Here is a 144,179-nt window from a genome sequence, read left to right as displayed (position 1 = left end):
TTTTCTTAAAAGGACATACAGAAAGCAAACAGACATATGAAAAATGCTCAACCTCACTAACCATCAGAGAAATGCAAATAAAAACCACATGAGATACCACCTCACCCCAGTCAAAATGGTTATCATCAATAAATAAAAAAAACAAGTGCTGGTGAGGATGTGGGAAAAGGGACCCCTTGTGCACTGTTGGCGGGACTGCAGATTGGTACAGCCACTATGGAAAACAGTATGGAGGTACCTCAAAAATCTGAAAATGGAACTACCTTATGATCCAGCAATTCCACTCCTAGGTATCTATCCGGAGAAATCCAAAACTCCAATTCAAACATCTTTATGCACTCCTATGTTTATTGCAGCACTATACACAATAGCCAAGACATGAAAACAACCAAAATGCCCATTGGTAGATGACTGGATTAAGAAACCATGGTACATTTATACAATGGAGTATTACACAGCCATAAAGAAGAAAAAAATCTTACCATTTGCAACAACATGGATGGACCTAGAGAACGTTATGTTAGGTGAAATAAGTCAGACAGAGAAAGACAAATACCATATGATCTCACTTATATATGGAATCTAAAGAAAAGAATAAATGAATGAACTAATCAGAAATAGTCTCAGAGACACAGAGGAAAAACTGAGGGTTGTTAGATGGAGGGAGTTGGGGATAAAGGGGAAGGTGAGGGGATTAGAAAGCACAGTCAGTAACCACAAGATTGTCACGGAGTTTCGAAAGTCAATTTGGGGAATGTAATCAATAATGTTGTAAAGATTCTGCAGGTTATCTGATGGACTCTTGTCTCGTTAGGGAGACCACCTCAGGAAAGCTGTAGATGCCTGATCACTGCACTGTACACCTGAAGCTGAAGCTGAACAATAATGAATGTCAATTATAATTTTATATATATATATATATATATATATATATTTACAAGAAGCGGAGTAAAGACTTAGGAATAAAGACAGTGGAAATGTAATGGCTGTGTGTGATGTCAGAGAGATAGTGGATAGGGGGAGGTGGGTTGACACATGTGAGGGATATAAATAATAAATGTCTAACTATTACATTGTTTTGTGCACCTGAAACTAGCAACAACAACAAAAAAAAACATATTTCATGAAAATGGAAAAAAAAATAACTAGAGTAGCAATACTTATAACACACAAAACAGACTTTAAAACAAAGTCTATAATAAGAGACAAAAAAGGATCCAGTAATCCCTCTTCAGCGTAATTACCTGAAGAAACCCAAACGCTATTTGAGGGGATGTGTGCATCCATATGTTTATTGCAGCATTGTTTACAATGGCCAAGATATGGAGGCAACCTGGGTGTCCGTCCAGGGATAAATGGATAAAGAGGAGGTGGTACATGTATACAATGGAATATTGCTTGGCCATGGAAGGGAATGGGTTCTTGCCATGTGCAGCGGCATGGATGGATTTGGAGAGTACTGTGCTGAGGGGAGTGTAAGACAGAGAAAGACGAATGTAATGAGGTTTTGCTTACATGTGAACTCTAAAGAACAAAACAAACTCATAGATATAGAGACTATATTGATGGTTGCCAGAAGGGAGGATGGTTGAGGGTTAATGAAAAAGGGAAAGGGATTAAGAAGCACAAAACCGTTACACAGTAGTTATGGGGATACAGGGTGTAGCACAAGGAATATAGTCAATAATATTGTAATAACTATGTATGATGTCAGATAGGTCCTAGATTTGTTGGGGTGATAGATGGGAGTAGATTAGGAGGGCAAGGTGAAAAAGGTGAAGGGATTAAGATGTAGAAACTGGTAGCTACGAGTAGTCATGGGGAGGTAAAGTATAGAGAATACAGTCAATAATATGGTAATAACTATGTATAGTGCCAGGTGAGTACTAGACTAGTCAGGGGAATCATTTCTTAAATTATACAAATGTGTAACCACTATGTTGTATACCTTAAATTGAATGTCAATTGTAATTGAAAAAAAAAAAAGGGTAAAAAAGTGAATAAGAGTTTCAAATTTCCAAGTGTAAACAAATAAGTCATGGGATGTAAGGTACAGTATAGGGAATATAGTCAATAATATTGTGATAATATGGTACAATGTCACATGGTTGCTGGATTTACATAGTGATTACTTCTTTAGGTATATAAATATTGAATAACTCACTCAAATTTACCATTTATCATAATACCAATCTCCTCACCAGAGCAATTGGTTCAAGGATGAGTAACACAAGCCCAGACTCAATGGTCATAGAGATTTCGTTTTGGGGTTTTGCACGTGACTCAAGAATTTTAAACATTTTCAGAAGAGGAGCACTCTTTTTGTGTACTGTGAAGTATAAACTCATGGGTGGCCTGGGACCTTTGAGGCCATTTTGCCCTCATGAGAGAAGCAGCGCAACAACACAAGGGAACACAGAACTGAAAGAACCGAGAGAAATCAAACAGCAACACTGAAACAAGCCATGCTTGAAAAAAACCTATTTAACAACTTTATAAGAGCAAATATATCCTCCTTTATTTTTTGAAACTACTGCATAATATTTGCAACCCAAATTATTCTAACAGATATATCAGCCCGATGCTGCATTCAAGAAACACACCTAAAACAGAATGACAAAGAAGGTTTGAAAATAAAAGCATGTGGCAAAATTACATCAGCCAAATGTTTGTAAACAGAAAGTAGGAATGGCAGAAGCATAATCAGATAACAATTCAAGATCATCACCATGAAACACGGAAAAGACTTTAAGCATTTGATGTCTAAAAGTACAATTAATAAATTTCTGTGCACCAAAAGCTACAGCAGCAAAACATGTAAGCCAGAACTCGGACAAAAACAGATATCACCATCATAAAAATCACAGTCATTGTGTAAAATTTGCATCAGAATTTGATGGATCAAGCAGATACAAATAAATAAAGATATAGAGATATAGATAATGTAAAAAAAGACAATGTAAAAAATTAATACTCTCTGTCTATTCTTCACCAAAAAAGAAATTAGAATATTACATAGGACCTACCACTAGAAAGCGTGTAGGCCCACTTAGTTTTACTGAAAAGTTTAAACTTCAAAATAACAAACGAAAGTTTCAGATGGTATTCCTCACTACATCAACTCTTACAATACAACTTAGGACCTGAACATATTCTGAAAAATTTAATAGATGCTTTGGTTTCTGAAGTATTGCTACTCACCCTCCAAACCTTAAAAACCAAACATGATCATATTTTGGTATCTCTATCTGAACTTTTGCTTTCTGAACTCAGGCTCAAAAAGATTTGAATGTTGAGGGAATATTTGTAATTCCTACTTTATCTATTTTATTCAAAATATTTTAGACCCCCAAAGATGATTGAAAACTACCAAGATGGTTTATTAAACTAACACAAGTATACCCAAACTTAATAATTTAAAAAAGAAAAAAAAAATAATGTACTTATAAAAGTAAATGTTCTCAATAAAATATTAGCCTATTAAACATAGCATGATCATGTAGATACATTTCAAAAACTATAATTGTTATAGTGACAATTCAAAGGAAACATTGTATCTATAATGGTAGAAATATAGATTTTATATAAATGTATCCCAAAAAAATTCTTAACAAAAACTTTAAATAAAATACAAATACATTATCATCTTTCATTTATCTAAATATTCTCATTCTTAATTTTGTTTCTTATTCTTATATTTCTTTTAAGAAATCTACCTAAATATATTAAAGAACTTTTAATAAAAACAGCAAAAATTTTTTTAGATGGTAATATTTTTAAGCTACTGCCATTAACATCAGAATCAAATTAGGTATTCTTTTTATCACCATTATTTTTCAATATCATTTCAGATGATCTGAATAATGCAATAAGGCAAGAAAAATAATTTAATAGTATATATATTATATATGTTATACATTATATCTAGTATACATATTATATATTATATCTAATATATATATATATATATATATATATATATATATATATATATATAAAACTATCTATTAAGACTAATAGGGAAACTTAGCAAGGCATCAAAATACAAGAGAAGTGTTGACAAACTAATAGCTTTTTTTATATTAGTATCACAGTTAGAAATGGACATATGTAATTATCCCATACACAGTATAGATAGAGTATAAAATATCTAGAAATATATTTAACAAGAAAAGGACACATGGGAAAAATATGTAAAGAAGATGTGAATGGATGTAAAATACAATTTTTCTAGATAGAAAGTTTTAACATTACAAAATGTTAATCTTTCCAGGTAAGAACATAAATTTAATATAATTACAATTAGTTATTTCCAAAGGTTTTCTTTAAACCTTGTATATATTAAATATTTTATAATATAAAATTTTAGGATGCAATAGAAAAAAAATTTCCTGAATATGAATTTAAAAAATGCCCACTAAAATGTCTAATTACTATGTTGTACATCTGAAACTAATATAATATTGTACCTCAACTGTAACTGAAAAATAAAAATGAAAGTTTTAAATGCCCCCTAAGCACCATAAATAATTTAATAGAACTCACACTCCCATCTATAAGATACAAGAAGGCCTGGTCTACCACGTCCTCACCAGCATAAAATGAACAGCTATAAATAATAATACAGTGAACACCCATCCCTCACCTAAAAAAAATAAATCAATCAAACATAACCAACACAGCTAAAAACTGTGTATACATTTTAGATTCCATTCCCCAATCCCTTGATCTAGCCACTCTCTTGAATTAGGAGTTTATCATTCTCATCCATTGCTTTGTATTTTCACAATGTTATACATATAGAAATGTTTATGTTTTTAAGCTTTATATAAATAATATAAACCTACATGCATTCCTCTGCTCTTGCGTTGTTTTGGAAAACAGTATGTTTAGATGTTGATGCTTTATTTAGCTCCAGCTCGTTCTAGTTTTTCATCTTGCAGTACACAATTCATCCCTGTGTTGGGTTTCCATTTATCTACAAGCTCCCAGTTAATTTCTTTCATTGCTTTGTATTTTTTCACTTCATTGTGTGTGGTTTTTTTCTCATGCCTATCCTCCATATCTCTGATTTTTTTTTTCAGTATTGATTCTGCTCCTCTCAACTTCTCAAGCAGTTTGCATTACAAAACTGATCATATTTTCCCCTTTAATGTCATTCTTAAGCACGCCAGCTCTCCTTTGCATTCACCATGTTAATTCCTTTGAGACGACAGAGGAAATACAGTCTATTGGTTTTATTTCCTGAAGTAATTATTATTCTAATATGTTTTATGTAGCACTTTTCTTTTATATGTCACATGTCTTATTCGTTCTTTTTTTAATGATTTATAAGGAAGTCCATTTTTCCTGCTTCTTACTCCACTTTTACTCCACAATTGCATGTGGTGCTAATATTTGCCCACTAGCATTGGTGAATTATCATGATAGTGTTTCGATGTTTACCTGGTCCCCTTGAATTGTCCCTTCGGACTCCGCCTGGAAATCTGAACATTTGAAAGACTATAATATGGTTCCTGTCAGAACACTGAGGAGGAGAGAGGAGGTAAAGAAAGAAGACATAGGTGGTAAGTAATTAAAAGAATGTTTGTGTTGCCTATAGGCATTTTTCCAACAAATGCCTTCATCCTTACCCCAACCAACTCCATTGCTTTTCTCAGTAGACATTTGACTCTCAGGTGCTCCTCTCTCCCCACTTCTGATTTTCTTCCATCTTGTCCTTTTTTAAGATGAAGAATACTGCCCTTGGTTAGAAGGTCCCTCCCTCTTCCCTTCCAGCTCCCCTGCAGGGTAGAAGTATGCTCAGAGTAGGAATCCATGTCTCCAATCTTCATCTCTGTGAGAATTGTTAGATAGGCCTGGAAAACCCTAGAATTTATTTCCCAATAACTGCACCATTTGAAATGGGGCTAGATCTCTGTTAACTCTGTGTCTCTGCTGAAATTGTCATTATTTAACTAGCAGATCTTCAAAGTCTGTAGAACAAGGCAGTGGCTATTCCCTAGTTGATGGAGCATTGATATAAACATGAAGTTTTCATGAGGAATAAGGGAATTGTGTCTCTAATGTGAATTTGAATTACTCTGGGATCTTGTTAAAATTGCAGAGGTGGGGCCTGAGAATCTGTATTCCTAATAAGCTCCCAGATGACGAAGGTGCTGCTGGCTGCAAACCACACTTTGATTAAAAAGGCTGTGCCTTGGTCAGAGTTCTCCAGAAGAAAAGAACCAGAACCAGTAGGATATATATCTACAGAGAGATTTATTATGAGGAATTGAGTCATGCGAGTATGGAGGCTGAGAAGTCCCATGATCTGTGGCCTGCAAGCTGGAGAACAGGAAAGCCAGGGGTATAGTTCAAAGGCCTGAGAGCCAGAGAGCTGACGGTGGAGATTCCAGTCTCAGTCTCAAGGCCTGAGAACCAGGAACACAGAGAGCAGAAGACTGACATCTTAGCTCAAACAATTAGCAGGATGAGAGCCCAACCCTCCTCAGCATTTTTGTTCTACTTCAGGTCCTCCATGGCTTGGATGAGGCCCACCCACAGTGGAGAGGGCCATCTGCTTTATTCAGTCCATCTATTCAAATGCTAATCTCTTCCAGAATCACCCTCATGGGCACACCCAGAAATAAAGTCTAACCAGCTATCTGGGCGTCCCATGGTCCAAATTGACACATAAAATTAACCATCACAGGTTGTAATCATGCAGCATACAAAGCAAGAAGGCACTGCATGGCTGGCTGAAAAATTAAAAATAATAGCTAATATTTATTAAAATGTGACAACATCCTAACCACACCACTAGATGCTCAGCAGGGATTATCTCATTTAATTCTCACTATGACCTTGTGAGGTAGGTACTATATATTATTTCCATTTAATAGAGGAGGAAATTGGGACACTGAGGGCTTGGGTAACTTGAGATTAAACATCTAGCAAGTGACAGAATTGAGCTACCCAACTCCACAACCTCAACTTGAAACATCATCTGATATAAACCTGGGGCCATCTGTTACTCTGCTATATACAGAAAGCCAGGGTCTCACCATGCTTTCACAGCAAGTAGGTTTTTGCTTAATGAAACAGGTGGGATGCTGAGGAAGGTGGCCTGGGTGTTTCCTCTGAAGTGTAAAACAGTACTGGTGCTTCCTACAAGGTCCAAGTTTAGAGAGAAGTGAATGTAGCTTTACCGAGGAAAGGAAAGTGATAAACACCAGGAAGAATACTGAGCAGAGAAACTAAGGGAAATGGGTGAAAAAAGAAAAAACAGAACTTGGAATCTTTACACATCAATGTAGAGAAGGGAGAACTAACGCCTAGCAGAATCTTGTAATCCTTAGAAAGCCCCACAAAAGTTGTGTGTTTGTTATTAAGTCAAAAGGATAAAGGGAACTTAGAAATGCTTTCCTCATATTTCCATGGGCCAAGTACTAATCCTTGAAGATTCAGGCCCCAATGAAGCTTTCCAACCAACCCCCAACCATCACCACAGTTAAGGTTTCGTCTATGTTCCAAAGTCCTTTGTGCATAACTCAGAGTGCAAAACGTACTCTCATTTGTTTGTTTATTTAGTTGTCTCCCTTGCTAGATTGTTGGGGCTTTTTTTTTTTGTTGTTGTTGTTGTTGTTGTTGTTTTTACTACAAGGTCTTGGTTTATAGACATACCTTGAATACACTGGAATCCTCTATTCACTGAACTTCAGCTTTACAATTTTGACAGGGTTCCTTTTTCATTACTGGCATCCCTAAACCCATCACCGTTCGTATATATGCCACTTTTCTTCTGAAGCTTTTCCTAAATTACACATATCACTCTACACCTTTATCACGACACAAAATATTCTGGTTTATTGTTAAGATTTTGTAAAGCTCTTTTCTGCATTACCTTATAGACTCCTGGTGGTTATGAAGACTCATATGTCTTCATGACCTTTGAATTCTCACTAGAGCGGCTGACGCTCATAAAATCAGATACTGAATACAGATTTTAAAGGAAAAGAAAGGAAGAAAGTTTTCGGCACAGTGTGCCTGGATTGGCTAAAATGGACTCCACAACAGCTTAAAATAAAGTTTAAACACCTCAAAACCCCTCCGAAGAGATCTTTCAGATCCTTTCATATATAGGATCTTCCCAGAGCCCAACTTCTTTTTTCTAACTGAACATATCACTCAAGAACGAGCAGTTTTCTCCTTGTTCTTTGGAAAGTTATCAAGCATGTGTTTTTAATATAGAAGAGGGAGGATACCAGGAGATAGATTTACCTTTGAACTAAAATCAAAATAAAAACAATCACTGAATGAAAAAAAGAAAATTAAGAAACAAAGGATTCAGAAATTCAGAAAGAAATTTAAGAAACAAAAACAGATTAAATTCTGTTTGTCTATTTTGTTTTAGAAGATCAGACTTCACCTGCTGTGGTACCATACCTGGAGACTGAGTAAAAGGAGAGCTGGTGAGGGGGGATCACTGATTTATTCTCAAGTGAATTCCATGGGCCATGCACGTGCCCTTTGAGAAGACCAAGAAAAGTGTGGTTACTTGCACTCTTCTGTTACGGGATAAGGAAAAAGCTTTTGTGGTTTCCTTCTTTTCTCCAGTACCAATTGTATTTTAATTTTCTACAAATTCTCTACAAGTTTCTGTCTTAAAACAATAAGATGGTAAGGGAGGGTGGAGGAGGTGGGTGGGACCTTTGCGCTATACAGAACCCAGAAAGCCATGACAATTAAAGAGGAAAAATGTGGATTCTATAAAAAATTCATAGCAATTGTGCTCAAGATAAATTTATTTCTTTAGCCTCTAAAATAATAACTGTCAGCAAGAAATAACTTGTAGCTGAATTTACAAAGTAAACATAAAGCATTATTGAAACTTTAGGTTCTCAATGCTCTGTTGGCATCTCCTTTTCACTTAGATGATTTATTTTGTTCATTGTTATGGTTTGTTTGTTTTTTAATCAAGACAACACAGAAATTCAGTTCTTAGACTAGGTTCTGAGAATCCAAAATCTTAACAGCAAAACAAACACAACAAAAACAGAACAAAAAATACTTCTAACAACTCAAAATATTTCATGAGTGCATACTCAGAAAATAGTCTCCATTCAACCAGAGTTTGGGAAACTGACACAGACAGGCAAAATGAATTCACAACTTGCTGCCAGTTTTTTGAGTTGTTTGTTTAACCGAACTCTTACAATAGAGAGATGTTTTGATTATCTTATCACCATAGGACAAAGGATTTTAATATGTTTTATTTCAATCAATCAAAGTTATTCCAACTTAGACTCATGTATTCTTCCTCACTCATCCTCCTAGATGCAGGAAAAAGAATTTTACCCATCTCAGGTAAAGGCCTTACAACAGAGAAAACACCAAACAAAATACCACTCTCCCCCCAAAATCACCTTGTATTTATCGCCTTATATTTACATGCTGTGTATTCATTTTCCATTCCCCCCACTAAGTTGTCCCCATGGAGAATTTCTCAGCACCAGGCTCCCAAGAAAAATATCCTGAGAGCTTTGCTGAATTATTTTCACATTTAGCATCTTTTGGCCATTAAGCATCACTCTCAGAGAAAGGTGCAGCAGCTTCACCAGTAATCAGCTTTCTGGTGCAGGGAGAAAGGACATTTAAGTGCTTGGGGGGAAGGGAGGGCCAGGCGGGAAGGAGGGAGGGCGGGAGGTGGAGAGAGGGGGGCGGAGAGGGAAAGACAGAAAATGCTGTTTATCCTCAGATAAAAAACAGAGAGGACATTGAGAAGGCATCTAAAAAGAAAATCGTAAGCAAGTCAACACTCAAGAGAGATAAACAACAGATATGAAACAAGCTGATGTGTAAATGGCAGAGTCTTATGTACTTCCTAAACACAAAGTTTTGTAGCTGTTCCTGGAGTAGGAATACAGTGGTTCCTCCTTATCTACCCCTAGTGGAAGCCTGAAATCGCGCTTAGTATTGAACTCTATACATACGTTTTCTCCTATAATGAAATTTAATTTATAAGTTAGGCACATTAAGAGATCAACAATAACAAATAATAAAATAGAACAATATAATATATTGTAGTAAAAGTTATGTAAATGTGGTCTCTCTCTCTCTCTCTCTCTCTCTCTCAAAATATCTTATTGTACTATACTCACCTTTTCACTTAAACGAAGCATTTTACGGCTCCTCTTTGGCATACCCAAATTGCCAGCATCACTGCTCTTGCGCTTTGGGGTGATTATTAAATAAAATAAGGGTGACCTGAACACTGTAATATGGCAACAGTCGATCTGTTAACCTGACGACCGTGCGTGACAAAGAGCAGGAGCTTCTACAACATGGAGACTCTGGACAAAGGGGATGATTCTCATGGGGTGGGGGAGACTCTGGAGGTTTCATCACTCCTGAGAACAGCAAGCAACTTGAAGCTTGTGAATTGTGTATTTCTGGAATTTTCCATTTAATATTTTCAGATTCCGGTTGACTGGGGATAACTGGAACCGCAGAAAGCAAAACTGCGGACAAGGGGGTACCACTGCACACACATGCTCTCCTCAAAGAGCACAGTACAATTGTAAAATCAGCCAACGTTTACTGAGTGGTTATTCCTGTACTGGGTCCTATAAAATCCCTCACAGCTATCTCATTTAGCATCCCCAATACCCTCTGACATGGAAAACCTCATCCCAAACCCACAGGGCCTTCTGTACTTCTGCAATTCAACATTTTTCAGATTTTAGAAAGTCAACATGGAGCATATGCCACACCATAGGACTCCCTTCCATGGGGGCTGGAACTCAACCATGTTATCTTTCCCACAGCAAAATGTGTAGACAGATACACAGTAGGAAGAAGACTACTTCTCTTCAGGTCAGGTCAGGTTTTACTGCCAAAAAGTGTTTTGGTCAAACCAAGATTTACAAAAACAAAAACAGAGACAAAAACAAAACACTTGTTTTCAGAGGTTGAATTTTCGAATTCAAAATTGGATGTATTATCAACTCCATTTTACAGGTAAAGAAACAGGGACTAGAAGAAGCTCAAGCTCCTTGCTTCTTGGGCCCAGCAGCAGTGCTTGGGCCGGATTCAACCAGGAAATCTCAGTTCTAGAGCCTGTGCCTAAAACCCCACTATCCTGCTCCTCAGGCTTTCTTTGGGTGTCTAAGTAAATACAGATGTGTCTGAAGTCTTTTTGCCTCTCCTGAAGACTTAAGCTGTCCTTTCTGTTCATTGCTTGTCTTTCTCTGCAACCTCACCTAGAAAATGAGTGTAGAAAGAAAAGGGAAAACATTCTCCTCCTTTGGTGATAGTAAAGAAAGCATCAACCTTCACTCTTTATTCTCTTAGGAATTGGAGTTTTGCTCCCAAGAGACAAAGTTGAGAAGGGAAGGGAGGGGAGAGTGGAGGAGAGAGGAGAGTGGAGGGAGGAAGAGAGAAGAAGGGGAGAGGAGGGAGGGAAGGGGAGGAGCAGGGATGGTGGGGGGCAGGAAGGGGAAAGGAGAAAGGACCTGGGTCCTGGGATCCAGAAATGACCAAAGCATTTTTAAAATCCTAATAATTCAAGATGTCTATGTTGTTGCACTGTGAGTCTCTTTATCTTCTCACACCTTTAGTAAAGGAACTGCACAAACAGGTGCCTCCTGTTTGCTTGGAGTGAACGCTTGCCACACTGAGGAGGCCATTTTGATTAGCTTTATCAGAATTTTAATTATTGCCTAACACCAAGTGTTATACCAAATGACTCAGTTTAAAAATAAGTTTGTCTGACCACACATTTAGATGTTTTTATTTTATTCTACACAACTAGGGTGTTTTCCTGTCTAAATTGACAAGTTCAGCATGAGTAGGTGGAAGGAAGAAAAACAAAGGGATACTTATTCAGAAATGAAGACAGGACTTCTCTCTTGAAAACAGGGCAAAAACTCACCTTGTACAGCCAGAGAATGAGAGCCAGCATTTTGCTAGCAGAATGAACTTTAATCCGCACAGATGAATTTGAGAAATCTTCTGGGAGAGATGCCATTGGTTCTTGCAATCAATATCATTAGCAGTCGCAAGGCTGCAATTATTATCTGTATCCATGATACTGAGTTTCAGATTAACATGGGTATTTTACTAGTGTTCCCAAATTTAACATTAGGAATTTGGGGCTGTGGTCCTGTCATTAGGCAAACACACACACACACACACACACACACACACACACACACACACACATCTGAGATAATTAGACAGTGTAGATTGGTCAGCATTTACAAGAATAAGTTTGGGGGTTGAAGCAGCTACTTAAATGACCCATACAAAGGTCCCATGATACCTTTGGTAAATGTTTGCTTTGGGTAAAAGGCCTAGTTCTGCATAAAATTCTACATATCACTATTGCTTTTCAAAGTGTATTTTCCCTTTTTTTCATCTTTCCCCTTTCCCCACCATCCCATCCCACCATTTTTTAGTCAAATGACCAGAATTATCTGGTTAATATTTGGAAGCTTTGAAAGGGATCCTTTTGTCAAACCAGAAGAAACCTGGATTTCTGCTTCCTTTTTAGCTTTGCTTGGACTTCTCAGATGAGGGAGACTTATATCTGATTTGGACTCAACCTTGAAATGCCAAAAGTACTCATCCAATTTTTATACAATAAAACAAAGACAACCTAGACTGGATGGATAGAGCACGTTTCGGACTGTTTGGGAGGAGGTCTTCTTATTTGCTGGGCTGGGAGCATGGCTGGGGCAGAATTCATGGTAAAATGTGTTTGAGGAAGTATGTATTCATTCATCCTTAATAAGGCAAATGGAACCAGGGAAATATCCATTTTTATATCCTAACATCAGGGACTTCCTGTAACTCAAGACTAGGGTCAGACACCTGCCAGCATGTTCAAAAGAGTCAGTATTCCGTGATTTTTGAGTGACTGTATGATGAAGGTGGCGTACCTGTGCTTTGATCTCGTCTCCTACATGCATGGCAGGGGCTCTAAATGATAACAAGTCCCTGTACTTTAATCTCAGGTTCTGCAAGCAACACGCATTTTGGATAACTAAATTTTCCGGTTATCTAAATGTTAGCAAGAAAACCCTTTATGTTTCCCACATCTGCCGCGTAGCTTGCCTAGCTATGTAAGATACTGAGCACCTTTCTGTGCCTGTATGATTGCGCTGAACAGCAATCCTCATCTCATATGTATCATAGATATAAAGTTTACAGAAAATCAGACCTTTTTTAATTATAAAAAATGGAGGTCTTCTTGTCAGCCTGTTTATTAGGATCTGTAATTCTCTCTAAAATGGAAAGGATAAAAAAAAAAATGCATCTGGGTATTTTAGTAATCAAAGTTATGCTGAATCCTGAGGCATGCAATACCCAGAAAAGTAAGTAAAAAGTGGTCGGAAAACTGCCATAAACCACGTTAGTTGACATTATAATAGTGTCTAAGAATGCCAAATTACAATTATGTATTTGGGGAGAAATGAGCCTGGCAGGATTTTGGAAATCACTCAATTATTTGAATGGAATGTTCTTTTCCCTGATATCTCCTTGGCTGTTTTCTCTGGTCTCCTTCAAGTTTCTGCTCAAATATCACCTTATCAGTGAGGCCTTCCCAGATTGTTTTACTTAAAATAGCAACAGGCCCTTGCACCCCCAGCACTCTCTATCACCCTTTTGTGCTAGGCCCTCAGGGTCGTACAACCGCTGCAATGTTCACAGCACCCACCCCTCTGACATGTCATCCATTTCACTGACTTGTTTACCTCCTCCTCAAAGGGTAGGGATTTTGTCTGGTTCACTACTGTATCTCCAGTGCCCCGAACAATGCTGGGCACATAATAGGTGCTCAGTAAATATTTATGAATGAACACATTGACTAATTTTAGCATATTCTAAATCTCTGGTCTAAGAGGTCCTGACTTCAAGGTCTTCCTATCTAGCGGGAAAATCAGACATGAATGCAAACATTACAGCACAATGGGATCAGAAGGAAGTGCACCGAGATATGCTATTGGTTAGGAGCTGGTGCTTGACCTCAGATAAACCTGCATTCTAGCCTTCAGTCTCTGACCTTGACCTTGGGGAAGTCACAGTATGACATCGCGGTTCCACCAGACCTTCACATCAGAGATTATAGGAACAAATGTCTACTCTTACTGACTTATAATGAGGAGTCAGTGAAGGGGTGCACATAAGCACTTAACAATCAGGAGGTCTACAGAAGTGCCTGCAGCAGCAGGTCAGATTTTTACAGAGGCAAAGAGCAGAGCACGGGGTCTAAATCAGTGTGGTGCTCCTGAAAAGGCTTGCCAGTAAGAGGACTGAAGTAAGAATAGAGGAAAAATCATCCTTCACAAGCATACAATAAAATGGCATATTGAATTTTCCTGTGCTTAATGCATGAAACTTCTTTTCAAAACTGAGAAATGAATTTACTAGTAATATGATTATGTCATCAGAGTAGGGGCTTCTCCAATTCAAAACGGGTTACTGATAAGTCTCTCCTCTAACCGAATCTGGCTTTAACCTTTCAGACATCTTCACTGAATTGCCATTCTTTCTAAAATAAAGCATATTGGGGGGGGGGGGGGGGAGTCCAACTGGTACTGAAGGAGGACGTATATCTAAGCCACTCACCATTGTCACCATTACAACCCACCACTACTTTGGCAGCAGATGCTTTGCTAAGCAGAGCACACTGTTTTGCTTTCAGGAAAAACACCGTTAATTCAAGATCTGATTCCAGAGCAGGTTCCAAATCAAAACACTAAATCTCCAGGAAAAAGGAGCCAGCCCCCTTTTCACACACTGGTGAATTATCTCCTTTCCCTATCTCACAACAGACCCCAAACTCATTAGCAATCTCTTTAGGACATGTCTTCCCATCCCTGCACTCAAAACTCTTTAAAGACAGTGACACACAGCTCTTGAGTGTAATCAATTTCACAACTAATTGTGCTGTAACTTATGTCAATAGTCTAACTGCTCTTTGGCAATTGGAGTTGAGAATTTTGAGATAGAAGGAATTGCTCAAGGCTAGGACTCGCTCTATATAGGTTTAAAAAAATCTACTCTTATCTGCAAAATCTACTGTACAGTGACAGAATCAGACTAAAACAAAAGGGGGGCATTATGTAAATTTGGCGTTATCACACTCTTATTCAGCTGATCAAGATTCTGAAGTCCTGACCTAATAATAAACACCAGGCAATCCTTAGTAAGCTTGTGACTCAGTGACAGGGATGTGACTCAAGTTTTACTCCTCACTTTGAAAGATTAAAAAGCCAGACCAAACTGGCAGGGATATTCTATATTAGTAACCACTAAAGCATAACTAGTCGAAAGGCAACAGTTTCTTCTGGCGACAATTTGTTTCATGTTTAAAGTAATCACTACCGCATGTTTAGGAAGCAAAAATAAAGTCAGAAAAGGAGAGAGAAAACAGCTCATTTTTAATTTGAGGCCTGGCTCCATAACCATACTACTTAACCAAATTGTAACTGCCCCAAAAGGGACTTTTCTGGGGTGGCAGAAATGTTCTCCTTCTTGATTAACTGAAAAATTAATTGAACTCTATGCATTTAACTGTATAAAACTTTTACATCAATTTAAAGAAAAAAAAATGTAAGTGTCCCACACCTTGTAAGTTATGTCCAGGTGGTACTTACATGCAAAATGTAAACTTAGAATGAAACCATTTTTTTAAAATTCTATTTAGATAAACACTTATTGCAAAAATGACAAGTGCTATAACAACAAAATGTGGAAAATACTCAAGATGTGGTTGAACTGTGCTGTTTCCTACACCATGAAAGTGCCTCTAATCTAGAAGCTCACACTAAAACCCCAACTTTCCATGCTAAACCTTTAAAACATGAAAGTAATTAATGTCTGTACCGAAACAAATCATAACAACAAAGCTGTTCAAAGAAAAACAAAACTCTGAGTGACTATTTGGGTTCTTTTTGGACGAGATAAGACACGCGCTCTAGGATGGAGACACACTGCTGGTTGCCAAGCCCTTTATATTCAAAGATAATACTCTTAACGTGGCTGGTAAAAGTGAGATGACCATGTTCTGGCTGACGTGTAGTCTGGGTTTAATTATTAACAGCACCCTGTTTTATTCTCAAGAGTCACACAGTTTGGATGATAAACTTAGTGAACAAATTATACGGTCATTCTGCCAGTAAAGCCCCATATGATGTGGCCTCACTTCCCTAATTCCTCTCACTCCGGTCACCCTGGTCTTCCTTCAGTCTCTCCCATGCACTGTACACTCGTGAGCTGGACTTGTACACACTCGTCCCTCTTCCCGCCTTCTTCACTTACATCCCTACTCACCCTTCGGGTCTCAGCTCGTGTCCCTGCCTCTGGGAAGCTTCCGTAGGTAGTCCATCTGTTACAGATCTCAGGACACCACTTCATCCCTTTCCTTAGTATGTCTCAGGTCCAGAATTTACATTGGTTGGTAACTTTCTCTCTGCCACTCGGCTCTAAGCCCCTCGAAGGCAGAAAGTGACTGTTTTTGTAATCTCAGTGCTTAGCACAGTACTTGGCACACAGAAAGACTCAATATGCATTTGTTAGGTGACTGCTAGAAACAGGACTAAACATCCATCGTATTTTAACCATTAGAAAAGATCCCAGAAGACTTTTCAAGGACAGGGTAATGGAGGGAAAGCAAGAATCCGGGACTTAGGGGAAGAGAGCTGGTATTTAATGTTGCAGTATTACGTACATAAGCGCTCCGTCTCTAATTCTACAACCAAAAGTACTATCTCAAGGGACAACTGTTCTGACAACACTGGCCACCTAAACCTTGTTTTAATTAGTTCCAAACTCTTATTCTTACATCACAGTCTTAAAACATCATAGGAACACACCGACTAATTTGTAAGGGCACTCACACCACCAAGCAGGGAGGTAACCACACAAGGCTTTAAGATGCAAGACCTCTGGAAGGGTCAAAGGAATCTTGCCTCTGAGTCTCTTGAGGTTCTTTTTAAGAACGAGGCCCTTTGTTTCCTGTACTGTGCTAGCTGAGTACCTACTTCATGGAGGTATGCAGTAACGCTATACAACGCAGCAGCAGGCTATTCGGTGAAGAGATCGTCACATTAGAGAAAGGAACTTGGGTTTAAACTAAAAAGAACCTGTGGTCACTGATTCATTTCTGACTGCCTAGAAGAAATCAATTACATTATTAGTGATTCAAGCATAGGTTGCATCAGGTTACATCACAAGAAGAAACTCAAACCCAAACTGATAACTAATGAAAAGGCTGCTTTTCTTTGCAGTGAAGGAAGTACTCACACCACTCTAGATTAAGAGATTGAGAACCACTGAGTTCTGTTCGAAAACCACTGTTTGAAGATCTCTTGCAGAAGTATGGCCAAATACACACAGCTCCAAGGGCCACAAACCCTGGGAAAAGTCAACTTACTTTACATAGCAGAGTTGTTGTGAGGATTAAACGAGATAATGGATGCAAATGTGCATTGTAGGGGCTGCACTGCTGCACACAACTGGTAGCGTCCCTCCATCTCTCAACTTAAGGTGTCTACAATATAGACAAAAGATCTGAAGGATTCCTTCTTTTTCTCCTTTACTGAGAAAATAGCTCTGAAAACCACAACGTTAAGGTCGCAGTTCAGGAAAGTGTAAAATAATTATGCAAGGCCTGGGTTATCTATTTCCACCCTCAAAAGGGGGGTGGGGAAGCAGTTCGTTCTCCTTCCTCTGTTATTTCAAAAACACAAGTACAGTTCTTGTAGCTATTAGCAAAAGCTGACTTTCAAAAAAATTCCAAATACAATCACAGTAATATCATCCATCAAATTAAAATCAAGAAACCAAGAACACAATCTGCTATATTTAATTTGCCTCCATGATACTGAATTTGCAATTTCCAAGAATCCAACCATTCATTGATACATCTTTTCATGTTTGATCTTGACAACAGACTTGTTTTTATCCCGTTTAACATATAGGGTGATGGGTTCAGAGAGGCTAAGCAACTTGTCCGAGCTCACAAGCGGGTAGCTGGTACAGGCCTGGCTTCCAACTCATTCTTCTGAGTCCAAGGCTAGTATTTCTTTATATTAAATCCCAACTGCCTCCTAAATAAAGCCTCATTTTAAGACAGTTCTGTGCCTAAGTGGACATGGGAAGTGAAAGGGTTTCAAGGATGAAAGTGACCAAAGATGGCCAACTAGCAATGAGAAGTTAAAACATGCATGGTCCAACAATGTGAAATGGATAGACCTTGGCTCCTGGGTCAGAAAGGCCTGAATTCAAGTTATGTTATTAGCTATTTACTACCTATTTGGCTGTGGAGCGAATTAAACTCCCTAAGCCTCAATTTTCTATCCATAAAATAAAGATTAAAAAATACTGACCTACCTACCTGCCAACCTCACCCAGTTGTTGCAAGGTCAAATAAGAATATATATGGGTAACTTGAAGACTCACCGTGCAATTTATAGGAAATACAACTCCATTTACTCTACTGACGTGAGGGGACAAAGCTACCATAAACCAAGACTGGAAAATGCATTCAATCCTGTTGATCGTGCAACTGTCAAATCTTATCATTTTAGGTTTATGCCCAGTTAGAGAATCTGCTCAAATAAAGTTCAATTTGTTAGTCATCTTTCCTTCCTAAAAATTTAGAGATTCCTCTGAACAAGAGGAAAAAGATACTGGGGACTTCTGGTTAAACCATAGTTGCTAAAACAAATTTAATCACTGATGTACAACTACGCTAACTTAGCTTTTACAACCACGCAAATAAATGAAATTACAAAAGCCCTAACATTTAAAAATAAAATTTCTAAAAAAATAAAATATGAATTTCAACACACAGCAATACATAATTTAATATATATAAGAGCATGTGGACTTTGAATTGACATAACACTTAATTTGGGGTACCTGTTGGCTGTAAAGATGTCTTATTTTACAAATAATGACTTAAGCAGATAAGCTAAAATTAGACAAGACAACCCTCTTTAGATTGCTACAGCAGCTTCTCATTTTAAGACTTATCACGTTAAGGATATAATAACCATGAGTTATCTTTGGGAGAGTAAACACTCATCTACTTTAGTGATAATCTAGAGAAATAGTCTGTAAACATTTTTTGTCACGCTCCCCTATCAATACAAATTTTAGCGTACCCCCAATATATGTATATTTGTTTATAAAACATACCATACACACATGAAAACACATGCAAAAATAGTTTAAAAGAATAACACAAAATAGCTTCGGATAGCTTATCTAGAGAATTTAAAACAAATATACCCACATGGGAGAGCTTGTCTTCTATCAAGGTTACAATTTGAAATAATTAGTGTTTGATGTAACATTCTGCAAACATAAGAATGCAGTTAACTCTACTGTTTTTTCCTGCCTGGTGCGCTCTATTGTAATGTCAGGTGTCTGGCCTAGGGTTAATCATCTTTCTATCATCAGAACTGGGGTCACAAATGGCCTTCACAAACTTAAAAGTTCAAGGAACGAGGCTATAATCACCATGTGGTTTATAACAGCTTAAAAAATATTCTCCCTTTATAAAATACAGAGACAAAGGCAACAGCACAGTACGTTAGTTTAAAAACACCTTTAGGAGTATTCTGTGTTCATGTTCCCATCCACTCCTCCCCCAAAGCCATTTCCACCGAGTGTGGGCCATAAACCTTACTAGCACTTTGACCCTAAGCATGTTCACAAACCAACTCAGTGCCCACTTTGTCCCAGATTCATGAATTACAGAATCCCTACAGTAGTATTATTCAAACTCTCTGCCAAGACTATGCTGCACAAACCTCTCTTCATAAACATCTATGACCACAGCAAATGCATTTTTATTACCAAGCCTTTAAATTCCTGCATCTCAGCTGTGTTGCCCACTTTTCATTTCTCCCCATCCCTTTCCTTTTTATCTGACCCTAGACTCGAATCACTTCTTCCTTCACTATTACTCTTTAAAATTATACAGAAGTCACAAAAGATAACTGCATCGTCAACACTAGAATGGAAAATATTATGAAAAGACTCATGGAAGTCAGGTATTGAAGCACAGAGTATTCCTTGTTATTCAATCAACTATAAGATGACAAAAAGCATTAAAAAAAAATGTGAGAATCCTATGATTGCAAGCTTTATCATTTTTCCATTCCTGTTGGACACACTGAATGATGCCAAAAGAAACTGGTAAACCAAGTTAAAACTGCAGTCAAAAAAGCGGGTGTCAATTATACTCCACAAATTGTGGAGGAAATGGTGCCAATCCTTACAATATAATCTCAGGCTTACTTGTTTGGAAACAGCTCAAAAATTCGTAACATCTTGCTTAACTTTATGCTATTCTCAGAAAAAACGAAGACCTATAGAAATAACCAGAAGTTGTAACTCATAACATATAAATCCAACTGTCCCATTTGTATTCACGTAAATGACCTAAGGACTCAGGTAAGCTCAGTTTGGTTAGTAGTTCAGACTATTTCACTACAAAAGACTTTTTCATACTGTTATGTTCCAAACATGAAAAATAAACCTTTGTTTTATTTTGGCAGCAGCCATATACAAAAGTTCAACTGCAGAGACTGAGAGAGATGAGACTGAACTATCTGCAGTCCATATACCTTCAGATAAATAAGAAATCTATTGTTTCAGACAACCCAAAATATACTTGTTGAAGTCTCTTGTGTATAGATAAAACTATTGACAAATTCACCCCACATAGTTTATCAATAACATCTTATCACATGTGAAAGAGAGGTGCCAAGGGGAGAGGAAGTATCTTTAAACTTCAATATGCAAAATACTGTTTCAATTATATTTCTCTTCTGCAAAAAGGAGAGTATCACAAATGTTAAAACATTCAGAGGGAAAAGTCTAATAGTAGGTGTTTTTGTTCCTAAGATTGGAGGAAGCCTGAAAACCTTTAAACACAAGAATAGTCAGGAAGACTGCCTCCTTTTAACTTGAAGGCCAATTCCATGATCTGTAACACCGATACAAAACAAAATTACTTGCAATTTGTGAATCATAGTGACCTAAGGAAATCATTTGTGCAATAGTAACAGGAAGTAGTTTTATGGTGGCCTTTCCAGTCTATTATTACAGAAGTGTTGCAAATTAAGGGTAGACATGTGATTCCGTTCCAGGTTGCTGGGGAAACACACACTATTCCTGCATAAACTAGGGTAACACCTGCCATACAATCAATTCACTTTAGGACTTGCTTCAGCATTAGAGCAAGATCTAATACTTACATATGAAGAAAAGAAAATCATTTTACAACTATTGAAACTCAGAAAGTAACATTCCTAAACTTATTGCCAATAGCTAAATTCCTGGCATGAGTGGCAACTAGATTTTGAAAGCAGTCCTTTTTAAAAAATGGTTTCTAAGAAACTCTTTTTAACTCAGGCAGCGTTAACAGCCTTTTGCATTTTGTTGCATAAATGACTACATGTACATCCCTGGCACAAACCTGCATGACCATAGGCACTCACATGTTTTTATCACAATAGCTAGGCAAAATATTCTCCAGAAGCGATGAAGAAATACCAAACAGCTACTGGACTGTAGACAATTGTCTGGGGAATTGTAAGATTGAAGTCACAGGAAACAGCTGGATGCTAGGTCTCAGTCTCAGACATGTTTGCAAGCCTTTGAAGAGGAACTGAACAGCTCCTTACATGAGACATCACCTGAATTCTAAAATGTTTTTAAGTTCTCTCCCCACCAAATTTAAAGTACTAAGAGTCTGATGTGAAGACCTTCAAAAACAATTCTCCATCCGAGAAAAGGTTTTATGACCAAAAAAGTCTGGACATCATCCTTATCTCGCCTTAGGTCCCTAAGATTTAGTGTGCAAAGCTTTATCAGTTACCTAGCTTCAAAGGAGTTACCAGATGAAATGCAGTTGGTATACAACAGTAGTCAGCCCTCGTGTGAGACCAGTGGAAAAACTATAGTACCAGTTGTTTCATTTAAGTTCAAGCTTGAAAAACTGAGGGCCTTTTCAGTGTGCTGTGGTTATTATTTCAAACTTCTAAGGATGGCCTGCCAATGAAGTACAGACACCATTTGTATTCTAAATGCCTGCATGTTTAGCTGTGTATTCCTGTGTAGCCTACAAAATCAGGATTTCTTACAGATAGATATAAATTTCCATTTATTTGGGATTACTAATTTCAAGTAACCTAGATTGTATTATTTCCAGTGTGAACATGTTTACATTTACACCAAAAAAAAAAAAAAGCCACTATATGGTAAATTACTTAACTGTATAAAGAAAAAGCATGTTATCCTCCACAACCAAAGAATTATCGAGTCTTTATCGTAAGGGGTAGTGGAATAATCTACACTCCAGCAATGCTCATTTATTTTTCATTTAAGTTCTTAGAATGTATTCTGAAACAAGTTTGAAAATGAGGAATTCAAAACTCAGCATTTCAACTTTTGAGAATAAAAATTTATAAACATACCTTTTGTTGAATTCCAGCTTAAGTGATTTTTTTAATGTAAATCTTGCAGCTGATGAAAAGCAAGAAGCAACCAATCTCTCTGCAGATTAGCCTGTTCTTTAAAGACTATGGGTCACCTGCCCCAGGACGTTGTAATTGAACAAGGAATCCATGGGGCAAAATAATTGTTTTTCAAAGATGGGCCAGAAGGGAACAAACATTTATATCTTCACTTCAACTGGGAAGCAATGAAATGTAATCCTTTGAGTTATCACTTGGTAGTTGTTACCTTTGTCTCTTATCCTCATTTCATGCTTTAGCCTGGCAGTATGTCCATGTTTTAACTTTAGATTTTAATAAAAACTTGTTACCCCTGTGTTGCTTGTAACACGTAAGCATGTATATAGGTCATCTCCACTCCTTATCAAGTAAATGTTCTTCAGCATGACCAGTGTGCAACTAACATTCACATAGCTTATAGGCCCTAAGTCTTCTGAGAAATATATTTCTTTAGCTGAACCTCTACAATCAGGACAAGAGATTGATTAAAATGCCAAGATAAGAAACAATTTATTATAGAGAGAAGAAAAATTTCTCATCCAAAATATAGAAATCTGTACAACTTTGCCACAATCAATATACATGAACTGTACAAATTTACAGCAGTTCATAATTTACCAAATAAAAGATGACTAACAAAGTTCACAAAATAGATGGTGGTTTGTGGAAAAGACTTTTACCCAATTAAGTACAAGGAAAGTTACAAACCAGACCTCCACTTTCTAAAAATAAGAAGTTTACTCAGTCTTAGAAAACTACAAGCTAGCAAATGTACAGAGCGCTGGCTGGTGCTAACACCACAGTTGAGACAGTGTCTTTATAACGGTCTTCATTTTTAAAGCCTGTTGCCATGGCAAATTCTGGTCACTTGCTACTTTCAAGGCCAAAAACACAATACAAGGTCTGACCATTCCCCCAGGTCATGCTTACTAGGTTTGTCTTATGTACATTTATACATATTTAAGTGCTAGGTAAAAGTCTTGTCATAAAATTTCCAGTACTACCTTGTTTAAAATGTTTAGCTTTCCTATCGAGCTGCCAAAAAGTTATCAATTTTCAAGTGTAATAGTGCAAATTTCCTCTGCAAGATCTACTGCAGAGAAAGGTTCTTTGAAATACAGATTTGCATTAAAGGGATTGATGTAACAATTTAGGTATAATGTCTGGGAGAAACTGAAACCACCCTAGGACTTCACTCCCTAGCAAATAGTGATCATTTACTTGGACTCACAGGCTATTAAATCATTGAAAGGTACTGTCCAAACTATGGCACTGTCACTTAAAATTTTTTTTTACCACTATCTTGTGCCAGATCTTCACAGCTGTCACATGGTTTAAATTCCGTAATCCATCCCCAAGAGGAGCCCACCCAAAGCAAAAATCAAATTTATCCATCTATTATAAGATGATCCATCCATAGACTATATCTTAACCTGATACAGTCATCATATTGTAGTTTTTGGAAGGGCTTGTTCTGCCCAAGAGAAGTTCCTCCTTACAGCTGATTCTGCTGTCTACCATTTGCATGTTGGTGCTGTTTTGAGTGCTACCTCCTGCTGGTGAGGCTTCGTACAGCACACAGATGGAGCCATCCTCCCCAATTCTGTAGGACACTTCGTAGGGGTCAACCCAGAGTGTGAGTTCACTTGGGAGAAGCCTGAACAGCTCCTGACTGCTCAGTCCAATCCGCTGTGCTGCCTGTCCAATCAGAGGATCCATTTTATGGTTGATGCGAATACAACGGTAACCTGATCCTTTGCACGGCTTTTCTGGGAACCAGTGATGTTTATAATGTTCTATAAAAGAAAAGAACAGAGAAACAATGCTTAGATGGTTAGTGGTACCTCCTGCTGGACTTCCCTTTTTCCGCTAGCTCCTCCGAGGGGTGAAAATGAAACCTATCAACTTTTTAAAATGCCCAGTATTACACGCGGTGTTTGTGCTCGGGGATGGATCAAGATCCGGCAGGGTTTTTGAAACAACACCGTAGTAGGGGACAAAATAATCTCCAGGAACCAACCAGTTGAGCCGCCAAAAACAGTAATCACGCGCGCTACCTCGGCCAGCCAGATGGCACCGGCGGCCAGGCGGGAACCTGTTTACTTTCTCCACCCCACCCCACCCTAGAGGCACACAATGGGGTTTATGGCTTTGGAGTAGAGACGCACCACCGCACTATTACCCCGAAGGGAAGAAAAACAAGCAACCCTAAACCACGCTCTGGACAGGGCTGTATTTGTACCGGTGACAAATCCGATGATTAATTGGCTGAGGTAGGAGGCGCACAGAGACTGCACGTCCGTCCCAGGCTGGCTCCCGAGCAGCGGCTCGGCTTCCCATTCCCGGCCGGGTCGTCGAGCAACGGCTGGAGGGAGTTAGGGGGAGGGGGCATCGAACCAACCACCCCAGCCCCGCGGCTCCTTTGTCCCCAGATCCGCGGACGGTCCAAGGACCGCAACTCCCGCCTCGGTTGGCTTTAGTTTCTTTGTTGTGCGTCTGTTTTCTTCTCCCCTCCGTTTGCCAGTCGTGGGGGGAAGGGGGCGCCCTCCGCCTCGCCCCCAAACCCTTGCCGGGGCCCGCCGTTAGCGGCCGCCCAGCGCACCAGCCCGGGTCCCGTGGCGGCACTAGAGTGCGGCCGGCCCGAGGCGCTGCCGAGAACCCCGCGACCCCGACGGCTCGGTCGGCGGATACGGGCCCGCTTACCACAGGCGCCCCTCGCCCTCCCTCCGGGGCCCACTCACCTGCCAGTAGCTCCTGCAGGCTCTGGCTAAAGGTCTGCAGCTGTCGCTCGCTCGTGAGCCCCTTAGTGCGGAGGAACTTGGAGATGAAAGACACGGCGGCGGCGATCTCGCCTATCATGGTGGCGGCCCGGGTGTAGAAGGGATGCATGGGGGCGGCGGGCGGGGGCGGCCCGGGGCTGCCCGGGCTCGGCGGTGCGGCCCCGACGGCGGAGCGGCCACCCGGGCTCTCTCACAGCTCAGAGAGCTGAGAGGAAGAGAAGGCGTGAGGGGCGGACGGCTACTTTTTTTCTCCTTTCTTTATAGTAAAAAAGTTCTTTTCGAGACAGGAGGCGGCAAGAGAGAGAAAGAGACGAGCGATGGCGGCCTGGTCACATCGCTCGGACCTCCCCAGCCGCCTCCGCCTCCAGTTCCGCAGGTTCTGAAGCTTCCAACGGTTGCATTTCCAGCTCCGAGGGGCAAAGAGATGCAGGAACCGTGCAGCACTTTTTATAGCGCCACGGAAAGGAAGTGCGTAGCTGGAGCGTGACGGCCGACTCCAACCAATCCAGAGATCGCACCATTGTGACGCAAGCAGATTCGGAGCCGGAGGGGGCGGGAAAAGGGCTAGGGGGCGGGTCCAGAGACCGGGAAGAGAGGGAGGAGCTGACGTAATCCGCTTGTAAACAAATAAACACCCGAGTGGCGGCCGGAGACTAGGACGAAGGAAACCGAGGGTGCGCGTGTGAAAGCCCCGCCCCCGCCCTAGCTCCTCCTTCCGTCTTCTGCTACTCGAGGCCCTGCGCCTGTGCATCTTCTGCAAGCATCTGCGGCCGGGGCTCTCTTGCAAGGAGGTTTAGTGCTGTGCAGATGAAAACCGATCTGTTCTGGCTGTCTATACGCGCGTCGGCTGCTCCGGTCGAGCTGCACCTCCGCAGTGTCGGCCCCCTCGCGTACTCGGTGTTTACATACCGTCCCAGTTCCAGGTCTACGTGGCTGGCTCCCCCAGCGGGAGACGTGGGCGAGCGGGTGCCCGTACCGAAGGTGTTGGGGGCGCGCGCATCAAAGATACAGAGAAAAGTGGAGGGAACGGGCTCTCGGAGGGCATTCTGCAGCCTCAGGAAGCCCAGGTCTCCTCGCAGAAGTGTAACCAACACCACGGGGCAGTTTCTGCTCCACCCTTGGGGAAGAGTGGGGAGGGTGTCTTTGTAAAAGTTTAATTGCAAATTAAGTAAATAAAAAGTTAGGTAGCCTATTTTGGTGGTTGTTTCAGTAACTTAAGGAGTCAAGAAGAGTGGACACCTTCTGAATCCAGCTTAATCCTGATAGAAAAGCCTGTTACTGAAGATAAGTATATTAATAGTAACCTGGATCCTTTGAACTGTAGTCTATATTTAAAAAAAAAAAATGTGTAATGTAATTGACACCGTTTATACACAAAAACCAAAGATTGCTGTTGTCTACTCCAAATAACTGTCCGAACCTTAGAGTTCTGCTGCTCTTTAATAAAAAGAAGAAAATAAAGATAAAGTCTGAAGCTTGTGAAAGTATTAGGCATAGACATTTAAGTTTACTGGAAACCCTACTTTCAAAACGAGAAAAAAAAAGACTAGTAGGGAGGCGTGAGCCTGCTAAAACAATTAGACCTAAAAAAGGGTTAACCAGAACTCCATTAAATGAGGAGGAAAAAAAAAAAAAAAAGATGGTGAGGCAGGCAGATGGAGAAAGCAAACAGGAGGCAGAAAGTTGAACTCTACCAGATGGAAATAAATATCCTGAGCTTAGTTGGTCATCAATATTGCAAAACACACCACTTTGAGTTTTTTCTCTTTTTTTAATACTGAGCCAAAGGGCATTAGAAATGAAGCAAAAGTGGGACTTCTTATAAAGTGGAAGGAGAAAGAAAAAGTTTGGCTCTTTACATGAACTGTGTAAAACTGGGTTTGAAAGAATAACTTCTAGATTACTGTTTCATTCATACGCAATAGGTAAGCAGTTACATGTGAAATAACTTAAGTACTTTAAAAATACTAATGTTAAAAACATTGTCTTGGGAAAGTATTAATTTTATTTAAATAAATTCAAGAATAATGGTAAATAAAGTACATTTGTTCCCTTCTAGGACTTTTCAGATAGAATCGTGCTTTAAAAATAAGCATCATGATAATTACTTAACTGGGGACTTGAAAGCTCTTTTACTACTCAGAAAGGAGGTAGGGAAACAAGTAAATCCTTAAAATCACCATAGCCCTAGAACAAGATCTTCTGATATCTCTCCTAACACTACCCACCCTTAATCATCTGCTCTGTTCATTTTCCTCACATTATCAGTCTTTTGAGCATTACTGTGTTCCCCCGAAAATAAGACCTAGCCAGAAAATCACCTCTAATGCATCTTGTGGAGCAAAAATTAATATAAGACCCGGTCTTATGTTAGAGCTGATTGTCTGGCTAGGTCTTATTTTCAGGGAAACAGGGTAGATTAGAAATCCGGTGAAAGTTTTTCTCCTTTAAGCTGTTCTCCACTTGGATTCTCAATAATTCTGAGCTTAAACTGACTCATCTACAAAACAAATAATGAAGCTAACAAAATGCTAGGATTTGAACTCAGACTTGTCTTTCAAGGCCATGTTCTCTCCACCACTTTTAACCACCTTCCCAGGAAGCAGCTGAACCCTTCTTGAAAGTTTTTTAAAATCAGTTGAATAGGGTTAACAAAAAGTTTAACTCACATATCCCTGAAGTGTTTCTCCCCACTGTTTCTTTTATTGTATATGTGTGTTTCCCACCTTAATTCATTCCTTTAAGAGACAAATGGATTGAAGAAATTACTGTTTTACCTGGGGGATCTAGGGAGAGCTTAGGGAAAAAAAGTAAATAAATAAATATTGGCCCTAAATGCAAGCTTTCGATAGTGCACGACGTTAATTGCTAATAGTTTTCAGTTCTGGACATACGTATGTTTAGTAGTATTTTTCCAGAAGTTTAGTCAGGTTCTTCCCTTCCAAGAAACAAACTGGTATTTATTGATAGCTTTAGGATTATAATGACACTTTTCTCATGTTGTAGTTACGCTGAACTACAGGGCAGTCCCAACTATTTACAGATTCAACTCTTGGCTTTGTGTCGTTAAGCAAGTTACTTAACCTCTCTGCACAGTAATCTAAGAAAAAGGCTGTTGTGAGGACTCAGTGGAATAACTACAGAAACTATGTAGCACTGTCTCCAGAACTAAATAAGCACCCAAATACATATATATATTAGCTGTTTATATTATCAGGCAATTTGACAATATTATTATGAAATTAATTTCTAAAACCTAGGAAGTTTTCAATCAAAGCACTAAAAACAAATCTTAGGAATTCTGTCCAAACATCCAGAAATGAACCTGGGTTTCAAAGTAAGTTTACAAGTAAAAGCACACATGTCAGGTCTTTGGAAACAATGCTGAAGAGTTCAGAAAGTACTTCTGTAGAGGTAAGTAGTGGACAACTAACTAGAATTTCAAAGGGCTGGGGATTTATATTCCTCTCCCTCAGCTCCAATGTTACTGAACAGTTTGCTCTGGACTAACAAATTAGAGTTCCCTGTAGACCTTTTGAACCAAAAAGAGAAAAAGAAAAATAAGCAATAAGGTAAGGAAATGAACTTCTTTTTCTGCTTCATAAACCAGTAAAATTTAGGGATCAACACAAGGTTGAAAATCTTTTGTTTTTCCAAACTTTTTGTTTTTTAAATCATATCACCATCTGCTATCGCTATCATTTTGGGAAAAAGAATGCATTTTAACATCCCCAAAATAGGAAAAGTATCCATATCAAAATAAAGCATGATCTTCATAATTATAGTAATTAATTTAAAATCACTGAATGTCTTGTTTTGCACTTCATTGTGACCTTGCATTTGGGAACTTACCTAAACTATTAGCCTATGAATATAATAGCACTGCATTAAGCTATTATACCATTCATTTTATATGCCATTCCCACTGTCTGGGATACCTGGTCTCTTTCCCCTTTACCTAGCTAAGTTCTGCTCATCCTCCAAGCTGCCTTCTCTGGCCCTCTGGACTCAAGTACATGTCTACAGTGTTCTGCTTTCCCTTCCCCTGGCTCTGGTTCTTATCAGATATACTGGACCTACTATGTTTTCTAGTCTGTCTTCCTTTCTAGTCTGTAAGTTCTTTGAGGGCAGGCATCTTAGGTCATTCACTCTTGTACTCCCAACCAACAACCCGGTGCATAGTAAATACTGTGTAATGATGTTAAATACACATATCTAAATACAAATGAGTCAAAACAAAACCATTACTTACAATTTCTCAGGTGAAAAAGAATACAGAGAAAGTTTTTACTGCTTAAAATCTGACAGTCAATATTTGAGAGGAGAAGAAAAGCTAACTCTGTAGCACTTTTTCTTTTTCCTCGCTGCCGTGTTAGATTATTGCATTAATTGCTTCTAGAATAGACTGCATTTCCAAAGTAAATGAAATGGAGACCAAGTTCACTTAGACGAGTTGCTCAGGAATATTATGGTAATGTCCACATTGCCTCCATTTAAGGTTTTTTGCTTTGTTTCCCCTAATGCTATATGGACACATTTTAGTATTTTTACCCCAGGTTCTGCCTGTGTGTCGTTTGCTTGTTTGCTACTCACTCATATCGCCATTCTATCCAGAAGTTGTTCATGAGGTGACCTTCCTATGTTATAGTCTCTCGCTTCAATCATGTGATCCAGGATTCCCGGATTATTGTTAGGAAAGTCCCAGAATTTTTTAAATGCTGTATTACAGTTCACAAGTTTGTCCAGAAGACCTCCCCCAACCTTCCGGTGTAATACCACCTAGCTGAAGTCTTGCTCTCTATCTGGATCCTCCCCTCCCCTGAAGGCACATTTAGGCCCTTTGACTTCCAGACTTGGATGGAGGCAGCTGATTGTTGCTTGCCAGCTAGCTGCATTCACTAAAGTTATATTTATTGTGAATTTACTTCCAAATAGGGTCCTACGTGTCTGTGGTGCTTCCTTTGGAAAACTTACAGCTTAACCAAAAAGTACAGAGTAGAGCGGGAGACATATTTACAGAGTATTCATAGTAAATAGAGACTAGGCATTTGTTTTTGCATGTGTTTGGGAGCAGAAGGAGATAAGGAAGCCCTTAAGGTGAAGGATCTTTCTTAAACTAGAGAAGTTGGCCTATGATTAATTCTCTTTGGAAGGAGGAAAAGGAAGAGCCTGACCTTGGAATATCTTAAAGGCTTAAACCAATAGAAAGAAGGTAAATGTTGAAAAAACTGGTGGGTAGAGGGGGGGCATAGGGTGCTGAGGGGTATTTTTATCAGGGAAGTGATATGATCAGATTTAATTTTAGAAAGTCCTGAGGATGATGAGTTGGAGGGAAGTGATGTTGAAGGGACTTCTGTATTTGTCTCCAGTTTTTATTTAAACCTTTAAATAATTTAGCTTTTCATGTGGGCTTATCTCTTCAACTAGAAGCCTATGCTTTTTATTTATTCTTTTTTTTGGTTCCCCACCGGGAGGGAGACCACTTCTAGCAGACTCCCTTCTGGCACCCTGCCTGACTTTGCTTAGGCATGAGGCACAAATTGAGGCATTAGTGCCAGGTTTACATCCACTGGAGTTCAGAAAACACAAGAGTACTAGAACTCAGAGGGTGATACATACAGATTGGGGACTGAACTGTTTTTTCTTGTTAAAGCAGTTCAGATTTTTTGGAGAGAATGGGAGGACAAAGGATTAAAGAGCTGCCTAACAACAATGATCACAGAGATTAGCACCATTGAATGTGCCTCAGACAGTGTGCTAAGTGTTTTAGAGGCATTCCCATTTAAGTCTCCAAGAAATACCACCAGGTAACTATCATTGACAGCATTTAATATGTGAGGTTTCAATTCTAAAGAAAAGAAATAATTTACCCACGGTCGTGACAACCAGATTTGAACTCTCAAGTCAAGGATGGCAAAACCGGGAGGTGTGCTCCTCTGGACAGCAGCTTTTCTAAAAGGGGCTTTGAGAAATAAAACCCTATAAAGTTTGAAGACCATTTGGAGATGAGTAGAGACAGTAAAGGAAAAAAGAAAAACTCAAGGCAGCTGAGGAGATGCCTCATGGCTGACACACCCTGGAAGACACAGCTACATTTATTCAAAGGCTCACTGAAAAATGAATCAAAGGACATATTAAAACATTAAGCTGCCAAATAAAATAACTTCTCTGAAATGAAAATTACCCCTAGGGATAGAGAAAAGAGCAGAAATCCTATTTTAGACTATTTAAGCATCTCACTTCTCCTTTGACCTAAATTGGCAGAAGGAACCAAGGAGCACATCAGCCCAACAGCCGCTCTTTCCCAGCAACACAGTGGAGCCTAGTGACTTCTGAGAGCTCAGGTGGAGGAGACTGGAGGAGAGCAAGAAGGGCTGGTTTTGGAAGAAATGTCTCTTTAGGTCCTCTGCCCATTTAGTCACTGGATTGTTTGGTTTTTGTTGTTGTTGTTGAGTTGTATGAGCTCCTTATATATTTGGATATTAGCCCTTTATCAGAGGCGTTGTTTGCAAATATCACTCCCATTCAGTTGGTTGTCTCTTTATTTTGTCGATGGTTTCTTTTGCTGTGCAGAAGCTTTTTAGTTTGATATAGTCCCATTCATTTATGTTAGCTTTTACTTCCCTTGCCTTTGGAGTCAAATTCATAAAATCCTCTTTGAACCCAAGGTCCATAAGTTTAGTACCTATGTTTTCTTCTATGCAGTTTATTTATTCAGGTCTTATGTTTAAGTCTTTGATCCATTTTGAGTTAGTTTTGGTACATGGTGACAGATAGCAGCCCAGTTTCATTCTTTTGCACGTGGCTTTCCAATTCTCCCAGCACCATTTATTGAAGAGGCTGTCTTTGCTCCATTGTATGTTTTTTGCTTCTTTGTCAAAAATTATCTGTCCATATTTATGTGGGTTTATTTCTGGGTTCTCAATTCTATTCCATTGGTCTGTGTGTCTGTTTTTCTGCCAATACCATGCTGTTTTGATTATTGTATCCCTGTAGTACAAGCTAAACTCAGGTAGTGTGATGCCTCCAGCATTGTTCTTTTTTCTTAGGATTGCTTTGGCTATTCGGGGTCTTTCATGGTTCCATACAAATCTGATGATTTTTTGTTCTTTTTCTTTAAAAAATGTCAGTGGGATTTTGATGGGGATTGCATTAAATCTGTATATCGCTTTGGGTAAAATGGCCATTTTAACTATGTTGATTCTTCCAATCCATGACCACGGAATGTCTTTCCATTTCTTTGTGTCTTCTTCAATTTCTTTAATAATGTCTTATAGTTTTCAGTGTATAGGTCCTTCACATCCTTAGTTAAGTTTATTCCTAGGGTGGTCAATAGACATGTGAAAAGATGCTCAACATCACTAATCATCAGAGAAATGCAAATAAAAACCACAATGAGATATCACCTCACCCCAGTCAGAATGGCTATCATCAACAAGACAAATAGTAACAAGTGTTGGAGAGGCTGTAGAGAAAAAGGAACCCTCATACACTGTTGGTGGGAATGCAGACTGATGCAGCCGTTATGGAAGGCAACGTGGAGGTTCCTCAAAAAATTAAGAATAGAATTACCATATGACCCAGCAATCCTGCTCCTGGATATCTACCCAAAAAATATGAAAACATTTATCTGTAAAGATATATGTGCTCCAATGGTCATTGTAGCTTTATGGTGGCCAAGATATGGAAACAACCAAAGTGTCCTTTGACAGATGATTGGATAAAGAAGATGTGGTATATATACACTACTCTGCCATAAGAAAAGATGAAATACTGCCATTTTCGACAACATGGATGGATCTTGAGATTATTATGGTAAGTGGAATAAGTCAGACAGAAAAAGTCAAGAACCATATGATATGTGGGATATAAAACTGAAAGCAACAAAGGAACAAGACAAACAAAGAAACAAAAACTCACAGACAACAGTTTAGTGGTTACCAGAGGGTAAGGAGAAAAGATGATGGTAGATGAGGGTAAATGGGGTCAAATATATGGTGATGGAAGGAGAACTAACTCTGGGTGATAAACACACAATGTGATATACAGATGATGTATTATAGAATTGTACACTTGAAACCTATGTAATTTTACTAACCACTGTCATAATGAAACTGTATGTTAAAATACAAAAACAGAAGGGCTAGTTTATCTCAGCAGGGCACTTTTGAACCTCATAGCTTGCCCTCTAGGTATTCTCACCAGCCTTTCTATTATTAAGCCTCAAGGCCATTTCTCAAAGACAGGCCTCCTTCCAAGACCTTTTATTCTTCTTTTTAGCAGAACCCTATGATTCCATTTACTTTCCTCTTTTTAAAGCTGCCACCATCTACACTGTCTTGAGGGGCAACCCCCAGTATTCAGGCTTTTGGGATGTTTATCTGCATCTCCCTAGATGCTAAGAACTTACTTCAGTTTTACGGCTTAACAGTAACCTGGGAAAAAAGACACATGACAGACTTTGGAAAATTGTGAACTTTAAGGAACTATACAAAATTCTTACAAGTTAGGATCCTGGCCGATAGTATTTATAACTTTGAATCTAGGGCACATGGACCTCCCCTTCCTTTCAAACTAATAGGGCAGGGGATCAGGATTTCTAATTTTTTTTCATTGTTTGTTTTTCCTGTAAAAATGTTTTTCTGTCTAGAGAGAGGGAAGGGATCCAGAGCAGGTCCGCCTGGATAGGGGGCCTGCAGGAGTTGGTGATGGACCAGAGCTGAGGGAAGGGGAGAGAGGCAGAGCAGGCCTCTCATTCTGGGAGTTTCAGGGTGTTGGGGGCAAGGGGCAGGAGGGACTGACTGGACAGAGACAAGTCAGAGACCAATAGCAACAGAGAGACAGAGACACGAAGAGCCGGAGCTGGACGCAGACACCAAGCCCCCAGACACACAGTGACAGAGACACAGGCAGCCCAGAGACAAAGGGAGAGCTCTGGAGAGACAGAGACCGCTGAGGGACTTGGAAAGAGGGGAGGGGAGAAACAGGGGGTCAGCCAGACAGAGGGAGGAATTGGCAGCTGTGTCCCTAGGGAGGACAAGGCCAGGTGGGGAGGGGTTAGGGCAGAGGAGTCTCTCAGTGGTTTTTAAGGTGTGGTCCCAGAGACCAGCAGCCTCAGCATCACCCCAGGATATTGATAGAAATGCAAACTTTTGTGTCTAGACATACTAAACGGAAACTCTAGGGCTGGGGCCCAGCTATCTAGGCACTAATGTTTCAGGGAACAACTGTTTTTTTAGGAAAGTAATGGCAAAACGCTATAATTTAAAACCAACCAACAAACTTTTTATCCAGGCATATACTATCTCAAATAGAAATCTTGTCCCTTAAAACAAAAAGAAAAAAAATTAGCACACTAATTTAATATGTAAAAGCTGCTGTTAAGTGTCAACTAAGTTTTCAGTGAGTTGTTATTTGCTTCCCTGAGGTTCTATACAGTGTGGGTGAAATACATTCGTCCCAGCTTCTGTGACATTAAGCAAGCTAGAGTATAATGATAGCCACATGTTACTCTAAAGAGAGAAGATAAAATTCAGGAAGCTTGGTAAAATAATCATCTAATCAAATGTTGGCATAGTTCATGCTTTGATTTTTACTTCTAAGAAAAGCAGCAACTTGCTTTTTTTAAGAACTTGAATTTAAAATCTCAAAGTAGATTAGCATATACATGCATCAAGTGATGTTATTATTCTTTTAAAACTAGATGGTCAACTAAAATAAAAGAACATCAAGTTGCAAAAGTAAGTGTAATAAACAAATAAATGTAGAGGTCTTGCATTTAGATGCCCGATGTGACTGTGAAAATTATTATGCATTTGGATGTACTTCAGCAGGAATTCAGAGGCCGAAATCCCTTTGGAAAATGCAATTTAGGATGATGTATTCATTTATGGGGTATGACAATTTAGAATAATCTAAATTCCTGATAAGACTTATTCTAGACATGGAGGAGAAATTCCCTAAAGGAAAAAAAAGAAAGTTATGATTAACATGTGAAATTGCATTTGTTTTCTGAAGGACATAAATAAGAGACTTCCCATTATCTTGTGTTCTTACTCATTTGTTTTGTAAATACTTGTTTCTCTAAATGAAGCAGAAGCAACCTTCATCACCCTTTACTAGCATTAGTGAATGTGTTGAAAACATTCCATATTTACATGTCTTTTGGTAAAGTCCTTTTTTTTTTTAAATCTTCATTGGACAAAATGTAGGAAACAGTCTCATCTTCTGAAAACCAATTAGAATTTTGACAGTGATGCTGACCTTCAAACTCAAGGAATGGCCTCTATGTTTTTTTGTTGTTGTGTTTTAATTTTTATTGGGGAATATTGGGGAACAGTGTGTTTTTCCAGGATCCATCAGCTCCAAGTCCTTGGGTTTTGTTGTTGTTGTTTTTGTTTTTTTTTTTTTTTCAATCTAGTTGTAGATGGTGCAGCTCAGCTCCAAGTCAAGTCGTTGTTTTCAACCTAGTTGTGGAGGACGCAGTTCACTGGCCCATGTGGGAATCGAACCAGCGACGTTGGTGTTATGAGCACTGCGCTCTAACCAACTGAGCCAACTGCCCGCCCCATCTCCTCCATGTTGTTTTTATCTCTGACCTTACTGGTTATTGCACAAGCAGATTTCAAACAGTTAAACAGTAGTAAGGATACGGCATTAAAGCACTCAAGGAGTGGCTCTTTTCATGGTTTTCCTGCTTGTAGAAACAAATCTGTCTGTCCAATATTTAGATGGTAGTGACTATCCTAGCACTTCTGTCTTTATCCTTGAAAGTGCTATCCTTACTCCCTTTGAACAGATGATTGTCTTGCCTTTTTTTAAAGGAGCTTTATTGAGATATATTTTACATATCATAAAATTTAACCATTTCAAGTGTATGATTCAATGATTTTGAATTAAGTTATGGAGCTGTGCAGCCATCACCACAATCAGTTTCAGAAGATTTTCATTACCCTCAATAAAATCCCAGTCTCACCGCCGGTCCTCCCAGCCCCAGGAAACCACTGCTCTACTTTCTGCCTTTATAGATCTGCCTATTCTGGACATTTTATATAAATTAAATTATATAACAGGTGGTCTCTTGTGTCTGACTTCTTCCACATTTTTGAGGTTTTTGAGGCCCATACATGTTCGGCATGTATTAAGAAATCCCTATTTATTTTTCCTATTGTATCTTCCCAGAATTTCCTCCTAAGAAAAGCTCCACATAAGAAACCTTAATTTTATAGTCGCATGCCAGGCTGATGGGTCAGCTTTGGGGGTTACCTCTAATGCCTCTTTCCATGGCCCTTTTTCTTAAGACATTTTTCTACCATGTCTAAAGCCTTCAAGATAACCTAGCCATTGTCCTCCATGGTGGTTGCCTGCTACAGAATTATTTACTTACTCATTTTTGGTGCCTAACATATTCCACACACCCACACCCCAACATTAAACTGCACAAGGAATAAGGCAATTGAATTGAGAGGAAAAGCTCCTTCATCAAAACATTCACTTCAAAGGAGTTCTCAGGGGAAGCAAAAATTTCAGGTTGAAAAGAGGGTACTAAGAGCACCCTAGTGACATAATCTAACTATGGATGAAATCTGTCAGATTATTTAGTGGAGAGGATTTAGCTAAAGAGTTAAACCCTTAACAGGAGCTTTATTTAGTCTCAGTCTAACAAACAAGATCAGCAGACAAGTCCTTTTTAAAGAAAGTTCTCTTTCATCTGACTTAAAAAAAGAAGCACATTTGAACCAAAACAGGAACTACTCTGCTACTCTGGCAATATATGTGTAAAGAAATAAGCACCCTATTGGCCTCTTTCTACATTAACCAAAGAACACAGAGAACACAGAGAAGTCTTTGAAAAGAAAACTCGGAGGGGGGGGGCGAAATATTTTTCTTGATTCCATAAACACTCATTGTTTAATCATGTGAAGAAAGTGCAAACTTATGATTAAGCCCCCCCAAATGCTAAATGGATGAGCTCTTTAAGTCATCTCTGCTCCCCTACCTGGCTATACTTAGGGAGGCGGGAGAAGTAACTTAAAAACCAACCCACCAGAGAAATGAGAGGCTTCCTAGGAGGTCTTAGTTTTCAAACTGTATATGTACAGGTAAGGTCGTGCCTGCATTTATGGCACAGGAAGCCAAATTTTGCCTAGTTGCTGCCTCAGTGTATTACGCTGTTCAAATTTCATGAGCAGTGGGTAACCTACTCCATTTTATTTTGCTGCTTTTCTAAAAACAATTGACCTCAAGGTCACTTGCTCCTCCCCAGTTCCTCTTCCCCATGCCCGAGGCAATCACATAGTTTCAGTAGGGACATTTGGAACCTCCTGAGGCTGGGTGTAGCTTCTATTCTTCCCAAGTATTCAGACATGACCCAAGAGGTGCTATTTATATATCTTTTCTGGTCTTACTCCAATGACAAAAGTTATAACTCTTAAAAGGGCTCAAGATATAATTATGCAAAATTGAGGCAACTTGACATGAAGCAAATACATAACAGATTTTAAAATAAATAAATAAAAGGACTCATAAGTTGTGTAAAGAAAGTTAGAAAGAATTTGTACTAGGAATCTGGGTTTGGAGAACATTGCTGTAAATAAGCAGTAAATGTACCTTTGAGCTTCTTGACTTCCAGCAAAAAAAAACACACGCAAAAAAACCACAACAATGTATATTGTTTTTGCTAACAAAAAAAAAACAAGAAAGGGCACCATGAAAAGAAAAAAAATCCACTTATTAGCATTAAACTCTGATAAATGTATCAATTTATAAAATAAAACAATTTTACATAATTTCATAAAACTTGCAGGGACACATGCTTTAGATAACGTAGTCTTCATTTGTCTGTTCCAATGAGAGCTGAGACCAAGTTCACAGCTAAATGTCTGATGTATAAGTGTCCTTTGGTTTCATAAATTCATTCCACAGATTTGATTGTCTAATAAGGTACTGGCTAAGCACTGGAGATACGTCCACAAACAGAATGGGACTGTCCCACACCTTATGGAATCTGGTAGGGAGACCGAAATGAAGTAAATAGCGTCAAGAAGTACAGATTTACCATTTTGAAAAATGCTACGCAAGAAAAATGCAGGAGCTATGAAAGTCTAACCTAGATGATAAGGAAAAGGGATGTTCAGAGAAATCTTTCCTACAGCAGTGATCTTTAGCCAGAAATCTGAATCAGAGTTCAGGAGTTAACCTGAGTGGGGTCTGAGGGATAGGAGTTGGTCTCCAGACTGAAAATACCATTTACAAAGGGGGCAACTTTGGATGGGCTTTGGACAGACTTTGGATAGGCTTGCCCAAAACAGAACCTTGTAGTCCTCGGAGAATAAAAGGAGAGAGACCAAAGATAAGGCTGGGAAAGCAAGTGAGGCCAGAGCCTGAGGCACCTTGTAAACTGCATTCAAGATGTTAATTGTCCCTAAAGAATATGGGGGAAGTCACTCAGCAGTTTTAAGCCTAGGAGTGACAGTTGACAGATTTGCATACAGATAGTTACACCCATTAAGCACTAGGGCAAGGGGTATTCTGACATTATTATGAAAATTAAAAAACAAAGATCCAGTCCTACGGAGTTCTAGCCCTCATTAGCTTTGTAGGACGACTGTAAGAGTGTCTGTAGCCAAGGCCAGAAGCTCCTTTCTATCTGCTCAAATGTTCAATTATATTACTTGTTCAATAGTATTATACTTGGAGCCCTAGAAATCTAGATCAGGATTGGGCAAATATTTTTTATAAAATGCCACATAGTACATAGTTTTGACTTGTGGGATCTTTGTCACAATTATTCAACTCTACTATTGTAGTGCAGAAGCAGTCATAGACAATATGAGCATGGCTGTGTTCCAATAAAATGTTATTTACAAAAATGGGAGGTAAATACTTTGACTATCACTGAGCTAGATCAAACAGCATCAAAGAGATGATCATGATAAAAGATTTTGGAGGATATGGTAACCATGTAAGCAAACAAACCTTTAATGGGCTACTCCCTTGAGACTTTGATTCTGAGAACTGTGTCGTGATGGGACTATAAATCAGGGACAAAGTTCACCTCTGTGAGCTGACCCAATTGACCCTGTGAGCAGAATTACCCATGTAGACTGAAGAATATAAGCTCCTTAGAGGCAGAGATTTGTGTCTGCTTTTGTTTGTTTTTAGTCCTCGCTAAATCCATGGAGCCTCAAGTTTTGTCTCTAGAATAATATGCTCCTAACAGACGTACCTCACAAAATGAATGTTCAATAAATGACTTTTCAGCAATATAATTTTTAAAAAGTCACATCACTCTTCGGAAAGCTTCTTTTTATTCCCAGTCAAAAGAAAACTTACTCCCCAAATACACTAAACTCATATACCATGAGAAAAATGTGTCACTATTATGATTTCAGGCAAAGACACACAAGTTCACCCAATAGAGTTTTGTAGTCAAAGTATCATTGGGAATAAATTTCAATCGGATGCCCCATTTAAATGAACCCAAACACATGTGCTGTGCCTGTGGACCCCAAGCAAGAAACGAAGACAGAGCACCTTCATTTCTTACATGCCTTCGGTCTGTTGTGTGCATGAGTCATCTCCATGGAGGTTAAATTGTTTGTGTTGTGCTTTCCTATTGCCCCAAAGATAATAAAATTTTAAGCAAAATTTGACCTCAATAATAATGACCTCTCCAAAAGCCTGAAAAATCTGTGAGGAAAGTAGTATAGAAAAAATAATGAGCCTTCCAATGCCGAACTCCCTCACTCCTTCTCTGTGCACATCACCACTAGCAAGTCATCTTTTCCTCCTTTGGTGGCTATAACACACCTTCGTTAGATTACTATGTTTGCTCACTTTCTGATTCTTTATTATTGTTCATACAAACTTACTTTAATTATATATGCGTGTGAATATTTATATATATATATTCACACACACACACACACACACACACACACCACACTGTAGACCCCTTTAAGAAAGATTCATTTGATGTGAACCATGAGAAGGAATTTATCTGCTGAGATGGACTCCCCATGGTCAACTGAGGACCCAAAGTTTGTACATAATAAGAACCCAGTGGCCATTTACTGACAGTGGCTCTTCCTGTACTCTGTACACCAGAAAGAACCTGAGATTGAACTCTCATCTTCCTGCACTATACCTTTCTTATTTAAGCTGTCTGAATCACCCACTGCAGGGAAACCCTCGTTTCTCTTTCTCCCAATGGCCTGAGACCTGCCCTGTCCAATCAAAAGTACACAAATACTATCCTCATTTACATCTATAATATAATTTGGATATCATTTACATAAAATGGACCTAATTGGGAACCTGGGTGGGAGCTTTCACTCTAAGAGATAGCCTCCCCTGTGTCTCTCAGTGGAACACAATTTAGGTTGCTGTCTGAATCTCTATCTCCCAGGCTACAGCACTTTTTGTTTAAATAAATGCTTTTTATTCTTTATGACAGTCTAAAATTAATTTTAGTTTACAACACATGCACACACATATGTATTATTTTAAATGTTTGAATATTGTGTGTCCTAGGTTAAGATGAGATACATCATAAATTTTCCCATTAAAATTAATGGAGATTGTTTTTTAATTTAAAGATTTCACTGAACAGCAGAGCTTGTAGAAATGAATTAATATTATTAATCAAAGTACAGGCCAATTGTTTATTTATTTTCTTGTAATCCAATGTACTTTAATTTGTGCATTTGTAGAAATATTGTTCTGAGGAGGAATTCATAGAATTTAGGCTGCTAAAAGGGGTCTATGGCACAAAGAGAAATAACATCTGGCTCTAGATCCTAGATAAGTGTGTCTAACATATCGGGGGTGCCAAAAAAATGTATATAAGTAGACACTTTGGTCAGCGTTGCTCAAGCAGTAGTTCTCCATAATCAGAAGTGACGCCAATGGTAACCACTTTGAGCACCTCTTGTAATTGCAGAAGTCCAATATAACTTGTATTCATCTTTTATTATTGGCATATATTATTACAATTTTAATACAGTTTTCCTTCCTTAAAATGTGTATATAGTTTTTGGCACCCTCTGTGAATAGGAACTCAATAAATATTTCTTGAACACCAAATGATCTTTAACCCATAGCAACAATATTTGTCTTGTTAAACAGACAAAAATTGTTTGGAAAGTGTTATGGTGGTGCGTTTGGCATAAAATACCTTTTTTCCTAGATAGAGAAGACATTTCCAGATAGAGCTAGATATTAGATAGAAAATACATTCTCTTCTAGATAGGAAAGATGCTGAGTTTGTTTCACAGGAAAGGAGGACATAAGGAATCGTAAATCTGCATCAAATATTTGGATAAATACTTCAAAGGAGAACTGAGGACAAAGAATGCTTTTAATCACATCTCAGACTAAAATTTGCTTAAAGAAGTCCAAAACTGCCCAGCATGGTGACTATTTTGCTCACCAGTATAACCACAGCACTTAACACAGTGCTTTGTAAATAGTGGCATCAATTCATATTTGAGGAGTGAATAACCCTGATTGAGATTCTGTGGCAGTAAGAGTTCTGAGGGAAGATTAAAAACCTCAAATCAATATCAAAATGATATGATTTGGCTCAGTGGCACTTGTCTATGGAATCAAAGATTGATGAGAAATCAATAAATATTGCAGGAGTCTTCAGTTATTTTTAACTATATGCATCCCCAAACACACCATAGATTACAAAGTACCAAAAGGGTCAGCAGTAGAATAATGGTGCTTTAAATGTTCCTTTTTCATGCAGAATATTACATGGAGAAGTCAGTCCTGCAAGTCATTCAGAAGAAAGCTAACTGAGAATGTTGAGAGACTACTGAGCTGACTAACTGAAGGGCTGCTCTTTCTGAAGATAGAGGCAGATGCTGCGACACTCTCCTAGGGGGGTAAGAAAACTTTGTGAGATTTGGGCTCACCATTCAGAGCAGGACTTGGAGAGCTGGGAATGCTGAAGATTTTACCCTAGGGACTTCCTCAGCTGGGAGCAGTTAATTGGCTATGCCTTATGAGTCAGGTTTATCACTTCTTCAGATAGCATGCTATTACAACTTTGTAAAGAATGAGGTAGAGCCGTCTACCACTGGTTTGGATTTTCTTCCTAGCATTTTAAGCAAAAAAAGCAAACTGAAAAAGAATAAAATAAAAACAGATCATACTATACAAGTACATGCACAGTGTTTACTTATTTGTGTATGTATATATGTATGTATGTATGTACATATAAACACACACAAGTACTAAAGGATAATATATGCGTGGGAAAAAGTCTAGGCTAACAAAACATCAAATGTGTTCTCTTCTGAGGGTTATGTTTGAAGAGTTGGGGATTTATTTATTTCATATAGTCCTGAATACTGGCTTTCCAGCTGAAAGACAGACTGCTACATCATATAAAAAATAAAATATATGTAGACTACATTGATAAAATAAAAAACAATAGAAGAAAAGTTTGTCATAGATCCACAAGAGTAGGGATGGGTGAAAAAATTTTCTTAAATAATTCATGAAGCAATCAGAAAGGAAAAGGTTACCACATCTGACAAAAAAAAAATGTTTCTGTATAAAAAGCATCATAAACAAAGCTGATACAAATGACAGGTTAAAAAAATGATGACGTGGCAAACAAGAGATCAACATAAATATTAAATATATAGTAAATAAAAATTAAAATGTAATCAATTAAATCAATATCTTCATACAAAGAAACTCCTAACAGTTGAAAAAAAATGAACAAAAGAAAAATAGGCAAAATATAGGAACAGGCAATTTATTAGAGAAGAAAGGAAAATGAATAATAAATAAAGTAGAAGATATACGACCTTATTAGTAGTCAGGAAAATGCAAACCAAAACAACTTGGCATTTTTTACTTATCAGATTGATGAATATTAAAAAGATTAATGATGTCCAATGTTCATGTGGTTATAGGGAAATAACAATGCTTATACTTTGCTATGAAAGTATAATTAGCTACATTCTTTTTGGACAGTAACTGATAGAATTTACTCATTAAAAATATCCTGACACTTTGAAATCCCACGTTTGACAGTCTGTCATAGACTCCATGTGACACAGAAGGCAACATACTAATCGTGAACTTCTCATTTCTTATAAATGTTGTTCTTTTCCTGAGTTCACCATCAGAATTGAGTGTAGAGTCATTTGCAGAGAACAGGGCTAAGTCAGAATAAGTTTAAAGCAGAACTGATCATCTATACCCCTGTGGATGAAGATAAGTAGGAAGGTCTACAGACTAGATACTTAGGGGTTATCTACACAGCATCTCCATTCTGGGAAAGCTCTCAAAGACTTCCTCGTTTTCTCATTCGCCCACTTTCATCCATGGCTGCAGGAGAAGCCATGACTGGGTACCTAAGCTTGGCCAGTGAGTCCATTCACTGGGAGTTTGGGACCTGGAAACAGTAGAAATCAAGGTGGTCTCACTCTTGTATTTATTGCATTTGTTATGTGTATGTGTTGTATGTATATATGTATACGTATGTGTATGTACGCATTGCAAGTAAAATCTTGAAATCGTTGACAGCCATTGTTTCTCCAACTATGTAAAGAAAACCATTCTAGAGAGAGAGAGAGCACCAAGAGAAACAGAGATGAGAGGCATAGGGAACATACTGGTGACATTTAAGCTCCTTATCTGAGTTGTACTTGAGGGCTCTACTACATTCTTGCTCTTCTCATGACTTGGTTATTTACTAGGTTCTATGGGAGACCCCAAACGCTTTCCAGTGAGTAAGTTCCTTTTTTTTGCTTAAGCTAATTTAACTTATTATCTCTTGCAACTAATAAAATCCTAAATAATGAAGACTTATTAAATAATTAACTTATTGATAAGAATATGAAATATTATCCCCTACATGTGGACCTTGAGCTAATAATTTCAAGTACTAAGCAAAGGTATATATATATATATATATATCCTCCTGGCTCCACTCAAGCTTGGATACCCTCTGGGGTAGTCCAGAACCCCCATCCTCCACAACCCTGTCCGGAAATGCATGCCTGCCTTGCTCAACTCTACTTAATGGCTTTAAGAGTGACTTTTTCAGGAAACAAAGGGGAAGAGAAAAGGACCATTCTTCGAGTTTCCTACAGTGTCACGTGTGCATAGCTGGCGTGTGGTAGAGATCAGACAAGCATGTCCCTGACTCTGTTACTTCATTATCATACTGCTAAATACCACTTCATTGGTTTGAGCTATTAGAGCTATTTAAGCTCTTTTCATTTTTACTACTATATTTTTACGTTTATATTCATAATAGATTTTTTTTAAGGCCAAAAGCTCAAGAAACTTTCATGTAGAAATACATACTAAAAAAAACACATAACTTTGACTGCATGAAAACTTAAAACTTCTCATCACCAAAAACCGTAATGAACAAAATGAAAAAAAAAAAGATTATTAGTGACAACTAGGCAAAAATATTTTTTAAAGTATAACAGAGTTGATATTCTTAATGGGTTGGCCCAGACAGAATGAACAAAGAGCTGATATCTTTTGAGTTTCCCATTCACTAAAAGAGCCGGTGTGAGGGGAAACATATCCTGCGTTGACATTACACTGACATTACAAAGTGGCAAGAAGAGGTGACTAATAATAGATGATCACACTTAAATAGATCCCTTTCAGAGTCTGTCCTCTGCCTGAAGGGGGCAAATAGAGAACTAGTGTTATATCCCAACATGATAAACAACATGGAAAAAACAATTTAACATATATACAACACACATGCCCATCCAGGTACAGCCAAATAGAAAAATAGCCAAAGGATACGAAGAGATAATTCCTAAGTGAAATTGAATTGTGAGGGAGGGAGAGAGAGGCAGAATGGGAAGAAAAGTAGGGGCAATAGCACTTGATGGAGACCTTGCCTTTGGTCTATGAATAGCCTCTGGGGCTCTCTGTTCTGGCAATTTCCAAAGGCTTTCAGGCTATTTGCATTTTTTCCCCAGAAGAGTAATTTAGCTTATGATTCTTCCTAAATTACCTGGAAGAGTATTTTTAACCTGCATCTTTGGGGTTCTCTGGCAGGCCAGGTGAGAGGTTATAATTTGAAGCACAGGAAGGAAGGATGCTGAGCTACCTTCCGGGCAAACACTATTCTCTAGAGGTGCCACTTCTTCTTCCCCACAGATAAAAGTGAACCATTAGAAGGAGATTAAAATAAGCTAAATATGTAATTAACAAAGTAATGAGCTCATCAGAACCAGCAGATAGAATAAGAACAGTAGAGATCCACCCCAGCCAGGCCTAAATCAGAAATAATTAAAGGCAATCTGACTTGTCCTGAGTAGCAGATACTATGCAGAGGCAAGCATTCTTAACCAGGTTACTTGGCAGGGTCCGTAAGGCCTCAAGTCTCAGGCCTGAGAACTCTCTCTTTGACGACCCTGAAGCCTGGATGCTCTGATTTCCTCAAGGCTCTGAACAAACTCATAAGTTATTTGTAAGTTCTCTGTGCTCTCCCTTGACCCTTAAGAAGTCAAATGCAGATTTCAGAGATACGGAGATCTTGTGTGTGCCCCCAAAAAGTGGGGTTTACATTCCAATGGTACAAACAGCCTTCCTAGTTTGGATTCTGCTCTTGGGGAATAATCATCTCATCTGTCCCATTTCTCTGTGCATCCAAATGCCAGGTCTATGATGATTTCTTTATGGTGTTAAACGATAACTTGAGGTATATGAAACAATTTAAGAGTTTTACTTGAGGAAAAATCAATTTGAATTGGGCAGCTGCAAACCAGAGGTGGTGAGAAGTGTTCACCCAGCTAGGGGAAAGACTTACGGAGAAAAGGAAGAAACAAAGCAAGAAAATTATTTGATTGGCTATAAGTTACACATTGTTTGGGAAAAGACTGGATGGCTGTTTGTGACTGATTGTCCTTAGATTTTGAACTTTTAACCCTGAGGCATGTACTGGCTTAGGTTTTGGTTTGCTTACTAGGCTGCTAACTTATTAGAACCACCTCAGTCTAATGGCCTCTTTGTTTAACTAATTTAGCAATGAACACAGAAGACAGGTATGGAATTTTCAGGCTCTGTTCCATATCTCAGCGACGGCCAACCTGACTGGTAACATTACAGCATTTTCTGTGGATAACTTCTCTTTTGAACATTGTAGAAAACTAGTTTACTACAGTGGGCGGTAATTGTATTAAAGTTATGAAAAATAATAAATACTGTCCCAGAAGACAGCTTTCTTTGAAAGTAGGCTCTGACATTTTGCTCACCTGCAATCACATTTTAAAGCAGCTGCATGTTAAACTATTTTAGAAATTGCTGATTTCAGATATCAGTGATAACATATTTCAATTACAGTTATGTTTAGATTAGAAAATGGTGTCAGTTGACATGATAGAATGCTTATAAAAGTAATGCACTAAATAAATTACACATTTGGTGTTCATCTCTCTTCATGATAACTATGGTATCTGAGGAGCTCAGAAAAGCCAACTCTCAGAGAAGAGCTAATCTGAAATCCGTTTCTCCAAGCTTCACTTTATACATTCTAAATCTTGCCAGATTGTAAGCAGATGAGACAATGGAAATGACATTCAAATCAGTTAGTTATTCCATCTTTGGTTTTCTTCTTTGCTTTTTGGAGGAGAAGGTTAAAATTCAGGTGTAAGTTATTTGTAGACTTTAGTTTTTCCTGCACTGTTGTCACAGAGCCTAGGGAATCCCTGCTGGACAATTATCAAGGTCATCCTAATATAGTTCTGTCACAGAATAAAAGACAAATCTAGACCCAGGCAGGTGATAGACAAACTAGACCCATAGTATTTGCTTTACTGAAAGACAAAATAAAAAAGTCAATCAATTAGAAAAGGGGAAGAAAACATTCATCAGACACGACAAGTACTACTTGGGGCTAGCAATGGCTGCTGTGTCCCATTCAGGTGAAAGGGCCAGTGTCAGGGAAGCAAGTAAGTGCTGTCTGGCCAGGAGTGGTTTCTCAGTGAGTCTTTGGCATTGACCTCTGTGACCAGGATTATAGAACAAAGAAGATGCTCTTTAAATCTGTGGATGTCACTCAACTTGAAGTGACATCATATCTATAAAATACACATTTTATAGATATGGGTTGGGAGATGGTGTAGGGTTGCTAGATAAAATACAGGAAGCCCAGTTAAACTAGAATCAGATCAACAACATTTTTTTTTCTTTGTATAAGTATATTCCATGCAACATTTGGGACACACTCATACTAAACAAAATACCTTTTGTTTACCTGAAATTCAGATAGCCCCCTTCCCAGTGCTCTTACCAGGTTTCTAAAAAATATTGGCATTGTTCTGTAAGAAATTCATGATCCTTATCTATTTCTTAGGGAAAAGATCAAGGAATCTGGGTAGTGAGAAAATAGCCAAGTTTGGGTGGGACCAGAGGCATTAAACATAGTTACCTAGTCCACAGGGGCTCAGGGATACAAATCACCTACTTGAGATAAAGCTACTCCCAGCATAACTTTAAACATACTCTAAGTTTTCCTAGAAATGAGAAAGAATTGAATTGACAAGTTAATCAGAAGGGATCCACCTTGAAAGACAAAATTCAGAGAGGAGCCATTGAAGGACAACATCCCTATAATGATCTGGCAAGGAAGTGAGGGCCTTTTAAGAGTTAAGCTTTGTTCTTCTTTATTTTAATAAAAATCTTTAAAAAAAAATTGTTAAGCTTTGTAACTGCCCTGTTATTGTTTTGGGAATACTCCTGCTATTGTTTCCCCATAGTGATTGACAGACAAATCCCTAAAATAAGAAGGATCCGTGAGTCTGTCTGAGGAGTACAGCAGGGATGAAGACATTCAGAAGCTAGGCTGGCATGGAAGGGGAGAAGTGTAACTGCCACTCCAGTCCCTACCCCATTTTGGCACAAGACAGGGTGAGTCTGAGTCTAAAGATGGTAGGAGAATAGGCTTGGTTCCTAGGAACGGGACGTAAGAATCTCCTAACAATCCACTGAAAATATTTAGAAATTGTATTTATGTATTCTTTTTATGAGGAGATCCACAGCTCTTGTATTTAAAAGGGATCTTAAAGATAGCTATGACTGAAGTTTGGATAGGTAATACTGGGCTTTGAAGGACAGATGTGAAAAACTCTTTTTGCTCTTAGAAGCAATAAGATGTCATAGTTGCATTTTTAAAAAATTTTTATTGCAGCCATATTGGTTCCTTATCATTTCCTAATTCTTAAAGTAATAAAACATTAACTTAAGTTTTAAATATATTCATGCTCATTGAACCACTTCAAAAATCTTTGCATTCTAATTGCCTATTCAGACATTGAGTGTATAGAAAAGGGAAGTAAAAAAAAAAAAAAAGAAGAAGAAAAAGAAAAGGGAAGTAAGAGGAAAAAGTTTACCTACTTCACAATTTCATTCAAAGTCAGCCCTCTCTGTTTAATGACCTCAGATGAATAATTGCTCTTCAGTAGATACCAGGGCTTTCTGAAAGCAAGGGCATCTTCAATATAGCTTCAGAGCTTGGTTCTGGGGTGATGTATCTTAAGCCAGCACCTGCCAGCAGAAGTAGTTGTAGAAACATAATAGAAGCCTTGTGATACAAGGCTTTCTATCTGAGGACAAAACATCTATCATAGAAAACATAGCACCTACACTTACCAAGAATCTAGGTGGGATTGGAGGATGACGGCAAACTTCACAAAGTCTGGAGATAACACATTTGTCACATACCAAGTGCTGAAAATAAGTGTTCTTGCACCTCTGAAGTTATTCTCACAAAACGAGGTGCAATGACAAGTTAACATCTAAGTTTCAGTTACCACTTAGCTGTAGGGGAGTATTTTAAACTCTTATATTTATATAAAATTTGATTTAGTTTTTAAAATTCCTTTAAAGTAAACATAACCATAAAGAGAACTTAAATATCACCATTCATCATGGTAATCTGTAATCAATTAAATAAATAATTTAGAAACCAGTGACATTTTGATCCAGTGAATTAATAGGCAGAAATATATACATTTTCAAGACACTTTTCCCATTTTTAAATAAACATGTTTTTCTCATAGACAAAGATGCAACGTAAACACTTTATTTTAAATTAACTGTTATAATCTAGGGTTCTAATGTGTTACACATTGATATCTATTTGCCTGGAATATTGGATGCAATCCTATCTGAAGCAAGTTGGTTGGGCACCCGAGAAAGTTGCCTAATTCTGTTTAACCCAAAGGGCAAGAATAGTCTGTCTGGCCATTTCTCCCTTCCTCCCATATACCTTCTTTGGCACATGTACTTTGAGTAGATGAGTAAAGAACTAGTGACAGCTATAGCTTTTATTTCCTTCAGGGGGCCCTCTCCAAACAGTTGGGGATAAAAAACCATTTTTCTCTTTGTGTTACTATAGTTCCAGAGAACCTCTTTAGTATGCATCTGTCTCAAAATATTGTGAATTCTTTCCACAAACCACCTTTGCGTCCCAGGATCTGACACACAGTAAATACTCCCAAAATGTGGGTTGAGTGAATGAGTAGAAATAAAAATAAGATAAATGGCAAGAAGGAGTTGGAGACATTTGAAAACAACACCCTGTAATGGGGTGACTAGTGTCCTCCCCAAATTCATGCCCACCCAGAACCTCAGAATGTGACTTTATTTGAAAACAGGGTCTATACAGAGGTAACTGGTTTAGGATCTCCAGATGATATTATCCTGGATTTAGGGTGGACCCTAACTCTAATGAGGGTGTCTTTATAAGAGAAAGGAGAGAGAGATAGAGACAGACATACATAGAAAAGATGGCCATGTGAACACAGCAGCAGAGATTCGAGTTATGTTGCCATAGAACTAGGGACACCAGGAGCCATCAGAAGCAGGAAGAGCCAAGAAATGATTCTCCCCTACTGCCTTCAGAGGGAACATGGTCCTGCTGACACCTTCACTTTGGACCTCTGGTCTTCAAAACTGAGAGAGAATAAATTTCTGTAGTTTCAAACCATCTACTTGTTGGTAATTTGATACGTCAGCCCTAATAAACTAGTATACCATCATTTTGACTGCAGCGTGATCCTTAGATGATTGTGTAAGGACTACCAACTCATTTTCCCTCCTCATTCCCAAAGAAATAAGAAAAACATGTATTAGATTGAATGTGTAATGTCATACGTTGGGTCATACACCTAACTTTATATGTATCATTTTCCTATTTGACAAATGAGGACACTGAGGTTGAGTAAGTTTAACAAATTGGTGTCAAAAAATATGTAATAATAATAGCTAACATTTGAATGCTTATTATGTGAGGCACTGCACCAGACTCTTCATAGGAATTATCTTATCTCATCCTCACTGTAAAGGTAGGTACTCAAAGTTTTTCTTATTTCAGAAATGAAGAGACTGAGGCACAGAGTATAAATTAGGTGCCCAAAGTATCTAGTACTTGGCAAAAACAGGATTTGAACCCAAGTGCTATGATTCTAAAGCCTAGACGCTTAAGAAATTTGCTATGCTGTATGTGGATATTGTGTGCTCGTCATCCCATCGCTGTCTCTGATTCAAAGGCAAACCCTGCACCTACTAACTACCCATTAGCATCTGAACACATGCTTATATGATCTTGGCTTTTTTTTTTTTTTTAACCATCCCGTTTCCAGCAGGATATTTTCTTTAACTTTCTCACTTATACTCCTACTACACCAAAATAGCATCAAAGTATGTTCATTTTCTCTGATTTCAGAACAAATTTTTACAAAACACTTTGATATACACAGCAAGTCTGACAGTCAAAATATGACATGATCTTCCACCATTTGTTCTATTTGGATCTGGGTGAGAAATCAGCAAAACCACCCTATTTTTGTCTACTTTGTTTGATCACAGTCAGTGTTCTGTTCTGACACATAATAGGCAGTTCTGAAGGGACCATTTTGTTTGTCACAATTACACAACTGTAGCTTGATAAATACTATAGCTTGATAAATGCTCATTATCCTGGTACAAATTATCTTAGTTTTTGTTGTTGTCATTGTTTTCACCCTTTGCCAGAATTGTATTGGTGTTTCCATGCATGTGACACATAGGCAGAGAGTGGAGGCCCAAACGAGCCTGTGACATGACAGGGGTGAGAGACTTCTGTTGGCCTTAAATGTCAAACCATATCCTTCCTGAATAATCAAAAATGTCAGGGTCTATTACTCTCTACTTCTTTACATATAGCTTGTGCAAATCTCAAGTTTCATATGATGCATTTTCTAGACGGAAATTTTTTTCAGAGACCTTAACTTTCTCTATATTTACTTATTAGAATGATGGTATATATTAGTTTAGCAATTTGAATATATTACTAATATATATTAGTAATTCAAATCACATAAATAGTAGGCCAAAGTGAACAAAATATTGAAACAAAGCACAAGTTTAATTGTCTTCTCCAGTCCTCATAATTACTACAACACTGCTAGGTCAGTCCACTGATCCAAGCAGGGGCAATCACGGTCTCTTCCATGCATGTTTCCCTCTTGGGTATAGACGACTTGTTCAGAGGTGTGCCTCTGAACAAAGGTCAGCCAATCTGTTAGTTTTGGAAATGTACCTAAAAAGACATTAATTTCCCTCTGTATGACAGAAACTGAAAGTGGGTATATACAAGATGTCCTGGTGTACTTGTTACTGAGGAGCAGACAGAGTGGCTTGGTAATGCGAGAGATGAATGACACAGACACTCAGAGAGAAAGAGAACGCAAGGAGCAGAAAACACAATTTTATGCATTCCCCCAGTGCTTCTCCAGTCTATTGCCGACTATATTAGCTATTGATTGTTGTGTAACAAATTAACTCAAAGCTAAATGCCTTTAAACAACAGCATTTATCATCCCACAATTTCCATGGGTTAGGAATCCAGAAATACCTTAACTGGATGCTCTATCTTGGGGTCTCACAGATTACAGTTAAGGTGCCAACCAAGGCTGTGGTTTCATCTGAAGTCTCAACTCAAAAAGGATGTTCTTCATGCTCTCACATGGCTGTTGGAGAATTCAATTCCTTGTGGACTGTTACAGTAACAGCCTCAATTCTTCTTTAGCTGTTTGCCCCTAGGCTTCTTTACAGAGCAGCTTACAACATGGCATCTGCTTTCATCAGAGTGGAAAGAGAAAGAACAAGATGGAAGCCACAGTCTTTTATAACTTCATCTTGGAAGAGACATCCTATCATTTTTTTCTGTATTCTGTTTGTTAGAAGCCACTATATCTGGTTTACAGTCATGGGGAGGTGATTATACGTGGTATAAATACCAGGAATCAGGGATCATTGAGAGACGTTTTTTAAAAAGCCCAATAATACACTGACATCTCAGCCCTGAAATACTGTGGAATAACCTTAACACCCCTACAATGAATCATAATTTTTGCTTAAGCTAGTTGAAATTGGTTTTTATTATTTACAACTAAACTTTTTTTACATGCATCCTATAGTTTAATAAAATCCACATTTAGAAACAAGAAATAACTGTATCAAGAGAAAATTTATTACCACATTTATAAATTCCCTACACACACACACACGCACAACACACACACACATCTAACAGACTATGTAATAGTGATGAAGGTTGAAACATGAGAAAACAAAGTAGTAAGGACTCTTACCAATTGGATAATCAATACAAGAAAATAAAAATCTCTGAAATCTTCAGATAGCCAGTGAATATATGATGATTAGTGGCCTTTCTTAGTCTTTTTTTTTTTTTTTAACCCTTAAATGTTACCATGGACGAAATTTATTTTTCTCTACTTTTGGTTTTTCAACCATCTTAGTTTTTTCTTACTATATTGTAAAGTGGAAAGGCAAACAAACAAACAAAAAAATTGTATGACATTATAACTAGCTGAATATTTCTCTCTGCTTCAGATTATGAGATATACTTATATGGTCATTATAAAAACTGAAAAAAAACATAGTGAAAACCCCTTATCTTGGGTTACTATTTCAATCTGTAGGAAGTGGAGTAGCTTTTCAAAAAAAACCTTTAGTAAAAAGTCCCCTCCCTGGTTTTTCCTGCAAACATTAACCTCAAACATTTACTTCCTTCCATATTATTTATATATTTAACCTCAAATTTTCGTCTAAGAAGTCACAAGCAGATATAAGAGAGAGCAGAAATATCAGCCATCTGTAGACCAGACCTGACAAGCTTCATGGTGGAGATGAAAACCTTTCATTTCACAGAACTGAAAAAGGGCTTTGTGTACACCAGAAGCTGGACTGCCGCTGCTCTGGGTCTCACTGCCCAATCAGGAATTCTATAAATATGCACCCCAGCCACATAAACAATGTCCTTTCCGTTTCTGGATTGCAGTTTATCTTTGCTGTACAGAATCAATTTAGCTTCGGACAGAAAAATTTGCAAGAAATAAAAAAAGTAGGTTTAAAAAGCAAACAAAGAGACATAATGGGCGTAATTTCCCAAACGTGCCAGGACAGGACAATGTGTTGGATTTTATTTAAGAAAACAAAGAAATCCCCACAGGATTACCTCAAGTTGGTTTCTCATTTGGGTAAAGATTTCTCGTGTGTTGATTGGTTCTGTCAATTAAAATAGACCCTGCAGGATACAATGATGTCATAAACCATGTCCAAAAGACCTCCGAATTAGAAAAGGAAATTTGGTGCCACCCAAAGGGGGTGGGGCGGGGCAGGAGAATATGGCAAATATAGATCACCTTTCTCAGGTGCCTCCTCTGGATTTTTACAATTAAAAAATGGGGAAAAAAAGAAAAAGAGACTCGAAGAGGTTTTTTTCCATTGAAAATGACACATTCTTTTCCATTTTTTCCTCAGTTCACAAGCCCCCCAAATGATATACGTTAGTAAAAAAATCCTTCTTACCACGAGCCATTTTCTACACTGCTGGTTTCACATATGTTGTAAGTGTTGGTTGGGGCCCAGCTGTCCAATCCTGCTGATTTTTTTTCCAATAGTGCACCCACCACCTGATACTGATCGGCACATCTCATCTTTACATGTGATGCCCTGCCTCACTGGTAACACCAGATGGGCCAGTAAATCTCAGTCTTGACTATATATTAGAATCATCTGGGAAAGCATTAGAAAAAAAAAAAAAAAAAGGCCTCATTTCCAGGCTGCCCCCTGGACCAATTGCATCAGAATCCCTAGTGGTGGGATTCAGTCACTGACATACTTTTTAAAGTTCCCCAGTGACTATAACATGTAACCAAAGCTGAAAACCACTGCCAGATGCCATTTTGGTATATTAACTATGATCTTAACTGATGAGAGCTGCTGAGCTGCTCGGGCACTTGATTAAGAAATAATGTGATATCAATTATACCTCACTAAAAGAAATTTAAAGTTAAAAAATGAATAAAAAGATTAATAAAAAAGAAATTAATTTTTCTTTGGGAATACAGTGACCACTTACTAATTTAAGATGGTAACACAGATTTACTGGGTCCTTATTATTCTCCTTAAGGAAGCACATTCCACAAAATTCCACAAATTATGGAAGACACGCTCTTCCCTCTTATGGAATAACATCCCATCAGTTTCATTGGCTAAAAAAAGAATGGGGCTGCTTTTGATCAACTACCAAAGAGAACATCATAAGAAAAGTATCAATTCATAACCAGGGTAAAAATGCTTATAATATACCACAAATCTGAGAAGCCCTCTTGTCACTATTGAGTTGGCGTTGACAAAGTAATATGGAATTGAAGTCTGGAAGGAATCCTTTGAGATGTGCAGTCATATCATGCTATGCCTGGAGAAACTCAGGGTCAGAGACAAGTGGTCAACTAATGTTATATGGTTCTTGAGGGGCATTATGAAAAGGACCTTTCTCGTTCCTACTGCATGGATCGCGTTTTTAATGTATGCAAAAGTGTTTCATTTCATGTCTTGCCAATAGTAAATGCTGAGTAAATAGTAATGATTGGTAGAAGTAATGGTGGTGGTAATGATCATATTGGTAATAACAATGTCTACAAAGCTTTATTGAGTGTTATGATCGCTGCTGTAAAATACCTCATAAATAAAAACAACTGTTGCTTTTGTTGATGAAAGCAACTTATTTGAAACCTGAAAATTTCAGAGTAAAATAATAAAAAAGGAATTAAAAAAGGCTCTCATTAGAGCTTCAACGAAAACTTAAAATAGCCTTTTACTATTTAATCAACATCAGTTGAACATTTTATGCAATTAATTATAAAATATATATAATTTGATCTGATTTTATCCTTTTTTATCTAGAAAATCCTAGAGTATCATTTGTCTGATGAAAGTACTTTATATATCTAATATACACATAAGCATATATATATGAGTTAAAAATACTCTTATATGTTACTTAATTTAATTCTCACACATAGTCAAGAAATATATGTATTATTACCCCTTCTTTACAGTTAAAATACATAAGCTTAGAAAATGAGAGGGACCTAGTTAAGGTGGCTCAGCTAATAAGTGGCAGGGCTAGTATTTCACTGAAAGTTTTCTACCTTTACGTCCTCTGTTAGGTTACATACTTGGACCCTGTCACTGTAGCCTTTTAAATAATTGACTTTACAGAGCAACAGTGCAATGCTATGTATTTGGCTTTCATTGCGCAAAATTTGAAACATTTCTATTTGAAAACTTGTTTTTGAAAGTATAGTACCTTATTATGTTGCTCAGTATTTTAAAGGCTCTGGATACAAATTATTCTTAGAATTCAGAGCCAGGAAAGTATCTATATCACCTGACAAGCTGGGAGCTTCTTTTTCTTGGATTAGGAGAGTTACATGATCCATTGAGTATCTCACTTTGCCTTGGTTTCTAGGAAACTCAAAGCAAAGTTTTATACTTGATCATTTTACCTTTTCTCAGTCCAGGTTTCAATGACATACATTCCCCCTTCCCCACCCCACCAACCTGACTTCCAAGACCACCACCTCCCATGCATGTGACTTTTACTTTTCAATATTTGTCAATGATTCAATTTTATTATACTTTGATTCTGGTAGACATCTGCAGTGTTCAACTACCTAAAGGATATTTCCCTCTTTTTGTGGTAATAGAACCTCAATACTTCTTGGTTACTTTCTTTTCCCCATTCTTAGTCCACACGGTTTAGAGGAAACTAATCCTAATCTCTTGGAGCCAAGGATTGAAATATAACCCAGGCCAGGACAATCAGTGTGCTCTGTTGCTCTGGCTACAGTAATTCGATAAAGGGTGAGCCCATGACATGATACAAGTCAGTCCTATCAAAGCACATTCAAATGCTTTTACTAGCCAGACTGTGAAGGTGTTAATTTTTCACTAATGGCCAAAAAGATGGGATGATAAAGCAAGAGAGCTTCTGGCTGCCATCTTGCTCCACAGGAAAGAGTGCATGAGAAGGGAGCCAACCAAAAGAAAAGCAGACCTGAGATTAGACGATAGGGAGACTGAGGCCTATTGACCTCATTGAATCCTTGGATCTAGTTCTAGATGCAGGTTTTACCTTGGGACTTCAATAGCATGGGCTTAAATTCCCTTTTGTACATAAACCATTGTAGTTGGGGTTTTCTGGACCGTGCAATCCAATGTGGGTTGACAAATATAGTGATTTATTTCTGTCACCACAAATTCTATTTGAAAGTAGGCAGGACACAAATCAAAATAAATATACACCATATGCAGGTTTTTATCCTTAATATCACAATTAATCAAGATTTTGATTATCTGGCGGTTATTTTGCTCATCCATCCTTCTTTCACAGGACTGAAATATAACAGCATTACAATGCATCTTTTCTTTGTTCTGTTTTTGCTGATTAGGTAGAACATAGCAAAATTTAAAATGAGCTCATTTTCTTCCACTTTGGTATTAATCTGAAACCATTGTCAATAATATTAAATTTCAAATAAATGAATTCAATGGACATTGTACCCTTTCAAAATGAGGATGTTTCAGCTCGTATAGCTCCATGATGTGTAAGTTAGATTCAAAGGCTTTTCTGGGCAGGTTACATAAGTATTTCACCTTCCCACTAACTTGATTTTTATTAAAATATAGCTAACATACAATATTATATTAGTTTTAGGTGTGCACCATAGTTATTCAACATTTATATACCTAAAGAAGTGATCACTGTAAGTCCAGCAACCATCTGACACTGTACCACGCTATCACAATGTTATTGACTATATTCCCTATGCTGTACATTACATCCCCATGACTTATTTGTTTTATACCTGGAAACATGAACCTCTTATTCCCCTTCACATTTTCCCCTCATTTTTATTTTTTCAATTAGAGTTGACATTAAATATTATTTTATATTAATTTCAGGTGTTCAACATAGTGGTTCAAAATTTCTACAATTTAAGAAGTGATCCCCCTGACTAGTCACCTAACACTGTACATAGTTATTACCATATTATTGACTATATTCCCTTTGTTTTACTTTTCATCCCCATGACAATTTTGTAACTACCAATTTGTACTCTTAATTCCTTCACCTTTTTCATCCTGACCCTCAACCCCCTCCCATCTATCATTACAACAAATCAGTACCCATCTGTCACCATACAAAGTTATTACAATATTATTGATTATATTCCTTATGCTATGCCCTGCACCTCCATAACTACTTCTTAATCCCTTCCCCTTTGTTCACCCAACACCCAACTCCCATCCCATCTGGCAACCATTGAAATATTCTCTGTATCTATGAGTTTGTTTCTGTTTTGTTTGTTTATTTTCTTCTTTAGATTCCACATATAAGCAAAATCATGTCGCATCTGTCTTTCTCTGTCTGATACTCCACTCAGCACAATACCCTACACTTTCTCTGTCTGACCCTCCACTCAGCCCATCCATGCCACCCCTTCCCTGGCCAAGCAATATTCCATTGTGTATACAAAAGTCAGACAATTAAGTTCACGAACTTTCCACTGTGCACTTACATGGTGGAAAGATTGCGAACTTAATTGTCCAACCTTACATGTACCATCTCCTCTTTATCCATTCTTCCATCAATAGACACCCAGGCTGCCTCCACGTGGACCATTGTAAACAATGTTGCAATGAACATATGGATGCACAAATCCCCTCGAAGTAGCATTTGGGTTTCTTCAGCTAAATACCCAGAAGTGGGATTACCAGGCCCTTCTTTGTCCCTTGATATACCCTTTGTTTTAAAATCTATTTTGCCTGGTTGTTGTTGTTATTTCCATTTTCATAAAATATCTTTTCCATCCCTTTACTTTCCATCTGTGTGTGTCTTTCAATCTGCAGTGATTCTCTTGTAGACAGCATATGTAAGGTTTTGTTTTCTTACCCGTTCAGCCCTTGTATGTCTTTTGAGTGGAGCATTTAATCCGTTTACATTTAAAGTAATTGTTGATATGTGGCTACCATATTTCCCCAAAAATACGACCTAGCTAGACAATTAGCTCTAATGCGTCTTTTGGAGCAAAAGTTAATATAAGACCTAGTCTTATTTTATGATAATATAAGACTGGGTCTTTATAATATAATAATATAATATAATATAATATAATATAATATAATATAATATAAAATAAATAACATAACATAGCATAATATAATATAATAAATGCGGGGTCTTCTGTTAACGTGTGCTCCAAAAGACGCATTAGAGCTGATTGTCTAGCTAGGTCTTATTTTCAGGGAAAAAGGGTATTGCCATATTATATTAATAATTTTTATCTTTTTTTTGTTTTTCCATCTTAAAGAAGTCTCTAATATTCCTTGTAATACTAATTTACTGGTGATGAACTCCTTTAGCTTTTTCTTGTCTGGAAAACTCTTAAATTCTAAATGATAATATTGCTGGGTAGAGTAATCTTGGTTGTAGATTCATACTTTTCATTATGTTAAATATTTCCTGCCAATCCTTTCTGGCCTGCAAAGTTCCTATTGAAAAATCAGCTGACAGTCTTATGGAAGCTCCCTTATAAGTTACTACTTGCCTTTTTCTTGATGCTTTTAGAATTCTCTCTTTGTCTTTAATCTTTGCCATTCTAATTATAGTTTGTCTTGGTGTGGGCCTGTTTGGGTTCATCTTGTTTGGGACTCTCTGCACTTCCTGGACTTGCGTGTCTATTTCCTTCGCCAGGTTAGGAAAGTTTTCAGTCATTCTTTCTTCAAATAGGTTCTCAATTCCTTGCTTTCTCTCTTCTACTTCTGGTACCCCTATGATGCGAATGTTGTTATGCTTAGACTATCCTCATTTTTTTGCATTCTTTTTTCTCTTCCTATTGGATGTTTTCTGCTACCTTGTCATCCAAATCACTGATTCGATCCTCTGTTTCATCTAGTCTGCTGGTGATTCCTTTTGGTGCATTCTTCATTTCAGTTACTGTATTCTTCATTTTTGACTGGTTCCTTTTTATGGTTTCTGGATCCTTTTTAATACTTGCTATCTCTCTGTTGAAGTTCTCACTGAGTTTCTTGACCACCTTACAACTATTATTTTGAACTTTGTATCTGGTGGGTTGTTTGCCTCCATTTTGTTTAGTTTGTTTTCTGGAGTTTTCTCTTGTTCTCTCATTTGGGATGTGTTTCCTTATTTTGGCTGCCTCTTTGTTTGTTTCTATGTATTAGATAGATCTTTTACATCCTCGAGTCTTGGCCAGGTGGCCTTATGTAGTATGTGCCCTGTTGGGCCCTGGCACAGTCTCCCTGGTCACCTACTCTAGGTTCTCCAGGAGTGTGTCCCTTGTATGGATTGTGTGTGCCCTCCTGTTATAGTTGAGCCTTGGTTGCTACTGGCACATCAGTGGGTGGGATTGACCCTCAGGCTGATTGGCTGTGGGGTTTGGTCACATCCACAGCTTATAGGCTGCTGTGCAGGGGGCTTAACCCATTGAGTGGTATTTGCCCCAGGGGCCCTGGGGCCTGTTGAGACTGCCCTTTGTGTGTGTGCCATTTATGGGGATAATTAGGCAGTGCTGTGCTATGGTCTAAAGCCAACCTCCAAGTATGTTGGTTCTCAGGCCTCTTCGGAGGTGCTCTGGTGCAGGCCCAGCTCACCCACTACCTGTGACTGGCTGGGAGCTACCTGGTAAGAGCTACAAAGTGATCTGCAGTTGTTCATTGCCTCTGCTAACCTGGGAGGCATGTACGAGAGGCCATTCTGTGAACCAAGGACATTGGCCACCAGTACCAGGCCTAGGGTAGCTCTGCAAAATGCCAGGGTACCCCAAGACTTGCTGTCACCTGGTGGCTTCCTTAAGGTTCAGCTACTGATAAAGCCTCATGTGGTACACAAGTTGGGTGAGGTAGCGTCTCAGGAAGTCACTAGAGTGGGAAGAGTTGTGGTCACTAGGTTAATGGAAATTCTTTGTTAACATAAATGCCAGTGCTGACCCTGAAGCTACTCAGCAAAAGTGTCAGAGCACACTGAGGCCAGTCACCACCAGCCTGGGGTCTGTTGGACTCTTGATAGTTTTCCATGAAGGAGTACAATTTGAGCAGGGTTGGCTGCTCTTGGAGAAAGTGCCTCTGGTGTTCGGACAGTTGGGTGGGGTGGGGGTCTGAGTCAGCAGGATGGAGCTGTGGAGCTCAACAGACCAATCAGGTTCAGATTTCACCGTGTGGGCGCCCACCCAGGAAAGATGGCGCCTTCCTGCCAGCTACACAGGATGAAGATCTCCTTAGAGGGAAATGGCTACTGTCCTCCAGCTCTCAACCTGAAGCAACACAACTCAGTATGCCCCCCATATGTCTCCAATAACCCCCTGAAGTTACTGTCCCTCTGCTGGAGCCCAAGATGAGAGCCTGGGAGTGAGAATCTGTGCATAAGCCCTTGTAGAAGATGTCTAGCTTTCCTAAAGCCTTCCATCCCACCAAGATGGTCAGAATCCCCACTGTTTTTCACAGCCAGATGTTGTGGGGGCTCCTCTTCCCAACACGAGTACTCTGGGCTGAGGAGGCTGGTGTGGGGTTGGAGACCTTCCTCCTCTGGGGGGAACCTCCATGGCCAAGATATCCCTCACAGGTCTCAGTCCCCACATGGAGGTTTGGGGTTAGACTGTTCCACATCTCTGCCCCTCCTACCAGTTTGGACATGGCTTCTTCTTTATATAAAACTTCTGTTCAGTCAGACTTCAGATGGCTCTTCAGCTTGATTGTTCTATAATTTAGTTGTAATTTAAATTGGTTCATGGAAGGAAGCAAGCACAGTGTTCATTAATATCTTCTCCACCATTTTGGATTACCTCAGTTTCTGATTTCTTTACAAATAATGTAAAATGCAGGAACCATTTCTGTTTAGTTTTATTTGTTCTTCTGTTGTGGAATGTTACTCTAAATTCTATTATTCAGATTTATTGCCTCAAGATTGGGCATAATCTCACCCATGATCCTCTTGTCAAATATTCGAAGTGTGGTTTAAAGCACTGTGTGTGTGTGTGTGTGTGTGTGTGTGTGTGTGTGTGTTTGCGTGATGCAATCAGTTTTATTTCATTTAGTTATACCTCCTGTTATGAACTGAAAGTGTGTGTGCTCCCCAAATTCATATGTTAAAATCCTAACCCCAGTGTGATAATATTTGAATATCTAACCTTTGGAAGGTAACTGGGATTAGAGTAGATTATGAGGGTAAAACACTTATGATGGGATTAGTGGCTTTATAAGAAAAGGAAGAAAGAGAGAGACAGCTTACGCTCTGCTACGTAAGGACATAGCAAGAAGGTGGCTGGCTGTTTGCAAACCAGGAAGAGAACTCTCAGCAGCTGTATCTCAGTCTTGGACTTCCCAATCTCTAGAACTATGAGAAATAAATTCCTGTTGTTTAAGCCACCAGACTATGGCACTTGGTCATGGGAAGCCCAAGCTGACTCACACACCCCCTATGGATGCTTCCAGTCTTGATGGCTTAAAAATATATTGCAAAGTATATATATATATATATATATATATATATATATATATATATGTATTAATTATAGTAGTTTAGGGGGGAAAATCTGCTGAAATTGAGAGTAAATAACCAAATTTGTGAAATTGTATTTTATTTCCATGACAGAATGAAGATTTCTCATTAAAAGGCAAATCTTGCCTTTCAAAAGTTTGAATAGAGAGCCCTTTAAAAAAAAATACATCAGCTTAAATATAGGTTGCTGGAGATCCACAAAGCTAAGAAAAGTTTTTGGCTGTTATCTCATAGCATGTTCATTTGAGAGTGAATTGGATTCCTTTTAATTTATGCACAACTCTGAAGCTTCCTCCTTGTTTGTTTCTTCCCCCCTTTACTGACTGGCAAAATAGCACATACAGTCTGTTACTTTCATTAGTATTATTTTCCTCCTTTATGTTACCTATTTTTCTCTGTTTAGTGAAAAAACACTGGTTTCAGAGTTCAGAGACCTGTTTTAGGCCTCTCTTATTAGCTGAGTTTGAGCAAACCATTTAATTTTAATTTTTCCCTGTTTTTCTATCAGTAAAATGAGAACATTAATACCTGACAAATTTAGCTCATGTGATTTTTTTTTTTTTTTGTAAGGGTATCATGAGTAATTCTGGTAACTGTAATTTTATGCAACAAATATAACTAACAAAGATTATTAAGTGTCTACCATGTGCCATGCACTGGGCAGGCCTCTGGGAATAGAGTGAAAAAATAGAAGTTTAAAAAAATTATTTTAAATAACATTGCTTTGGTCAAGAATAGACTGATAAAGAAAGGAGACAAACACATAAATGTGAGGCATATAATGTGCTCTGTTAGAGTACTTTGTCCTTCCAGCTTTATCAAGGCTTGTAACTTTTATTATCTATGTCCTTCTACCTCGTTTTTTAATATCTCTTTTCTTTATAAGGTTATGGACTCCATGAGGGCATTTTCTGTTTTGCTAACCACTCTGTCTACGGTGCTCTCAGCATAATTATTTAGGACCTGGGAGAAAAAAAAAGTCTGGGAAAGCTGCTTAAGTTATTCAGTGTGATATTATTTCTAAAGCCATTGAATGGTAAATGACATTTGCAGTTTAATCCTAAAAGGAGAGGAATCCCCCAGCCTTCCATTTTTTGCACAAAGAGAGATTTTTCCTTCTTATAATTCTTTGTACATCAGTTAACTACATATAATACCTATCACTGGACCCAGTTTTTTCTGGGCTCTGATTTTACGTGAGTAAAAAATAAAGTGAGGTACCAGTTTTCATCCTCTCAGACTAAATTATATTAAACCACCAAGAACAATGAAAAAGAAAAGCAAAACTGATTGGCTTCATTTCCCAGGTACACGAGGATGCTCTGTTGAAGTTAATAGCCTTAAGTATTTCATGGTTAGACTCTCCACACATTCTGGTTTCAAGCTGCAGCTGTGCCCGGGTTGTCCTTGCAGTAAATACATCACCAGGGTGTGTAATCTTGTTCTGTAACCTCCTGCAAATCCCAGGGATGTGCAGAATTCATCAGCTCCAAGGTATGTCAGGCAAGAGTCTGAAGAGAAAAATCCTCTCCCTCTTACAATTTCAAACATATTAAAGAAATGCCTTTACCAGGGATTTTTACTGATAGGTCCCCTTCACCTTAATGATTTGGTGTATGTTTAATTCTTTCACCAAGACAAGTTTATGGAAACTGGGATCCTGAAGGAATGCTGCATTTTGACTAGTATCTGCCATTAATTTATTCTGTTTTCTAAAGCCTGATCCCCAGAAAAGAAATGCATTGGAGATTATAATTGAAAACAGTTAATTCTGGTTACGTTGTGATTATATTTTTAAAAGATATGCCTTTATGATTTATGTTGTGTCCTACAAATTAGAAAACAAAATCAGAAAGATGTTCATAATTTGGAAAAATTTCAGAGATTCTCCAAGTTTATTTTTTTTTCCTACTTTCTAGACAAAAAGGAGTGTGTTAATATAAACAGCAGACCCCCAGGCTCTGAAAATCAGCTCAGTGGTAAATAGCTGAGATTTTCTAGCCATTCTGACCTTATTTGAGAAGATTGTATTGCTTTGTGAGGTCGGAGCTTGTGTCAGAGAGCTAAGTGTCAACTTTCCACTTAAAGATTGGGCAGGCAAGAGTCAGTACGTCTGCTTCCACAGCACACAATCTCGACCTATAGCATTACACTTGCTCAGTTTCTAAGAGATCTCAGAATGGCACTGATATGTAGGAAAGAATCCTTCATCTCATTATTTCTCCCCAAGCAGCAGATGCCTCTATGATAATAGGAAAATAAGAATATTATTGAATTTTCCTAATGGTGTCAACTTACCACCCTCAAGCCTGGTATTTTTCAAAGCCCATTAAAGGTCAGAATTCATGGCTTTCTTAGAAGCCCTTTCCCTTTCTCCAAAAACACAAAGGAAAAGATTCTACTATTGTGCATAAGGAATAATATGTCGCCAAAAGGTTTGAATAATCATTTATTATTGAAGAATAACCTCGTTTCATCATATTATAACTTTCCTTAAGAGCAATTTATCCTGCCTGTGAAAGAAAGCGAAAGAGAGAGAGAGACAGAGACAGAGAGAAGAATGGGGAAATTACTAAAATCTCTCAAATGTCGAAGTTTGTTGAGGTAATTTGATCTTTTCCTCTGGGGCACACAGGGAATAGTATTCACTGAGACTAATGCTATCAAGATGGTGAAAATTCACCCTTGATATATATATATATATATATATATATATATATATATATATATATATATATATAGGCTTTTAAATGCTGAAGAAGTAAATGCAAAGAGTTAATACTTAACTTTGTTACTCAGTTACTCAGGAAACATACTACTTGTGTACAGTCCCTGCCTCCTTCCTTACTAACCCTCCTTTGTCAGTACATACCCTCTGCCACATATAAGTATATTCCAAATTTATAGTCGAATTACAGACAGTTGGAGAACACCGCCACCGAAGCAAACTGTTTTCCACAAGTCATGTTTGTGATTTGCAAAGAAATGCTCTAAAAGCCATGCTAAAACTATACCTTTTAATGATAAATCACCATTGAAAGCATTCGATTCAGGTGCAACGCATCTAACCCCAAACCTTATACCTGGCATATTTGACTTGACTGTTTTGCGATGATCCATTTTCTTTTATACTCAACTTAATTCACATGACAAGAATTGGGATAATTAAAACCTAATTTCAAATGGAAGAATTCTGAAAATGCCTACAAATTGATGTCATCCTTTTGTTCACTTAAAAAAGAAATTGAATAGGCTCAGAAATGTTGGTAAAAATTCAATTCACTGTACTCATATGTCCACTTAATGATAATTTGAAAACAACATGGAATAGACCTCCCACAGACAATTCTCTTTATTACTAGATTTCTTCAAAGCATGGGCTCAGAATACAATGTGTTTTGAACTTGAGAACGGGTAAGAAGCTGGCCCTAAGTAGACTATTAAATAAATTTAAATGGTCCCTTAGATGGTTATCCAGAAAGACCTTTATACAATATATATATAATGAATTTTAATCTTTTATTCCTTTATATTTAAAGGTATCATCAGTCAATATTAGAAAATGTAGAATGAAAGAATTATAATGGAGAGTAGAAGTGGGGGAAATGTATCACACAAAAGCTGTGCTGTACCAAAGAATCCTGACTCTGGAGAGAAAGGATATGGGTTCAAGTCTGGCGAATTATTCTTTAAGTTTTAGTATCCTTATTTCTAATATAGTGATATAATTACTATTTCTCTTGGTTGTTGTGAGAATTACAATAGATAATACGTTAAAAAGGTGATTTATGAAACAAAACAAGTATTATTTGACTCACATGACAGAAAAGGTCTGGGGCATCATTATGTATGGTAAAATAGGTATCGTTGATGTAAGGATTATTTTATTGATGAGCCAGAACTTACTTATGCTGATTTGCACTGCCTCTTGAGAACTGCTTGTTAAATGTTCTGGAATTATGTGAGCCAGTTAACATCATGTTGGTAGCTTGAAGTCATCCATGGTGAGGCTATTTACCCCATGGGAAATGCGAAAGTTAGTATACTCGGGGTTTGTTCCCTTCCCCCTTTTTCTCTCTCCCGAGACCTACTTAACCAGTATCTCACTGTAAACTCATTCTGTAGGAATAGGTTTTGTTCTAGCAATATACTGCTATGTAACAAAATCACTCCTATCTGTAGCAGTTTAACACAACAGCTACCATTTGTTATATTGTGCAGTGACTGGTGTCAGCTGGGTGGCTCTTCTACTCCCATGTGGTGTCAGCTAGGGCTGCAGTCATCCAGAGACTTGACTCAGGAATATCCAAGATAGCTTATTCTCAGGGTCAGGAAGTGGGTACAGACTATTGACTAGGAGCTCATCTGGTGCTCTGGAGGAGCACCTAGGGTCTCCCCCATGTGGTCCTTCAGATAACTTAGCCTTCTTACTGTGTTAAAGCTGGGTTTCCAAGTGGGAGCATTCCAAATGTGAAGATAAAAGCTATAGATCTCTTATAGCCAGTCTTGGAAGTTACACAGTCTTACTTCCATCACATTCTATTGATCAAAACAAATCACTGGCAAAGAATTTGCCACCATGTTTAATTCATCACAGATATTATGATATTTGAAGCCATATAAACCAAGAGTACCCATTAAGTCCTGAGGACAGGACATTGTGGACATGACTCATTCATAAGGTCACCAGGACTCAATAGCATGTAATACACACACATTTTATTAAGTTAGAGGCCCATATTTTTGATGATTCCTTCCCCTAACTTCTTCTTTAACTGGAGTTACATTTTGCTGCTTTGTGCTACATATTTTGCCAAGCTTAAAGTCTCCTTTAGTCTTGATGTGTTACCCATGCAACTGGCCAAATATATCAGACTATTGAAGATGTACTGAAAATGGAATTTTTAAAAATCTTCTATCCCCTCAAACACAATAGATTCTTAAAAGAGTATGTCACGTGTTTTAAAGAAGAAAAGGAAGCTAATTAGAAACCTAATCAGGAATTATTTGAGTGGCTGGGGGATTCAAGTTTGTAGGATCCAAAAGGCAGTCTCACAGGCCTCTTGATATTGTAAAGAAAATAGCTGGGTTAGATATAGAGTGGAATGCTATACCACCATCAAATCTAGGGAGGCCCTGTGGGTCAGAGAGCTTCACGGGAAGAGCACAGGACACAGGCTGTGTGTCAGTGATAATACTCTCAGCTTAAGGAGAAACAGAAGACCTAATTAAATGAGATTACCTCACAAAATAAGAATTCTTGAGTTTGGATGTTGTAGCATTGCTTAATTTAGTAGCTCAATCACGTCAAGGGTCATGGGCCTGCTTCTTTGTTTTTTCCTCTGGGAATTACCCTCACAGTAGTTGGCAATATATTGTGTTGCCCAGACCCAAGCGCCAAATACTCACATAGTGAAGTCTAAGAGCAGAAGATCAGGCGAGGGGAGGAGGATTGGTGGCCCTGTTTCCCTGACCTCTCTTTTTATCCAGGAAGAAAGTATTTCCCAGACACTGCTTGTAAGATTTCTTCTTCTTCGGTCTCATTGATCAGAACTGGGTTCCATGACCATCCTTCAACTATTCACCAGCAAAAGTGAATGGATTAACCATAGCCCAGCTGAGCCAACCCCTGGAATTTTAGGGAAGACTCTGTCTTTCTTGAACATGTCCTTATTTGAAATCTGAACAAAATTGGAGTAATACTGGCAAGAAAGAAGGGGGATGTGGTTGTTGGGGAGGCAACCTGGTTGATTCTTAAAATGGTGTCATGGTTCTGTGTAATTGGTCCATCTAACTTAATACTTCTTCAGGAGCTGGAAGGGCAAGAACATGGTGTTCTTGCCCTTCCAGCTCAGCGTAGGGCCTTAGACAAATAAGCTGGGGTTCAGGACAGTGTCAGCAGAGAACCCAACTGAGTAGCTGAGAGTAACTTGGATTTATTGAGTACTTACGATGTGCCATGCACCCACTATCATGTTGGCACCCCCTTTTTCAACATTCCATTTCACATTCAGAAAGGAAGAGAGTATTTCTGTGTTGCAGGAATGAGACTCAGAGAGAAAACTGCTAACAGTAAGTGAAGCTAGAAAATAAAACTCACGTCTTTTTAGTTCTGAGGATGGTCTGGCTCAATGCCATGTTGATGAGAGCTATTTCATGTTCCACCTAATGCTAGATACCCGTTTTTTCCCATTTATCTCTCCAATCTCCTCACCCTGTCAACCGCCCTCACACCACTGTTGAAAGGGAGAAAGGCGGTGAGCAGTAAGAGCCAAACCTTTCCAACTGTTCTAATATACTCTATAATAATCCACTGTCTCAAAGTTCGGTACTGAGGGAATAATGAAAAAAGCAAAGAACAGTCATACAAATGATGGTGACAGTACATTGGGGTCTTTGATTTAATGTCACTGACCCCATCAATTTGACCAATTTAAGGAGAGCTGATGGTTGAATGCATCAATATCAAGGGTGAATACCCTGAATACTCAGATTAAAACTCAAAATTGGTTTTGAAATTCAGAATTATTTTGATATTGGATATTTTCACGGTTAATGGCACTGAAAGACCTCACTGCATAAATGCTTTGACCTCAGAAATTTCGGGAGAGATAGAAGGAGATTACCTGTATGTCCTTATTCTTTTGAGCTGTCTGATGGAGAAACTGGATGGATGATTGACCTCTACCAGAGAGGACATTTCAGCAAGAAAATAGTCATCAGACTCTTCATATAGCTTTCTCAACTAGGCAGCCAAGTTTATCAAAGATTATTATGCTTTCCTCTGAATCTTTAGGAGGCTGCTGTATAAAGACTTCTCTTTGGGAAACATTTCAAGAGGAGCTTATTTTAGGAGGCTTTATTGGAGAGCAAAGGTAGCCAGGGGTCAATTTTGGCAGGATATTTTCAGCCCATAGATGAGGTTTTTTATGGGCCCACAAACACATTCCCTTCTGTTAAATAGAGTGAAACAAACTTACATCACTCCTCATAACATTTTCTAACATATAATGTTTCTTTCTTTGACATACAAGCTATGTTGTAGCATGGCAAACACCCAGAAGGAATTGCAAAACTCACGCAATTACTCAGATCCTCGAATCCAAAGATGTTTTAATATTTGTTTTATTAAAATATTTGGCAAATGACCAGATAATTATCTAGGTTTTGTAGCTTTCATCATGAAAACAACGCCATTTAGATGGTGCTTCAACTAAGTGGTATTATATTTATAACTCCTTTTTTCTTTTTTTCTTTTTTATTTGCTGCAATGCCTTGTTTTCAGTAAAAGAGATCAGGAACTTGGTGATAATGGATCCTGAAACAAAGAAACAGCAACAAGAGAAACTACCCAATGGTGCCTTTATCCTAGTTTCTCTCAGCTCAAAACATCTTAAAAGGGGCAAGCATTTCCCCGGGGAGATCATCCAACCAACAGCTTGAAAAAATCGTGCTTTTAGGAGCTGCTGGTTGTGAGAATGAATTGAGGTGATTACTAGGGTGCTTGTTTGGTCACAGTCTTTGTTCCATTAGTGAAATGGCAGCAGTGAAATATGGAAGAAAATTTTAATAAAAGAAAAGCAACTCAAACAAAACCACGCTGCACTGGCTATAGTGGTCCTTAGGTTCTGGTAAATTAGAGCAATTGTCCTCAGTCCCCGTATGTGGGGGTGCTGTGTGTGTGGCACAGGCATGTGTTGAAGAGGGGGAGGGGTGATTCTGCAGCTGGGCATCTGGAGGAGAAAAATCCCTCCAGCTGTTGCTGAACAAGAGTGAGGTCCAATTCATACATAATGCAGGCAGTCAATTATGCATGCCCATGCATATTATCTGACATATATGTCTCAGAGGGAACAAATAGCCATTTTCAACCTCAAGTCCTTCTAGGGAGGGTAGAATGAAAGGGCCTTTTGTCCTTTTGTGTACTTTGAAGGTGGGTCTGCAACTAGGTCTGCAAGTTGGGCCTGGAAAGAAACCCTGGCTCCATTGGGGAGCCCCTCTTTGACCAGTCTGCAGGGGGAAACCTTTTGAAGCATATGTTAGTAAAGTATATATCTGATTATTAACTCACTTCCATGGGAAACACAAATTCTCTGCTTAATTTCTCTTAGGATTTCATGCACAATGCCATCAGAAAAAATGTATCTTAAGCTTTTTCATCACCTACCGTTTCTGTTCAATCTCCTTCAGCCATCATGATCAGGAAGAAATTAATTTCCTGATTTGATGAGGAAATTTTCAGCTTCTAAAATGAACCAGACTTTACTTCCTGCTCTATCTTTTCAACCCTTTTTCTTTTGAACCTCACCAAAAAAATTTCTGTAATGATAAAAGTATAATTTTAGAGCTGCTTTCCAAGCTAAACCTCCCTGTTGTCTTTCCCTGAATAGCCAAATTGTATGGCAGTGTGTTCAAAGATAGCTAAAGAAAATAAGAACGCTGCTCAGTGTACAAATTTACCGAGTAAGTTGTGAGTACATATGATGCATCTGTATGGTGATATTTATTAGCATCCCTGCTCCTTTTTCCTCTTTGTAGAATCTTCACTCTCTCCTTGCTGCTTCTATCCACAGGGTATAGTAAAGACAAACATATTACATTGTAATTCTGATCCCAGGTCAGGGGTGATTGGTTCAGGGTTGGCTAATGAAGTGGGAAATTTTTTTCTTGGGACAAAGAAAATAGGCTGATCTTTTCTATTCAGAGCTGTAAAGTTCCAGAGATGTTGGCTGTAATGTTTTCCACATGTGGCAAAGAGAAAGTGAATCCTAACAGTTTTGTTGTCCTTGGTTGCAATTCTTTTCTGAGATCAAGTAAAATTCTTAGGTTCCATGAAATATCTCAGTACCCTCATTTATAATAAATTCTCTTCTATGTTTGAACTAGCTTGAATTGAGTCTCTGTGCCTTGCTGTGAAAAGAGTCCCAAGTAATACAAGCGCTGTCTTTCCAAAGAAAGTCAACCTTTGCTCCTTAGTGGGTCTGCGCTTCTCACTGTGAAGAGAGGCAGCATCCTACGTTGAGAAAAGACAGCAGGATTTAGTGTCAAAGGTTGTTTTAAATTCCTGTTTTGTCTTTTACTAGCTCTCTGCCCTTGGGTAAGTCACTCTGATAATATTTTCTCCCCTACAGTATTGTTTTTAGGTTTAGAAATAGCACATGTAAAATAGCAAGAGTATGACAGGTATTCCTCCCCCCGCCCCAAACACAAAACAACAACAACAAAAAAACACTAACAGTACTCTAAAAATAACTATTGCCCTCAGCCATAAAAAAAGAATGAAATCTTGCCATTTGTGCCAACATGGATGGACCTAGAGAGTATTATGCTAAGTGAAATAAGTCACACTGAGAAAGACAAATGCCATATGATTTCACTTATATGTGGAATCTAAAGAACAAAATAAACGAACAAACAAAACAGAAATAGAGTCATAGCTACAGAGAATAAACTGATGGTTGCCAGAGGGAAGGGGGGTTGGGGAACTGGGTGGAAAGGGTGAAGGGATTAAGAAATACAAATTGGTAATTACAAAATAGTAATGGGGATGTAAAGTACAACATAGAGAATTTATAGTTAATAATGTTGCAACAACTATGTACAGTGCCAGGGGTGTACTAGACTAATGGGGGGAGGGAGAATCACTGTATAAATTATATAAATGTCTAACCACTATACTGTACACCTGAAACTAATATAAAATAATGTTGAATGCCAATTGTAACTGAAAAAAAAAACCAAATAAATAAAAAAAACTATTGCCATTACTTAAAAGAACTCTCAAAAGTGCAAAACTGCAAAGTCACTCAATTTATACGGCTCACTTTTTTCTTCTTTGTTCTTCCTCTTCCCCACTTTCCTCCTTCTCTCCTTTTCCTCTGTCCTTTCAGTTTAGTTCCCTCTTAGAGAACCAGAGATTGTGCAGGAATTCAAGTATTTACTCATTTGGTTGCTAGGAAGTAGCTAGAGGATTAATGCAGAATGCCTTTTGAACAAACACTCGCCAGAACAATTTTCTCAAGTGTTTTGGATCCACTGCTTCTCGGTTCCATATTTCCAATATGACCCTCTGTCTTAGGTTGGGGTCCTCCAGGATTCAGAGGCAGAGATATATATATATACCAGTGGTCAACTGGGGAATGCTTGTGGGACCAACACCTGTGTGGGTGAGTGAGCAAAAGGATGGGGCAGAAGGAAAGCCTGCCCGTGACGCTGGTCTTACGGGGGCTACAGTCCGTTCCCTACACAGGGAGCGGGAGGGCTGGGATGGCCATTCCGAGTCACTTCAGAGGCAAAGCAGTTGGTCCTTTGTGCCCTACATCCGAAATGAATGAAGAATCCCGGTTGCTGGCTACTCCCGGGAGAGGATGTAACCTGCGGCGAGGCAGTTCCCTTTAAAGGGCAGTCTTGGAGTGGAACTCAACTGTGACCGGTCAGGAGCCAGCTCTCCTAGCAACCGGAGGACTGAGTCCCTGGGTCCTGCATATCTGGCCGGTGCATCATAGCGTTTGCCACTTTCCAATTCAGGAGTATGTCATTCTATCTATCCTTGTACCGGTAGTGACTGAATATTGAGCAAAGGGCTCTATGCAGTAGAGGAGTCCGTTGTGAAAACATCTTAAGAATCTATTTTTAAAACATCACTCTTTGCTCACTTCAATCTCAGAGTATCTGCCAACTTCTATGACTTGGGAAGACTGTTCTTCAATCACAATCTCCTACGAGAAAAATATTCCTTGTGGCAGAATGTGATAGTAAGATGTTACCAATTATAGCCTCAGTTCTACTGTCTAAAGAAGATGCTAAATTCCATGTGTGGAGGCCCACCTCTATTTTAGGATGGTGCATTTTAAATCTGGAGATGGACTGATTCTAGGAAATGTATTCCGTAATCTCTGTAATCCAATAGGGCACTGAGACAAAAGACCTGCATTGTCAGTACAGGCTGAGAAAGAGCCTGGTGCACTAAAACTGATGAGGCATGAAATCCAGGGCTGGATGTGATGGGTTAGTGAAAATTAGAGAATTAAATAGAGGAGGATTTAAAATTTTGCCTTACCTTATTTTATATCTCCTTCAAGAGAGGATGACAATATGTTGGATCATTTAAATCAAGTTGGAAATAGTTCTTTTTTGAGGATATGTGAATGATTCATTACAGGCTTTGTTTGGTTCCCAAAGCCAGGCATTTACCCATAAACAGCTCTGTTGTGGGATTTGCACACTCAGGACTTTGTTGAAGACTTAATCATTCTTTCATTTACTGGGCACTAAAAGTCATTGGGTATTCTATTTATATTTTCCAATATTCTTTCTTGCTATCCCTGTGCCTAACTAAACATCTAGTCAAATAACTAAGTTCAGGGTGGGAGAAAATATTAAGTTATTTGGCATTATGCTTTCCAAAAAATGTATTGATAGGAAAATTATGCTTTTAAGCTAATCATGTTGATTTATGTGCCATGGTAGATATTTGTTGGTTTGAATGACCAGAATGTTTTCTTTCTCCTGGAAACTATTGGCCTTCTAATCCCACCCATATGGCTATATTAAGGAACACAAAGTTTGTACACTACCATTCCCTGCTCCTGCCAGAGTTGATTATTCTAGGAGAGAGCATCTGAGCAATGCAGGGTCAATGTTTTCTCTTACCAGAATTTAAAAATTGGATTGAGGGCAGAGAAGTCAGATTCTCATTGCCAGTGGGACTCCCCAAGTGTAAACCTCAGGGACTATGGTTGGCCTTGGTCCCTGCCATGGAGAGCATGCCATTATGCACAGAGAAGCCGAGAACACAGAAAATAATGGATGGAGAAGAAAGAGGGTGGGCAATGTGTAAGTATCTATTTCCATTTCTTTCCTAAAGCTTAAATGAATCCCTAACTGTTGCAAAGTTTGACTGGTCAGCTCTTATTTGATTGTTTCAAATAACTCAGTTTTGTTCCCGAGGATACCCTTTGCTGCTAGCGCAAATTGTATTTCTATCATCTGTAATTAAATAACAGCTACAACTAAATAGACATGCATATAATAGAAATTAAAGGCTCTCTTTCTCTTAGACCAATGATGTATTAGTTTCTTAGGGCTGCAACAACAAATAACCACAAATTTGGTGGTTTAAAACCAGAAATTTATTCTCCAACAGTTCTGGAGGCCAGAAGTCCAAAATCAAGTCAGTGGCAGAGCCACACTCTCTCCTAAAAGTTGAAAAGAGAATCCTTTCTTGCCTCTTACTGCTTACTGCTGGCTGAAGGTTTTCCTTGGCTTATGGCCGCATACACCAATTTCTGCCTCTGTCTCCACCATCTGTCTGAATCTCTTTTGCATCTCTTTTATAAAGACACCAGTTATTGGATTTAGGGTCCATATAAATCCAGGCTTATCTCATCTTGAGATCCTTAATACATCTGTAAAGACCCTTTTTCCAAAAAAGGTCACATTTACAGGTCAGTTCCTGTTGAAATTATCTTTTGAGGGTTACTATTCAACCAACTACAATTGGTTCTCAATCAAGGGTGATTTTACCCTCCTGGGTCATTCTGCCTGGAAATATTTTTGATTGTCACTAATTGGGTAGGTGTGCTGACATGTCGGGGATCAAGGCCAGGGATGCTGCTTAACATCCTAAAGTGCACAGAACAGTCCCCTACAGCAAAGAATTATTGGGTCCCTAATGTCCCTAGTGGTTGAGAAACATTGCTTTAGACAATGACTGTTGTGGTAATATACCAATCTGGTTAATGCTAACTATACAGCTAATGCTAACTATATTCAAATGCTAACTAAACACTGACAGTGACCTCATAAAACTGGCTGTCTATCACTGAGGGAGGTCATTACATAATTTAATAAATAACCAGTTGCAATTAATAGAAGTGATATGAAGCAGAATATTTACCTAATTATTTCATACATGTAAAGTCAGATAGTTTCCAAAGATTTTATGTTCTTATTTCCACAAGCTTAAAATGAACAGTTTTCATATTTTGATCTTTCTGAAATGTGACATGTATACATTTAGCACGTATATTCAATGTGGCATTGGTTCTTTCTTTGCCTTAAAACTATTATTAAATTGACAGTGCTTCTTAAAATATGTTGTCTTAGAATCAAAGACATAATATCATAATATGTATTTTCCTTCTATAAAGCACTGACATAAGTAGATAGAAAGTGCTCTTTAAGTTGTTGTTGTTTGTTTCTTTTTTTCCAGTACAACCTGCAAGGCCTTATTCAGGACGTGTCAGTGACAGTCTCTGGAGACGAGACCTGGAAGCAGCATTTTAACACGTCTCCCAGGCGATTCACCTTTAGATGATCCCGTAAGTGTTCACTTTCCAGATTTGGAGATCACCAACGTGAAGAAAATGCTAGGTTTGGAGAGAGGATTTTAGTCGTCCACTAATCCTCTGACCTTGGGTAAGCTAAATAATCTCTTTGGACATCAATTTCTTCATTCAAATGTTGGTTCTCAAAGTTCAGTGTACATTAAGATCACTTTGACTGATGCAAATATTATCTCAGAGAATCCACAAGTCCCTAATGACATAAGATAATAGATGAACAAATAAATGGAAAAGAAAGGACAGCCTCTTCCTCGCGGTAGAATGCCAACCATACAGAAGCAATGATAGAGTTAGAAAATCATCAGTAAATGCTAAAACTAGTGGTAAACAATAGGATGTTTATATACTTTCAAAGTATCTCCCCATAGATTACTTATTAATTGCCAGGTGAAGATTAGTAACTCTACAGTAGGTAAACCTGGCAGACATTACCTTAACTAAGTGACCAAAGCTAATATCACCAACATCGGGACAAAGTGACATCATGTGCCTCCTAATATGATACACCAAGAACACAATCCCACTTTAGTGATATTCCTGCCAAAAATGCATAACCTATGTTTAACTATGAGGAAACATCAGACAAACCAAATTGAAGGGCATTCTAGAAAATAACTGGCATGCACTCTTTAAAAATATCAAGGTCAAAAAACAGAAAGGCTGAGGAATGCTTCCAGTTTAAAGGAGATTAAAGAGACATGACAACTAAGTACAATAAATGACCCTAGATAAATAAATTTATATATTTGAATATATACTGCGGATTAGATAATAGTAGTATATTAACATTAAATTTCCTGATTTTGATAACTGGACTGTAGTGATGTAAAAAAATTATCTTATTCTTAAGAAATACATAATGAAGTATTTAGGGGTAAAGGGACATGATTTCTCAAATGGTTTTGAGAAAGAAAAAAATAACTTTCTATCTTTCTATCTATACAGAGATATAATAATGAAGCAAATGATACCAAAATGTAAAAGCTGATTAATCTGGGAATAGGGGAGTACTTTATGCGACCCATGCAACTTTTCTCTAAGTTTATACCAAATATAAAGTTAAATAATTATCCTATTTCCACTTTTTCCTCACTTTTTGGAGATGAATACTGACTATGTGATGGAAAAAATAAAGACAATGAAAGAACTGGTAAGAGTAATTGATTAGAATTTAGTTGAAAGATTTTTTTTTTTTCCTGGTTAAATATTTGTATTATTGATTTTAAAACTTTTTTGGGAGGCACCCAGCACATTCATTCTCAGAAGCTGAGTTCATACACTTGAAAGGAGGTACAACCAATGCAATTAAAGCCATTTTTCAGGAAAGTTCTTTGAAAATGTCTTCCAGTAGGGGGGTCTCATACTTTAATGTGCATAAAAATCACCTGGGACATTGTTAAATGCCGATTCTGATTCAGCAATCTGGCACAGGCCAAGCTACTGCATTTCTAACAAGCTCTCAGGATGCTGCTGTTCTGAATACTACAGTTTGAAAATCCATCCTGAGTCAAGAGCAGGTATCCTCAGATCGGAGGCTCTTTATTTGTAAAGTTCTTGTGGAACACCCAGCCACACCCATTTCTTTACATATTGTCTATGGCAGAGCTGAGTAGTTGCAACAGACCATATAGCCAACAATACCTTACATGATTATGATGTGGCCATTTTACAGAAAAAGTCTAAGGATGACACAATGATTAAGAATCACAGGATCTGGAATCAGAACGTCTGAGTTTGCATTCTGTGTTTGCCACATATATACTTTCTGCTGTGGGTTAGTCAGCTTCCCTGAATCTTTCCTGTTTAGGGAGGGGATGATAATAATAATAATAATAATAATAACAGTAATAATAATAATGATAATAATAATAATATAGACTTCATAGAGCTGTTGGAGGTTTAAGCAAAACAATACAGGTAGAAAAACTTAGCGTACAAATGTAAGTGTGCCTAAGATACCTGGGAAGCATATTAAAAGTCTAAATCCCTAGGCTCCACTTCCAGCGATTTGATTCAGGAGGGGCCTGGGAATCTGTGTTTGAAACATACTTCCAGAAGATTCTGGTACAAGTAACCCATAAGGCCATACTTGGAGGCAAACATTTAGTAAGTTCTTGTGTTCACCACATGTTCATGCCCACTCCCCCCAGTTCCTCCCTTCCTCCCTTCCCCTCCTTCCTCTCCTCATTATCTTTATTATCCCCAGGCAAGGGAAGCTCTGTCTTGCTACCCTGCATCCTTTCTGACTCCAAAAGCTCCAAATAAACCCTACCCAAGTTTGCTTTCCAACTTGTCCCCACCACTCCAGCTTTAGACTTTTGTCCCTAATTTATCAATAACTCTCTGGAATGGATCTTTTATGCACTTCATGCTTAGAATTCCTTTTACATGATTATGACTCCCACCCCCCAACCTTGCATATCTGTTATTACCCTCCCGTGGCTCCATCTTAAGGTGGTACTCTGCAGTTTCAACTTGGCTTGACCATCATTTAGTTGGAGGAACTGGAGAAGACATTGAGTGTGGGTAAGGTAGTTCCCATTGCCATTGCCTGAGGACAGTTGATGGAGCAGCTGAATGTCTGGTCCACAGGGGATCTAAGAAGGTTATTGTGGTTTCTCAACATATGACCTCTTCTTTTGAAAGTACTATGGCCTAGAAGTAGCAGCTTCAAAGTGTTTTGAAAAGCATTGTTATTCATATCTTACTTTATAATATATATTCACAATATAACAGCAGACTTTGCAAAAGGTTTCTCAACTACCCTTTACCCCTACCCACCCACCTACAAATACACAAATAAAAAACCTCACCAATTTGAACAGGTTTGGGTATTTCTGAACAAAAAAAAGCCGTAAGATGAATATTAAAACGCTTAATGTCACAATTTCTTAAGAATGTTTTTTACCTGTCAAAAGTTCAGTGGTATCTAGTAATTTTTCATTAAGTACCAATAATTAGTTTAGCAGTTAAAAAAATCAGACACTGAATCTTTCGGAGTAGCCTCAAATTACCCTTTGATGTCCCAATTACTGGAGGAATAAAAAGTGTCACTTCTGAAGACATAGTCAGAGAGTGTTAGAGCTCATGTTTGAGCTAGCTGAAAGTCACATTTTAGGGTATTTTTTACAGTTTAGAATTTCTCTTGCCGAATTACCTTTGGCCCCTGATTAGACTATTCTCAGGGTTGTGATTTTCTTCCCCTTATACAAAGTCTTTTGGATAGAACATAGTACTTAATGAAAGTCTGAGATATCTTGCAAATGCTTTGAGATTTTTTTCCTGTATAATATAAAAGAAAATGAAGAGTCAAATGAAGAGTAAAAGAAAAGAGAATGAGGAGTATTTATCTCATCTTATCTGCAGTCATAGAGATTGCTATTACTTTAAGAAATTGAGGCTCTAACTATACATACAATTTTGACTGAAATTCATTTAACCAAACAAAAATGGTTACATTTGGTTATGATTTTTTTAAAATACCGTACTAGTTCTTTTTAGCACAGGATGTGGTTGTATGCATCCCTTTTTCACTTTTAGCACGATGTTGAATTATAAATTATTCTCATTTTTTCTCTGTCTATAGTCTCCCCTCCACCTCATTCTATGGGTATAGGGCATAATAGTGTATTGAAGCAAAGGTGTAAAGATCAAAAGTTGGAAAAATAGAGACAGTCGTGTTAAGGATGATGAGAGCATGGGAAATAAATTAATCTTGTATTTGCACATTTAAAAAAAATCCTAAAAACCCAAACATGAATAAATAGAAACAAATCAGTATTCTTTTAAATCTAACAAAAAAACTTGCTGTCACAGCAATGCTACTATTTATTGATTACTTTTCACCAGGCTGTGTGCTTAACAATTCATTCACTTGCTCATTCATTCACTTTTTCAGTAATAATAATAGTAATAATAATAATAAATATTTTTTGAGGTCCTGCTTCATCCATTCTCTTAGTACAAAAAGCTGGGGGGAGAAAAACGAAGTTCCTTCTCCCGTGAGAGAAGACATCCTATCTTGGAAGAGAGACACTAAAGCATAGAAACAAATATGTAATATGTTATGTGCAATATAAAAGGGAATGGAGAAAGAAGGGGGTGAGAGTGTCATCTTAGGTAGGCAATTCAACAAAGGCTATTTAAGAAGTTGGAGTTTGTAGGCAGTACAAGAGTAAGCTTTGAGAATATCTAAGGGAAAGAGTATTTTAGGCGGAAGGAGGAGGAAATACAGATATTCCAGGGAAAGTATGGCAGACAATGTGGCTCTGGTGGAGCAAGCAAGTGGGGAGAATGCTAAGAAATTAATCAAGGAGGTGGGTGGGAAGTAGATCACATAAAGCCTCAACATCATGATAAGGACTTTGGAATAAATGAGAGAGATGGCAAGCCATTTGGAGGCTTTGAACAACGGAGGGACATGAACTGAATTCAGTTTGAAAAGGACCGTCACGTTGATATGTTGCGAAAAAAAATGTGAGAGCATGAAAGAGAAAATGGGAAAACCAATTAGGAAATATTTGCAATTATTGTCTAGGTTGAGAGTGATGGAGATTGCATAACTATTTATCAAACCCGTTTCCTATTCTTCCAAGGCACACAGCTAGACTATATTTCCCAGCCTCCTTTGTTGTTGGGTATGACCATCTAACTGACTTCTGACTAATGTTTTGTGAGTAATGTGACAAATGCCACTTCCAGGCCTGGTCCACAAAATCTCCCATGTGCAACCCTCCATGTTCTTTCACTTCTGCAGCTTTGATGCCAAGGGTGACTGTACAGAGCCACAAGCATGAAAGAGGCTAGATCCCAGAATTGCTGCTTAGATGACAGCTGCCTATTGACCAGAGTGTAAAACAAACTTTTTTGGTGTTGAAATACTGAGGTATTCTGATGCAACATCTGCTATTACCTGAACTGAGAAGTGATTATTGTTTTTCCTTGGACCAAGGTGCTGGAGGTGAAGAAGAGGAGGAGTGGTCAAATTCTACATATAGTTAGCAGAGGAACGTGATTTTCTGAGGATTTGGATATGGTATGAAAGGGACATTGGAGCGAAGGATGATTTGAAAGTTTTTGCCTTGAACATTTGAAATAAGGAATTGCCATTCATTGAGATGGAGAGGTTAGAGGAGGCATAGTTCTATAGGGTAGAAAATTGAGACTATAATTTTGGACATGTTAAGATTGAGATGCCTGATGTATCTTCATAACTGTCTTACCATATAAACATTGTTATCTTTATTTTTAAGATGAGTAAGTAAAGGCTTGCTGAGGCAAATGATTTGCACAAGGGGATGTGTTAAGACAGGAATTTGAATCCAGTTCTCTGTGACTCAGCACTTGAAGTAAGCACTTAACCACTCACTGTCCTTTCCCAGAATGCAACAGGAGAGCAAATCTACCCAAATACTTTAAATATATTTAGCAAATAAAAAACATCACCATGAGGTGGTACTCCTGGATCTGGCTAATTTAAAGAAGAAAAGGGAAGAGGAGAGAAAGGAGAGGAGGGAGGAAAGTATTCATAAAAATGATATAAAAAATATTATGTTTTAGAAAAGCAGAATTGCCGTGCATTTCTCTTTTGCCTTCTCTGATATGAAAACTTCCTCTTATCTGAAAGGGGATCTATTTGCCTTGAGGAAAATTAGGATTGTTATAGCAGGAATGCAAAGAACAGGTTGGAGTAAATATGATGTCCTTAAGATGTAGAATAGAGTATTTCAGTGTGCTTAGCAAGACAGAGTTTTAAAAGAAGGACTTTGCAATGAGCAAAGGATTTATTTCTAAACTCTCTTATCTACCATTAATATTAAAAGGCAGGCCTAGCCTACTAGATCATGGAATTTCTTCTGGAGCATAGTGAGAATGCCTCTTCTACCATTTAGAGTGTGAGGTTTAGCATCCATAGGCAGAAAAGTACTGTGACTTAGGGAAAGTCAATGCCAGAGAAGAATGAGGAGAAAGTCCGCTCCTTCTACTATGTATAATGGTATATGGGAGGAGAGTAAAAATCAAAAGAGGGTAAAGAAACCGGATATCTACACCTAAATCCTAGCCTCAATTTCTTCTCTTGGGCTAGAATCTTGACCAAGGGAGAGCATGGTAAATTCATTTTGATGTAAATTCATTTTGATGTGTAAGGCTGTCTTTAAAGCATCTATCTTTGTGGACTACTTCACTAGGATAACCTGAGGGAAATTGGTTATAGATTTTTAGATAGAGCCCAGCTTGAGGCATGGGGCTGTGTTCAGCATGCTGTAATGATAGAGGGAGGTGACTCAATAGATGAGCCTGAAACAGTTCCCCTGTTTGCTGGTAGCCTAAGCAGCTGTGCAGGGACTTTAAATTTCCCCACATGCCCTGATGAGGTGAATAGAAGTCCCAAGAGCACAGGTAATCAGCTGAGTCCCGTAGTTGGAACAATGAGACTGCAGAATGCAGAATTCCTCCTGGATTCTGCAAACTCAGAATTTAGATATATTCTAAATGATAGGCCAGGAGGAACCAGTCTTATCTCAGCTGATAGTAATCCAGAAGCCAGACCAGGTTAGCAACTTTATGGTAGGAACCTGTGAAGACCTTCGGACAACTGCAGATTAGATCGAATTGTACTGTCACCACCCTCCCCCATCATACACAGATGACATCTTGAGGATGAGCAAGGAGAAGCAAAGAAAAATCTGAAAGACTGAGAAATTACCTGAAATACAGTGACTCATTCAAAAGAGATTATTTAAATGGAAACATATTGGGACACCATTATTTAAAATCTGTCTCATCTCCCAGTGGGGTTAAGGTTCAGGAGAAAGAGTTGAGCAGTTATAGAAAAGCAAAAAAGTTTTTTGTTTTTTTCTTTGCCCACTTAATTTTCTATGCAAGGTAAATTTATGGCCCATTCCACCTTTGAGTTTTTATTCAAATGGTACTTTTTCTCAGTCTATAAAGACAAGTGTGTAAATAGAGATAATTCTCTACACCATTGTCCAAGGAAATTTTAATTAATTTATTTAATTGAAGTTTTAGTTTTTGTTGTTATTTTGTTTTATTTTAACTTGAATGCATCAGGGAATTAACGAATCCTTAGTTAAACCTCAGAAAGTGTTTCCAGCTAACTGTGGTAGCGAGCTAGTGAAATAAAGAAATCCATTCTTGTGAGAAAAATGTACAAAGGAAAGGCCGTAAATCACCGTGCATTTGGTACCTTCTGCCCCTCTCCACTCACTCTTCCCTGATTATTGTTGCTCAGACTCTTCTCTTTCTGGATTTTCTTGTTTTTGCTCCTGGAGCCCTACCAGAGAGTCTAAATTTGCTGTTTGCTACGGGGCCTTGTTTTTTGGATCTGCCATCAACCACTTGATAAGGCTTCAAATTTCACCACTTCCTGTTCTTAGGGGAGAGAGAACTTGAGACTGTGTTTTAGGTACTTTGGAAGAACAGAGTGAGAAGTAACCTGTCTCACACCACTAATATCAAAACCTCTAAAACTGGTCTGCAACAGTGGTGAGGCCTTTCCAGAACCAGCTCCCATGGGGAAGAGCTCCAAAATTTCATGACAGTAGTGGTTAGACATTGGGGGTGCCACTTTCCCAAGACTATAGCAGAAACAACAATAATAAAATTGTCACAAGAGACAAGCAACGAGTAGACAAAGGAAAACTGACCAGAGTCCAAGGGCTAGCTTTCAAAGTAAAATAAAAATGAAAAGACCTCTCACCTAAGCAAAAGAACAAAAAGGTAGATTTTACATAAGAAAAGTCAAATTCCAGCTATTCCATCTGACTTCATGCGAACTTCAGAAGTAGAAACATTTTTGTAATTGAAAACAAAAAATCTGTTGTGGTGCTATTTATATTTTACCCTGACTTAAAAAATATTGTAAAAATTGTCAAACATATGCAAAAGTAGAGAGAAAAGTACAGTAAATCCGCAAGTGTCTGTTATATAAAAAACACACAAAATAATACGCAAAAAAACTCCCACCTTAGAATTGGAAATATGCCCAAGACCCCTGAATTTTCTCATATTTGGGAAGAATCCCAGTTACATGATATCTGAAATGCACAAATGTTTTGTGGTTGTTACTGTTAATGTTCTTAGAAATCTAACTTTCTTTCTAGTTCTTATCTTCCAATTTTTAAAATTGAAATGTAACTGGCATATAGCCTTATACTATAAGTGTCAGGTATATAATATAATGATTTGATATTTCTACATATTGAGAAATGATTACCACAATAAGTCTAGTGTTAACAGCTGTCACCACACATAGCTACATTTTTTTTTTTTTTTCTGGTGATGAGAACTTTTAAGGTTCTCTTAGGAACTTTCAAATCCGTAAGACAGTATTATTACCTATAGTCACCATGCTGCACATTACATCCCCAGGAATTATTTATTTTATTACTGGAAGTTTGTACCTTTTGACCACCTTTACCCATTTTTGCCTACCCTCTACTTCTGCCGCTTTTTACCCCTCTTTCTATATAGCAGAAGGAAAGCACCCGAGTAGGACCCACTAAACTTGGAGACAATGCAGGGTCAGGTTGCCGTCCTGCGTTTATTACACACGTGTTCATTGTGGTTCCTCCTGTACTTTTATGAGGGCAATTAGCTAGGTCATCCTGGAATTCTAGAAGGATTCGATTCTGTTCCTCCCAACCCTTTTTTAAGGACTAAAATTTTAACCAGGTTCTGAGAATCCATGGTTTACATGTGCTGACTCTATTGCATTATAATACATTTTAGGGTATTGAGCCATTCCGTATCTTCCTTTGCTTAAGTAAACTGATCCTTTTTTTTTTCTGTACTAGGCAAATGGTAATTACAGCTGATATTTATTGAAAATTGACCGCTTGCTAAGTTCTTTAGGTAGCTTTTGCAATTTAGTTCTCACATTAACCCTATGAAGTAGGTACTATTTTTAGCTCCATTTTACTGATGAGGAAATTGAGACATGGATAGTTAATTACTTTATCCAAGATTTAAAACCTATAGAAAGTGACACCGCTGCATTTTGGACACAGGCAGGCTGACTCTATAGTGGAAACTCACAGACACAATGTTGCAATGCCTCCTATACAGGTAAGCACTTGGCTCCACACTTAACAAAAAGTCAAAAATAACTAGTAAACAACTGGTCTACCTACCTTTAAAAAATGTGTTTCTGATTTTTTATTATTTCTTGTTGTAGGCCGATTTTAAGCTTTCTCAAGTGGAACATGTTAGTTTTTGTTTCTAAAGTTTCTAGCACATTCTCATATAGTGCATGGTATACTGATAGGCTTCTAATGGATTATGATTTTGTTCTTGAAGTCTTTATTTTTTTAACAACTTTATTGAGACATCTTTGACATACAGTGTTCTTGAAGTCTTAAATATTAAATATTAAAATTAATATTAATAAAATTTAAATGTTCAAATTAATTGGAATCTAGAGAAAACTGAGTTCTTGTTTTCAAACGTTCATAAAACTTGAATATAATCCCTAGTGAAAACGAATAATTGACAACCCTCCTTCAATAGTTGAAGAAGTTGGTTGTCCTTGGAGCATTCATTTTTGTTCATTTGCTATTGTATATGTCAGGTTGCTCCAGCTCCAATTTTGTAAAAATGTTCCTAATTTTCTAGCCTTGATGGTAAAACTATAGACCATTAATTCATCAAATAGTTTTAGAGTGACTACTCAGCGCTGGCTGGTCTCTCACTTGGAAGACAATGATGAATGAGCACAGCCTTTGACTCAAGTTTATAAGACAAGTTAAGGAGTGGGGCCAACTATTAATTAAAGTGCAATGTGTAAAGTGCTATAATAGAGGTACATACAAAGCTCTAATGCACTGGAGTAGCATGAAGGAGAGAGGAAAGGGAAGGACATCATTTACTCAAGGACTGAAAAATTAGGAAAGGATTCAGAGAAAAGGTGCCTTCTCTCTCTCTCTTTTTAGACAACATACTGATTAGACATTTACAGTCTTCACAAAGTGATAACCCTAACAAGTCTACTACCTATCTGACAAGACGGGCCTTCTCTTAAAGGTAGAAGCTGTTTTTTAATTGAAGGATAGTTGAGTACTGATCAGAAGGAGGTGGGTGGTGGAGGGTGTATGATCAAGAGGGGAGACATTCCAGGACCATGATGAAAAGGCATGGGAACCAAAAGACTTTGTGTGTTCAGGAAATCATAAATAGTTGGGTTGGGCTGGGACATCACACTGAAAGCAGAAGTGTGGTAGGAGAGAAAAATGGAAAGGTAAAGATAGGTCAGTGGGTGTGTGGGAAAGGTGGCATGCTGACAGATATATGCTCTACACTGTTGATGCTAATAAAGGATTTTAAGTGACATACTGACATGATCTTTGATTTTTAAAGACAGCTCTGGGAGCAGAATGAGTGGTGATCCTTGAGTTGAGAGAGACCAGTTATGCCAGATGCCAAGTCTAGGCTTGACATAATTTTCAGCATTTACAGTGCTAAAGATCGTCTTAGCATGCCAGCATTTACAATGTAGGGATTGTCATGCATTAAACGTGTCTGCTCCAGACCCAAAACACTTTCAGTATATATTAACTAACAAGACAGATTTCTCTACATGTGAGAAAAAAGAATTGAGCAGTTTCCTTCATGAGAAAAGTTGAAACAAAAGAATAAGACATGCATGAAGAGCTTTGTATCAAACCAAACCTTATTGTTAGTAACTCTAAGAAGGCAAAATCTCAGGCTATCAGAGATTATAATTTCAGTTTTGTGGAACATCAAAATAACATCAGATTAATACATTATTCATCATTTAATTCTGTCTTGACACTCACATTCCATCTGATGATATTAAACTGTACACTTTGAAGATTACCTTTTCATTTTTCTCTAAAGTTATTTACTTAGCTAAAGGAATCCACTATTTCCAAAGCTAAAAGAATAAAATAAATTGGCTTTCATCTGAGAAAAAGTCCATTCTTATTCTAAATCCTAGCCAAGGATCCCCATAAATAACACCAAAGACTGCTTGATACTTCATCTTTCACCTGCATACTCAATTTTCATGGATTTAACTATAAACCTTTAACTATTACCACTAGCTTTTTAACAGAAAACTTCATAGTTAGAAGCATTATATAATGATTTCAAAGTACAGTTCCATAGGTAAGAAAAAAAATAAGTTTTTCACCTTTGGAACAGCTAAAATGTGTTTGTGGAAAAGTACATAGATACAGTCATATATCATACAGCACAGTATGAGATATAGTTATGTGCCAAGACTGGGAATTATAAGATCAGGAATTGAAGAGAATAAAAAAGGCGGAGACTACTGCAGTAGACAGCAGCTGTGCATTATACTTTGACATTTCCCATGGGGCCTAGATAATGGACTTTGTTTACAATAGAACATGCTTATCCTACTGGGGCAAAGTAAGCAAGGAACAATTAGATGGCCCGTGAGGGGTGGAGGCAGGATGAGGAAGGGTAGAGGTCCTGGCAGAACATACAGATGTGCAAGGCTAAAAGAAACTGTAAATTGAGAAGAAAGGAGGTAGATAGAAGAGAAGGAGTAGGAGTGGGTAGGTCTCTTCGGAAAAGGGATTAAACAGGATGAAAATGTAAATACATATCCAAATCCACCATGGTAGATGTGGGCGTGTTTGTAGGCAACGTTCCTCTTCTAGAGGTGCTGCCAAAGGGCAAAGGAAGAATTTTCTGGAAGCTGGCTATCAAAGGGTTTAGATTCAATTCAAATTTAGCTATGTCTATTGAAAGTCCGACATCTTGCAATGAACTTTCAACTAGCTTAATTAACTAATCAAAATTTTACAATAATTCCATCAAGTACAAATTAAATCAAATGGTTTTGTAGATCAGGAAACCAAATCTCAGAGAAGTTAAGGGACTCACCTAAGATTAAAGAGATGATAATGAGAGGAGTGCGGATTCCAATCCAGGACACTCTACTGGTTGAGATGGACCCCTCTCATGTCCTCCCTCTGAAGGTGCTACCTCTCCCTGTTTTATTCCTTTCCTGTGACTCAATGGAAACAGAAGCTACAAAATACACATGGTCAGGGTGATTGGCGTGGACAGCTCTTTGTTTACCAAGTCTCAGGAAGCAAGTCAGAGCCAACCTGGTAGAACCCGTGTGGATTAAGAGATGAGTTAGAATCCAGAGAGGGTTCAATTCAGTTTGGTACAAATGTGCTTGTTGGCTCTGCTCTTCTCCCACCTCTGCTACTCTTGGAATTTAGGTGAGCAACACACATGTAGCTCTGAAAGCTCTGCTGGTGCTCTGGAGTCAAGGAAATGAATATTCAGAATGATAGTTTGACAAATATTGCTCATTTAAGAATATTTCTCATTTAAGAGTTAGGTCTGGCCCAGACCAAGATGAATCAAGATGCGTTTTGAGAACAGTTGAAAGATTCACTTTAACAACACTAATAGTAATAGCAGTTGTACTAATAGTAGTGATAGTGGTACTAGTAGTACTAGTTGTGGTAGTAGTGGTGGTAGTGTGAATGGTGGCAGTAGTGATAGTAGTGGTAGTAGCAGTAGTAGTGGTGGTGGTAGTAGTGATAATAGCAGTAATAGCAGTCAGTCATGTCAGTTTAGTAGTAGCAGTACTAGCTCACACATATATAGTGCCTACCATAGGGAGGCACTGTTCTAAGAGTATTGATGTAACCCTCATAACTCCATAGTACCTACCTCGTAACTCCAGGAGGTAGGTGCTATTATTATGCGCATTTTTTAGATAGGAATAATAAGGAAAAGAATAATTGAGTAACTGCTAAAGTCACAAAGCTAGTACCAAGCAGAACCAGGATTTCTACCCAGGCAGTCTGGTTCTCCAATCTGCACTCTCCACCATTAAGCTATACTGATAATAACAACAATTTAATTATTGATAAATAATGATCATTTAAATAATAACATTTTAAATATTTTACTAATAAGTTAAAATTCTTTATCATAATAATTTTTAAAATAATAACAATAGTAATCATTAAATAATAAAACTATAACATTGATTAAATTTCAGGAGCATATTTTGTTTAATCCTCATGACAGTCCTTGAAGCTAGATATTATGATGCTCATTTTACAGATGAGGAAATTAAATAAATAAGTCACTTAACTTGGTATAGAGGTGTAGAGCTCTAAGGAGGAGGGGTGGGATTTGAACCGCATAGAATAAATCTAGAACCAAGGCCCTTAAATATATCCCTTTTAACAATGAGACTTTGAGATATTAATATTATGCTATGCTATCTGAATAATAATCAACAAGATGTATTGTCTCTCTATGGTATGATTAGCATTACTTCTGTGGAAGACAAGTATAAGACACTATTTTAATGTGATTGGAAACACGTGAAATAACAGCAAGGGGCGACAATGGGCAATTAGAAGCCACACTGAGGGACTCAGAGTAAATCCTGTAGGAACTGGGATGAAGAGGTTATGAATGAGGGCTAGTTGCATCTATGAAGACATGATGGATTCTCTCTCTACTGGTTCATTCACCTCAGCTGGATTTCCCCCCAAACTGTGTGAATGTCAAAAAGGTAGTGGGACAATCCATGATGGATTCCAATTGCCTTGGCTGACATCTTCAGCCATTGTTAAACTTCAGTGTATGGGCAGCCAGTCCAGTGACAGCGGCTCACCACCTCCTCCCTGCAGCTAAATTGGCTCAAACTTCAATGTGCATGGAAACACCTGGGGAACTCATTAAAAATTTACATTCCTGGCCTGAGTGAGTTTCTCTCAGTCAGTTTGGGATGGCTCAAAAAACCTTCTATTTAAGAAATATGAGCATGTTTCTGAATCAGATCATGCTCAGGACACTTTTGAGAAAAAATTCAAATGCTTATTTTCACACACACACACACACACACACACATACACACACACACACACACACACACAGAGTTATGAAGAAAACTCTTTTGTTAAAGGTTTAGATGTGCAGAAGATGGTGAGTTCCATAGCCAGGAGCTAAAACCCTGCAGGCATGATTTGGGACCTCTGGTGACTTTGTGTAGGAACATTCTCTAACTGTACCTTTCCATGCTCTCCGGCTTCCATTTAGTTATCCAGAGCTCCAGCTTCTGAACCTTAAAAGTCTGTTACGAAGACACACTATGTTCACCCTCACATTGATAGAGTCAAAGGAACAAGGCATTTCCAGTAGAAGATGGAGGGTCAAATCTTGGTTCTGTCCATTATTTCCTGTGGGACTTGGGAAAATGTTATTCATGCATTCATTCAATCGTGAAATATTTTTTGAGCATCACTTCTGTTCCAGGCATTGTTCTAGGAGCTCAAAAAAAATTTTTTTTTTTTTGGGGAGCTCAAAATTTAATGATAAACAAGGGGACAAGGTCCGTGCTCTTAGGAAGTTCACAGTCCAGGCACAGAGACTAATGTTTTTAATTAATTATGACTGTGGTAAATGCTATAAGGACTTTGAATGTTTTTAGGTACTTTGAATATTTGTAAAAGGGAGTATCACCTAGTCTGGAGAACAGCATAACTCGGCATCTCAATTTCTTTATTTAAAATATGGGAATGATATTTCTTGCTTCACATAACTGTTGTGGGGATAAAATGAGTGAATATAGCAGAAACTGCTATGTAAAAGCAAAAGTACATACTTTTTAAAAATTAGCCTGGTGATTTCTAGGACATGCAAATGTTCCTGATAATCAGCTTCAAATCTGCCTTTACCGCACACCAGAAATCTATACAGGTTCAGTTACTTTCTAGATACTAAAAATCTTAGTAGATGGCTGGTAATGGCTGTCAGACTGTCTGGTCAGAGGGGAGGCCCTGTATAGGAAGGGAGTTAGGATGAAAAGGCAAAAATGATAGCCTTTTCCTCTCCTACCTGTGTGCATATTGCCTGATAAAAAAACAAACTAATGTTTTATAAACTTCATTATCTTCATGTCATTTAACTATATTTCACAAGTCATGCAACAGTATACTTACAAGTACATGTCATCCAATAATCTTTTAAATCTTTCAACACCTGATTTGACTTTTAAATTTCATATATTAGAAAAAACAACATTTTCTGATGAAACGTTTTTGACTATGTATTTTGAATCCAGGATTTTAACATGTCTGGAAGATAGAAATGTCGCAAAAGGCAAAAAGATTCATGTCCCTCTATTTTATAGCTTCATGTTCAAATCCTGAAGCCAACTTAAGTATTTTTTTTTCTTGATAGTAATTAAATATTACAGTGGCTACTTCTGCCTGAAATAATTTCTTCAACTTGGAATTCATTACTATGTCCTCAGATAGAGAAACACAGTGTTCAAATTCCCGAAAGTCCAGATTTCCACACGTGTACTTTATTCTTCTAATGATGAAAGAAATAAAATCCTTTGTTCTTTTAAACAGAAGGAGTTCAGCTTTTCAAATTGCAGGGTCCTTTTTATTACTACATTAAGTAAGTCATTCTGCCGAAATCTACCTTAGTTATAGGACCTGGTTTACAGCTGGGAATAATAGCCAGCATAGTAGGAGGGAGAGAGAGAGAGAGAGAGAGAGAGAGAGAGAGAGAGAGAGAGAGAGAGAGAGACAGAGAGAGAGAGAGAGACAGAGAGAGAGAGACAGAGACAGAGAGAGACAGAGAGATTATACTCACATCTAAATGGTTTATTGCAGCAATCTTCCACTTTGAGTTTATGAAACAAAGTTTTGTACTTAAGCCCCATTGCTTATTTCTATCAATATATATCTGTACCTACAACTAGCTGTAGCTATAGCTCAATCAAGGAGATCTTTCTTGGGTTTCTATTGAGGTTTTGTTTTGTTTTTAACCTGTATATACCTAAAACCACATTTCTGGGTGTGATTTCCCAAAGAAAAAGTCTGAGCTTTCAGAGTTTCTCTTTGAGAAAACCCAGTGCCTACATCAGTTCATCTCTTCTTTGGATCCCAAACAGCTACTGGGATCCTTGGATACCAAGAAAGAAAGAGAAGCATTAAAAAACGCCAAGGGTTCTCCCTCGGTTGGTTTATTTACTTCTTTTCCTTATTTTCCTACTGGCCCACTGTGATCTTGGTGATGGCTGATTCAGGGAGAGGATGATGCGAGCTGCTGTCAAGCCAATTGCGCGGAAAAAGAAGAATTAACACGTTCTTCCTTCAAAACGATTCATTCCATGGCTCCACATTCATCATCTGTCTTGTCGTAACCAACTCTTCTTAGCCCATTGCAGGGCGACCTTGTTAGCACTGCCTGTGCACTTCCTGCCGCAGCTGCTGCCTGCAGGCCCCCGTGTGATGCGGGTTAATGAGGGTCTGAGTCATCCTTAGGCTCTCACCTTTCTGCCATCAGGCTCGGAGGTGCTAGAGAAAGGCAAAGGGCCCACCGTCAGACATGTATCCATTGACTAAAGGGGCATATCCTCATCTTCTCGATGAGATCATCCACCTGACCTGTGCTGAGTGATTGTCAGACAGTCAAAAGGCCCCAAGCCTGTGATAAATTCACTTACTATCTGGGGGTAAATTTATCATCCAAGACAGCCTGTGTTGCAGACTGCAATGTGCATATCCTTAGCAGAAGAGGTAGCCCTAGGATAACACAGCATGTCCCTGGAGCCTCTGTTTTATTATTCTGGGAGATGTAAAACCTTTTATAGGAAAACGAATGGGCTTGCTTGGTGTCTATTGCCAAAGTTGGGTAAGTCTTCATGGTGAAATAAAGAAACTTCAAAGAAATGTTGCATTTGGGCAAGGCCATCATGTTCCTTCTCTCAACCTCTTCCCCCAACCCCCCAAAAACTTTCCCTTTCCCCTGCTGCTCCGGATACATCAGTGGGAAAGTATGAATAGAACATCCTAAGACAGTGTTTTCCAAATAGTGGGTCATGACCCATTAGTAGATTATGAAAATAAGCTTACTGGCTCACAACTAACATTTAAAAAATGAAATAAAGAAAACGTGGGTTGCAATGAAATATACTGCTTATGGAGGATCATGGAAAAAAATGTTTCAAAGCTGCTACCCTAAGTGACAAATTTCTATAACTTCTTCCTATATATAAAACTATCATTTTAAAAATCCTGAAGATGATTAAAACAAATATTTTATAATGACTGACATTGGCCATATCTGATGAACAGGGGCAATAATAATAATATGCTTACCCTAAATTCAGCCTTGCTATCACATTGTTTTTTTCTTAAAGCAACCTCTAAAGTCTCATGGTGGAATTGGTTTGGCGTGTATGTGTGTGTGTGTGACAGAGACTGTGTGTGTGTGTGTGTGTGTGTGTGTGTGTGTGTGTGTGTGACAGAGACTGTGTGTGTGTGTGTGTGTGCATGGGAGTATTTAATATGTTTCCTATGGAGAGGAAAATATATAGCTAGAAAATGAAATATTTGGACATTTTTTTTTATTTCAAGGCTTTTCAGTTACATGACTTCTTTAAAAACTTTGACGTATAACTTGTTTGAATATTGGTATCTAAATCATGTAATTTCTCTTCCAGAGGTCTCATTTATTTGCGTATTTCTTTTAAAACCTGTGTGTATAACCCCAACGTACAAGAACATGCTATATGTTAGAATCATCTGTTTCTATGACCTTTGCCTTTATTGATTTGTTTTCTTTTCCCTATATTTAATGTTGCCTTTGAGATTAAAGTCATTTTTCTTCTACAGTAGTAGGTGAATGGTGACTATGCTGCTGAGAAAGAGAAATTTTAATAAGAGAAGAAAGATGAGTATCTCCATTGGGTGTTCTTATTTTTTTTTCTTTTTTAAACCTATTCAGAGAGCAATGAGACATAAACACTGTGCTGTCTACCTTGCTACCTTGCTCATAAAAACAAAGGTTATCTATCATGAACAAAAAATGATCTGAATAATACTAACATGTACTGAGCACTTACTATGTACCTAGCACTATTCTAAGCACTTTAGAGGTATTATCTCATTTAATTCTCTCATCAAACTTAAGCGAGATGCATTAATATTATTCCAATTTCTGTGAAGTTGAAACTGAGCTTTAGAGGGGTGAAGTAGTTTTCCCAAAGTACCATAAGTAGTGAGCAAAGAATCCTGAGAGGTATAATGACTCCACTGGCCTCTTCCCAACTGACTCCTTGCTAAGACTTAATACCTATACCTCCTCCCATGAAAAAATAAACAATGCAAATCATAGATAATACTTATCATGTTCAATTCAACAAATATTTATTGACTGCCTACTATGAGCTAGGGTCTATGCCAGGTGCTAGGAATATACTGATTAGTTGAGTCAGAGGTAATAAATCTCTAGTGTGTAGTAAAATACGCAAAGATATATGTTTCCCAGGCCCAGTTTCAAGCACAGTTCTCTAGGAACTATAGAAGTGATTGGGAGGGAGGAACGGGAAGAAGAGAAGCATTCTGTGAAGTCAATTTTAAGAACTTTAATATAGCAGCAACTTAAAAGTGCACCACAAATTAATTCTGTAGCCAGCATCCAATTATTCCTAAAACATTATCCCTAAGAATTATGATTGTGATGGAATTTTACAGCTTACTTGCTTAGCTTCATTACAATATTAAAGTGGGTAATAAACTAGCTTTTTTTCTTTTTGAAAAATATATATAACATCTTGTTCCCTTTTCTAGGGGAGTTTGAATGTAGCAAAGAAAGGGATGCGTGTGATTTTCTTTTATCATCTTGTGCGTGAAATGGGTTTCTTCACTACAAAACACAGGCCCACTTCTACTCCACCACTGGTCACTGGTGTGTGTGGTCATAGGGAGATTCCCGATCAACCCGTCCATTCCTACATAAACTGTTTCCCTCCGAAGGCATTGTCCAGCGGATGCAATGTGTAAAGCAGAGCAGACAGTACGCAGCCTCCAGGGTCAGTAGACTCGGGGTTGACTCTAGCTCTGCCTCCTCTTTAATAGCTGTGTGATTTTCAGCAAGTTGCTGAACCTCTCTTTTACTTTTTAAATCTTTACAAAATATTCCAGCCAAACAAAAATGCATAAGAAATGATACAATGATTACTCATATGCTTACTTCTTAGCTTAAAAATAAAACAGAAATGGAGTAGAAGACCCCCTGTGCACTCTGACCCCATTTTCTTCCACCAGAAAAAGGACCATTTTGAATTTGGTGTTTATCATTCCCACCCATATCCTTAAACATTTACTATGTATGTATTTATGCCTAAGCAATATGTATTATTGTTTGGCATGTTTTGAAAAAAACGTACAGAAATTTATTATCCTGTGGATATCCTCTGTACCTTGGTTTTTTCATTCAAATTTCTCTTTGGAAGATTTATTTGTAATATAACCTCTTTGAGTGTTAATTTTTTCATCTGTAAAATGAGCACAGTAGCTATGTTACTTAAGGTTGGTGTGAAGAATTCTCATAAAATAACAGGGAGACCACGAGTGGCAGAGTATTTGGCACATCATAGATACTTAAGAGAATGCCATGCCCTCTCTGTTCCTCATGGAACAGTGTTCAACATCTGACGACTCAGAAGAAGTAGCCACTTGGCTTGCTCAACTGCAATGTGAACGTCACAGTTGGCCACTACTAACCATTCCCATTGGTATCAAAATGGCACCATGCAGGGCAGGCAGGCTGATGGTAAGCATTAGCCTCTGATGTTTCCTGAAAGGACCCAGTCTAAGTACGCTGCTTTACATAGACATAGTCATAATTTCGTTCTGGTTCTTCAAAATCACAGTTAGTTTTCTAATAACGGACTATCATATTAATACAAGTACGTTTTATAGATGGAACACTGAAAATTCTCTGTTAATCAGCCCTGATGAAAATATTATAGAAACATAAACAGTGTAATTTAACGTACTCCACTTCTATTTTTCTCAGCCAATTCTTTCCACACTCTTGTGTACAATTCTCTATTTTTGTTATTTTATATTCAATTGTTTCTGTTAAAACAAATGTACCGCAGAGTTGCCAATTACATAATAAATATTCAAATCATGCATTGCTTTCATTGAGATGGTTTTAGTTTTTCTGGAATCCCAACAAATTTCAATCAATCATTCACACTATACAAACGTGTTAGTTTAGAGATCTTTGAATAATTTATTGGAGTTTTAGGTTTCTTATAACATTTTGCTTAATGTTGGCTGGAGGGATGTCTACACAATGTCAAAACACATGGTAATTCAATCATTTCAGTAAAAATTGCTGTAATTTTGTGAGAGGGAAAAAGGAGAAAAATCAAGCTGATTTTTTAGTTTTGTACAGAATAAACAACTGATTTATTAATGAAATATTTTGTTTTTCTCTGGATTATTTATTTGTTGTGTAAATGTAGGCACAATCACAGAGAATACAAACATTTACTTGCAGTAAACAACAGTAAAAAAGAGAAATTTCTAAATCTCAATGTAGTAAAATGTGTTGAATCGCATACTAACAGTCAATGTTTGGTGGGACAAGTAGAGCTTGTACTCCAAAGGTTTATTATTTTCCAATTGAACTTGACTTCCAAGTAAAAGTCAGCATTGAGCCTTCAATGTGAAATACAGAGGATGGCAGTTGTGTGTAAATCTAATTAATAACCTGTCTGAAAATCCTGCTTACACACTGATTAAAGGGAACTACTAGATCTCTAAATTATGCATATAGGCAGAGGAGGTAATTATTACAAAGATAATGCTTAAATCCCCAATTGGTAGCACTTTTCTTGAAACTAGCTCAGCCCAAGGTAGATTAATGGTGATTTGCAAAACATCCATAAAGAATTATTGCAAAGCTATTAGTTTTGCTTAATTTTTTTTTTTCCTTTTTGTAGTCATGCTATAATGTCCTATTGCTAAGGAGATGATACAAATGTTTATCTAATTTATCAGACATTATTCTTCACAGGTGGTAAAAACTATCTTGAAATCATTCAACATACTATCAAAATATCGATTTTAGCTAAATATTTTTAACTGAAAAATTCAGTGAATATTGGTTGACTTGGCTTCAAGACTTCGCAGAGCCGATGAGACAGAATTATTTTCGATAACTGGACAGCTTTCCTCACACCCTTGCTCTCCCCTGCTCTGTTCCACCAAAATAACTGATTGCCTTAGAGGAGTTCAAATGGGGTTCAAATTAATGTGCAACGTGAATCTCAGATATTGTTTAAATAGGTAATTACATGAAAATGAGACCAGTGACTTTGGATGGATTTTTGGCAATAGGCAACACAAAATTATCCTAGTTTTCTAAAAAACTAACATCTTCTTATCAAATTTATCATTACTGTTGACAGTATAGAAATAACTGTAAATTCACATTTTCTATGGGTTATGCAGACACTCTTCCCTATGCATAGTACAGGATGGTAAAAATAACCATGCAAGCTGAAATGTGACCTTTAAAATCTTTTGTCAAACATTAAAATTACTATTAATGTCATTGCTAATGTAATATTATTTACTGTTGGTTATACATGTATAAGGAAATTTAAAAAGCAGTAAAACTAACATTTAGTTAGTACACTGTAATTTAAAGCATTAGAAATATTGAGAAGTAAGGTGTTTTCTTTCATTGTAAAAACAACTTATCAAGAGTAGTCTGAACAGTACTTGTCTTATTCTTGTTGTATACCTTATAATATGAAGCAAGCATCATCACACACCTTTCAACATTTTATCTTTTCTACTTTCATTGTCATGAAATGTCTCTGATATTGTTTTTATAATGTGAAGATTTTTGCTGCTATTTCATCCCCTGGGACATCTTCATCCTTTTGTCACAATTACTTTCCTCATTTATGTTGACAAATTGCCTTCACTAAGTTCTTCTAGCTACATTTTTAGAGTCTTTCAACTGCAGCAGTGTCGACCTTCCCATGGTCAACTAATTTCTGCTATAACTTCATTTACATTAAGGTTAAAATTCACTCCCAGGGTTACCACTTTGTTTTTCTTTGCTGTATTTTCACCTTTCTGGGCCAATTCCCTCTCTCAATTATTTGTTTTTTAAACATGCCTACATGGATTTATCGCTGGGGAACAAAGAGGCAACACAACCCTATGCTTTGCTATCTAGACATAAACTGAATAGCGGAAGCATGCTGACCAATAAAGTGATACATTTTGGAAAAAGTGGTGTGAAGCGATTTTGTTATTTATTTTGGGGACTGAATAGTTGGCAGTGAAGTTTTGACTTTTTTGTATTCCTCATAGCTAATAGACCGTGGTAACTAAAATTTGAACCATGTTGTTGGGAGATTGGTATTTTAACTAAACTATGGTAACTGAAATTTGTGCATGTTAGAACCATGAAAAGCAAGGACTGCCTGTATTGGATTCCTAAAACAATTGTTGGGGCAAAGATTATAACTGCCATGAACTGTGTCACACCAGAAGAACCTAGAAACATTTATTTTTGTGTCTCAATTTTAAATCATAAATAAAAATAATTGTTTCCAGTGTGGAAAATTAAGAAAAATGCTAATCTAATTGCCAGTCACTCCTTAGAATTAATAAATACAGATGTTGATCAAATTTGCAATTGAAATGTTTGGATTGACATACAAACTAATTTTCTTAGGATCATATTTGAGTAATGCACTATTACGTGTAATAGGATTTATCATTTATTAACATAAATAGATACACACAATCTCTTATTCATCCATTTTACTTAATGTTGTACATAAAACAATGACATTGAACTCACAGGATTAGCTTTCAGATGTAGGAATGAACACATATATGTGTTTATATATGAAACTATAACATTAGATATACACACACAGAGTCAGCTATGCTGAAATGCTTGTCTGAGGGTATGAATTTGTTCCAGTAAGGAACGATTTGAGCATAATGCAAATTTTGCATTTGATTATGGATGATTTCATGTGAGAGAAACACTACCTAAATGCAGAAAATGGCACCAGATGAACCAAGCTGCATATGAATACACAAAAGGCACACAGGCACACACCTCAAACATCTACCAGCTGTTATTTTATCATGTATGTCATAAACTACAATCATCCACACCTAGTGTTACAACTTTCTGTCTCGTCTCAGATAATTCTCTACCATTTCACAATAACTCACAAGCTGCAGTCCTTCTGATGCTCACTTTCACAAGAGACCTTTAAGTTCCTTTCAAGATAAAATGCCATAATACTCGAAGTATTTGCATTTATTAACCATTTAAGATGGAGAAAACTGGGTTGCTGGTTTTATTAGATTCCTATCTCTCTCTCTCTCTGTCTCTCTTTTTTTTTTTTTTTTTGGTGAGAACTAAAATTGTAGTTGGCATTTTCATTGTAGGCTGCAATAACAAAAACAAACAACAAGAAATTTGAAATAGGCTTGGCAAAAGATGACAATTCATCCTTTCCAGGGAAGCAGGAGGTCGGCCAGCAGCTTCCCTGCTGCTAGCACTCTGCTGGGTTTTGATCCTTCTTTGGGTTACAGTCTGGATCATTTACCTTATCTTCTTCTTCCCCTTCCTCGTCTGCTTCTCCACCTTCTCCATCATCATCATCATCATCATCATCATCATCATCATCATCAATCTTCAATAGCTTCTCCAGTAAAGTATAACATTGATCTTGGGATTATACCAGTTTCAAAGTCGGTAACAAGGATGGCTTCAGCATCATCACCCAGATCTCCACCCTCAGGAACTTCAGAAGGGGCAAAAACATTAAAGAGTCATTGGCAACTGTATTAATCACACTACGGACCGTCCCACGTCCCTTGTGTTTCTGCTTCTTTTCAATGGTTTTCAAAGTCGCATTCTTCCCTTTTTTCCAATCTATCTGGCACCCTGTACAACCCATAATTTCTGGTCCATCAAAAGAATGGGGATCAGAATCATCTGGTTCTGACCTCGTTCTACATGTCTTTGTCAACACTTCATTTGCGAAATATTTATTGGGTTCAAAGTGAACTTCTAAGACAAAACTCATAGGCTGGCCAGCATCTGATAACTTCACTGTAATATCTTTCAAGTGCTTCAGAATAGGTCCATCATGTTCCTGAACTGTGTTACTGAACAAGTCAACATTCTTAAAAGCCGTCAACCAAAATTCAGGACTTCCGCTGGGGTCTTGCTTTTCTTCCTCTTTTTTCTCATCTTCAGTCTTGGCCTTTTCTTTCAGCAGCTCTGAAATTTCATCTTCCTCATCTGGTTTCCATTGACATTCTTCTTCTGTAGGTTCATAAATTGCATTAATGATCTCAAATCTCTTCTCAAATAAAGGCTGATAGAGAACAGCGTACTTTCTTTCAAGATCATGAACTTACTCATAGAACTTGGCTTCTATCTGTGCACACTTTACTAAGATTTTTGAAAGCATTCACTCATCTTTTAATCGCCTTAGGCAAGTTGTCAACGTCTGTCATGTTGTAAGAATGCCAAATACAGGTGGGGTGGCTACACAGGGACCAGGAGCCAGGCAGCCAAATGGCACAGGCAGTGACTCAGGGAAAGGTGGGAGGACCAGGAGCGAGCAGATGGTGCTAAAAAAGTGGTGCCTAGATCTCTCTCTCGCTCTCTCTCTTTTTTAAAATGCATCAATGACATTGATGTGCCCTAACTTCATAAGGCCTGTGGTTTTTATTGTGTGACGTTGCAGTGATTTTTAAAACACACATATCATTTTATATAGATGTGTGTAGACTGTAACTAGAGTGTATGTAACTTTTTCTCTCTCAAGATAAATTCGCTGGTCTATAACAACTTAAAATCTGAGTGGTTGAATCCATTGCATGATGTTGTTTTTCAAGACTTTAAACATCTATGTGATAAAGCCAAATGTGACAAATAGTCAAAAGAATGACTACTCATCCTGACCTCTGAAAACAGACCTGAAACAGTGGACGTCATTTGCCTACTCTGTTAGTAAAACCTGAAATTGATCAGGAGAGTTTTTAGCTTTTACAGAGTAAGGTTCTACTTACCTAGCTTTGAATTCTCTGTGCCAGTCATTAGCAGACTGGAATGTGGTTCAGCATCACCTCGACGGCTTGTCTAAACACACGGTGCTGAGTTTCTGGTTAAGTCCAGGGTAGGGCTCAAGGTTTTGCATTTCCAAGTTCTCAGGTGATTCTAGGACCAACTTATTTGTTTGGCATTCTAGGCATAGTGCCTATAGCTCACTGTATTTTTAGTGGCCCATGAAAAGCATTTGATTTTAATCTCTCTTAAAATCCGAAGAAAATATGAGGTCAGATAATAAAGTTCGTGAACTTGTTGCAATGATGTTGCTAAAGTTTTTTGATATCAGAAGGATTATTCATTATGAATTTGTACCAACTGGACAAACAGTTAACCAAGTTTACTATTTGGAAATGCTGAAAGGCTTCATGAAAAAGTTAGATGACCTGAACTTTTCACCAGTAATTCATGGCTCTTGCATCACGACAATGCACCAGCTCACATAGCACTGTCTGTGAGGGAGTTTTTAGCCAGTAAACAAATAACTGTATTGAAATACCCTCCCCACTCACCTGATCTGGCCCCCAATGACTTCTTTCTTTACCCAAAGATAAAGGAAATATTGAAAGGAAGACATTTTGATGACATTCAGGACATCAAGGGTAATATGACGACATCTCTGATGGCCATTCCAAAAAAAAGAGTTCCAAAATTGCTTTGAAGAGTGGACTAGGTGCTGGTGTCAGTGCATAGCTTTCCACCGGAGTACTTCAAAGGTGACCGTAGTGATATTCAGGAATGAGGGATGTAGCACTTTTTCTAGGATGAGTTCGCGAACTTTATTGTCAGACCTCATCATTAACATAACAACAGTGAATATATAATAATGACTCCAAGCTGGACTATATTCATCTTTACATCAGCGTAGACTAGAAATATTAATTTTATTTATTTATTTATTTTTAATGAAGGAAGGGGCCCATGAAGACAAGTGACTTTGGTCGACGAAAGTCACTCTGTGTCCCTGAGTTTTGCTGCTGCTGCAGGCAGGAAGTGTACATTGAAAACCACTGCTCTCAACTTACCTATTTTTTAAGATTTTTCAGTGTTCTGGGTTTTATTCTGAATTGTTTTGATTTGTGCTGTTTCTACTCAGAAGAAACAGTTTTTAGTTCCTCCCGACAACACAAAGGAAAGTCAATGGAACAAAATGCCAATTTAAGTTCAGGAGGCGACGTGGGGCACGAGCAATGGTCAGAAACGTGGATCTGACGTGGTTATTCTATTCTTTATTCAGATGTACATTGTGCTTCCATGACTACAAAAGGACCAGTTTAAAAATTCAACCAGTGAGGAACCTGAAGGAGCTGAACTATACGACAATACCTCAGTAACACTGTGTGTTTGTATAGAACTGGTGTCCAAAAAGTAGTCTCTCACTCGTCTTTATTTGTTCCTCACAAGCACCCGTTCAGTAAGTATTGCAATATTGTTTTATTTGGTAGCAGTAAGAACAAACAAAAACATCCCCATCCCATTAATAAATCACAGAATAAACAAAGTTGAAACAAATAGCCCTTTATTGACCAGGGGCAGCTCTAGTTAACTTCAGTATTCCTCATCCTTCCCAAATCATTGTGGTAAGAACTACAAAAACTCAAAAGATAAAATCAATGCATTAATATTACACTATGACACCTTAAGCGTTCTCAGTACTCTTCCCCACTTACTAAATCACCAATGAAAAGGAGGTGCTCATTAAAATGAACAACACTTTTATTGTATTTTGAAGGAGACAGGCATTTTTAAGGCCCCTGATGTATATTTTCAAATTGTGCTTCAGCTCTAAGACTTCTCCAATTCACACCAAAAAGAGGTACTACTGTGTTTCCCCAAAATAAGACTGGGTCTTATATTAATTTTTGCTCTAAAAGACGCATTAGGGCTTATGTTCAGGGGATGTCCTCTTGAAAAATCATGCTAGCACTTATTTGCAGGTTAGGGCTTATTTTCGGGAAACCACAGTATGTAGAGAGACTGGTTCCATTACCCCATATGAAAAGACTGAGTCACTCTAGAGTTACATTAAACAGTAATTGGGGTCTGAGGCAATGCACAGAAAATGCAGTCTTGAGTTAATACGCGTGTGCTAAGGCAGGCTGTGGGATGGGAGAGAAGAAGCAGAAGAGGAGACAGGAACCTGGGCCGTGGGCTACCTCTTCTTGCCGTCTGCTCCCTGCCTGCTTCCATACAGTATATCAGCTACTGAAGGGTCTGTGTCTGGCCAGAGAACCCTCTCTCCTATAGCCAGAGAGGCAGTGATACTGGAGAAAAAACTACAAAACCTTTAAAAATTATGAAAACTTTGCCATTGCATTTGGTGCCTTGGAGCAAAGCCCTAATCAGCTCACCCAAGTAATAGCTCTGAGGGACTTCTCCAAGACTAAGGAGACTTACTGTTTCTGTCTTTACCTTGTGGTTCTGGAGACGTGGTACAGCCCAGTCTCAACATCAGATGACTCTACAAGAGCTACTTCCAAAGCAGGATGGTAAGTGTCACCCTTAATGCCAACAAATGGGGTGGCAACCTGGGGCTGTGTTGAGAAGGATCCTGAAGCTGCAACCAGAATAGGGGAGCAGGGGGGCTGTGATTTGTTGGCAATGTCTGTTAAGGGCACAGGAATAGAGATTGGCACCCCAGATGCCCATATTTATCATGCTTTTTCCAAAAGTTCTCTTTTAATTAATGTCTTCCTGTTGGTCACCAGAACAACACTTGACTGAGTTACCTGCAGGCCAGTCCTTGCACAGCGCACACCTTGCCCTCAATTATAGTGATAGGAATCCACCTGAGCAAGCCTTTGTATTTCTTTCTTTTGTTTTTTAAAAAACAAGTGAAAAGCATTTTAATTTATTTGCGTGTCTATGGTCTTTTCCCAATTTTTGTTTCTTTTCTTTGTAAATAAAGAAGATGAAAGAGTAAAACGTCTATTAAAACATATTTCAACTTCATGTTATGAACATTTGATATAAATTAGAAAAAGAGACAGAGTCGTCACTGCCTTATCTAGTTTCACTTTCCACACTTTCAGTTACCCATGGTCAACTATAGTCCAAAAATATTAAATTGGAAAATTCCAAAAATAAACAATTCATAAGTTTTACATTGCACACCATTCTGGGTAGCATGATGAAATCTCCTGTTGTCCCACTGGGTCCCACCCAGTATATGAATCCCGTTTTGTCCAGTATCTCCACACGGTATACACTGCCTACCCATTAGTCACTTAGTAGCCGACCCATTAGTCACTTAGTAGCCATCTCTGTTATCAGATTGACTGTCCAGGTATCACACTGCTGTGTTCAGTAACCCTTATTTTACTTAATAATGGCCCCAAAGTTCAAGAGCAGTGATGCTGACAATTCAGATACGCCAAAGAGAAGCTGTAAAGTGTTTCCTTTAAGTGCAAAGATGAGTACAGTACAATAAGATATTTTGAGAGAGAGAAAGACCACATTCACATAACTTTCATTACAGTATATTGTTATATTTCTGTTTTATTATTAGTTATTTTTATTACTCTCTTACTGTGCCTAATTTATAATTAAACTATATCATAATTATACATGTATAGGAAAAAAGCATAGTATATACAGTTGACCCTTGAACAATGAGGGGGTGATGGGCTCCAACACCCATGTAGTTGAAAATCCATGTGTGACTTTTGACTCTTTTGAGTTGGTCCTTCACACCCATGGATTCGACCAACTGCAGATCGAAACAGTATTTATATTTATTGAAAAAAAAATCCACATGTAAGTGGATCTGTGTAGTTCAAACTTGCATTGCTCAAGGGTCAACTGTACAGAGTTTGGTACTATCCATGGTTTCATACATCCCCTGTGGATAAGGGGCACTACTATATATGGGAATAAGGAAAACAGAGGGAGCCAGAAGAGAAACCAAAGGTGAGAGCTGGGAAGGAAAGAGAAAAAAAAAATTGAGGGGGGAAGGAAGAGAGAGGTCCCATAGTTTTTGCGAAGAATAACTATTCTAGCAAAAGTGAGCAAAGAATGAGACAGAATGAAATCCCAACTTAATCTTATGGAGGTCAGTGGAAGTAAGCTTTGAGATGTCTCAGTGACATCCCAGTAGGACTTTTGTTCAATGTGCAATTACGTGTTGACTGAAGAATCTAACGCATCGTATTAGCCAATTTCTTCTAACAATTGCTTCAGGGCATGCTTATCTTCTATTAAGGCTGACAGCTTGCTTAATGAATCACAATGGTGCCATCTCATAATACTCTCATATACAAATTCCCTAAATTCAATAGAAGTAAAGGCAAATCCACTGTCAGAGGCTGTATTATCTAGCAGGATGTGTGATGTAAATTATTGGTGTGGCACTATCATTGTTATAGCAGGCATTTAACATGAAACTCATAGCACCAAGGTCATTTTTATTAATTTTAACACTCAGAATCATCCTGTAATATCAATTCACAATTTTGACCAGAAATTTCTTGAGTGACTTTCTGTGAAAATATTGGTGCTTTGGAGAGTTATTTTTAATGTCTTGGCATGGACTAGACTTCTATGTGGTCTTTTGTTTTGTGATTCTTCTCTGAAAAAACAAACTAGTTTAAAATGTTAAAAGCCATACCTATCTATTGTAATATTCTAATAATATATCAGTGTATAAAATTAAAACTGAGTAGCTCTTCAAAAAGGATTATTCCTCACTCCACAGGAGCAACTACTGTTTAGAATTTGGTGGGTATTTTTCTAGACCTTTTAAAACCCACATACAAACAAGCATAATTAAATACCTTTTTAAGCTCTTCTCCTACGACTCTACCCCTCACTCACTCTGCTCCAGCCACACTGCTCCCATCACCCCTTTCTACAACACATAAGTCGCATTGCAGCCTCAGGGCCTTTGCACTTCCTACTCCCTCTGCCTGAAATGTGTTTTCCCAGTTACACACATGGCTTACCCTGTAAGCTCCTCCAGGTCTTTACTCAAATGTCACTTTCTCAGTGAGGCTTTCCCTGACTATCTTATCCAACATTGTGCCCCACGTCCAACACTCTCTACCCTCCTCTCTGCATATTTAACTTGCTAACATACTGTACATTTCCTCCAGTGGAATGCAAGCTCCATGAGGGCAGAGATTTTTTGTCTGCTTTGATTCCTGCTAAATCTCTAGGAGGCAAACAGAAAATATCTAGCCGCAATAATTTCTCTATTAGTTTTGCTTCCTACCCCCACATCAGGTTAGCTTGATGGACATAAAGGAAGTTCTAATACAACAGTGCTCATAGTAGGAAGCACTGTCTGTAGAATTTTCAGTGGCAGACGGCTCAGGGTGCCAGCATATAAGCACCCACGGAAAAGCTCTAATGTTGCAAACATGACAACATCCTTTACGGCACCCCAACTCGCACTAGCTTTTAAAGCACAGCTTTGGAACCAGATGATCTCAGGATTGAACTCCTACTTTTGGTATTCATTAGCCATGTAAACTTGGACTTAGACCTATGCTGGCCAGTATGGTAGCCAACTAGCCACATGTGACCCTTTAACTTTATCTTTACATCAACTTAAAGAAAATTTAAATAAATAAAATGTCAAATTCAGTTCTTTATTTGCCCTTGCCACATTTTAAGAACTCAATACCTAATGTGGCTAGTGGTTACTGAATTGGAGAGCACGGGACATTTGCTTAAGCATGCAGCCCAGTGTTATCAATAGAAACTTCTACAGTGATGGAAGTTCTATCTTGTCTATTAGACAGATTTTCACTCATCATGCAATGCATACATGACACGTATACAATACATCCAGAGAGTAGTACTTAACTCATGGGCTTGTCTGAGGATTAAATAAGATAATATACATAAAATTGCCGGTAAGCGGCAGGGCTCAGAGTAGGCACTCAATAAATGGTAGCTATAGTAATGACAAGAGCAACGACAACAGAAGCAGCAACATAATTGTGTTGTATCACATCCCTGGTAGATTCTTCTGGGGATATTGTTAGGCAAGGCTCTTTGCCAAAGCTGTTGAGGCTGCCAGGCCTTCACAAGGATCACACAGCTGCTGCTGCTGAGAGCCATGTGTCATTGAACTGAGAGCTCCTTGTTATGAGAGATGAGAGATCCTCAACGTTGCTAGGAACTGGCTAGCAGGGGAGGATGCTTTCATCTGGCAAGTGTGGTCATGCACGTCTTGTGTGGAAAACACAATTCCAAGACATTTGGTTCTTCGAGTCTTCTGGATATGGTATGATTCCTAATTTTTACTGGTTAATTGGAATGGCATACTTTGTCAACATACTGTTTTCACAGAATCTGATTTTGTTTTCCTTGTATTTGCAGACAAGATATAGGTCAGTCTTCTGTAGGACTTCTACCTATCAGCCTAAGCTTATATCCAGCCATACCATTGCCTCTCTGTATCATGTCAAATAACTAGTTTGATTCATGTTTTAATGGAACTGTTCAGGTATTATGTTGTCTAACCTACAGATTCGTTTTATAATCTCACGAATGGATGTTCTATTCCTTAAGTGGAATGAGGAAACTATTGATCAGCAACCAAGCATAACTCATTTCCTTCTACTTTTCTCCATTTTCACTTCTCCGTGTCCATATTCCAAACCACCATTACCCCTTGTTCTTCTGCAATTAATTTGCCGCCCTGCTTAAGACCCCTATGGCTTCTTGATGCACTTAGAAAAGAAGACAAATGCCTGTCCATGGTCTTTTATTTTCTTCATAGAATTTAATTGTATTTGTAATTATTTATTTGACCCCCTACTCCCATTTATTTTCTATCTGGCCCCTCCCCCCACCTCTCTAGATGTAATTGCAGCTCAGTGAAATACTCATTGCCTGCTCATTGAACATCGTCTTCTCAGCACTTGGGGAAGTGCCTGCTACAGATTAGAGGTTTCCGAGGCTTCAAGGCCATCTTCCGGCAGTGTGTAGAGAGTAAGCAGCAAACCTCTAAACGGCAACCCGGCACCATGTTGCCCAATGTACTCTCTCCAAGATCCCAGTACACTTAACAGGGATTCTTACCTTGCTATATTTATACCATGACCCCTCTGGGTGGTCTGGTAAATTCTGTGGATTCCTTTTCCAGATAATGTCTAAATACACAAAATTATATATATAAAAAAAGATTTACAAAGGAAGCCAATGATTCTAAGATACAGTTATCAAAATACTTAAAAACTTAAAATTTGTAATAGAGAAATCGATGTGTTTATTACTATGTTGAAGAACAAGATCTAGTGGAGGGTCTAAAATGACGTATTTTAAAGGCAGAGAAGTTCATGGCAATATTTTTGAGATGTCTATAATAATTGTAAAGAGATATGAAAACATCTGTCATTTCTCTTGGTGACAAAGTTGCAGATACTGCTAACACTTCTGGAGTGTGTTGTCTATGGTGTTTTTCTTAATTTTAGAAACTGCTCAATTTCAATGAGAGGTTAATAAAAGTGCAGATGCACATTTTTTTCGCTTTCAAATTCACAGACCCACTGAATTCTATACACTGATCTTTGTGGATCTCTGGGCCCCATGTGAAGGGGCCTGAGCTAGACTATGAGAGGGAGCATGTGTCTGGGTGTGCACGCATGTCACTCCTGGTTCCGTGTGCACTGGCAGCCCCAGCGCTCACCTTGGATGGCGTCTGCAGTCTCAGACAAGATCCTAGGCCTTGCTTCCATCACTGGTGTTATTTCCTCCTCCTCCTCCTCCTTCTCCTCTTCCCCCTCTTCCACCTCCTCCCTCTCCTCCTTCTTCTTCTTTTCTGCATTTGAAAATACTGAAAAACACACAGAAAATAAGTTTAACCATTTAATATATATATATATATATATATATATATATATATATATATATATATATATATATCAATCAAGAAGTGAGAATAATTCCCTTTCCTTACCAATTCTACTTCCCAAAGATAATTACTATTAAGAATTTGGGGAATATCACGCCTGATTTTTAATGTGTCTCCGTGTACGTGTGCACATGCCAAACATATATATTCACAGAAATGAAATGATATTGAACAAATTTGTTTGCTCCTGGCTTTTTTCACATAGTATTGTATTTTAGACATTTTTTTCAGATCACATTTCATTTTAGACATTTTTTCAGATCACATTTCACTGTTTTAATGATTTTCCACCGTATGAATGAACCACATTTATTGAAATTTTCTAGTAAGCTCTTTGTATTGCCACTACAAATAATGCTACAATGAACATCCTGTGTACATATTTTTATGTTTCCTTGTTAATACAAAATAGGCCCTAGGTGTCAAGTCAAAGAGTATGTTTATTTTAGATTTTAATAAATATATATTTACATTTAACTTTTGCCAACTTGATGGGTGAAACTATTAGCTTACTGCTTTAACTTGCTTTACTTTTCCTTGAATACTAGTGAAGTTAGGCATCTCTTCATAGCTTTATTGGCTATTTATATTTTTTCTTCTGAATTCATAATCTGTTTTCATAATCTTATCTCTAAATTCATAATCTTCATTGGCATTTTATACTGGGTATTTATCTTTTACATGTTAATTTGTAGATTTTTTTTATAGTAAAGATATAAAGATACTTTTTATCTGTAGTAGATGCAGCAAATACTTTTTCCCAGTCTTTGCTTATCTATCTATATCTAGATTTATCTATCTATCTATCTATCTATCTATCTATCTATCATCTATCATCTATCTACTATTTATGGACAGGTGGTCTCAATTATCCAAAGAGTTGATTCAAGAAGTCTACTTTAAGTGATTCCATTTTTAAGGACCAAAATGTTATAGTAAATATGTTTCAATTAATTTAGTTTTTGTCTTTAAGATACAATGAAATCAAGGAATTAAGTTGACTTTATCTTATATTAAGTTTAATTCCAAAGATTAGCTAATGCTTAAAACATGCGACCACAATTATTTTATTTTGATAGTGGGTAAGGTGCAAGTCAAATTTGTATTCTAGCACTTTAATCAGCCCTTCACAATATTGGTACTTTCCCAGGATGATCATAAAGAGGACCTATTTTGCAAAAATGGTAGAGGATATTCTTTTTTTTTTGCCTAAGGACCTCGATAGTAGCTGTTAACTGGCCCAACTGTTCTGGATCCTCATTTGTTAGTGACTGTGCTTATGCATGAAACAATTACTAACCAACTTCACAAAATCCTGAAACATTTATAAGATTTGCAACTTCACTTAGCAATAAATTTATATTGAATTTGAATTGTTTATTTATTGACACAATGAGTGGAAATATATATATAGTATAAATCATGGAAGCAGTAGAGATATTAGTATTTATTAGTGGGTATTTTTTATATTACGATAACTTAGATTTCTGCTGAAACTGAACGCACTTGGAAAATGACTACTTTGGGAACTGAGGCCCTAAATCTGTTATTTTATAACTTTTACCCATACAGCTTCTGGGCTTTCTGTCCTGCTCAGTTTTTCCCAGCCTGATAGTAATATTTTCCTATTTATTTTTTCCAGTGGTTTTTGTTGTTCTGCCTTTTACAATTAGAGTTGTACTTAATCAGCAATTTATCTGTGTAATGTCTGTGAAACTTTGTTAGATGATGTTTGTCTTTTCATTCAAAGAATAACTAATTTTCTCAAAACATTTTTGAATAAAATTTTTGATACTAAATTTTAGATTTTATAGACCAGCAAAGTCTAGATAACTGTGGGACTGACATGTAGTTGTCAACCCTCACTTTATTCAAGTATGGACTCAAAAACCAATATATTACCACTAGCTACACCCATCATTTCATAAGAATGACACCAACAGGTAATTTCAAAATTAAAACAAAATAGCTTTATCAAAACCTTGCTACCGTAATCTTTCACAATGAATGGATAAGAACTTACTCACAGAGTAGAATCAATGTGGGGCCAGTATTTGGGATCAACTGCTTTAAATAATAACCCGACTCCCTGATGTAATTTAAATGCACACACACTAATTCTTGGTGAGGGAGGCCATTTGAACCCTTGCATCTCAGACCAGATAGATCTTCATCCAGAACTGAGGCACATTTTTATATATGATAATGGCAGCCCTCCATTTTTCACATTGTAAAGATTTTGTAGCTCTGAACATGACCCTATTCCTGGAAGAATTGAAAAGCTGATATGGAAGGGACTCGCGGGGAATCACGTAGAAGACACTTTCAATAGAAAATACCCAATACTCAGCACAGTTCACAAAACCCAATTATGAACAATTGGTTGTGCTGAATGTGGTTAGTCCCACCATGGTCTGATGCAATGAGGAGGTCATTACAGATCTCTAACGGCTCAAATAAAGGGAACAGGTGAAATGGTGCAAGAAGAATCAGGTATTTGTTAGCATTTTTGTCGAGGATTATGTTGGATGATAAATTGTTGAAAATTTGTATATGGTGATTTATTTTTCTATACTTCTATACACAGTTATATAAATTATTTTACCTCATACTCAGGAAGATAACATTAATGCAGTAATGATATTTGAATGGCAGTTAACATGTTCCTTTGTTTATCCATATGTCTGGTTGTGTAAGCTACTTATTCACATAGTAGTTCTGAATAGCACTTGTAAAGCTGTCATTTTATTCATCTCAAGTTCTCTGTTTTCCAAATAAAAACAAATCTCCTCAGGCATCAGTTTGGAATTGTTGCCTTCGAAATCTAATAGTAAACTAGCTGCCTCAGCATCTGTGGAGCTCAGCTCATTCCATCACCTTCCAGAATTGTAATTCTCCATTTGGAGTCTTAGAAATGTAGTAATGGGGAAAAATGGCTATAAGAAAAGAGACAACTAATGAAAAAATTCGTGGTGGTACAAAATGAATTTTAATATCTTTGTTTCTTTTCTTCTCTCAGTCTGAATAGGTGTTACGTTTTGCAGAATAGCTATGCTTTTTAAAAAGTTGCCTATACGGTGAATTTCTATATAGCAAAGCATAATAATCTATTGACGTCTACAAAATTAAAAGTATGTTTTTCAAGGGAAAATATTGATCCCCTCATATTAAAACTTATACATGCATCACAAATGCATTATGAAAGCAAACCTAAAAAAAATTAAATAAAACATGAGGAATAACTCCAAGAATAAATTACAGAATGAAAACATAAAGGAGCTTGGGTCATTTTTGCATTTAGAATGAGAAGCCTGAAGATTTAAAAGAAAAATAGCAACAACACTGTACTGAACTGAACATGCCAGGGGCAGAGCTGAACAACTATCTTATGAAAGACATTTTTCATTTTTAACCAGAGTATGCTTGTGTGTATAAGATAGCAAAATAATCAAGTAAAGAGTAAATAATTCTGCTCATCAACAGGTTGTTTCGGGTTAAACTGATGCAATGCCAAACAGTTAGTTTGGATGTTTTTGCGCTTGAAGTATTTGTCTAAACAAATACTCTTAAAGGAAGAAAGTAGCCAAACTCCAATAAAATAAGCCCTGAGCTTAGATTCAAAAAACCAAGATTCTGTGCCTTATTTTGCTTCTCTGGGCAAATTGCTTGAGGTATCTGAACCCTATTTCCTGCTCTGGAAATGGAGGTCATGATGGTCTCAAAGGGTTGTGAAGGGGAAATTAGAAAATGGACATAAATTTAGCTGGCTAATACTATACTCAATATGGGGCCCAATGATGGCCCATGCGTTTGTCTTCTATGGTACGCTGTGTAGTTTATAAAATTTTCCATAGTTTGGCTCTACATTAAGCCAGTAGTTTACATATGATCTACAAGGAGAACCATGATATATATGGAAACTTAGCCTTTCCAGGGAGAGCCAAGGTGTGTTCTGAGACCAAAAGGAAAGCTTGGATAGCACTAGCAGAGATTCAACTACCAAATGATTTTTAATCATTTACTGATTCACCCAATAAAGCATTTATTTGTTGTCTACCATGTGTCACATGTATGCTAGAGCTGACTGGGTAGGCCCCTGTCCTCTATGCCCTTATCATATAGTTGAGAAGACAAATGATATGCAACAAACTGTAATAAAATGTCACAAATGCTATAGCAGAGGTTGGAACAAAGTATGGGAGGAAGAAATTTGTATAATATTGAAAAAATGTCACATAGAGACTGATTTTTAATAAATGCTTTTGGTAAAGATAAAAAAAATAGATTTGGCTATCACAAATAATCCTGTTATCCCTTTATGTATATCTACATGCATGTATGTATAGATATACGTATGTGTGTATATATTTTTCCATTTTTCTAATTTGTTTTTACATTGTGTAATTTAAAAGGCCTCTCTTGAAGGTTGGTGTGCACTGACAACTCCCTTATGAACACTGATGAGAGGTTTTGTATCAAACACAAAAGACAGTAAAGCAGCTAAAGGAATCCTTTCTTTCAAATACTATTTTGATGTGACTAATCTTACTATTTGGTCAAATAATGCAGTTCTGTGCTGATTGCAATAGTTAATTTATACAGTTTACATGACTGCTTTTCAATGTAAAGGAAAACTATAAAAAGAAAATCAGCCATGGTGTATAATCTATGTATGATCTCTCTTTCTGTGTTTTTTCATTGCTTGACATTCAGAATAAACTACAACCATCAATTCCCCAGATCCTCAGATTATAATTACCTGGAATTTGATTCTCTGAAGGATGTGAGAATTTTTAAGCTTATCTGGTTTTGTACAAATTTACTTGCTAAGGAGATTTCATAAAAAACAATTTAACTCTGGGTCTCTTAAGGATATACAACATGAAAGAAAGGCATTAGATTTTCAGTTTTGTTTTCTCCACCAACTTCATTCACCTGGTTTTCCTGTTATTCCATAGAGATTGTAAAGGCAGTGTTCTATAGAAATGATTTGATTGTACCATTGTATTGTTTGCATCTGGGCTAGCCCTGCACCACAGGTGTGAGGTCATGTGTGGTGTGAGGAGGCAGAGGGTAAACAGAAAGGTCAGGGGTGAGTATCAGAATCCTCAGGAAGCTTTCCAAAGTGTCTGTCCTGTTTACCTTCCTCCTCACCTCCATTTGTGGTAGATGCAGTGGTCAGATGAGCTCAAATGGCCAGTGAGTATGCTCTAAAGGGAACCTAGGGCTTAAACCATTCAGATGTAAACGTTACACATCTTGTCAAGGCTAGTGTTTACAGAGGGCAGAAAGAAAGTTCAGAAATATGGAAGAAGAGATGTGAATTTGTTAGTATAGATTTTTAGCATCAAACAAAGGTTTTAGTTACCATTTACATAAGAACCATTCACAGCCACTCAGGAAACTTCTGAATCAACTTGAAACGTCTTACTTAGCAGTGAATGCAAGTTCCCTAGGAGTGCAAAAAAATAAAATAAATAAGCTTCATGCAAATATGTTGATAATACACTCCAGAGGGGTGTCTGCCTGCATTGTTATAAAATCACTATCTTAGCCAAATCAACTGATTGAAAAATCAAATAAACTTGATTAATCTTTGTTCACAATAGTGCAGACATGCAAGATGTACAACTATGAGTCACAGATTTAAAAAAAATACAGAGTCACTAATTCAAACTCACAGATAGGAAGTTAGCCTGGGTTTCTTCAGAAGCAAAGCCCAAATTAATCTTGTGTGGAGATAGTTACTTTAGAAACGCGATCCTAGGGAGCAGGAGTGAGGGGCATGGAAAGTGAAACTAGGACGGACGGAACCTGAAACAAACATGGCTTTTCCAGTTGACCATTGCTATGATTAACTGGTGCTTGTTGCTACAGGAACTTCGGAGGAGGTTTAGCAGATTGGTTTGGTAGCTGTCTGCTGGGTGATGTAAGGAGGAACTGGCTCATTGGCTCCCACCCCACATTTGTCAAGGGTGACCTAATGGGCATTAGCTCCCGAGAACTTCTGGCTTGTGCAAGCGTGAATGACATGGTTTCCACAATTGTCCTAAACTGACTAACAGAGGGTTGAGATGAGGTACTGCCAGCTTGCACCTGCTAAAGCTGGTCAAAGCTTCATGGAACTAGTTATTGCAGCTGTGGTTTGATAATAGGCAAGACTGAAAGAACTTAAATCTGCACAAGAACTGTCTAGTATATTGAAAAATAGAACATCTCTTAAAACTAAATAAAGGTTTTTCACAAAGTATATATTCAGTACCTAGACCAACACTGGGGTGTCCTATGCAGAATCTTTAATAAATAGGAAGCATGGGAAATAGATTTGGAGGAAAAATAACAGGTCCTAAAACCTGATGTGAATTTAAGCAAATTACATTCAATGTCGCTAAGCCTCAGTTTCCTGCTCTCCAAAGACTGGGGATAAATGATATCCTCCTCCCGGGATTCTCGAATGCTAAATAAGGTGATGAATGTAGTAGCATGATTAGCATTTCAGAAAATGGGCACTCATAATAATCATTATTAGCATTCAATCAAAGTCAGCACACAAGGCAACTTGGTGGGGACAAACCATTGTTAGGGGCTGTAGATTTCAGGACCCCAAGAGAGAGAGAACAAAGGTGGCAACAGCTGGTGGGAACAAATGGAAGAGCTCTTCTGGACCCTGGGGGACTACAGATTGTGCAGAACAATCAAACCAGTTGGGGGGTGGGAGTTGTGAGTCAGAGATCACACTGAGGCCAGAGGTCAAGTGTGGTGACCTCTGATCCAAAGCTAGGAAATAGAATGCAGGTCAAGTTCTGTCAAGGGTCAATGGCAGGGAAATGGTTATTCAGCACACATGTTGATCCATTAGAGGCCTTTCTTGTCAGAAAGCTTGCCGTTGCATTTCCTGCCATGCTGAAAACGAATAGTTGATTTTCTAGATGTGGTCAGCCTGTGAGATCAAAGACATGCAGTCCTGCAAATGACCAGATCATACAGCAGGTAAGAGGGAAAAGTCTAAATAAAACATCTTCTGTACTTATTCCAAGAATTTATGCACTATTTCCAAAGATGCCTACTACTTCAGGAGTTCTTGCTTACAAATTATAAAGTATGACTCATGTTTCTGATTTTATTTGAGCTTCCTGCATCTTTCTATCCTGGTCCTGTGTCTTTAAAATGGTATTGTGACCAGAATTCACTTAAAATAAACTCTTTAACCTCATGCTTGTAAATGTCTTGTGTCTTACATGTTTTACAATGTTCCACACTTCACTGATTTCAAACATCTATCCGTCCATCTGTCCGCCTTACTCCATTTGGGCCATGATAATAGAATATATAATAGAGCACCATAGACTGGGAGGCTTACACAACAGACATTTATTTCTCACAGTTCTTGAGGCTAGGAAGTCTGACAGATTGCATATCTGGTGAGGGCCTATTATGTGGTTCAGACAACCTTTCTCACATGGTGGAAGCCTTGAGGGAGCTCCCTGGGGTCTCTTTCATATGGGCACAAATCCCATTCATGCGGACTCCACCCTCATGACCTAAGCATCTCCCAAATGCTTACCTCCAAATACATTGAGGATTAGTTTTCAACATATGAATATGCGGGTGTGGGACACAAGCATTCAATCTACAGCACCATCCATACATTCATGCTTTCATTTCTTCATTCAACCATTCAATAACCCAATAATTTAATCATTTAACCAGAAAAGATTATGTGTTTCTAAATTACTGCTACAAAGGGTTATGAGAGTAAAATAAGATAATGTACATAAAAGAATCTGGCAAATAGTACAGTGCTCAGAGATGGCCCATGAACTTGTCTTTTATAGTAGGCTGTTTATTTTATAAATTTCCCATGCTTTGGGTTCTATATTAAGCTAATAATTTATTAAGACATGTAAGGAGATAAGTTTGTAGTGTTATCTCATTGAAGCTTTAATTTTATTTAGAGGCTAATAATGTAGAACATCTTTTCGTGTGCTGAATTGCTATCTGTATACTTTCTCTGTGAAATGTCTCTTCATGTTGTTTGCTTATTTTCTAACTGGGTTGTTTATTTTTTACTATTGAGTTTTGAAAGTTCTTCACATATTCTAGATACTAGTCCTTTGGGTAGGTGGTTTATAGTAAATATTTTTTGTCAGTCTATAGCTTGTGTTTCCATCCTCTTAGCACATTTTTCACAGAGCAAAAGGTATGATTCTGATTAAGGCTAATTAAGTTTAGTTTACAATTTTTTCTTTTATAGATTTTGCTTTTGATCAAATCTAAGAATTATTTGCTTAGCTTTAGATCCTGAACATTCTCTTATGTGTTTTTCTAAGTTTTTATGCTTTACATTGAAGTCTACGATCTATTTTGAGTTCATTTTTGTATAAGACAGTTCAAGGTTCAACTTTTGCCTAGGGATGTCCAATTGCTCCAACACCATTTATTATTTTTTTATTATTATTATTATTTTTTAAATTTTATTTTATTAAATTTATTGGGGTGACAATTGTTAGTAAAATTACATAGATTTCAGGTGTATAATTCTGTATTACATCATCTATAAATCCCATTGTGTGTTCACCACCCAGAGTCAGTTCCCTTTCCATCACCATATATTCGATCCCCCTTACCCTCATCTCCCACCCCCCACCTCCCACCCCCCTTACCCTCTGGCAACCAGTAAACTATTGTCTGTGTCTATGAGTTTCTGTTTCTCATTTGTTTGTCTTGTTCTTTTGTTGTTTTTGGTTTATATACCACATATCAGTGAAATCACATGGTTCTCTGCTTTTTCTGTCTGAGTTATTTCGCTCAGCATTACTCTCTCAAGATCCATCCATGTTGTCACAAATGTTCCTATATCATCTTTTCTTACCGCCGAATAGTATTCCATTGCTCCAACACCATTTATTGAAAATGTTGTCTTCTGTTCATTTAATTGCTCTTGCACTTTGCTCAAAAATCAGTTGGGCATGTTTGTGAGGGTTTACTTCTGGGTTTGTTCTCTATTGTGTTCGATTGTTGTATGTGTCTATCTATCTACCAATACCATACATTCTTGATTATTGAAGCTTGATGGTAAGTCTTGAAATCATGTAGGTGATTCTTCCCACTTTATTCTTCTTTTTGAAAATTGGTTTATCTATATTAGATTCTATTTTGTTCCATATAAAAAGAATTAGAAATAGTCTTGTCTGTATCTACAAAACTTGCTGGGATTTTAATAGGAATTGGGTTAAACCTGTAGATCAATTTGGGGAAAATTGACATCTTTCCTGTGTCAAATCTTTCAATGCATAAATATACACTTAATAAGATAATGTACATAAAAGTATCTGGCAAATAGTATAGTGCCCAGGGAGGCCCATGCACTTGTCTTTTATAATATGTCTCTCCATTTAATTAGGTTTTCTTCGATTTCTTTCATCAGTGTTTTGCAGTTTTCAGCACATAAATCCTACACATGTTTTGTTAGATTTACACCTAAGTAAATTATTTTTTGGTTGATTGTAAATAGTATTATACTTTTTATTTTGCTGTTCATGTGTTCATTGCTAATATATAAAAATGCAATTTATTTTTTGTATGCTTTTTAAAAATAGTTTTTAAACATAGTTTTAGATTTTTACTAAATTTGTATGCTTTTTGTATCCTGCAATCTTGATAAACTCACATAGGAGTTCTAGGAGTTTTTTGTTTGTTTGTTTGTTTGTTTGTTTTTCTTCATAGAAAATCATGTCATCTAGAAATAGGGGATTTTATTTCTTCCTTTCTGATCTCTACACCCTTTATCACCTGTTTAAAATGTAATTAGTTTAAATATTTCCTCAATATACATTTAGCACCACATGAAACAGTATTATAATTTTTGCTTCAACCATCAAACATAATGTAGAAAACTCAGGAGAAGAAATAAAGTCTACTGTATTTAACATTGTTTTTGTTTATCATGTTGTTCTTTCTTCCCTTCTAACATTACAAGGCCCACTTTTTAATCATTTCTTTTTTGTTTAGAGAACTTCCTCTAGCCATTCTTTTAGGAAGATTCTGTTGACCACAAATTTTCTTTGTTTCCCTTTTATTTCTAAAAGATATTTGCACTGGATACAGGATTCTGCACTAATGGTTCTTTTTTTTTTTCCCCTAGCTCTTGAAAAATGCTGTAGTAGTTCCTTCTGTTGTGATTTCTGATGAGAAATCCACTGTTATTCAAGTTGTTTTCCCCCTATGAGTAAGGTGTTGTTTCTCTCCCACTGCTTTCAAGATGTTTTCTTTGTCTTCAATATTGAGTAATTTGACTATGATGTGTCTTAATAAAGATATCTTTGTTTCTTTGGGTTTATCTTGATTGGGTTAGCCTAGCTTTTTAAATCTATAGACTACGTCTTTTGCCAAATTTTGGAAGTTTTCAGCCATTGTATTTGAACACTTCTTCAGCCCCGTATTCTTTCCTTTCTCCTTCCAGTTCTTAAAGGATACAATATTAGATCTTTTGCTATTAGTCTTACATGTTCCGAGGCTCTGTTCATTTTGTTCCCAGTGCATTATGTCTTTGTTCTTTACACATTTGTTTTTTTCTCTCTTTTTTTTTTTAAAGACGTATATTCAAAAGTCAAGAGGTAAAATATTTCAAATGCTTCCTAATGAATGAGATTAGAAAACACTTTGGCCCAGGATGTCTATGAATTTCAGCCCTACCACAGACCAATCAGTAGAATGGGCTTGGATCCCCTATTTTGTGGAAGCAGTTGGTGCAGTGAAGGGTCAAGAGCCTCAGAGAAAAATAATAATATATTAATTATCTTATTTAATGCACACGACAGAGGAGGTATCAGTATTACGACCATTTCACAAATGAGTAAGATGAGGCTTTGAGAGAAGCAGATGAGGCTTTGAGAGAGGCAGTACTTTGCTAAAATAACACAGCTAATTAGTGGTGGAGCTAGGATTTGAACCATGGGTCACTTATGATGTCCAATTACAGGATGCATTGTTGACCAAGGTGCCCAGCTGTGGCACTGAAATCACTGCAGGCATGCTTGTAATAGGTCCCTTCCTGGGTGATATGGGATTCTCTGACAGCTCATTTTGCCGTAAGAACTCAGGATCCTTGCCAAGTCTTAGACTTCACAGCAGTCTAGGATGCTTCCACCCCACACTGCCTCCCTCTCTCCTTCACTTAGAGCTAGACAAGCATCACTCATAATGGCTCGCCCAGCCTATCCCAGCTCCCTCTCCCATTTTCTCCAGCACAGGCATTTCCCTTAAGAAAATTCTTGCATGTTTAATCCCATTTTGGTATTTCCTAGATGACCCAAACTCACACATTTCGGAAACCTGATTCAAAAAGCCCAAACTACTACGCCATACGTGGTAGCAAGAAGGGTTTCTGTGGAATTGAGAGTTCACTGGGAAGATGAAAATAAAATAATACATGTGGGAAGACTTTATAATCTCTGAAACTGAATGCAAATTGTCCTTATTATTTAGAGTTCACACAATGGTTTGCCCTGGGCTCTGCCTGCTCTTAGCCACTGGCCTAGGTGTGGATGATTTCCAATTTATCATTTCATCTAATGATTGTGAGAACTGCCGACTTATCAGTTGAATTTTCACAATGCTTAGCACAACCATGACTTATCAGGCATGGTAGTGACATTTCAACTCTAAGTTGTTTTTTATCCAAATAAACTGGGATTTGACAACAACTTTGTAAAAACTGATATAATTTGCATCAGCAATGATCCCATTCATTATCACCCTAATTTTCTAAATTGTCTTTAAACAAGGGTGTGGTGAGTTCTTGGGGAACTGATAATAAATTATACAACCTGTCCTATCTGTCCCACATCAGCGGTAATTAAAAGCTTACCTATAATTTTCTGGCCTCCTCACCTGGGAAAAGAGAACCTGAGTGTGAGAAGCTCTTGTTCATTTAGGCCACACAAACTGATCTGACTGAATCACTTTAGCTATTCACAATAACTAATGTACAATGATTCTGTTATTGTTATTAAACGGACTCCTGACGTTGAATAGTGTCAGAATAAATTGAAGTTTACCAAAATACCAAGAACATTAACTAGAGTATTTCAAAGTGTAATTGGAACAAGATGCAAAACGTGAAAATGATACGCTGACTACTTGGGGTAGATAGTTCATGGTTAATGTGTGACAAAAACAAGTAAAAGTTCTCCATTCCTTTGTGCTTTCATCTTTACCACCAAAAAGCAGTAAAGTGGACAATATGGAAAACAGAAATTCAGTTTAAAAGAGAGAAGTAAAGCCCAAGTCCCATATGTCCAGTACGGGTTGAGAAAGACATGGTTTAGTTGAATTTACAGAAAAAAAAAGCAGATTTTACTTAACTTTGTGACCAATTTGAGACAACATATAATGGTTTTCCAAATTCTAGTGGAGTTTTAGGCTGCATAAGAAAGATTTTTTTCCCCACTTACAGTTGACATACAGCATAGTGGCCAGACATTTATATCACTTATGAAGTGATCCCCCCGCTAAATGTAGTACCCAACTGGCACCATTCATAGTTATTACAATATCACTGACTATATTCCCTATGAATCAATGATTCTTAAACTTGATTATGCATCAGAATCACTTGAGAAATGAAGCACACACACACACACACACACACACACAAATATACACACACATAGCTGCACAATTTTCTGGCACCATCCCAGATACATCTCTGAGAGCGGGGCCCGTTTTCTAGGTTAAGATTTCTCCTCAGTTATGAAATCCTCTACTCGAGGATTTGGACAGGCTCCCATGGGATGACTGTCATAGAAAGGCAGTTATTGCTGGGAGTGTGTCATACCCCTTCGCATGATAGGGTGCATAGAAAGTGGAGAATCAATGCATCCCCAAAGTAACCGCCTTACTCAAGACACTAAGGTAAGCACTGGTTTTCTTAAGTGCAATGTGACTGACACTTGCAATGCTCACCTCAAAACCATCCCCCATCTTCACTGATAACAGAACCCTGATGTACTCAGGAGGTCACCGAGTTAGCTCAGGATGCTGATCTCCTTTGCCAGCTACTGGCTTCCCTGACTTTTCTTGCAGCTGTAGGTGGCCATAGTGACACAGGTCAGCTTCTGGGAAATCTTATCCTTCATAAAAGGAAGAAAGGTGCTCTGTACACTGTGTGTGAGAAATGATGGCTGGCATTGCTCAGCCATCCTGCAACCATGAGAGTAAGGACAAAGGTCGCAGAGCTGCCAACTTAGAGCCACTGAAAAAAATCAGGAACTGCCTGCTCTAGACTCCTTTCTAAGTGAGATAATGAATGTCTCTGCATGTTTGGGTCCAACGTATGTTGGATTTTGTTTTTAAGGCAACTTTAGGTTTACAGAAAAATTGAGCAGAAAATTCAGAGGGTTTCCATACGCCCCTGGGCCCCACGTATACATAGCCTCCCCCATTATCAACATCACCCACCAGAGTGGGACATTTGTTACTACTGATGAACCTACATTGGCATACTGTTATCACCTAAAGTCCACAGCTTACATCAGAATTCACTCTTATTCTTGTACATGATATAGGTGTTCATATTGGGATGTCTTAGTGAATCGAAGAAATTTGTTGGAAGAATTAATGATATTTCATGGATGGGGGGGTCTTAAAATACAAAGAGATAGGAATTCAGTGCAAAATAAAAATTTTCAGTGCCCACTGTGGTTCTATTCTAGAAACTTTGAGGGCAAAGATTTTTAGAAAAAAGGTCTTTAAATCTAGTGAAAAAAAATAGACATGGGTGATAATAACAGATATCTATAGAGTCTTATGGGCAATAATAGAGAGGAACGGTACTTGTTCCGTTCTGGGAGTTCACAAGAGATTTCCTGGAAGAGATAATGCTTTAGCAAAGTATTAAAAATGAGTCAGACATAATTAGCCTGTGAAGAAGGGTGGGATGGGTGTTCCAGATTGAAGGAATAACTCCTGCAGACACATGGAGCTGGAAGCAGCACGGTACATTTGGGGAATTCAAAGGCTATTACAAGAATAGAAAGGAAAGGGGGAGTTATTGGGAGATAACACAGGAGAGGAGAGTCAAAGAGACCCTGGATACGTAGTTTAATGTTTAGTTCTGTGAGCGATGGGGAGTTTCTAAAGATTTTAAACATTTTTAAGGAGATTATTCAACCTATCGTGTACATTCTTAAATGAGTTAAGGCAAGAGGCAAAAGGCCCAGTTACAAGCAAATCAGGATAACTCTAAACATTTGGATTATGGTAATAGTGGTAGGAATGAAGAGAAAGAGATGCATTGAAAAAAAAGGAAAAAACTCTTCAGGATGTAAAATCAGCATAATTTGGTGACAAATAGGATGTGTGTGAAGGTGGGTAGAGATAAAGAAGTAAAACATACCCAGTTCCAGAGACTGGTGAAGTGTGGTGCCATGAACAGAGCTAGGAAATAAGAGAAGAGCGACTTTGGGGTGAGTTCAGTTTGGGACATGTTGTTTGAGGTGTCCATTCTACACTCAGTTTGAGAAGTCCAAGCTGAAGCTCAGAAGAGCATTTGGGGCTCAGAAGAGAGATGGATTTGGAGGTCATCAGACTACAGGTGGTAGTTGAATCCATGAGACTGGAGAAGGTTATGCAGGGACAGTGGGGGGAGGCCTGGTGAAATTAGCTCGCCCAAATTCCAGATGATGTCTGGTGCCAACTTAGGGCAAGGTCATGATGGAGTCAAGCTAGTTAGGTCTAGATAGGGAAGATTGTCTTAACATGCTCCCTGCTCAAGGACTCAGGAAATTGGCTTAGGGAGATGGCAAGTTGTACAAACATTAAGGAAGATAAAAGACCTAAGCCAGAAGACTGCAGCTGGTTATTTAAGGAAATCCCTGTGCTCTATTTCTCATGGATATAGTTGAGTCACACCCCTACAAGGTATTTATTTTTCATTTGTCCTTGTTTCATTGAAGTTATAATGAGGCAAATGTGAAGGTACAGGATCATGCCTTTTCTCAATGGCGAGCATTTGCCATGGACAGGGTCTGACAACTTGAACATAGACAGGAAGTTGAGAACACTCTCCAGACCCAGATCATCAGAAAGGATTTTCCAGGTGCCAACTAGTTCCTGCTTCTGTTGCTTGTTTCAAGCCCTTAGAAAAGTGCAAATTATCCCCAAAGCCACTGGACAAATGCCATCTTGCCCACAGGAGTAGCCTAACTCTGGAGAAGCATCACTTAGGACTCATTAAATTCCTTGAGATTGTCCACACACAACTTGAGAGGGAGGGCTCCTGAGGAAATAGAGGTTATTGAAGAAAATATCAGTGGTTGGCAGGCAGTTCCATCCCAACTCCTGTGCCTTTTCCTACTAAGCAGATGGTGTATGGCACTTGCTAGGAGTCTGGGCCTAATTCAAGAGCATATCTTTGCTTTCCCTGAAGCTACTGAATTTGAAGGGACCTGGGGAGAATTAATATACCTCAATATTCCTCTAACATCTTTTCCCTGTGTGATACATCCATTCTCACCTGCCGTTTTCATATTGTACTCCTCTCATCCCTCTGTCTCATATTGAAAGCCTGCTGTGCTGGAACACCACCGCTACCATCCTTACCAGGCTGCACGCTCCGTCAGTGTCTGGCACATGGCAGTGCCCTTCCAGTGGAAATCTTTTCCCAGGGCCTCCTCCCCAAAGGCTCCAGGCCAGCAGGGGTTAACTAGAGTCCTGCCAGGGAACCCATCTCTGGGAAGCTGACTTGCTCCTACTTGCCTAGCTTGGAACTTCTATACCCTGTTTCAACACTTTGTGAGTTGGGCAAGGTTGCTATGGGATAACTGTGAGTGTCATTGCTAGTGAGAAAGTCCAAGCAAGAGTAGCAATTAGATAATTAAATTGAAAGGTGTTCTTTAATCAACAATTCACCACAGTTCCCAGTCATATTTATGCTATACCTGTCCTCCAACATCACTTACAGATCCCCTCTTGACCTGGGAGCAATTTTCCCCCTCAATTCAAGTGTCTAGCAGGAAGCTGAATGGAAAGCAGGACTCCTTTCCTGAGTAGAGCTGTTGGATTCTTCAAGTACTGAGCACAATGCCCCAAAAATCTTAATAGCCCAAATTCAAAGAATTGTCATTAGGTAGAAACTCAACTTAACACCTAGATCTGTGGGTCACAAATTCTCTGTTCATTGTTGGTCTAGATTTATAGATAAAAGATAGATAGATAGATAGATAGATAGATAGATAGATAGATAGATAGATAAATGGTTAATTTGACATGTCAACTTGGCTGGGCCACAGTGCCTGGATATCTGATCAAACATTATTCTGGATGTTTCTCCTAAGGTGGTTTTTTTTTGTGTGTGGATGAGGTTAACATTTCCATCGGTAGACTGAGTAAAATCAGATTACCCTCCATAATGTGGATGGGCCTCAGCCAATCAGTTGAAGGCCTTAATAAAACAAAGACTGACCTATCCTCAGCAAGAAGGAGTTCTTTCAGCAGACTGCCTTTGAATTTGAACTGCAACTCTTCCTTGATTCTTCAGTCTGCTGGCCTACCCCATCAGATTTTGGACTCTCCAAGCCTCCACAATCAAGTGAGCTAATTTCTTAAAATAAATCTCTTTCTCTTGCTCTCTCTTTTTACACTTTCTATTGGTTCCGTTTCTTTGGAGAACCCTGACTAAGATAGACAGTTATATAGATAGATACAGAAATGATAGTTAACATACCTTATAAATATTGCCATTACAAGATTGCCCCAGTTAGGTAGATAGAAAGCTGAATACAGGGGTGCAAGTGTGGGATGGAAGGGTTTGTGGTGAGTTATTTTTTGTATATAGACTCAAGGAAATCCTTTCTTCTTCTTCAGCAGATGAAACTAGGATGCAATGGGCCTAGACATCTGTTTGATGATTTAAACGACTCATTGTTTTCCGGCCAGTTCTTACAAGAACACACAGAGTTTCTAAGCTGTTCCAGCCTAGCACTGCAGGACAAGCCCTGACTGAGGAACATGACCTCCCCACCCCCACCCCACCACCTTCACAAGAAATTACCTCCCTTGCTTTTCTGGGACACAATAGCCTCACTTTAACCACTTGCTGTTTCTGGCCTCCACATATCTGTTTGAATAATTATTATTCATCTGCTGGGCCTTTCACAGAATTCCAGCTGTAAATAGCACTCATCATCACCCCCATCACCACAGCTGGTAATGAAGAGAAATGTGTTGGGTAATGAGGAGAGCGACCACCATTATAGTAATGAAGAAAAATGGCCAGAAATGCTGCGGGAACGGCACCTCCACTATTTCCCAGTGTAATTGGCATGCGGTAATTGCTTTTTTATCCTCCCTGCCTTCAGCTTCGCAAACTACTTCCAAACCCCTTATATTCATCACAAAATAGAAAATTGAAGTAGTGCAATAAATTAAAAAGGCAAAAGAGCTCAGCTTTGTGGTGCCAGTCTTAAAAGAAGGAAATAAGAACATTTACAGGTTTAATAAAAAGGGTAATAGTGGGGTGTGGGAGGATCATTCCTTTTTGTTGTTATTTTTGTCATTACAGACTAAAGCTTCTTTCAACTACGTACAAAGACAGACTCCAACAGGAATAACTCTGAATATGCTCAAAACACATATGCTGCAGCCACTACTGCCGCTGAAATGGCACCCACTCCTATGCAGTAGAAGGAGACATGAGGCAGGCCTACTTTCATTCCTCCTACTGGTAAACCCAAGCCGGCAAGCAGCACAGAAATTAGGTTATATCTATAATGTCTCATATACCAAAATAAGCCTTCTTAGGGAAATATTTATAAGGCATATCATTTTTCTAGTTTGTCCATTTTCAACACTATACACTGGTTGGGGATACTCTGGGTGTCGCTTCTAGAAAGAGCCCTAAACTCCAGAGTTTATAAAACCATCAGGAGGATTAAGGACAATGACCAAGCTCCATGGAAAAAATTGTGTGCAATTAGTAAAATTAACTTAAGTACCTTTTATTCTTTTAGAAATACGTCCACAAATCCTTTGACATTTCTCTCCTCCCCCTTCCCTTGAGTGTGGGCTTGATGTAGTCACCTGTTTCCAGTGAATAGATTGCAACAGAAGGGGTGGTGTGTCACTGCCTAATTAGGTTATCACAAGACTACAGTGAAGGTGGAAACAACCCAAATGTCTATTGACAGATGAATGGATAAACTATATGTATATATTCCATACATAATATGGAATATTATTCAGCCATAAAAAGGAATGACATTTTGATACATGCTATAATATGAATGAATCGTGAAAATGTCATACTAGTGAAATAAACTAGACACAAAAGACAAATATTGTATGATTCCACTTAGATGAGGTATTTAGGATAGGCATACTCATGGAGACAGAAAGGAGAAGAGAACTTAGTAGAGGTTAGGAGTAGGTGGATAAAGAGTTATTGTTCAGTGGGTACAGAGCTTCTGTTCGGGGTGATGAAAAGGTCTGGAAATGGATAGTGGCAATGGTGGCACAACAATGTGACTGTACTTAATGCCACTGAATTGTACACTTAAAAATGGTTAAAATGATAAATATGTGTCATATATATTTTACCATAATAAAAAAAGTTTCCCCCTCCCTCACAAAAGAGACTGCAGCTTCTATGTTGAGTGTTCTCTCTGTCTGTCTGTTTTTTGGACCGTTCACTCTAGGAGAAGCCAGATAACATCTCTTGAGGCTGCCCAGGGTGCTCTACGGAGATGCCCATGTACTAAAGAACTGAGGTTTCTACACACTAGTGAGAAGCTGATGATTCCAGTGAGTGAACCATCTTGGAAGCAGGTCCCCAGGCCCATCCAAGTCTTCAGAAGATGCAGCCATGGCTGATACTTTGACTGTAATCTCTTGAGAAACCCTGAGCTAGAGCCACCCTGCTAAGCCACTCAGGGATTTCTAACTTTCAGAAATGGTGAAATAATATGTTTGTTGTCTTAAGCCACCACATCTAGAAGCCATTTGTTACACACAAATAGATCTTAAATGCAATACAACTATATAAACACAAATTCACAATAATATTAAATAACATAAGTTCACAATATTATTAGATGATAATGCTCATCTAAAGCAAACTTCTTTCTACAAAGCAATTAGGCTATGCTAGCTACTTGAGGTTAAGGAAAATATCTATCCTGATCCTATTTGTATCCTTTTCTCACATTTATGTGGTTCTCTAAAATATGACCATCTCCTCTCTGGTTCCATATGGCTCCTTTTCCCATATTTGTCTGTGTGGGAATGGGTATTTTTATATCAACTGCAGAACATTCTTGGTTTCTGTCTGCAGTAATTCAAAATTCATAGCTCAAATGCACAATCTGTATTTCAACTTTATGTCTAGAACTCCATATAATACTTCTTTATGGCAAAGACAAACACTAAATGTCCACAAACTGGCTCTACCATCTGTTTTTTTTCTTTCTTTGCTCTCTCATTCTTTCTAAACCCTGTCTTTATTATAGTGATGACGAAAGCAATCTGTATATAGCTCTGAAGTTTGTAATTACAATAACTATCACCAGAAAAAAATTCTTCACCAGTCACCAATGTCTGGTATAGACGGGGTGGGGGCCATCTAAAGCAGCGTGTTGAAGATGAGGCCTGGGGACCTGGTTGACCTAGGAATAGTGTTATCTATATGACATTTTGAGGAATCACTCAGCTATTGAAGAAGGACCCAAGCAATAGCAAAAAGCCAAGTTGAGGTGACAAGTCATGAGGCAAATGGAGTAGAGTAGGAGGAGACTTTAACAGAAGACCATTATCGAATAAACATGACAAAACTGGAGTAAGAAACAACATGCTATTCTATGAAGTCATGAATCTAAGCCATTAACCCATAAATACTGACTATGTTGCAGGATATTACTTTGGTTAAGTTTGGGTCAGATTCTGAAACAAGCCAAATTAAGCTAGAAATCAGAAGGGACTGATATTACAGGACTTCTTGTGTTGCATTATGAAGTATTCCATTATTTTTCTCTACCTTGCAAATACCATTTGTACACAAGTCATTATGTATTGGCATCATACATTCCTTTGAATATTTGTATAGCAGTGTAAAGCAGATAAAGTCCCAAGGCCTCCCTACCTCCTAGCCTTAGAAGGTGATCAGATAACCTTAGATAAGGCCTTTAGAGTCTCTAGGCCTCCGTTGTGTCATCTATAAAATGGGACCACTTTACCCAAGATATGTGGACTCGATTAAATGATCCGCTGAAATTCCTTGTAACTCTGAAATCTGCAATTCTATGGGTTGTATGTTCCTAGGGAACCATCCTAGCATGGAGAGTTCAAACAGTTTCTCTATCTCCACATTACATGTCCGCCAACTCAGAACAGAAGCATAGTTTGTACTCTGAAAACTCATGAAATATGAGTGGTTTAAGAGTAAACAATGGGATTGTGAGCACCTATCACCAGTGCATTATTTCCACGGAAGTTATTACCTTAGTATGAAGATGGCACTTCACAGGGTGAAAACCTGATGGAATATCCCATTCAATCAGGACAGCAGTCCTGGAAACTCCACCTAGGGCAACGAGGGCATTTACATGAAACTTGACCTGGGATATATATAAAGGATGGTGTCATGCTAAGAAGCAAGAATTCCAGAGGTTACACTATGTCAACGTCACTGTTTTGACCGACTCTAGTGGCAAACGAATTTAACTGGGTGCTCAGAACACATTATGGGGAAGTGAAACAGCAAGCAATTGCTTTTTTGTTTTTCTTAAGAGTTTTTCCATTTCTCGTCAAATAAAGAATCCTTGTACGTGAGTTCTCAACCTGTTGCCCCTGCTGACAGGTTTGGAAGCCCAATCTGATCTGATAGAGTTCAAGTCAGTAGCCTGTGGTTTGACAGCTTCTCCAAGGAAGAATGAAACATGTGCTGGAAACTCCCCACCTCCATCCTTTGACCTTAATGCTTCAGGGGAAATGAAAAGCAGCTTCTCTTGACAAAAAGATTGGCAATCTCTGCTGCAATGTATTTCTTTTTCTTTAAGGCCTCCATGAAATGAAAGATGTTTGCAAGCAAAGCTAGGTCAAATCTATTAAGGGAGTGGGTGAGGTATTTCCCTCCTGAAAACCAAAGAATAACAGAGAAGAACCTTTTCTGACAACACAGGAGTATCTTTTTGTTTGTTTTATTTTTATTTTTTTTTTTATTTTTCACATTTATTTACTGAACAGTAGGAATAAAAATTTAATTGGGGTATGAAAATGGCTAATTATTAGAAGAAAAGAGGAAAGGATTTCAAAGATGGAGTCCCTGTAGTCTACGTATTGTGTCAAGTTGCTGCTCCTTCCCTGAGCCTTTCCCATCTCCCTTCCTTCAGCAATTCTGTTTTCATCTTTCCAGCTTCCAGAGAATCATCAAAAAGCTGAGTTTCAGTAGCACTGGCCTAAAAGACATTTTATTATTCTCTCCAGCCCTCAAATGGACCATCTTACCAGAATTTGTTCCATCATTAGGCGGGAAGAGATGACTTGAGCAAGACTTTCTCCAAACTACAGCCACATTTTTTAATTTATTTTTTTAGTAATCTAACACCTGCCGTCTGCTTTATATCCAGAAGGTTGTTCTTAGCAGGAAGGTGGCACTGCAAGGGGTAAAAACCTGGCTGAATGTCTATGAGGATTCATTAAATAATATCCAAAAGGCCCTTCAGAGGGCTTTGCAAAATACAACTCAAGACAGTGCAGTGATTTCCTAAATCCAAGATTTCAGGTTCATCTTTGATGGTCCCTGGACAATGGCACTGTCTGGTTACATAGAGAAGGAGAAATATTAAACCATTTTTATTTCAGCTGACCATTTTACAGAGACAAGAAGTTAATTTTGTTTGATTTCTCTATTTCAGTACAGGACAATAACAGCTGGACAGGGATTTTGCCCAACACTTTGTGAGGTTTATATTCAGCTGACTTTGTCAGATTGGCATTTTATATCAAACCAGTAGAGCTCTGTTATTAAGACACCAGACTCCTACAACTTTAGGAAGATTCTAAACCAAAACACATTCTCTGGACCACTAGAGTCTCCATGACTGTAAGTCTGATGTACTTGAAAGATCCATTGCAGTCCAGTAGGCATCACAGTGGAATGATCTGGAATCAGACTGTCTGGATTTGAAGATTAACTCTACTATTTGCTTACAAACGTGGTGACTTTGAGAAATGGTAGATCACAGTGGTTAACAAACAGGCTTTGGAGACAGACTGCTTGTGTTGAAACCAAATAAATGGTGATTTATTTGCTGGGTGATATTAGGGAAGTTCTTCAAACCTCTGGACTTCAGTTTTCTCATCTGTGAAATGGGGACATGAATGGCATTGAATATTCAATTGTTGGGGGGAGGATCAAACAAGCTGATGCATGTAGAATGCTTCAAACAGTGTCTGGCACGCAGTAAGTGCACAATAAATGTTAGGTAGAGTGATTGCTATTATTCTTTCCAAATTTTCAGCCAATGCCAGGCAAAAATCAAAAAGAAATGGAGCTAACAAAGGAAAACTCTGGCAAAAATAATGAATTCAGCAAAACTCAGAATCAGGCAAAACTTACCCATTGACACCCTCTTTCCATTTTCTCTTTTCTGTTAGTGTCCATATTCGTCCTATAACACTGTCTCCAAGCGCTTGATTTTTTTCTCTGCTCCACTCCATGCTACCTTTCATCAATCAACTTTACCCACACTAGTTCCATGCCTTCAGGACTTTGCTCTGAGTCAAATGATGGTGATGATGATGATACATAAAATCGAGTTTAAAATGTTAATGAATACTGATAAGTGAACGTTATCCTTTTGGGATATCATATTTGCATTTCACAAAATGAAGACTGCCCAAACTAAGAACTTCAGGTAATGTGAGAGGTGAGTAACGATGATATTTTGGAGCAGGTAGAACATCAATTGTCCCTGAATCACAGGTAAGCTGCTATGTGGGGAGCTCACGGAGCTCATCCTAAAGTTAACTGTTTAACATAAAGCATCACAGATAGACTTTGAAGCTAAAGCAGAATGCACTGTGCTTAAACACACCATTATTAGAGTGACAGGCGTGGCATCAAGGTTCCAGTATTACTGGTCCCACAGCTCCCAGGGCTGCTGTCAACAAGTCCTGACAAATTGGACTAGCCAAATCTTTCAGTCACATCTAATTTTCCTGAAGACATAGAGATACCTGCTTAAGATGTTCCAGAAAAAAAGCCAAGTCTGCAGAACAGAGCTAGCAAATAGAGAAAAATGGCAGAGGCCCAGCACTGACTTCCATCACCCGTTATTATAACCCGGCATAGACGGCATTCTGAATTAGAAAAAGAGGTCAAGGTAAGGGGATTTGAGTTCTAGATCCATCTCTGCTATTAAAGGATCACGTCTTTAAGCAAGTCAATTCACATTATCTTGGAGGGTCCTATTTGGAAAAGTAGGGGAGAGACTCTCTAGAACATTATCCCTCTATTCTCCCTACTCAGGGAATCCTTAGAGCCCCGCAGAGCCACTTAACTCTTCTGCAGACAGGCAGTGGAAGGCAATGGACTTTCCTGATCAAAGAAAGTCATGAGGAAATTAAGATGCTGAGAGTAATCTGGGTGAGAGGAAAGTAATATGGAATAAGGTAGAACTAGCAACACTGGAAACAAGATCATGAGCTAGAAGGCTTTTATAGTCAAAAATATAGTCAAGTAAAATAAGGTAGGCAAGTGACTCTCAGCTCTGGCTGCATTCTAAGGAGATTATAAAAATGCAGATGCCCAGGCTGTATCCCAGAACAGGTGTATGGAACTTTCTAGGTTTGGGTCTAAGCATCAATATAAGGTTAAAATGCTTCCAGTGTAATCTTAATCTTCAGCCAGTGGTGAAAACCACCAGTGGGGACAATGCTGGTTTTTAACAATGAAAAGGAAGAGCTGTATACAAGAGGCTGCTGTAAGTGACCTGAGCGGATGGCCACCAGATTAGACAAGAGAGGTAAAGGTCAGGAAAAACTCCAAGAAAACTTAGACTCAAGCAACTGTGCCTAAGAGAATGGGGAGATCATGACATTATGGTGGGAGGGAAATAATTTTGTGGGGAAGATGAGTTTGAACTCAAGTGAATAGCAGGATATCTGAGTGATTCCATCTCTTCATAATATCCAAAGTAATGGGCAGCACCATAGCTACTCTGACCAGAAAATTTATCCTTGAATAGACTATCCATTTGCTTTTACCTAAAAACTGAGCTGAAATAAAATGGCACTGTAAGAAAATGGACTAAGAAGGTGCCATATACTTCTTCAGTGTTAGTTGTTGTTAGCTTAACTCCTGTTGGAGGGTTATACATTCTTTGCATGCTCATGACAACTATGGACTTAATTCCCAGAAAAAAAAAATATCATTGCATACATACATATGAAGTTTTGTATGGAACCCAGGTTAGGAATCTCTTGTTTTAGACAGGGACTAAAGGGGGCACCAAGCCAAACAAAATTTTTGGTGCTGTTGTTATTACTATTTGTGTGTTTTTATTTTAAGATGGAGATCTACAGACAGAAAAGAAATATAAGTAGGGAAGAAAAGATAGTCAGGAAAGAGATGTGTTAAACGGACAGCCTCATTTCTAACAATGGGGTCACCGCTGAGTCTTGAAAGAAAGCACTCTCTTTCCTAAATGCTTTGGAGCATTTCATGTCTCCTCTGTTCTTTATTCTTCAATTAAAATGTGGATGTATTATGTGCACCTGTCCTAGCTTTGTTGTTAAAACATTCTGGGAACTACAAGAAAACATACCAGCTCATGATAACTATCTGCTATTTTAATAATCTCTAGCAAATAGGATTTCAGTATCTAGAACTTTGATTTGGAAGATGAAACAGCTCTTGTCAGTTTTAATAGAAAAAGGCAGCTTGATTTCCAATGCTCTGTTTTAATTTGGGTTTTACTAGCCAGTGATTTTATTGAAAGTGAAATCTATATTCTTTAGCATCTCGGCTCTAAAATGGGAAAATCACAGCTTCGGTAACAGAATTGAGACTGAGGTCCTGATAGCTTTCTGAAAAGGAATTTGGATAAGACTTCCAAGTAAATGCTCACAATTACTCATGTTTAAACATATACAAACAGGTTTAGAAAAACTTGTTGAATTCAATGAAGTAATTAGGTACGAAGAAAATACCCTGTACTTCTTTGCCAGATTCTTATCAACATGGTCTATACTTGTTCCAAGGCAATAAAAGGGGTGGGGTCAAGGTCATGACCAAGAGGGAATTCATGTGCCCAAACTCTCACTATCTCCATGGAGAAGTGTTGTGCTTTCCTGAGCTACCCAGGGCGGGGTCCATACAGTGTTGTTCTGGGTTCTTGTCCTAATTTAGAGGGAAACTTTCACAATACCCGAAGCCCTTGATATCCTAGAAATCAAAGAAGAAGATGTTCTCAAATTCCTTGCAGTGAGAACACACTTAGGTGGCACCGACTTTGCCTTCCAAATGGAAGAATACATCTACAATAGGAAAAGGGATGGTATCTACATCATAAATGTGAAGAGAACCTGGAAGAAGCTTTGGCTGGCAGCCCGTGCCATTGTTACAATTAAAAACCCAGCTGATGTCAGTGTCATATCCTCCAGGAAAACCGGCCAGGGAGCTGTGCTGAGGTTTGCTGCTGCCACTGGAAGCAATCCCGTTGCTGGCCGCGTCACTCCTGGAGCCTTCACTAACCGGATCCAGGCAGCCTTCCCAGAACTTCCACTTCCAGTGGCTACTGAGCCCAGGGCTGAGCACCAGCCTCTCACAGAGATGTCTTATGTTGGCCTGCCTGCCGCTGCTCTGTGTAACGGACTGTCCACTGCACTATGTAGAAACTGCCATCCGTGCAACAACAGGGAGCTCACCCGGTGGGTCTGATGCCGCGAAGGAGGGCGGTGAAATTCTGTGCATGGGCGTCACCGGCGCCTGGGAGCACCCGCGGGAGGGCACGCCTGACCTCTACTTCTATAGAGAGTGGGAAGAGATGGCGAGGAAGAGCGGCCTGCAGCTGAAAAGGCTGTGACCAGGGAGACAGATGGTTCTGACTTGAGCAGTGAAAGAAAATTACTTTTCAAAAGGTTCCCTTCTCCTCAAGTTTCACAACAAAGACCTGCCCCTCCCCCCCATGAGTCTACTGCATGTGAACTAGGGTAGAAATGGTTTAGAAAAGAGAGAGAGAGAGAAAGAGAGAGAGAGAGCTTCTTGCTAATAACGTGCATATAGTCATATAGTCATTGACCATCTGGAGTCTAGGTTCGATGCACACCCCTGGTAACCCCTGGTAACCCCATCTTACCTGGGACCTTCCTAAGAAGGTGATGTAGAAAGGAGACAAAAGAAGGGATCTTGGCATCAAAAGGACATGGGTTTAAATCCCAGCCACCCTACGACTGGCGAATAGACTGAAATGTCACTTCATTTCCCTAAGCCTTGTTTTCTTTGATTGTAAAATGTAGGCAATAACTTCCAACTAATGGATTCAATGCAATGAAAACGCAGGCCTTAGACAAGGTCTTCAATACACTTTAGTTCCTCTTTCCCTATGATCCCTCCTCCCTTCCTTTCCTTTTTGAGTCACAGCCAAGGATAGCATGCCTTTTCCTGGTTAAGTAATGAGAATTTTGTTTGTCTTGTGCAAACCCAAGGCAGAGAGTAACTTACTTACAGGAGGCTGAAAATCCACAGTAACTGGAAGATTAAGTTTTAGACATTTCATTTATTCTCTTTTTCTCTTTTTCTTTCTCTTGCCTTTTATAATACAGACACTATTCCCTTGGCATTTTCAAATTTACTTTTTTATTTCTACAGGTATATGTGCATTGGTTCAAGAAGAGAAATGGTAGCACAAAACAGAAGATTTTTCTAAATGTAGAATTCATTTCAGAAAGGGAGGGTGTTTTTCATGATTAGCTAGCATTTAAATGTTTGCTAAGTGCCAGACACTACTATTCTATATATCTCACACATGTCAATCCATTTCATCCTCACAGCACCATGAACTGAGTATTCATATTAGTAGATAAGGATATTGAGGCACAGAGAGATTTAGTAAATTATGCAAGGTCACACAGCTAATACATGTCAGTACTAAGATTGAAACCCAAATCTAGTTTCAGAATACTACATCTCTCTACCACGTCAGCAACTTATTCATCTCCTTTCCCCAGGAGCTCACTATATAGAAAATTGAGGGAAGATAAGTGGGAAAAAACAGATTAGAAGAAAATGAATCATGAAGGACATTTGAAATAGGTCTTGAGTTTATGTAATTGAAATTTGATGCTGTTTTCAAATATTTATAATAGAAACACTAATGTTTTTATATATGGGCAGGTAACTCAGTCTGACGAGCCTTGATGCTCCAAGTAATGATGTCAGAAAGCCAACAGAGACTCCTGATACAGTGCATGGGATGTGCTTTATTTCCCTGTGCTAATATTCCTTGACCAAAAACAATCTCAAAGTTTCCAAGGATGGCCAGACTATCCAGTCTGCTTTCTTTGAAGGAGGGAATATTTTCATTATGAGAAAGATGAAGTGGACATTTTCTTGGCTGCATTTTGATAACGTTCCTTTACTGAAAATACCTAATTTCTTCTCTCTGAACCAGACTTCTTGAATATATACTTTTAACGTAAAAGAGACTATTGTTACCATTTACTTCCTCTCCTTTCTATGGTAATAAAGAAGGAAAAGTCAAATACATTTCAGTTCTCTCAATTATCTAGAAGCCAATCTAGGATTCAAACCTAGTTCTCCTGACTCCCCATCCAGTCCTGCCACTCAACCACATGTGTTTCTGTCTCTTACACACAGGCTCTTTTTGGCCACCAGTAAACACACTGACCTTTGAAATATGGAAAGAAAAGCGCTTTGAAATAAAACTGGCACAAACAGCAGTTAGACAGCCGTCATCTGGAAGCCGAAACAAAGAAGGGCATAGTTTTCAAGCTGTCTTCGTAATTACACGAAGCAGTTATCACTCAGGCCCCAGTCTGAGCCGTACCCCCCAAATAAACAGCCGAGGTTCGAGAAAGCACATAGGCCACTTTGTTGCTCTAGCATACTAGGGGGTGGGAAGCCCCACCCGCTAAAATTCACATGTGGCTGGGACTGTTTTCCAGAGCTCCAGGCTCCTTCCTTTCTTCCTTGCCCATTAAACCCCTCTGCTCTTCTTGGCAAAAGCCTTCAGGTGAGGTAAGTGCCAATTAACAACAAAGAGCTTGATGTATTTCAAGTTTATGATTTAGCGCTGGGTTCTCATGAAATATATTCTTCTTCTCGGGTCCAGAAGGCTCCATGTGCAGAGAGCAAGGATTCTAAGTGTGGTTGAAATTTGGTTCATTTTTGTTACTGCCCTAAAAGGGATTTCTCTTTTTAGGGATTGCTCAAATAGAAAACCAGACCAACAAACCCCAGAAAAGGGCAAAACCAATTCTGAATACTCAGATTAGTAGAGCAGAAGGCTCAGCAAATTGGGGTTTTGGAAAATGTGATCTCAAATTCCTCATGGATTCTTTCAATATAAATGCGACCAGATTTCAGAATGAGGAGGAGAGATGAGAATATGTAATCCAAAGGATCTCTCAAATCTTTTCCAGTTTTCAAATATGGATTTGATTTTTATATCCCATGAATGATTTTAGTCATGTTCCAATTATTTGAGCATTATCATGTCAGTTTATGAAAAATATTTAGGTCACAGAGATCTGAAATCTGACCAATAAAATGGTCTGATTTGGCATCACAAATTCCTTCAAGTTCAAGAGGTTTGGCAATAGAAACATAAATAGGTTGAAATATATTTCAAAACAATTATTCCAATTATGAACTGTACTCAGTTCTTTAATATTTTCAGAGCCTACTGAATTTCACAAAGGGAATGACAGATGCATATTAAAATACATGCAAATACTACTACACACAAGCCACATTTTAATATATTGTTTTGCATTCATAATTTTAGTCTTGTGATTTGTATTTTCATTTGCTTGGGAACAATGACTTTCTTCTTTTCCCACTTGGGCAACAAGGCAAGACTTGTTTCTGCCCGCATCCTAATAGTATTCCTGAAAAAGCAGCAAACTTAATGGTTCAGGAACTGCTCTCCACCATCTGCTTACAGGCCCTGTAAATAGGGGCTGCATTTACAACGCATTGAAAAGGTGAAAATATGCTATCAATCAGTTGCTTTGTCACACAGTGACAAGCAATCATGTTTTGGTTGTTGTATTAAAACTGAACAGACTGCTTTTTAAAAAAATTAAGCTGTAAAGGTACAATCTCCTTTCAGATAGAGGGTGTGGCAGAGTGCCTGCTATATACTCACTAAATCCCATTCATTCCCTTTTAATCCAGGGTCACAGATAGAACGCATTTCCCAGCCTCCCCTGCAATTAGGTGATTTTTGGTTAGTGGAATGTGGCCAAAGTAATGTACACAGTGTCCTAGTCTGGCCACTAGAATCTATGGGCCAACGCTACCGTCATGCTCTTCCCTTGCTCCTGACCTGGCAAGACACAGAGGATCAAGTGGAGAGCGTCAAGGGCATAAGGAGGAGCCTCTAAATGGAAGGACTTTGGGTCCTGGAATAAAACTGTGTGGAACAGACTCTGCCCCAATCCACCTCCCCTGATCAATGTGACAAAGAAACTATGACACATATTCACTGTGTGGTAACCAGCTTCCAATGGTTGCATCTCCTTGTGTGCTCACCTCTTACATGGTACCAGGTTGGTCTGTGGGAACAATAGCATATGGCACAAGTGAGGGTATGTCACTTCTGAGATTATCTTATAAAAGACTGTGGCTTCTGTCTTGGGTGCTCTCTGTGTCACTCACTTTCTCTTTCTACATCTCTCTCTCTCTCCTGTTTTTCTGGGGAAAGCCAGCTGCCCTGTCTTGAGGTCACTTAGGCAGCTGTGAGATGCCCACATGATAAGGAGTGGAGACCTCCCTCCAACCGTCAGCAAAGGGTGAGGCCTGCCGATAACCAGGTGAGTGAGCTTGGAAAAGAATTCCCCAGCCCCAGCTGAGCCTTCAAATGCCAGCAACTCCAGCAGATAGTTTGAATACACCTTTGTGAAAGACACTGAGCTAGAATCACCCAACTAAGCTGCTCCTGGATTCTTGACTCTCAGAAACCGTGTGAGATAATAAATGTGTGTTGATTTAAACTGCGAAGTTTTGGGGTCATTTACTACAAAGCAATAGATAACTAATACAATGTGAATAAGAAGTAGACCTTTATTTACACACTGAGACATTGGGACTGTTTGTTACAGTACTTAAACACTGACTAATACAGAGTAAAAGGGGATGATCCTTCCAACAACTATGTCCATACTATAAGCAGGACTCTAAGGTTTCTACGGGTAAAGTTTTTGGTTCGTTCCTTTTTGAAATATCACTTCCTAACCCAGTGCCTGAACAAGAGTAGGCACTGAACAAATGATAGATAATGGGTGTTGCTTTCAGTAAGATGCACAGCGTGGTCCTGTGCATGGTATGTGCAAAGTCAACCCTGTCAGGGAAGCTACCGCTTTAAGGCTAGATGGGATCAACTGCACTTGACTTAGGGTCAGGAAAATTCTGGGATTGTATTCCTATCAAATACATAGATTGTAGTTTGCCAAACATTCATTGAAGTTTGCCAAAAATTCATCAAGTTATGTTTGTGTTTCCAGATGATCGTGCTTATTATGTCTGTATGGACCAGGTACTGTTAAAATGGGTACAAGTGCTAATTTATTTAATCCTTATAACAACCTGATAAAGAGCATACTGTTGCTCTTCTGATTTTTGCTGATGAGGAAACAGGCTCAGTGAAGTTCAGCACCCTGTCCCAGGTCACATAGCAATTCCGTAACAGAACCTGTGCTTGATCTCTGGACTCGCAAACTCCAAGGACCATGAGGTTATCCATTATACTCTATTGCTCCCTCCATTCAATTCTCAAAAGAGAAAGGACAGAGCTACAGAGTGCAGGAAAGGACCACTAAATTGATGGAGCAGATTGTGAGATATCCCTGTTAGGATAGACTAGCATAATCAAGACTTTTAGGTCTTGAGAGATTTCACATTAAGAGGAGCTATGCTCCAAGTTCACAAAGTGCCGAAGGACGAGAATTTATTCACCCACACTGAGGCACACCACAGGGTTTGGGCCTCCCTTGAAGCCTGCCAGGGATAGTTGAGGAGAACTTAAATGAATGCTGCTTGTAGATGACTGAATGCATTCCCCCTCTGTCTCCACATCAGCAGCACGGAGATGAGGACTATCACCCCAGAAGCTGTGATGGAGAGAGCAAGCATGTCAAGAGCCACAGAGCAACCAGCTCTATGGGGAACAGCTAAGGGGGGAGGGGGAGGCTTGTCCTCCCTGGTAATTGACAGAAACCTTCGTAACAAATTTCTTCCAATGCTTGTAAATCAGCCCAAACCTCCAAGAAATCAGGAATGGGCCAAAGAAGCACTGGGATTGTGTAGACGTGGCTCCGTTGGCCTTTCCGGCCAGCTCCATTTTTGCTTCTTTTTCATGGGAACGTGTGTAATGAGTGTGCAGGATGTATATTTGCTGCAGGCAGCTCCCTGAGTTCTCTCTGCCCAGCGCTGTGGGAAGGAGTGGAAGTTGCTGTTTACGAGGAACACTGCCAATGGGCTAATGAGAATTTTTCATGACTCTTGGATGTTTGTAGAACTAAAGGCTTTTGAAACTCGATTCCAAGGCTGACCTAGAGTCTTGGAGACAAGGATAATGACCTATGGAAAGAAGCTGTGGCTAACGCAGAAAAACCTCACTTATTCTGACTTTTATGAATTTTGGTTGCCAAAATATGCTCCTCTCAATCTTAGTGAGACAAATTTTTAATTTGTAACAGTTGATGCTAGGGCAGAGTTTTAAATTTCTTTCACTTCATGGGGCAATAGGTTTTCTAAAGACATGAATGATGCATTAATCTTTTGAAAGGAGAATATTAAAATGGTGTAGAATAATATATCATTTAAAAAATGCAGCGCTGTTTGCATGAAAAGAAATTAATATGTTCATTATAAATCACTTCAAATAATTTATTTATGCAGGGCCTCAAGGATATAATTGCAACAGGAACTAAGTTTGAATCCTTACACTTGAAAACAAGATTGAATGCTCTATAATTGTCCACAACTCAGAATATTCATATATTTATGCTAGTAATTGTGTTCTCCCAATCATTCAGAATTGATGAAGTTTTCTTAGAGAAATAAGGAACCAAATTTATGTATCTTCATACTCTTTTCCAGCTGAGGCTCACAAAATCAATTACTTGACACTAATTCAACACTTTTAGACTTTTCCATTAGAAAATCAAATAATTAAAAAAAAAAAAAAAACAGCCAATGGCTGTCATTGTATAAATAAATTCAGGTTTCACTACGAAATGGATAACTAACGTGCTTTGTTCAAGGTTACCCGCAGCCTTGGTGAGATTCCTTCTCCACTTACCCCATTATGTCACATGCATTCAATTTGCATCTTTTCCTTTAAATATCCCTAACAGAGTAAAAAAAATTATTATTATTATTATTATTATTATTATTATTATTATTTTAAGGAGGGCACAGCTCACAGTGGCCCATGTGGGTATCAATCCAGCAATGTTGGTGTTAGTAGCACCACACTCTAACCAACTGAGCTAACTGGCCACCCCCATAAGTAAAAATTTTGAGTCTGAAGAAGGTGTGAGGAAGATACAAGACACAACAGGATCCAATCAATGGAGAGGGAGGTGAGAAGCAGGTGCAAGGAGCGTGCCTACTTAATGCTAAGTGGAGCTCCCAGGTGCTGGGCTCTTCTGTGCTTCCTGCTCTTCCTGTGGCTGGTGATTCAGCCTTCTTTACATATCTTTACAACCAAGGACTACTTTGCATATATAACCTGACAACAAACCTGTTATTTTTACACCATTATTTGACACTAATGGTCAACCCCCTAACTGTTCCCTGCTTCCTATATTGTTTGTTTCCAATCCAGCACCACACTGCCACCTGAATAATCTGTCTAAAATGCAAATTTGATCCCGTTATTCCTCTGCTACAAACTGGTTTCTCACCAACAGTTTCTCAGATCTACGTTGGCTTCCAAGACCCTAGATGACCTGCTTCCAACCTACCTTTCCAGTATAGTGTTGTCACTCTCCCTCTCAGCTCTGTACTCACAGGGCACCAAACAGGTATGCTCTCCACCTTGGTGTCCTTTACCTGTTATTCTCTCTGCCTGGAATTCTCTCTCCCCCTCGACCGTTCCACCAGTGGTATTGTCTGCCTAAGGAAAGCCTACATCATTCTGTAAGATCTGCGTCTTCGTCTTGGAAACCTTCTCTGGCCTCCTGAACAGAGATGAGCTCTCCCACCTTTGAGCCTCCACTATAAAAGGTGCAGCACTTATTTTGTTATTTTAGCAGCTGTTTGTTTATATCACTTCTGCTTTTATCAGCATTTCTCAAATTATGGTCCAAAGAACAATCGCTTCAAAAATACCTGCCTTTGAAAAGTGCTGATGGTTGTTCCCATTGTAAATAGGTGTCCCTGGGGCTCTGCAGGTGAGGAAGTTTGAGAACTACTGGACTAGACTTTAAACTCCTGGAGGGCAGGCATTGTCCATTAGTACAGGGCACACAATGTATGGGTAAAAATAGCTAATTGATTCTGAGCCACAGGCTGGGCTTCTATAGCTCCTACTGTGTGTAACATTTATGAAGGCAGCTCTGGATCTGTTTAGTCTTGTTCACCATGGTATGTATTTCAGACCTTAGCCCAGGGCCTTGGGGCCTATTAGGCACTAAATAAATGTTTTTCACTGACTGAAAGTCACTGTGGCCTGCAGAACCTCTGCGTGCCATGCAGCAGGGCAGAAATGCAGCCAAAGTACCAACCAGATCAGCACAAGGCCTGCTCAGTTACTCAGGAGGAGGCACTAAGTACGTAAGAGACGAGCATGGCTGGCAACACTCTGATGTTCCTTTGTAGAAATCCTTGATGTGGGCTGTGAAATGTCAAATCCAGATTTGATTAAGCCCAACTCCAAATCCCCAAGGCAAGTGTGTAGCCACGGTCTTAATGTAATTACTGGAGCCACCTCTGTCTGTTACTTTCAAAAGGGCTGAGCTAGCAACCCATCCGTTGATACCAACACCTACAAATTGATTCAGCACATCCCTGGCAGATAATGCCTAAAAAGCTTGATCTGGCCCCTTCCTGAAAACTGAAATATTAGATTAAAAAAAAAAAAAAAATGTCCTTCTAATCTGCTGTAAAGCCAAGAGAAAGGGTGGGTCCCAAAACTAGAAATCAAAGTTTTGTTTCTTTTTCTCAGGGCTAGACTGTTCTCTGTTTGGAACTTTCCACTTCCTCCTCCAAATGATAACCTATCAATTTTCAGTTAACCCATACTTTGAATTTTTAAAAACAGAAGCCAATAAACAGCATGAGCTGTTGTAAGGGCAATAGATTTCTCGGGGAATAATTCAGTACATACAAGTGGAAACTTGGCTTCCCCTGGTTACACACACTTGAGGGATGGGCAAAGAAAGTCAGGCCAGCACCAAGTCCCAAACCAAAGTAGGCATGTTGAGATCTAGCAAATTAAACCCAAATGCCACAGTTTCACTGGAGCAGACCAGATTTCACCACTGCATTCTCAGAGGGCAGAGCCGTGGGGGGCCTCTACTCCCCAGCTGAACCACAAGCCAGAGCTCCACTTTGTTCTTTGAAATTCAGAACACATTTGTTCTCCTTTTTTTTTTTTTTTTTCCCTTCAAAATTTACTCCTGCCCTTACTTCGGGTCTGGCTAGAACTAAAATCTTAAGAGCCAAAGAGAGCAGGGGAAAATCTGCTTTATTGTGATATACAATTTGAGTAAAAGCAAGACAGATCAGCAATCCATTGACCTTACCCAGTGGCGAAGTCTAACTGACCTACATGGTTTAGAGAATTTGAAAAAGATCTGATGAGCTGTCAAACCACTGAGAGTTTAGTTTTGCTTTTCACCCTGTATAAAAATGATTCTGAAGTTTCTCAAATCCAAGAAGCTTCCAAAAGCAGGACTGACAAGTCTAAGGGGATACAAGTCTCTGGATAAACCTAGAACCAACCTCCATTATTCTGGGACTCTTGAGATCAGCCCAGGCCAGATATCTAGAGGCTCTAATGGATTCTGTTGGCACAGTCATCTCCAGACTCATGCTAAGAGATAGATCACTTCCAAACCAACATCTAGTGCAGGAGGGTAAGGGAGGCAAATGGCTTTTCATCATTTTTTGGTTCCCACAAGAGCTAATCCCAGATAAGGTAGTGATAAGGCTGGAGTCCTGGCAGCAGCTGCCACTGGGAGTCCCAAACCAAAGTAGGCACATCGGTTTAAATAGCAAGCACTCTTTTATGAACAAATTATATTAAACATAGTTCCCGTCTTTCAGGAACTTCCTTGCCTAAAAACAGCCATGGTTTCACTCTCTCTTGGCCTCCAAATGACATCCGAACATCTCAATTTCTTCCAGCTTGCCTTCACGTACTCTTTCATCTTCTCATCATCTCCCCCACACATTCTACCTTCTAGACCAGAGGTTGCTAAACTTTCTGTAACGAGCTATATGGTAAATATTTTAGGCTTGCAGGCCATGTGGTCTCTGTCACAACTATTCAACTCTGCTGTTGCAGAATGAAAGTAGTCATAAAT

The 144,179-nt window shown here is 38.3% G+C and overlaps 1 protein-coding gene and 2 pseudogenes across 1 annotated transcript; 1 reads left to right on the top strand and 2 right to left on the bottom strand.

Moving 5' to 3' along the window:
• Window positions 1–23,005: 23,005 nt before the first annotated feature.
• On the bottom strand, window positions 23,006–25,732 carry BTG1 (BTG anti-proliferation factor 1). Its single transcript, XM_019716600.2, has 2 exons — window positions 25,262–25,732; window positions 23,006–24,316 (listed from the first exon to the last, which is right to left on the bottom strand). Exons 1-2 carry the CDS (start codon window positions 25,407–25,409, stop codon window positions 23,949–23,951), a joined length of 516 nt encoding a protein of 171 aa, XP_019572159.1. The 5' UTR covers window positions 25,410–25,732; the 3' UTR covers window positions 23,006–23,948.
• Window positions 25,733–26,025: 293 nt separating this feature from the next.
• Window positions 26,026–99,948, bottom strand: LOC109437397 (nucleosome assembly protein 1-like 1; annotated as a pseudogene).
• A 9-nt stretch (window positions 99,949–99,957) lies between these two features.
• Window positions 99,958–134,616, top strand: LOC109437396 (small ribosomal subunit protein uS2; annotated as a pseudogene).
• The last annotated feature ends 9,563 nt before the right edge of the window (window positions 134,617–144,179 follow it).

The sequence above is a fragment of the Rhinolophus sinicus genome, linkage group LG02 (genome assembly GCF_036562045.2).
Source record: "Rhinolophus sinicus isolate RSC01 linkage group LG02, ASM3656204v1, whole genome shotgun sequence".
Taxonomy (NCBI): Eukaryota; Metazoa; Chordata; class Mammalia; order Chiroptera; family Rhinolophidae; genus Rhinolophus; species Rhinolophus sinicus.
The sequence above is the reverse complement of the archived record's forward strand: the minus strand, read 5'-3'. Positions and strand labels throughout refer to the sequence as shown.

Bases quoted from the DNA above. Each gene is read 5' to 3' on its own strand.
- BTG1 (XM_019716600.2), bottom strand. From the start codon at position 25,409: ATGCATCCCTTCTACACCCGGGCCGCCACCATGATAGGCGAGATCGCC. The intron at 24,317-25,261 runs GTGAGTGGGCCC...TTTCTTTTATAG, and splicing joins CCTGCAGGAGCTACTGGCAG to AACATTATAAACATCACTGG.